The sequence below is a fragment of the Ziziphus jujuba genome, chromosome 11 (genome assembly GCF_031755915.1).
Source record: "Ziziphus jujuba cultivar Dongzao chromosome 11, ASM3175591v1".
Taxonomy (NCBI): Eukaryota; Viridiplantae; Streptophyta; class Magnoliopsida; order Rosales; family Rhamnaceae; genus Ziziphus; species Ziziphus jujuba.
In genome coordinates this window covers 12,994,889-13,097,759 of record NC_083389.1, presented here as the reverse complement: position 1 = coordinate 13,097,759, position 102,871 = coordinate 12,994,889, and the positions used below count along the sequence as shown (strand labels likewise).

The 102,871-nt window shown below is 32.2% G+C and overlaps 10 protein-coding genes and 1 long non-coding RNA gene across 21 annotated transcripts; 7 read left to right on the top strand and 4 right to left on the bottom strand.

The window, feature by feature from the left end:
* Positions 1-1,633: 1,633 nt before the first annotated feature.
* On the top strand, positions 1,634-4,249 carry LOC107432564 (multiple organellar RNA editing factor 8, chloroplastic/mitochondrial). Its single transcript, XM_016043733.4, has 4 exons — positions 1,634-2,109; positions 2,784-2,881; positions 2,969-3,034; positions 3,258-4,249. Exons 1-4 carry the CDS (start codon positions 1,709-1,711, stop codon positions 4,055-4,057), a joined length of 1,365 nt encoding a protein of 454 aa, XP_015899219.3. The 5' UTR covers positions 1,634-1,708; the 3' UTR covers positions 4,058-4,249.
* A 735-nt stretch (positions 4,250-4,984) lies between these two features.
* LOC107432522 (uncharacterized) lies at positions 4,985-9,179 on the bottom strand. 2 transcript variants are annotated; one of them, XM_016043673.4, is made up of 6 exons: positions 9,005-9,179; positions 7,610-8,037; positions 7,472-7,524; positions 7,200-7,237; positions 6,264-6,657; positions 4,985-5,854 (listed from the first exon to the last, which is right to left on the bottom strand). In XM_016043673.4, the coding sequence occupies exons 1-6, from the start codon at positions 9,019-9,021 to the stop codon at positions 5,618-5,620; spliced, it is 1,167 nt and encodes a 388-aa protein (XP_015899159.3). In that variant the 5' UTR covers positions 9,022-9,179; the 3' UTR covers positions 4,985-5,617. The 2 variants fall into 2 exon arrangements, with proteins under 2 accessions (XP_015899159.3, XP_048321156.2); XM_048465199.2 differs by having other exon boundaries at positions 7,610-8,018; positions 9,005-9,174.
* Positions 9,180-25,831: 16,652 nt separating this feature from the next.
* On the top strand, positions 25,832-30,328 carry LOC107432547 (UBP1-associated protein 2C). The gene is made up of 2 exons (XM_016043704.4): positions 25,832-27,345; positions 29,960-30,328. Exon 1 carries the CDS (start codon positions 25,998-26,000, stop codon positions 27,342-27,344), a length of 1,347 nt encoding a protein of 448 aa, XP_015899190.1. The 5' UTR covers positions 25,832-25,997; the 3' UTR covers position 27,345; positions 29,960-30,328.
* A 4,908-nt stretch (positions 30,329-35,236) lies between these two features.
* Positions 35,237-39,904, top strand: LOC107432553 (uncharacterized). 3 transcript variants are annotated; one of them, XM_025066706.3, is made up of 6 exons: positions 35,237-35,397; positions 36,284-36,386; positions 37,024-38,014; positions 38,098-38,214; positions 38,761-38,900; positions 39,457-39,904. In XM_025066706.3, exons 2-6 carry the CDS (start codon positions 36,303-36,305, stop codon positions 39,622-39,624), a joined length of 1,500 nt encoding a protein of 499 aa, XP_024922474.3. In that variant the 5' UTR covers positions 35,237-35,397; positions 36,284-36,302; the 3' UTR covers positions 39,625-39,904. The 3 variants fall into 3 exon arrangements, with proteins under 3 accessions (XP_024922474.3, XP_060668619.1, XP_024922473.3); XM_025066705.3 differs by having other exon boundaries at positions 35,263-35,457; XM_060812636.1 differs by lacking the exon at positions 36,284-36,386 and having other exon boundaries at positions 35,244-35,397.
* LOC107432554 (protein trichome birefringence-like 31) lies at positions 39,779-42,500 on the bottom strand. Its single transcript, XM_016043720.4, has 5 exons — positions 41,984-42,500; positions 41,406-41,577; positions 40,938-41,137; positions 40,620-40,766; positions 39,779-40,396 (listed from the first exon to the last, which is right to left on the bottom strand). Exons 1-5 carry the CDS (start codon positions 42,352-42,354, stop codon positions 40,042-40,044), a joined length of 1,245 nt encoding a protein of 414 aa, XP_015899206.3. The 5' UTR covers positions 42,355-42,500; the 3' UTR covers positions 39,779-40,041.
* Positions 40,064-40,638, top strand: LOC125419401 (uncharacterized). The gene is made up of 2 exons (XR_007238352.2): positions 40,064-40,204; positions 40,309-40,638. It is a non-coding gene; the product is annotated as an uncharacterized LOC125419401 (long non-coding RNA).
* Positions 42,501-43,428: 928 nt separating the features above from the next.
* On the top strand, positions 43,429-50,057 carry LOC107432460 (tRNA dimethylallyltransferase 9). 4 transcript variants are annotated; one of them, XR_001582710.4, is made up of 12 exons: positions 43,436-43,896; positions 44,777-44,830; positions 45,398-45,440; positions 45,657-45,765; positions 46,040-46,238; positions 46,639-46,864; positions 47,107-47,201; positions 47,402-47,496; positions 48,572-48,647; positions 49,278-49,417; positions 49,506-49,660; positions 49,728-50,057. XR_001582710.4 is itself a non-coding variant. In XM_048465189.2 (11 exons), the coding sequence occupies exons 1-11, from the start codon at positions 43,865-43,867 to the stop codon at positions 49,585-49,587; spliced, it is 1,203 nt and encodes a 400-aa protein (XP_048321146.2). In that variant the 5' UTR covers positions 43,431-43,864; the 3' UTR covers positions 49,588-50,057. The 4 variants fall into 4 exon arrangements, 3 of the variants coding, with proteins under 3 accessions (XP_048321145.2, XP_048321146.2, XP_015899096.3); XM_048465189.2 differs by having other exon boundaries at positions 43,431-43,896; positions 45,605-45,765; positions 49,506-50,057; XM_016043610.4 differs by having other exon boundaries at positions 49,506-49,982.
* Positions 50,058-51,532: 1,475 nt separating this feature from the next.
* On the top strand, positions 51,533-54,856 carry LOC107432538 (malate dehydrogenase, mitochondrial). Its single transcript, XM_016043689.4, has 7 exons — positions 51,533-51,957; positions 52,076-52,249; positions 52,368-52,536; positions 52,846-52,907; positions 53,000-53,121; positions 53,835-53,952; positions 54,483-54,856. The coding sequence occupies exons 1-7, from the start codon at positions 51,688-51,690 to the stop codon at positions 54,621-54,623; spliced, it is 1,056 nt and encodes a 351-aa protein (XP_015899175.3). The 5' UTR covers positions 51,533-51,687; the 3' UTR covers positions 54,624-54,856.
* A 917-nt stretch (positions 54,857-55,773) lies between these two features.
* Positions 55,774-58,538, bottom strand: LOC107432537 (transcription factor GTE3, chloroplastic). 5 transcript variants are annotated; one of them, XM_060812635.1, is made up of 5 exons: positions 58,398-58,538; positions 56,516-58,122; positions 56,373-56,418; positions 56,148-56,261; positions 55,774-56,052 (listed from the first exon to the last, which is right to left on the bottom strand). In XM_060812635.1, exons 2-5 carry the CDS (start codon positions 58,082-58,084, stop codon positions 56,033-56,035), a joined length of 1,749 nt encoding a protein of 582 aa, XP_060668618.1. In that variant the 5' UTR covers positions 58,085-58,122; positions 58,398-58,538; the 3' UTR covers positions 55,774-56,032. The 5 variants fall into 5 exon arrangements, 4 of the variants coding, with proteins under 4 accessions (XP_060668618.1, XP_060668617.1, XP_060668615.1 ...); XM_060812634.1 differs by having other exon boundaries at positions 56,516-58,136; positions 58,262-58,443; XM_060812632.1 differs by having other exon boundaries at positions 58,262-58,416.
* A 170-nt stretch (positions 58,539-58,708) lies between these two features.
* LOC107432529 (uncharacterized) lies at positions 58,709-62,079 on the top strand. The gene has a single exon (XM_016043679.4). The coding sequence runs from the start codon at positions 59,500-59,502 to the stop codon at positions 60,949-60,951; it is 1,452 nt and encodes a 483-aa protein (XP_015899165.3). The 5' UTR covers positions 58,709-59,499; the 3' UTR covers positions 60,952-62,079.
* Positions 62,080-86,607: 24,528 nt separating this feature from the next.
* On the bottom strand, positions 86,608-92,645 carry LOC107432459 (protein SEEDLING PLASTID DEVELOPMENT 1). The gene is made up of 9 exons (XM_016043609.4): positions 91,966-92,645; positions 91,428-91,642; positions 90,734-90,884; positions 89,920-90,111; positions 89,147-89,309; positions 88,756-88,991; positions 88,043-88,222; positions 87,843-87,962; positions 86,608-87,160 (listed from the first exon to the last, which is right to left on the bottom strand). The coding sequence occupies exons 1-9, from the start codon at positions 92,386-92,388 to the stop codon at positions 86,849-86,851; spliced, it is 1,992 nt and encodes a 663-aa protein (XP_015899095.3). The 5' UTR covers positions 92,389-92,645; the 3' UTR covers positions 86,608-86,848.
* Positions 92,646-102,871: the final 10,226 nt, after the last annotated feature.

Below are 102,871 nucleotides of genomic sequence, written 5' to 3'. Positions count from 1 at the left end.
AATCATAAATTATAGTTTAACAAATTAATTAAGCTAGGTTTGATAAATGGCTACCATGGTTAAGGACTAATAGATCAACTTATCAAGCATTTTGTTGTTTTTGATAAATTGGAAGGGGCCGAGGAGGGGGTTTAACACAAGAACATAATCAAATCAAAAATCCGGAGGTTATTGTCATTGGGGGTGATTCAAGCTGTGATAAATGATGTAAACATGTTGAAATTCATGAGAAAGAAATTTACCTATTTTATGGACGGGACGGCAATATATATATATATATTATTAGACGATATAATTGGATTTTTTTAGTGAGAAATTTATTTTTATAATAAAATTGAAAAATTCTTTGAATGAAGTTTTTAATAATTTGAAATTGAAAATGAATGCATAATGAAAATGGATGCTTAAATTGTTGAACGATAGAAGTTTAAAAGAGCGGCTTTAGCTTGTGGCACAAAGTCTTAAAAGATGTCATATTAAAAAGGAATCAATATTAGAGATTAACAAACCCTTATTAATATTAAGAAAAAAAAAAACTTAAAAAAACCTATACAAATATTGTTTGAAAAATTTAAATTTTTTTTAATCATTTACAATAAATTTTCTTTTTCATTTTTATATTTCAAATTCATAAATTTTAACTGATAAATATAAATCGGAGAATTTAAAATTAGACATAAATTATATATTTTTTGTTTGAACATATTATTATAAATTATAAAAAATATTATTTTATCATAATTGGTGATGTAACATCAATACTAATAGAATTTACATATTATTTTATAATTTAATTGGCTATTATAATAATTCATTTTTTTTCATATTAGTTTTTAATGTTAAAACGTAAAATAATACATATAATCAATTAATATTATCAAACTAATATGGATAATACTTGCGAGGGAAATAGCAAAATTATATACTTTAGAGGTCGGAAGAATTTGAAATCGGCATTATTGTCCAAGCAAAATCCTCACAAATATACCTTAGAAAATTGAAAGCAAAAACTATGATGTGTACCTAATAATTTATTGTTAATGTGATTGTAACTTTAGTTTTTTAAAACAATTTCAGACCCTTTTCATACGTTTTTGTGTTAACTAAATTTATAAATGTTCTGAAAAAGATTATAACAGAATATTAAAACAGTTTTAAAAACTCATCATTTAAAAAATGATGATTTTTAAAATGAAAAAAAATAAAACGTTATAATATACAATTAAATAAGCTTTAATTTTCGTCTCATATTTCTGTTATTTAGGCACGAATAATTATATATATATATATATATAAATATATTGTCAAATAATAATAATAATAAGTAGACCCAAAAAAAAAAAAACCTTGAGTAGTTTTATAAATATTATAAATAAATAATTCATAAAAAAAATCAAAATAGAAAAATTGAACGGAAGAACCGATTGTTTTTTTTTTTTTTTTATATAATTTATCTCATTTATAAATTATCTAAAATTTTTTTTTATAATTTAAATTCATATTTTCATAAACTATTTCAGCTTTAGAAAATTGGCTGCACGAAACGAGATTTTTATAACGCCATTATTCACAACTACAGGGGCAAATTGAGAAACTCAATTTATATATATATATATATATATAAACCCTCATCTTTATCCTTCTTTCCCTGCTCTAGGGTTTTGGACACAGTAACACTCATTCGATCTTCCATTTCTCTCTCAGGGCCATGGCGACCCAACTCGTCCATCGTTCTCTGCCCAGAACGCTAAACCTAGCCTCCTTCCTTTCTCGCTACCTCTCGACCTCTGCTTCTCTCTCATCCACCGCTCCTTCTCGCTCTTCCCTCTCTCTCATCCACCGCCTCCGTCCACTCGTCGGAGCTATCTCCGTTGCCGGAGGACGTGTTTCTCCGGCCTTGACATTTCGCTGCTTCGCGACCAACGCGACCTCGTCTTCTCTCAGAGATCCTAACCCTAACTGGTCTAATCGGCCGCCCAAGGAGACGATACTGCTCGATGGGTGTGACTTCGAGCACTGGCTTGTCGTTATGGAACCGCCGGAGGGAGAGCCTACTAGGGATGAGATCATCGACAGCTATATCAAAACCCTAGCAATGGTGATCGGAAGGTTCGGTTTTATTAACTCAGCATTAATTATTATTTGAAAGAGAAAACGATGGAAGTGAATGAAAATAGTGTATCGACTCACGTATATTGTATGCTTATTTTAATTTTGTGGAATTTTATTTGTTTTGAAGTTTGTTTGCTAGCTATTTTTGAACCCAGACGTATCTGATTTTACTATTTAATTGCTAGTTTCTTAGCTATTATCTATAATAATAGATATTACATATTATTAATTCAGTTATTAGACATTATTCATAAGAGAACAGCAATGAAAATGAAAATAGTGTATTGAGTCTCATATTGAAAGCTTATTTTGATTTCGTGGATTTCTCTTTTTACTTTTTGTTTTGAAATTTGTTTGCTGGCTGAGTTTATGAACCCATTGTATCTGATTTTACTATGTAATTGCTAGTTCCTCAGCTTTTATGCTGAAGCTTTTCAACTCTTACTGGTTCAAATGCCCATTGTGAGGATCCAGTAATTGAGGTCTTTGTTTGGTTCTCCATTCTGTAATTTTCTGTTCTGATATAGCTTTGTAATAGCAAGTGGGTGTTCTAATATGCACGTAGATCGGTGATATTTGTTTGTACTTCCTGGAGATTTTGGTATTCTGTTCCTCTCAGAAAAAAATTAATGGGGTGAAAATTAGTTTTTGTGTGTTCATTTTAATTGCAGTGAAGAAGAAGCGAGGATGAAGATTTACTCAGTTTCAACCAGATGTTATTATGCATTTGGTGCCCTTGTGTCTGAGGAGCTTTCTTACAAAATTAAAGGTATTGCTGTTTTATATAAGTGCGTTGCTTTTGTTATTTGCGTTTTGTGTTTGGATTTTGGTTGATGTTTGATTAAATCTTTTTCAGAATTGCCCAAAGTAAGGTGGGTTCTTCCTGATTCTTACTTGGATGTCAAGAACAAAGATTATGGAGGTAAGATGTTCTGTTTTACCATTTAGTTCTGACAAATTAAATTAGTTGCATTTGAACCAGTGGTAAGCTTAGGAATGTAAGATATTTTGTTTTGAATTACTTTTATTTTTTGGGTACTTTAGAGAGGATCACCATCAGGAATAAGTTAATTACTGTTTCTTTGTTGGTTCAAATAATAAAAGTTTTATGATCGATTGCATTTTTGTCTTCTTATTTGGTGCAGGGGAGCCTTTTATTAATGGCCAAGCAGTGCCATACGATCCCAAGTACCACGAGGAGTGGATAAGGAACAATGCTAGAGCAAATGAGAGGAATAGGCGCAATGACAGGCCTCGCAATTTTGATAGATCTCGTAACTTTGAGAGGAGGAGGGAAAATATGCAGAATCGTGATTTTCAGAGGGGTCCTCCTCCTATGCCTAACCAGGCGATGCAGAATGCTCCAACCAATACTACTGGAATGCCTCCCGGCGGTGGTCCAAGTCCACCCAACATGGCTCCTCAGTCCAACATGGGTGGAGTTCCTCCTCCTCACATGAGTCCTCCTAACATGAGTCAAAGCAACAACTATGGAGGGGTACCTCCAAGCAACAGCTATGGCGGGGTGCCTCCGAGCAACTACAGTGCGGGGCCACCAAATAGCAACTACAGCGGGGGCCCACCGAACAGTAACTACGGTGGGGGTCTGCAGGGCAACAATTATGGTGGAGCGCCACCACAGGGCAACAATTATGGTGGGGCGCCACAGGGCAACAATTATGGTGGAGCGCCACCACAGGGCAACAATTATGGTGGAGCGCCACGTGGCAACAACTATGGTGGAGCGCCACAGGGCAACAGCTATGGTGGAGCGCCACAGGGCAACAGCTATGGTGGAGCGCCACAGGGCAACAACTATGGAGCGCCGCAGGGCAACTACTATGGTGGAGCACAGCAGGGCAATGGTGGAGAGCCGCAGGGCAACATGGGAGGAGGACCACCAAACAGCATGGGAGGTGTGCCTGGAGGAACTTACAGAAATTGATAGTTTTTTGTTTTTTTGGGTTCTTAAGAGATGTCTCTAGTTATGTTATCGGTGCCTATACTCGGCCTATACTCTTTTGCACACTTGTTTTATCTAATCATGGGCCTTTTGAAGTGATTCTTGTAAATTCTACTAGAATTCTGCTACTTTGTTGAGAACATAGAAATGGGAATAGGGCTGGATTATTGATTATTCATTCGTGTGGTCTTTTCCATTCCTTAAAAAGTATTTATTCGTTTGGTCTTTTCCATCCCGTAGAAAGTATTTATTTAATAATCTTGTTCCATAAATGGAAGCTCAAATTAGTATGTGAAGTATTCTTGTGATATTTCAAAATTTTCATTCTGAACAAAATTGGATAATTTTAGGCATAATTTGTTTTCTGAACATATACCACGAAAAGAAACAGTACAAATGCATGAAGGTCTATTGTAAGACTCATTGAATATCAAATTAAATTATTTAATACTTTGGTCGGCGAATGATTAATTTGACAAGATGAAAGAAGATAGGTGAGCCAGATTAGAAGGGACGTTGAAGATGCTGTTAAAGAAAACATGAACAGATGATTTTTTTTTTTTTTTTTTTAACCCATTTTATAGGTTATGCAATATGTATGGCTTACTGGACGGTTATTGAATACTCAGTACTGACCACCGGGTTTAAGAAACCATGAAGAAGTATCATATATATGAATGAAATGTCCTAAGAGACAGAACTTGGTATTTACTAAAATGTTTACTCATCCAATTATTAAACCATATAGTCGCTTCTCTGCCAATGAGATAAGAGGGCCATGATTAAGTTCCTAAAACGCAAAATAATTTATGTAGTCCAAAACTTCTCTGCCTATAAGAGGGACATGATTTTAAGTTCCTAAAACGCCAGAGAATTTGATCTCGGTAACAACTCAAGTAATACCCATACTGGCCGCAAAGGAGAAATGCCTGTGTAATATTTAGATTAAAGATTGAAATGCTGTACAAAACCCAGTGATCAGACTGGAAAAACAAGAATGTAAAACCCTGAAGCGCTTTCACTTCTGCTCTAGTTTTTTACAGGAAGAATATATACAATAAAACAAAATCAGAATATCCATTAACCATTGTATACCTAATAATTTCTCTAACTACATGACTTCTGAAACAATGTAAAAGAAAAGAAAAGAAAGGAGAGTCTGTCATCTGTTCTACCATTCCTTAAACCTCACTGCTACCACTCCTCAATCAGAACTAAGTTGTAACAAGATAGAGAAACAATTGACTGTCTAAATTCAATTGGCCATCACGAAGCTTTTATTGTCAAATCTCTCACAGGTGGTAAAGATGATGATATAAAATCTTTTTCCCTCTACCACAGCCATAGGGGGTGCAGCATAGTGAACCTGCCCTTCATCATTAACAAGGAAGGACGCTGAAAGAAAATGAGAAGATTCTTGGTAGTCGTTACCAACTGGAATAAGCATGTAGAAGTGCAAGAACCAATTCTCCTATTAGAAACATCAGCAAAGCTGCCTCTATATATCTTGTGTCTACTTTCTTGAGAATATAGAATATCAAGTTACTCCCTTGGTGTGTCACTGAATTGGTGAGCATAGGATGACGGTGTTGGTGCTTCCATAGCCGCAAATTCTGCTTTTCTGTTTTTTGCAGCTCTTATCTGATCTGCAAGTGAAACTTCTCTTCGCAATCTTTCTCTCTTTATGAGCTCTAGATCCAATTTATCCCCGGATGGAATATAGGAAATGACAGTGCCCGGACTGCTGAATTGAACATTTGTTGAAATCTTTCGGCAAATCTATAGATAAGATTTAAAATAGTTTCATTCAAGTGAACAATATTGGATAACATTTAAGCACACGACTCCAAGTAGAAATTTCCCAAATTGGTTTAGTAACTTTTCCACAAACAGTTTTTGCATTATAGTTCTGTTTTCACCTCTTTTAAAGGTGATAAAATTTTATCTCTGTTCTCTATCTTCCCAAGTTCTTATTGTTTCTTAGTGGGGAGGCTGAAGCATGAAATCGGTCAACTCCTATAGAAAAACATCATTGACCAACTTATTCACGTAACATTGTCTGCTAATAATATGTCATTAGAATATATATACTAAATGATGAACTATGCAATACTTAGAGCTATCATTCAAGTATTTTATCTCTATTGTGGTCTGTATTTTATCTCTATCATGATCCCTCAATGGTTACCTTTGTTAATCTCTGCTTAAGTTTCAACTCTTCTTTGTTTCCATTTGATTTGCGGTTTTCTTTTGCCTTCTCAGCATCCTTTTTCCGCTTGTGAGCAAGCTTCTCTGCCTTTTCTGCTCTTGCTTGTGCCTGTTTCTCTGCTTTTATTAGTTTTGCCATCTCCTTTGCCTTGGCCTTTTCTGTGGCCAACCATAGCTGTTGTTGAACTAAATCTTGTTTTAATGTTTCATAGCTATCCCAATCTAGCATTTCTTGTTCACTTCCTCCTGTTTTAGCTGCTTCTGCAATGCTTTCTGCCCATGACAGAAAGATTTTCTCCTTTAACTGTTTGCATTTCAAGCGCTTTCGCCAAATACGTCTAAGGGCAGTGCCTATTTTTGCCTTGACCTGGCCACTGTAAAAGAAACAGATTAATCCTTTACCTTTTAAGTTGATAAAAATTGTGGACTGCGTGTTAACCTTGGTGAGCCATCTGATCATACTAATGGCTTAGAGCAGGACATTGGTCAAGTTGTGAATGAAAGAGCCAAAACATGACCATAACATAAAATGTATCTTTGAGCTTAAGGTGCATCCTAAATTAATGATGATTGGTTTCTACTGGTTACATAATGTTCCTTCTTGATCATAAGAAGAATCAAGTATGCAGTGATCATGTGTAACAGCTATCCTGAGGCAGAACTAGGTTGCACATGTATTACTTCCACTTACAATTACAAGATCTATCCTTTTGCATTCATGAAAAATCTGAAACGGGAAAGAGTGAGAGAAGAGACTATGAAAACAACTACTAAGAGGTTGCACATGTGCTTCCTTTCCATTAAAAGACAAGATTTGCTAGAACATTAATTTTAATTCTTGTATGCTAAAAAAGTGAAATAAATTAGAACAATTTTAGAAAGTATAAACCAGAGTACGTCTGAGAGACCATTTTACCTATGACTGCGGGGACGTTCCGACATCTTCTTCCTAACCTAGAAAATGTTGAGTCACAGAGAAGTTAAAAAGGTCATTATTTCTTTTAATGTAAGCTGAGCAATATTGACAATCTAATGATGAATCAATAAGCAAGGAAATGAGATGCGACATCTTTTGCATTGTATTTGCAAAGAAACAAAATAAGTCTAATTTGAATAGACTTCAGAAACCTTGGCAAGAAAAGGAAAAGAAAACTATTTCAAAACTAAATGAATCTTACATGACTTCACCTTGGGGTTTTGTAAAGCTTCTATTGTTCTTTGCTTGATTCGCTCACGAGTTTCTGTATGACAAAGAAGAACAAAACTTCAGTTTAACCAACTATATGACATTTCAAATTTTGATAATAACTTTCTAAATCTCATTACCTGCACTATGTTTTCTGCCTTTGTTCCATGGAAGTCTCCCTTTGTTAGCTAGTCCTATCTTTTCTCGTCTTTGCCTCTCCTTATCATCTTTACTCAAAGTTTTTGAAAAGTCACTAAAATTAATTTCTTGAACTTGCTTCCTGAAAATTTTCTTTTCACATGAATCTGTGCTGATTATTGACTGACAGCACATGCCAATATCAGAAACCCCCATATCAATGCTGAAGTGCAAGGCTCCTAAAGAATTAAGTCCAGGGACAGAACCAGCAAAGGCAGGTGGAGGAGACCAGTTCCTCAGCACAGATAGATTATAATTCCACTTAATTTTGTTCAACGGAAAGTGTGTGCATTGCACCACGTAACCAAAAAGCGGCCACACAAGGATGTTTGGAATACGACTGAGAGGATGCTGTTGAGATGACAATCTCCTGATAAAAGTCAAATACATAACTAGGACAACCTTGCACATACAAATTTTAAGAACAACCCGATGCTAATGTCATTCACGTTATGATTATTCAAGAATACCTATTCATATACAAGTCTAGTTATGTTGCAAAAGAATATACTTAAAAAAAATTCATGTAACGGATACATGTTATGAGCCATGATGTTTAAACAAATATTTACTATTGGAAGAGAATTAACTTTCATCAAGAACTACGTGCAAAACTTTAGCTTCACTAGGATGTGGGCCAGGTTGGATTATGTAAATTCCAATTATACACTTGGTGCAAGAGCCAGGAATAAAAACAACCTAACAATTTATTTATGTTCCAACTCAACCAAAATCAGAGACCTTGGGTCATCCAAAAAACCTACCCCAATATGAGCATTCTACTTTCAAAAGATTCTAATGGGTTCTTCCAGCTTCCATGTAGCTTGATGAATTTCATCGTCATGGAATAATTACTCAATAATAAACAATTAGGAACTGCGATTTTGATTTCTTACTTATGATTAGGATTTTGATGTATACAACATTTTTTTTGTAAGAAATTGACTTATTGCTAGCATTCACTTAAACAAACAACAAATTCATAAAGAAAAGACGGATAGCTAACCAACTTCTAGAAAACCCCAAATCCAAAAGGAAGATAGAACTAGTAAAATTGAATTTCACGAAACTGCACCATGAAAATGCTGTAATCTCGACAACTTATGAAATACTTATTTATTCATTTTAGGTGAAAGCTATAATATTTCAGAACCAAAAACATGAGATTGAAGCTTCAATGCCCGGTTATTTTTCTTACACATTTTTTTTTTGGGCAACTAAAATATCGGATATGATTCTTGGATAGGACATTGAAGTGAGAAAAGAAACTAATTTGGAGCAAAACCCACTTTAAGAATAGACAAGCTCTACAATGTGTGAGACAGAGAGGAACTTACAGGTGAAAGTTTGGCATTTCAATGGTGGAAGATAAGGCACCGGCTATCAGCTGACCCGTTTGCAAACCTGAAATGAGTTTGAGCGAATATAAACGGTTTCTACTTCGTACCCACCCATTTTATATCTGGATTTTTTACCCTTCATCATTCAACGGCTATTATCCACATTTCCCGGGCTGGGCCTAGGCCCATTTATGCCAACATGGAGCAAAACATTAGGTTTTTTATTTTTATTTTTTTATTTTATATAATTTATTTTTTTTAATGCAATTACATACATATATTCAAAGCTTAACCAAAAAATAAAAAAATAAAAAAAGTATATGAAAACGAGCATAACTAAAAAATATCAGCAAGTTGATGAGATATTTAATAGTTTCTTTTTAATTAATTTTAGACTTTTCTTCAAACTTGGAAATATTTACCAAACAAACAAAAGATTATTCAACTTCCAAGGCTTTAAGTAGAAATTTATTAAATCACAAGAAGATTGAATCATGCTCTCATGAAAACCTTACTTGTTAAGCTATTGTATAAACAACGACGTTTTACCCCAAAAAATAAAAAAACAAAAAAACCAAAAAACAACGACGGGTTCAAAGCGTGTTTACCAATTGAAAAATAACATTATTTATGGACTTAGTTTCCGACTTATTTTTCCCCTACCATCCTCTGCAACTCAAGAGCAAATATCAATGGGTTACAATGAGAGCAGGAAGACCAATAACGGATACGAGATCCTTCCATCAATCGAACCCTCATACCAAGTTGAGGGCGTTCCCATGATCAGTCCTCCTACACCAGACTCTGACAAAAAGAAGAAAAAGAAGATGAAGATGTGTTTCCTGCTTTGTTGCTCAAATTTGGAGTTTAATGATGAGGTGTTGGAGAAAGATGAGGTGGTAGAGATTTTGAATAACAACAAATTTAACAAGTTCTGTCTGGTGATGTGTTGTGCTAACATAGAGGCTAGGCAAAGGTCTGACTTGGGGCATAAAACATCAAAATAAGGATTACCATATTACTTTATGATTTGGAATCTCATGGAGGACTATGTTGGTATTTATAGTTTTTTTTTTTTTAAATTATTATTATTATTATTTTGGTGTTATGTTTTAAAGAGTATGGTTAAAGTGGTAGCAATATGATTCTGGGTTTGCTGTGATGGGGCTGGTTCCAAGATGTGATGTTTGTATTGAGTTTCGAAGCTTTAATATGTATTAGCATGGCATTCAATGTACATGAACTTTTCAGGCCAAAAAAAAAAAAAAAAAAAAGAGTAAAAAGTAACTTAGCAAAAAAAAAAGAAAAAAAAATGTAACTTAGCAAAACAAAAAGCATTTAATGCATGGTATGCTATTGGTGCCGCTCACAAGGTTAAACGAATTTACGGTATCCTTTTATTATTCAATTAATAAGTTGCTAACATCTATTATTGTTATCAAAGTTAATACTTAGAATCCTAAATTTATTGTTGTATTTTAGTAACTTTATTATTGGGTTGAGTTTATAAATATTGTCTTTTTAATTATCACGCTAACATTTTCTATTATAAGAACATCTCCAATGGCTTTATATATTGATTCTGTTTATTTAAAAATCATTTGTTATATCAGATAAATAGATAGGATTTTTAAAAAATTCTCTCTAATGGTTCTGTATATTAGTTTTGTCAAACGGCAACAAAGTAATAAAAATTGTGAAGAATACTGTCTATTTTTAGAAGCTTTATTAGACAGGTTAAGTTAGCATTTTATTTATTTTTATTAATTTTTTTTAAAAGAATAATAACTCCCAACTTTTGATTTTTATAATTATATGTAATTTTAAAATAAAAAAATTACACATTAGCATTTCATGATATTTTAAACAGAAACCATTTGAGAGAAATTATCCAAAACATTATCTTTTGAATAGAAAAAACACCACATAAGTATAAACATTTTTCAAAATTAATGTCACATAAATTCCAATAGAAAAAACCATTTGAGATACTTTAATTTGTTTTGATAAATATAATCTAATGGCTAAAGCACTAGTTTTTCAAACAAACATACAAGTACTGAATCCCCATATTCAATATACATAAAGAAAGATCTTTTGAAATATCCATTTTGCACTTACTAATAACTTATATTATTTTTTTTTTTCTGGAAACAAGTAATTTATATTAACTACCAATTTTATGTATCATAATCATGTGAAGATGGAGAAGCCCTAAATTATGACAAGGTATGTTTGAAGACAAAAATGGAGTAGATTTTTTGATTAAATTTTTTGTTTTTAATCTTTTATTTTAAAGTAACTTTCATATTTAAATGAAATAATAAACATGAAAAATAGAAACGCGATAGATCTCTAAACTACAACACGGAATGAATTTAGTAGAGGCAAATAATAATAACAATAATAATAATTCAAAAAGGCAAAAAAAGAACAACAAAAAAGAATTATGTGGAGCACACGACAAGCCCAGGCTCATTATGAATGTCAAGACTAAGAAAGCCCAGTAATAGCTGGACTAGAGGCCCAATTAAAACTCGATAAACCCGGTATAAAATCGCTTCAGGTGCTCATTGGCTCACTCTCTCCCTCCCTCGCTTCCCACTCGATTTTTGGATTTTGGCACAGAGTTTTTTGACCTTTTTCTGCCTAACCCACACCAATGTGAGCATTCTACTGCGAAAAGATTCAAATGGGTTTTGCCAGCTTACATCTAACTTGACGAATTTCATCATAATTGTATGATAGAATCATTTCTCAATAGTAAACAATTAATTAATAGACAGTGATTTTGATATCTTACTTATAATTTGGATTTTGATGTATACAAAAAAGTTGTTTCCAAGAAATTGACTCATTTCTAGCATTCACTTAAAACAAACAGTAAATTCCTAAATAAAAGATTGATATCTAACCAATTTCCAGTAAATCTCCAAATCCAAACGGAAGATAGAACTAGTAAAATGGCATTTCAAGAAACTTCACCAAGAAAATGCTTCAATCTCGCCGACTTATGAAATAATTATTTATTCATTTTTGTCGAAAAGCTATAATATTTCAGAGCCAAAGAAACATGAGTTTAAGAAATAGAGAGGAACTTACACGTGAAAATTTGGCATTTAAAAAATGATGGAAGATAAGGTAACTGCAGTCAGCAGACCCGTTTGCAAGCCTAAAATGAATTTGAGCGTATACAAGCGGGTTTCTATTTGGTACCCACCCATTTTATATCTGGATATTTTTTCCCCTGCATTTTACACAACGGCTATTATCCATATTTTACCCGGCTCGGCCTAGGCCAATATATGCTAGCATAGAGCAAAATATATAGATTTTTTATTTTCCTGAATTTTTTTTTGATAATTTTTTTCCCTTGAAATTAAGAGAGAAGAAAACAAATAATGTTCATGAAATTACATTTATATGTTTAAGCTATAGAAAGAAACTAAAAACAAATATATGAAAAAGACCATAACTTAAAAATGTATTCAGCAAGTTGATGAGATAATCTAGTTCAATTAATTTAATTATTTTTAGACTTTTCTTCAAACTTGGAAACGTACACCGAATGAAACAAAACAGTATGCAACTTTCCAAGGCTTTGAATAGGGACTTATTGACGTGTTCAATGATGTCTGTGACGTGTTCAATGCTTATTTACCAAGAAAATATCACATATTATTTATAAACTTAGTTTCTGACCTTTTTTGTTTTTTATCCCTGTCACACTCTGCAGCTGTAGAGCGATATCAATGGGTTACCATGAGAGCGAGAATGCCAACGGCTACAACATCGTTCCGTCAATCGAACCCATGTACCAAGTCGATGGCGTTCCCATAATCAATCCTCAAACTACACCAGACTCAGACAGAGAGAAGAAGAAGAAGGAGAAGAAGATGATGAAGAAGAAGATGAAGAAGAAGAAATGTACTTTCTTGCTTTGTTGCTCAAACTTGGATTTTAATAATGAGGAGATGGAGAAAGATGAGGTGGTAGAGATTTTGAAGAACAAATTTGACAAGTCCTGTTTGGTGATGTGTTGTTCTAACATAGAGGCCGGTCAAATATCTGATATGGAGCATAAAACTTCAAAATAAGGATTGCCATATCGGTTTATGATTTGGAACTTCATGAAGGATTAGTATATTATATATATGTATATATTTGGTGTTACTGTTTTAAAGGGTATGGTTAAAGTGGAATATAATTTTGGTTTTCTGTGACATTGCTGGTTCCAAATTGATGTTTGTATTGTGTTTTGAAGCTGCTTTTTTTTTTTTTTTTTTTGGGTATTGGGTTAAAGAATTTACAGTATTCTTTTTTATGGTTGAATCAATAAATTGTTAAGTTAACGTCTATTAATTACCATTGTTTTAATCTGGATCTGTTGGTATATTTAAGCCCGCAAATATTGTTTTTTTAGTTATCAAATTAACATTTTATATTATAATACGTTTCGATAAAAGATAATCTAGTAACTAAAGCACTAATTTTTCTAACAAATGTGCAAATACCGAATCCCCATATTCAATATATATATAAAAAAAATCTTTTGAAATATCTATTTACAAGTAATTTATTTTAGCTGCCAATAATTAAAATTTTATGTATAATATGAAGATAGAAAAAGTCCTCAAGTTTGATAATGCATGTTTCAAGATAATTTTTTTTTTAAATTCTTTATTTTAAAATAATTTTCATATTAAAATGAAGTAATAAAGGTGAAAGAATAGAAACGACTCTAAACTGCAAAAAGGGATTTAATAAAGAATAATTTTCATATTAAATAGAAAGGAGATAGATCTGTAAACTACAACACGAATGAATTTAGTAAAAGCAAAAGAAAAAAAAAATGAATAATTCAAAAATGAGTTTTCGTTAAATATATATATATATAAAGACAGAACAACACAAAGGGGAATGACCTTTCATCGGACAAGGGCTATTATCCATATTTCCCGGGCTGGGCTTAGGCCCATTCATGTCAACATGGAGCGAAACATTTGTTTTTTAACTTTTTAATGCAATTATTGACTTTACATCATATATTTACTATTCAAAGCTATAAAAACTAAATAAATAAGTATATGAAAGCGGCCATAACTAAAAAATATCAGCAAGTTGATGAGATAATTAATTTAATTGTTTATTTATAGACTTTTCTTCAAACTTGGATATGTATACCAAATAAACAAAAGATTATTCAACTTCCAAGGCTTTGAACAGAAATTTATTAAATCACATGAAGATTGAATCATGCTTTCATGAAAACCTTACTTGTTAAGATATTATCTAAACAACAACATGTTCAACGCATATTTACCAATTTAAAAAATAACTTAATATATGGACTTAGTTTCCGACTTATTTTTTCCCTACCATCCTCAGCAACTCAAGAGCAAATATCAATGGATCACAACGAGAGCAGGGAGACCAATAACGGATACAAGATCCTTCCATCAATCGAACCCTCATACCAATTTGAGGGCGTTCCCATGATCAATCCTCCTACACCAGACTCTAACAAAAAGAAGAAGAAGAAGAAGATGTGTTTCTTGCTTTGTTGCTCAAATTTGGAGTTTAATAATGATGTTTTGGAGAAAGATGAGGTGGTAGAGATTTTGAAGACCAACAAATTTAACAAGTCCTGTCTGGTGATGTGTTGTTCTGACATAGAGGCTGGGCAAAGGTCTGATTTGGGACATAAAACATCAAAATAAGGATTGCCATATTACTTTTATGATTTGGAATCTTATGAAGGACTATGTTGGTGTTTATAGTTTTAGTTTTTATTTTTATGTTTAATTATTATTAGTTTGGTGTTATGTTTTAAAGGGTGTGGTTAAAGTGGTAGCAATATGATTTTGGGTTTTCTGTGATTGGGCTGGTTCCAAGATGTGATGTTTGTATTGAATTTTGAAGCTTTAATATGTATTAGCATGGCATTCAATGTATATGAATAAAAAGTAATTTAGCAAAACAAAAAGCATTTAATGCATATTATGCTATTGGTGCGACTAACATGGTTAAAAGAATTTACGGTATCCTTTTATTATTCAATTTATAAGTTGCTAACATCTATTATTATTATTATTATTATTATTAATAAGGTTAATATTTGAATCCTAGATTTATTGATGTATTTTAGTAATTTTATTTGTTGGGCTAAGTTTATGAATATTGTCTTTTTAATTATCACATTAATATTTTATGTTATAATACCTGTTGATAATCTCATGGCTAAAGCATTAGTTTTTCAAACAATGTTCAAATACCGAATTTTCATATTCAATACATATGAAGAAAGATTTATTTTCTTATTTGGTAGGCCGATAATTCCTAAGGAAAATACTTTATAAAGGAATATGACTTTGTAAAACCGTAATGTCTTTTTTTTTTTTTTTTTGGGAAGCTATTTGGAACATGTTGAGAGAAGTATTTTTTAATTCAAACTTGTCCCCAAAAAAAAAAAAATTCAAGTTTCATTATCCTAGATTTTTAAAATTTTTGTTCCTTCTTATATTTTCCATGCACCAAATACTAAAGAACTTTCAAAATCAATTTCTGGAAAATGATTCCTCATTGAAATAATGTAATAAACATTTTAGTGTGTTATTCATACAAGGAAAACATTATATTTTGCTTATGCTATCTTAGTAGTCCGTTGGAAAAGATATTAACATAGATGCATTGAAGAAATGTATTAGTACAATACAATGGTCTTGTATATATTATGAAATAATTGCAATAACAATTATGGATAGGATGGCCTAAAGGTCATATATAAACCTAATCTTTCATCTTGTATTTTAATTGGTAAAAAAGTAAATTTATGCCCCTGTTTTTTATTTCTTTCATGCACAGACTATATATATATATATATATTACATGCATTGGTAACAATGGGTTATAATGTTTTTTCAAAGGATAACTGTAACATCCCGTCCCAGAGTACAACGGAAATTTTTCAACTTTGATCGAGGGTGATCTTTGACCGTTGACCGAAGGGGTTAGAAGTTGACTTTTTGACTCGGATGGAATTCTAGGTCGACTGAGGTACCGTTACGAAGTACACATTGGCATGAGTTCGTAGACTAGTAGCACGTCAAAAACGGAGCTACGGTTTGAAGGATTTGAGCAAAACAAGATTGGGGTCCAAACTGTCCAAGGTTGCCGGAGTTGACTTTCTTATTTATGCAAAGTTGAGCTTTGACTCATGCATGGTTGTGAACTACTAGACGATACGAGTTCATAGACTAGCGGCACGCTTAATTTGGACATGTGGTTTGAAAGTTATGGACCTGTAGAGTTTTTTAAATACTGTATTATTTTAATATTATTTTTAAACGTGTAACAATGTGCCACGTGTGACTTAATAAATGTGACCATGTGTCACCATGGTGAGATACCACATGTCAACCATGTTTAATACCATATTATTTTATTATTGTTATTTTACATAATAATATTATTTTTAATATTATTTAATTATTTTATTTTATTTTTTATTTCTTTTCTTTTTTTTCTTTTCCCCCACGTGGGAAAAAAGGGCCACGGCCCCTTCCCCTTCTTTCTTCTTCTTCTTCTTCTTCCTTCTTCCTTTCCCTTCCTTTCTCCCTCTCGGGTTCTTGCCTTATTTTTTTAATTCCGACCACCACCTTGTTACACGCGCCAGCCAGAGAGGAGCGGAGGGAGGAGGCGAGCTCGGTCGCAAAATTTCACGGCCACCAGTCGCCGGACGCGCCCAAATCGGGCCGGAGAAACCCAACTCGACCCATACCTCTATCCCACCATTTTCGACCCCTTCTGAGTTCATTTCCGGGGTTAGATTGCCCAAAATCCCCACCGTTTGAGAGATCCCTCAAGTTTAAACTCGGCTGAATCTTTCCGGCCAAATTCCGACCACCGCCGGTTGAATTGAGCTCAATGGAGGTCGGTAATGTGATCCTCATCTCACAAGCTTTCCATAGACATATAATTTGTCAATTTTGGTTAACGTTTGTGTTAGACCCCCTGGGTACCGGGTATTATTTACCGGAATAAAATATTAATTTATTTGAGATGTGTGATGTTGTTGTTCTAGGAGCACGGGTGACTCGTGGAATTGATCCCATGGAGGATTTTGGATTAATTGCGTGCTCCAGGTGAGTGATCCACCCTGAAAACTATTTTGGACAATTAATTATATTTATGTTGTGTTAATTTGATATCTAGAATTTGCTCATGTGGTGGAATTTAAATATAATTGGGAAAAAGGTATTATTTTATATATATATACCCATTGATGCTAAACCAAATTTTGGGTTATTAAGAAATTCCCGATTATTATTTTATTATGATTTAATTGTATTTATTACACATAAGCAAAGTATTTTCATTAATTAATTGTGTTTGGATTTTTATATTATTTTTTGGGCATAATTGGTTTAAATATTTTAAGAAAAATATTGGTTTAATTGGTGGTTTAAATTTTATAATTATGCCCGTGGAATATTATTTGATGGATTTTGTGATTCGAGAAAAATTATTTGTATATCGTTATCGATGGTTTCGTACCGGAAATGTTAAAGGAAAATGTGGGATGGTAGATTTGAAAACTAGTATAATTCCCACGGTGATTTTTGAAAAAATCGGTACGATAATAAGAAATTTAATAATTATTTTAGACGCACTCATACAGTATTGGTGTTCTGGTTGTATATGTGGATTAGCGCACAAGTTATTATATCTCCCGTAAGTTGCCATTGGACCGAAGGCAGGCAAGTCTTATATATTGCGCATCAGCCGCCCCCCTCCGTGGCCAGGATGACGGTTTCATCTGCGGTACTGTCGGGACGCTGAAGTGCCATATGCAAGTTTCTCTCTTTAATCTTCCCGCCAGTCGGTGCTCGGGACCCTGGGTATCGGAGGGCATCACTGGTATATGGTGTGGTGCGTCAAGTATAAATTTTCGGATAGAAACTTTCAAACCCTAAAGTGTTCAAAAATTATTTATTATATTTTATTACATTTTATTTATATTTGGGGTATTTATCTATTGTTTATTAAATTAATTGATCCCTTGGTTTTCGGGAAATACGAATATCAGGTTTTGTGAAAATGTTTTAAAAGGGGAACATTTCCAACGGAATGAATAGTGAGGATTTTGAGAGAAAATATTACTTCAATTGTTATTATTATTTATTTATTTAATTGTTGATATTAATTAAATTCCTTTATTTGTTATATTATTAATATTAAAAGTGTTCAGCAGATAGAGTCACTCACTGAGATGATTAGCATCTCATATTTTTAAATTCCGTTCCCCTAGGTCCAGGTTGGGAGACGTTGATCGTCCGGGACGAGCCCGACGTCTCAGTTTATTGCCGAAAGTCCAAGAAGTATTTCTTCCCTTTTTCCTCTCTATTTTGTATTACTTCTTTATCTGTCATCGTATTAATTTCATATTTATTTGTATAATGCTCTGTATACTATCTTGGACATTTATGTATTAATTATGCACTGGATTACTGTTATTATTTTGGAGTGCTGTAAAGTTGTGGAATTATTGTAGTAACATGGGGGGAATAAGGGGATGTATATAGAAGTGTGTTTGCAGTGCAGGAAATTGTGGTAAGTCCAACCCTTAGGGGAGGTTCTGCCGAATTTTCCATTGGAGGGTCCGGTAGGGTTTCCCTGGGATCAGGACTTGTCTAGGGTTCCGGTGAGGAATTTTGGACGGGTCCTAACAATAACTCATGGGCTTAGTTTATATTAGGATTGCATTTTTCATCTTGCCATGGTAAAATAAGTTACTGTGGAGATTGGTGGCTCAAAAAATGAGGTATAATATTAAACCAAAAGTATATTTTAATGAACTTTACACAACTTTATTATCAATTAAAAACATAAATATTTGAAATATATTTCTATTTCATTCACATTTACATACTTTTTAGTCATGATTCTTTCAAGAAAAAAGGTATATATTAAATCATAATTTTAGTTCTTGGGTTGCTGCAAATACATATCGATGGCAGAATATGATGATCACATATTAGAAAATTTTAAGATCTATTTCATTTTTTTACATTAAGCCCACTCAAACTATCCCACTTGCAAATTTTGATGATCCAATTGGAAATTTCTCCAATAATCATCAAGAAGATTATATATTTTGGAGTTAATATTCTTTGCCTTGTGGTATTGGATAAGAGTCAGGCATTATATTCGATTGTTGCTCAAATTAATACTCATATGTTCTGTACATTGAAAAACATTTAATATTTTTGTGGTTAGGTTGAGATACTAGTTTTGTACATTTGAAATTTGACTCCTAACAAATTCTGAAAAATGCCTGCACCTCAGTTGAAGAATTTTGAAGGTCTTTTATCAACTACAGTAAACTCTTGTGAGTGGATTATTTAAATTCTGCATAGAGCAGGTAATTCATCAGAAGAATTCTGATAGCAGTTATATTTCTTGGAGAGAATATATCTAAAACAAATTTGGAAAAGGAATGTGTATTTGCTATATGATAATAATAATTCCGATACATAGCTGCATTAGCCATTCCTTACGATAGTTGCTCTCTTTTTTTGTTTGACAAGTTCAACTTAAAGAAGCTCACATATGAAGAAAGGAAGAACCAGTTAATTGAAGTATTGCCTAAATTTGGGCAATGGCATAAATTTTCAAAGGTACATAGCCTAAATTTTTCTCCCTAATTTTATCTTTATTTTTGATGAAGTATGGAAGAATGTGAATTTTTTATGCTGAGGAATGTGGATTTTGTATGCTAGAAGAATTATATGTTGTGTTTTTTTGTATGCTAGAAATAATTTAAAGCATTTTGTCCTCCTAATGCAGCTCTCTTATGTTAATTGTGATTTGGAGGAAATGGATTTTATTATGTCCATGAGAGAAAATAACTTGATGACCTTTTGCTCTATTTTTTTATATGACATTCTCTAAATTATTACCATGTAGTTTTGTATGTTATTGGTGTTTGATTTGTTTACCTAAAGAGCTTTTCTTTTATGTTGTCTAACCATATACTATAAACCTTTTTTTGGGAACATGGATACAACCTTTTTTCTATGGGGACATGTTTACAACCTTTCTTTATCATAGTGTTGGGAATGAGGAGTGTACTTGATTACGCTGGTAAAATTTATGTCTAAAGGTCTTTGCACACTTTTCAATTTATTAGAGTTGATTTTCTCTAGATTGCATCATTCATTTCATAAACACCCTTATTTGGTAGTCACTGAAGCATATTATTCATTTAAATTTAACAAATAATGCACATGCCATATAGAGAAACCTGGCTTTCCTTGTGTCCATGCAATTGCAGAATGTAAGCATCAACATATTTCTCCATATATCCTTTGCTCGGTGCATTACTCTGTTGACTTACTCCGTGAAACATATTTGGAAACCATATATCCACTTGGAGATAAATGTCAGTGGCATGCTCTAGATGATGTCATAAACCAGCTTGTACTTCCACCTAAGATTGGCAAACAGTCAGGAAGACCAAGAAAGGAGAGGATTCAATCTCAAGGAGAGGAGGGTCATCAATATAGATGCGAAAGGTGCAAACAGATTGGTCACAGCAACCGATCATGCTCAGCCGCCATACCACTTGATAGCACTGCCCACCAACAACACCATTCAACTGAAGGACCATAAATCGCTCTACGCTATATTAAGACAATACGGGCATGCTATGTGGTATGCGTGTGTTATGCAATGTAGTAAGGAATGCAATTAGTAGCTCAACCACGTAACGTGTGTTTTGGCATAATAGACATTGGTTTTATATGTTGTTTTGTTGGAAAAGTCATCTGTCGTATTGTGTTGATAAAATATCAATGACCCTAAACATAAAAAACTCCAAAAGTTCGGAAAAAGTTCTCAAATTGGCAAAAAATATTTGGTTACCGTAGGTTTCATCGATAATTATCGAAACCCCTGTGGTAATCATATTTTTCCAATTTTTTGGCCCCCACAATTTCCCTAATGTGTGTTAAATGCAAAAACATGTAAAATATACATTCTTCAATGATCCTAAAAAAAAAAAAAAACCCCAAAAGTTCTGAAAAAATTCTCAAATTGGCACAAAAATTTGATTACCGTAGGGTCTTCGATAATTACCGATGAAACCTACAGTAATCAATTTATACTTGCTGGAAAAATTACCGTAGAAATCATCAATAATTACTGAAACCCCTATGGTAATCACATTCGACAACTTTTTTGGCCCCCACAAGTCCCCTAATGTGTGCTAAATGCAACAACATGCAAAATATACATTTTTCAATGATCCGAAGGAGAAAAAACCCCAAAAGTTCTGAAAAAGTTCTCAAATTGGCATAAAATTTTGATTACTATAGGACTTTCGGTAATTACCGATGAAATCTACGGTAATCAATTTATACTTGCTGAAAAAATTACCGTAGAAATCATCGGTAATTACCGAAACCCCTATGGTAATCACATTCGACAACTTTTTTGGTCCCTACAAGTCACCTAATGTGTGTTAAATGTAACAACATGCAAAATATAGATTCTTCAATGATTCTAAGGAGAAAAAATCCTAAAAGTTCTGAAAATGTTTTCAAATTAGCATAAAAATTTGATTACCGTAGGGCCTTGGGTAATTACCGATGAAATCTACGGTAATCAATTTATACTTGCTGGAAAAATTACCGAAGGTTTCATCGATAATTATCGAAACCCCTGTGGTAATCATATTTTACCAATTTTTTGACCCCCACAAGTCTCTTAATGTGTGTTAAATGCAAAAAAATACAAAATATACATTCTTCAATGATCCTAAGGAGAAAAAACCATAAAAGTTCTGAAAAAAATTTCAAATTGGCAAAAAAATTTGATTGCCGTAAGACCTTCGGTAATTACCGATGAAACCTTCGGTAATTTTTCCACCAAGTATAAATTGATTACCGTAGGTTTCATTGGTAATTATCGAAAACCCTATGGTAATCAAATTTTTGTGTCAATTTGAAAACTTTTTCAGAACTTTTAGGACTTTTTCTCCTTATGATCATTGAAGAATATATATTTTGCATGTTTTTGCATTTAACACACATTAGGGGACTTGTGAGAGCCATGGTAAAATGTGATTACCACTGGGATTTCGGTAATTACCAATGAAACCTTCGGTAATGTTTCCAGCAAGTATAAATTGATTACCATAGGTTTCATCTGTAATTACCGAAGGCCCTATGGTAATCAAATTTTTGTGCCAATTTGAGAACTTTTTCAAAACTTTTGAGGTTTTTTCTCTTTAGGATTATTGAAGAATGTATATTTTGAATGTTTTTGCATTTAACACAGATTAGGAGACTTGTGGGGGCCAAAAAATTGGTAAAATGTGATAACCATACTGGTTTCGGTAATTACCGATCAAACCTACGATAATTTTTCTAGCAACTATAAACTGATTACCATAGATTTTATCTGTAATTACCGAAGGCCCTACGATAATCCAGAACCAAAGGACATTGCTCGCCATTAAAACAACAATTGAAGATCTACCAAAACCATCAAGTGGACCAAAATTGAAATCCAGAACCAAAGGACTAATTAGGAAGCAAACCATATTCCCAGCTATGGCTCCCAAATCCCCAAAGAGAACATTCAGTTGCTTCTCCGACCTCCTTGATGCAGATTTTTCAAAAGAAACCTTGGTGAGCAACGTCAAAAACTTAAAAATACCCACAAATCCTAGTAGAATCAGAACAAAATTGCCATTTGCTAAAGACCTAGATTCTTCCGATCCACCATTCAAGTATTTCTGGAGCAATAAAGAAGAAATAACCACAAGCGAGAAGGTAAAAGCACTTCAATACTCGTAGAAATAAAGGCGAGATTGAAGATGGGCATCGTCGAGCATTAGCCTGAAGATCTGAGCATTACTTTCATTGAACTCAAACTTGTTGTCCTTGGATTTGGTCCTCTTTCTAATCTCAGCATTGGTTTTGGATGAAAACCCAGAAGTTGAATCGAAGGAGCCACAGAAGGTTTTCTTGTATTAGATCTAAAATAAAGGACATCCAAGTATTTTAAATTTTTTTTAAGGGTGTAATGGTTATTAAAAGGCAAAACAAAAAAGTTCACTAATATAAAAGTATATATCGTCGTAGCCCTTCTACGAAGGGCATTGGGCCAAATTCCCCCTCGACAAACCCAGTATAAAATCGCTTCAGGCACTCATTGGTTCACACTTTCCCTGCCTGGCTTCACACTCTGTTTTGGGGTTTCAGCGTGCAGTTTTTTTGACCCTTTTCAGCCTAACCCACACCAATGTGAGCATTCTTCTTCGAAAAGATCAAATGGGCTTTGCCAGCTTACATGTAACTTGATGAATTTCATCATAATTGTATGATAGAATCATTTCTAAGTAGTAAACAATTAATTAGTAGGACTGTGATTTTGATATCTTAAATATAGAATCATTTCTAAGTAGTAAACAATTAATTAGTAGGATTGTGATTTTGATATCTTACTTATAATTTCGATTTTGATGTATACAAAAAAGTGTTTACAAGAAATTGACTCCTTTCTAGCATTCACTTAAAACAAACAATAAATTCCTAAATAAAAGATTGACATCTAACCAATTTCTAGTAAACCCCCCACAATCCAAACGGGAGATAGAACTAGTAAAATGGCATTTAAAGAAACCGCACCAAGAAAATGCTTCAATCTTGCCAACTTATGAAATAATTATTTATTCATTTTTGGTGGAAAGCTATAATATTTCAGAACCAAAAAACATGATATTGAAACTTCAATGCCATGTTATTTTATTTTATTTTTCCTATACTCTATGTGGGCAACTAAAATAATACCCAGTTCAGATGTAATTCTTAGATGACTTTGAAGTGACAAAAGAAACTAAATTTGAAGCAAATCACTTTAAGAAATAGACAAGCTCTGCCATGTGTGAGATAAAGAGGAACTTACAGGTGAAAGTTTGGCATTTCAATGGTCGAAGATAAGGTTAGCTACAGTCAGTAGACCCGTTTGCAAGCCTAAGATGAATATGAGTGTATATAAACGGTTTCTATTTGGTACATTTTGTATCTGGATATTTTTGCCCTTCATTTTACAATGGCTATTATCCATATTTCCCAGCCTGGGCCTAGGCCCATACATGGAGCAAAAGATATAGATTTTTTATTTTCCTGATTTTTTTTTTAATAATTTTTTTTCCCTTGAAATTAATGGAGAAGGAAAAAATAATGCCCATGAAATTACTTTTATATATTTAAGCTATAGAAAGAAACTAAAAACAAATAGATGAAAAAGACCACAACTAAAAAGTATTCAGCAAGTTGATGAGATAATCTAGTAGGATTAATTTAATTATTTTTAGACTTTTCTTCAAACTTTGGAAACGTACACTGAATGAAAAGAAACAGTATAAAACTTTCCTAGGCTTTGAATGGGGACTTATTTAATTACAAGAAGATTGAAAAAATGGTCTAATGAAAACCTTACTTGTTAAGCTATTGTCTATGACGTGTTCAATCCTTATTTACCAAGAAAATATCACATTATTTATTAACTTAGTTGCTGACTTTTTTTTTTGGGTATTTTATCCCTATCATACTCTGCAGCTCTACAGCAATATCAATGGGTTACCATGAGAGCGAGAATACCAACGGATACAGCATCGTTCCGTCAATCGAACCCGTGTACCAAGTCGATGGGGTTCCCATAATCAATCCTCCTACACCAGACTCAGACAGAAAGAAGAAGAAGAAGGAGAAGCAGGAGATGAAGATGATGAAGAAGAAGGAGAAGAAGGAGAAGAAGATGATGAAGAAGAAGATGAAGAAGAAGAAATGTTTCTTACTTTGTTGCTCAAACTTGGATTTTAATAACGAGGAGATGGAGAAAGATGAGATGGTAGAAATTTTGAAGAACAAATTTGACAAGTCCTGTTTGGTGATGTGTTGTTCTGGCATAGAGGCCGGCCAAAAGTCTGATATGGGGCAAAAAACACCAAAATAAGGATTGCCATATTGGTTTATGATTCGGAACTTCATGAAGGATCAGTATATATATGCGTATATTTGGTGCTATGTTTTAAAGGGTATGGTTAAAGTGGTAGGAATATAATTTTGGTTTTCTGTGATATTGCTGGTTCCAAATTGATGTTTGTATTTGGGTTTTGAATTTTTTTTTTTTTTTTTTTTTTTTTTGCTATTTGGTTTTGAATCTTTAATATATATTAAGGGTTAAAGAATTTACACTATCCTTTTTTATGGTTGAATCAATAAATTGTTAAGTTTAAGATTTATTACGTATCATTATTTTAATCTGGATCCGTTGGTATATTTAAGCCTACAAATATTATTTTTTGGTTATCAAATTAACATTTTATATTATAATATGTTTGGATAAAAGATAATCTAACGACTAAAATATTAATTTTTCTACCAAATATGCAAATATCGAATCGTCATGTATAATATGATATAGAAAAAGTCCTCAAGTATGACAAGATATGTTTCAAGATAATTTTTTTAAAAAAATTCTTTATTTTAAAGTAATTTTCATATTAAAATGAAGTAATAAAGATGAAAAATAGAAACTACTCTAAACTACAAAACGGAATTTAGTAAAGAATAATTCAGAAAGGAAATTATTGTTTTAAAAAATAAAATTTGAACAACACAAAAGGGTATTATGTGGATTAGGAGAGAAGCCCAGGCCCATTATGAATATAAGACTAAGAAAGCCGAATCCATTATAGCTGATACAGAGGCCCAATTATCACTCAAGCCGCCTATAAAAGTGCTCGTCGGCTTGGTCTCTCCCTCCCTCGCTTCCCACTCTATTTGGGATTTTGGCACACATTTTTTTCTTTTTTCGGTTGGTCCTTTTTACAGCCTTACCTAGGGTTAGGGTTTATTGCCAGAGTTCCAGATTTTTTTCTTATCCTTTCCTCTCTCTCTCTCTCTAATCTCCTGCCATGGATTTGACTAAGAAGCGCAAGATGGAAGAGAACGGCGCCGGCGATGCCGACCCGTCGGTCCTGAAACTAACCCCCGAAGACGCCCGGAAAATCATCGAGCGGTTCACGCCGGACCAGCTCATCGAGATTCTTCAAGAAGCCGTGGCTCACCACGCCGACGTTCTCGAAGCCGTACGTTCAGTCGCCGATCCCGATACCTCTCAGCGCAAGCTCTTCATTAGGGGTCTTGGTTGGGACACAACCACGGAAGGGCTTCGTGCACTCTTCTCGGCATACGGAGAGCTCGAAGAGGCCGTCGTGATTCTTGACAAGACCACCGGGAAGAGCAAAGGCTACGGGTTCGTCACTTTTAGGCACGTCGATGGTGCTCTTCTCGCGCTCAAGGAGCCGAGCAAGAAGATCGACGGTCGGATGACGGTGACTCAGTTAGCCGCCGCGGGGAATTCCGGCGCGAATACCAACTCTAATGCCGCCGTCGACGTGTCGCTCCGGAAAATTTACGTGGCCAATGTGCCGTACGACATGCCGGCCGATAAGTTGCTTGCCCATTTTTCCTTGTACGGTGAGATTGAGGAGGGACCATTGGGCTTTGATAAACAGACGGGGAAGTGTAGGGGTTATGCGTTGTTTGTTTACAAGACACCGGAGGGTGCTCAGGCTGCGCTTGTGGATCCTGTGAAGACGATCGAGGGTCGTCAGCTCACCTGTAAATTGGCCATTGACGGGAAGAAAGGAAAGCAGGGTAGCGGTGCTGATGGAATTCAGGCACCTGTGGGAGGTCCCGGTAACGCTCATGGAGATGGGATGGGTTTGGCTCCGCCGTCTTCTATGCCGGGTTCAATTGGGGGTCAATATGGTGGGCCTGCTGGAATTGGGTCTTATGGTGGGTTTTCAGGTGGTCTTCAAGGTCCGCCAATGGGCCATCACCCTTTAAACTCTTCTATTGGTGGACCGGGGTTGTCTTCAGTTGGTAATCAGGCACCGTCGTCTTTGGGTGGCGCTGGTGGTTATGGTTCCGGTTTGGGTGGTCCTTATGGTGGTTATGGAGGACCTGGGTCTGCGGGATTTGGTGGTTTAGGTAGTGGTGGAGCTGGTGGTGGACTGGCTGGATCAGCTGCTGGAGGGTTGGGTGGCGCAGGAGGTGGTGCCGGAGGTGGTGGTGGATCGTCCTTGTATAGATTGCCTCCTAGTTCAGGTGGAATTCCGTCTTCAGGGTATCCAGATACTGGTCACTATAACATGTCTTCATCATCTGCATATCAAGGTCAGCACCACCAGCCAGCAGGAACATCACCAGTCCCAAGGGTCCCACCTGGGGGTATGTACCCGCCGCCATATTACTGAGGTAATTTTTGTTGATAATATTTTATTTTATGCGCTTCAGTTTTCTTATCTGTTACTTTTGTTTTGATATCCTTGTTTTGCTATAATTCATATTAAGATAGAAAAGTTTATGGTTGCTTATCCCTTCTTCTGGCTCTCTTAAGGATGTAAGATTTACATGCTTTTTTTTTCTATGTTTCAAGGTTTGCTTGTTTAAGATTTTTGTTTGATTGTTACTTGTATTTGGATGCAGTACTTCTATATTATTAAAAAAATTTGTTAGTGTTTGGATGTGTTTATATGATAGCTTCTGAGCATTCGGTTGGTTTCTTTTTTTTTCTTGTTTTTTTTTTTTTGACTTACTAATATGCAAGTGACCGGCTTAGCATTTCTGTATACGTGTTATGGTAATGTCTTGAATAGTTTCTATGTCTTTTTTCTTGCATTAATCCTTATTAATTCAATTCATTTTGTCATTGCATATCTGAAGATAAGTATGATTTTTATTGTATTTGATACTATTGGATTGCATCTTTATTTAGCTGGTTTGATTTTGTTTGATTGTCAAGTTGATATGGCCAAATGAATCTTTGTCTAATCCTTAGGTGTCTTGTTTGTGAGTATGTTAAAATTTGTTCAACTCTAGGTCACAACAACCAAGTTTGCACTAGCTACATTTTGAAATTTTGTGCTTGGGTTGAAATTTTTGTTTTTTCAGATCCCAATATTTTAACATCTGACAGGCGCATATATACAAATAGAAGTTGTTTATATTTGCAAAATCTTACCTATTTTTGAAATTTATATGACATTTATTGTATTTGTTGATTGCAATTGTTAGCCCTTGTCTGTCTTTGTGCTAAACCAATTTTTTCTCTTTCTAAAACCACAATAAATTATTCAACGAAGGGTATACTTTTTGTTCTTAACATCAAAAAAATAGTTTTCTTACTACATGGCCAAAAAATTTCTTGACTTTCTCTGGAGTGTACTACCAACTTTTCAATTGCCATACTTCATTTCCTTTTATTTGCAGAGTTTGGACAGTTTCTACTTAAACTAAATGTGCAAACATAAATTTTAAACAAAACTGGGGTGATGTGTTAAATTGGTGTCCTTTTTGTTGGTAAGTTTCATCTGGAGGATTATGTTTGTTTTATTCGTTTTTCCAGCTTGTATTTTGAATATTTGGCTCTAGATGTAATTCTAGTATGTTGGCTTTTTGTGAGTAAATCTCTTTTTGGTATCCAAGGTGAAATAGAGTCTTATGTTTCTTTCATCGATGCCCATAGTTAGGAATGGGTATTCTTTGACAAGTTATAGACTTAAAGTTATGAATGTGTGAATGCATTTTGACAGCTTTGTATGATATTTCTTACAAGTAAATAAAATATGTATTGTATCTCATTATAATAATAACAATATGTATTTTACTTTTGCATTGGATAGAACATTTATTTTGAGTGTTTTGCTTGGTTAATAGGTTGATTTAGTGAAAGAATGATTAAATTGGATAATGTCATGTATGCAGCACTAGTCTCGATGTTCACTTTAATTCATGGCTCTTGAAGGTTTTTGCAATTTTAAAGTTTCAATATTTTTGTTATATGCCTTTTGTGCCAACAACTTACTAGCAGTAAGTGTTCATAGCGCAGGGATGTTTACAATGCAATTTTTGGATTGATTGAATTGCTTTAGAGTCAATAAGCAGGCTAAGGTTTCGGGGTTGAAATTAATCTATTTATAGTATTTGCTTGGTCAAAGAATTAAGCTAGATGGATAGTGCATCGTGAGTTCTTGTTGGCTTGCCTACCTTTCTCGGTCAAATGGTTTGGTCTGATGCATTTGGAAGGAATTAATCTAGGGGATAGTGCATCGTGTATTCATGTTGACTCCTGCATTTTTCTCTGCTATTTGGTCCAATACATTTGAAAAAAATTGAGCTAGAGGTATGGTGCATTTTGTATTTGATTCCTTTTTTTTGTTGCAAGCTAGTTGGTTAGATACATCTGGGATTTGATGTCTGTGTGTATCCTAATTGCATTCATGGAGAAGCAAATGAATATTTTTCTGCATAGATTGGAAATTGCTGAATGGAAACTTGAGCACTTTTGCCTGTTTTGATGTTTGGCAAGAAGTTGACTCATAGCAGCTGTCCTTGCTGTTATGGATGGTAACTTGAGCATTGTTATGGGTGATTTCTTTTATAAGATTTTGAAGTTTATCTGATATGGTTTTGATAATTGTTACTTTGGCATCGTATTTATCATAATTATTCTCTGTTGTCGTTTTTATGTTAGTTTTCTTTGGAGGATTCCTCTGGTGGTTCTTAATTTCTAGATAGAATATCAAATTAATATGTGTTTGTGGCAATACCACTCAATTTAAATTGTGTGGAAAAGGAGGTTCTGATGTTCTATATAGGCTTTTGCATTTGCTCCTTGTTAATTGTTTTATGTATGCATTTTTTTTCTTTTTTCTGATGTTCTATATAGGCTTTTGCATTTGCTCCTTGTTAATTGTTTTATGTATGCATTTTTTTTCTTTTTCTTTTCTTGATTGATGAATTGAGTTGTTAGTCTGCTTTAAGATTCCATGTAACGATGAATTGAGTAGCTGATGAATGTTTGATTCAGGTGTATGACCGCTTGTTGGGCGAAGATGCTTTTTATGGTTCTGGTGATTGCGTGATTGCAGACTATATGCACTGGTTTGATGATTGTATTAGCTGTGCCATTACAGCCACTTCCTTACTTCATCTGCACCTTGATGTTATGGTTCATTTCTGAGTGCTGGTAGTCAATGATTAAATTAGACTAGCTTTGTAATGATCTGTGGACCTTTCAGTTGGGTTTATTAGTGACTATAGTTTTAGCAATACAAGCACTGACATGTTTTCTTTTTTCTTCTTAATTTAGTATACTGTGTATGGTTTTTGTCGCTTTTATTATGTTGACAAGCAAGTTTGCCTTCATGATAATCCTACAACTTTTCTTTTTTGTTTATTTGCTAAGTAAAATTAATTACAACATTTTTTTTCTTCTCTTTTTTTTTTTTTTTTTTTTTAATGGTATTGTGATATTCATGTAAAATAGGTTAATGTAATGCATGTATGGTATTCTTGAACTCTGGTGGTGGGTTTTTGTGCCTGATTTCTTTATTTTATTGGCTATCGACCATTCCTATTACTTAGGGGTGCTTTGTAATTTACTGGGTGTAATTTTTTTTGGCTTATATTTTAATAGAAAATCTTAATCCATTGGGTTGAATTTGTGTTGGTTGTCACATAATGATAGGTTCGTTGTCTGAAATTTTATTTTGTTAGACGAATGGTTTATTGGGTGGGTTTGCTTGCTATGCTTGTAGAAGTGACTTAATGGTTGAAAACGAAGTGTGCATTCGTGAAATGGACTCGTGAATTGAATTCTAAGTTAGAGATGGGGTTTAAAGGTTTCAGTTTGGAATGGGTTTAAAAGGGTTTGCATATGTGTCGTTTGTGTAGGCTTACTTTTTAATTTTACCTATTTATGTTTGTCGTGTTGTGGAGTGTGGCATTCTTACCTTTTCTTTCTTCTGGCACAATTCATAATTGCTTGGTTTATCTAGTGGGTGTGCTAAACTAACATTGGGGTGGTGTTTGATTGGAGGAATGCTCATTTTGAGATTCTTGCTGCCTCTGATACTGAAATTGGTGTTTTAACTGTTTCCCCATGTTACCTTCTGGCATTTCCTGTGATGGCTGTATTCTGTGGTTAGTGATAGTTTTCGGTAATCATTTTTTTGGTAAGAATGGTTAAGAATGGTTTCCAGTAATCGTTGGGTTTCATGTGAACCGTAAAATATCATATGCAAAGATGCTTTGAGTTCTCGGATAATGCCTTAAACAATGTGGACTCTTCATCTCATCTCATCATTTCTTCTTTTTCATTTTTTTGCCCTCTTTTGTCGTTTCTTTCAGTATGTCTCATTTTTTGATCTGGAATTTAGTCTTGGGTGGTGAGTCATGCAATGAATTTATTGGATTTCAGTTCCCACATTTTTTATTTTAAAATTTTGTTCCTCAGTACCACACCGGGGAAATCGAGTATGGAACTTCCTAGTCACTAGCATTTGTGGGACCCACATGTGGCGTCCATGTTCTTGTGCCTTGGAAGTTTTGTCACTTCGGGAGTACTGAAAAATTTTAATTTTTTCGAAGAACGTTAGGAGGTTTATTTTGTACTGAAGTATGTACAATTTTTTTACCAAAGTTTGTGTTTTTTAATGGTTGTGGACCTATATGTGTTTGTAAATATGCATAATTACGGAAAGAGATCAAAACTGTTGGATTTCATAGAATCAAATTGCTTACATTGGGGAATAGGGTAATCTGGCAATAGCGCCAAGCTTTGTCAAGTCTTTGTTGTTATGGTTTTTAGAATAAGCTGTTTGGCTTTTTCTAACTCCTTTGTATCCCATAGTTGGGCTCATCAGAGTAGAATACTAGAGTTTGGCTCCTGGTATTTAAGAGTAGGTATTGTTAATGAAATAAAAGAATTAGGGTATCTAAGTGGTGGAAATGTACACCAAATCGGTTCATCTGCTGGCGGGGTGGTTTTGGAATTTAGACACTTAAAAGTGCCATTTACTTTCTTTTGCGTTGTCTGTCTGTTTTGTGTGTCTCTGCGCTATCGAGTGAAGTGTAAGGTCACAAAAGGAAATAGGTGAAGAGAAAGCTGATTGGAGGAGGACAATGCCCTTTCTGCTTCGTTCGTTGGAATTTAACTTTTAAGATTACTCGTTCAAGCTTCAGCCCTATCTTGCTTTGGGGTGCGGAACTTTGAGATAGAAATTTGTAGCACTAATTGTTCCCTTTTTTTTTTTTCAATATTTTGTAGTAATATTGGATATGACTTTGCAGTTTAAGAATTCGTGCTATAAGAATGTGATCTTATTTGTTAGTAAAGTGCTTATTGGAAAATAATAAGTTCTACCAACCAAACTTGCAATTTATTTATATTAATATTCTGGAGAAAATGAAAAGGGCATGAGTATCAACGAGAATAAAATAAAGAAAAAAAAATAATATAAACGTAAAACTGAGTGTGATAGGTTTATGTTTCGGTGGAGATTCAAGAATAATGTTGGGTTCTCTCTTTTTCATACTTTCAAACAAAATATGGAAAATCATATTTTTCAAGAATTAAATGACATCTTCCTCTTATTATTGTTATTAATGTTTTCTTTAATCATGTGCTAATTCTAAAATTATTCACCAAAAAAGAAAATGTATTAGATGTGTTTTTTTTTTTTCATTGTTTTTGTGAAGAATATGTAATAGTTTTAAAAGTATGATGATTGCAATATGAAAACTCTGGTATGGTAAAGAGGTAAAGAAAATCTATTTATGCAAAACATGTAATTTAAATAATTTTTTTTAGATAAATCCTAATTAGAGAAGTAATAATTTTTTAGACTTATATGGCAATCAATAATTGTTATAAAATATTAATTAGAATATTTTAAGGTTTGATTATTAACATGGAAAGTATGGTTTGATATATAGGATGTCTTTATGATGTATGAAGGTTTTATTAGGTCAAAATTATAGTTTCATCATAAGGTCTTGAAAATTTTATTTATGGTTCAAGAAGCTCTTGTATGATTTATTTTCTTTAAATCATTTTTTACTATATCATTAAATTTATATGAAATTATTTTTTACTTTTAATTTCAGTTGTTGAAAAGATCCAAATTATTTAAGTGATTTAACAATTTATAATGGAAAACCATAAAGTTGATCCCATAAAAGTCTCTCTCTCTCTCTCTCTACGCATATATAATAGTTTTTTCTATATATAGATATATATGGAGAGAGAAAAAGGAAGAGTAATAATATGTTGGAATATATTTTCAGCATAAGATAGTATCTTTTTTTTTCTTTCTTTTGTTTTTTTATCATTTATATAATGTCTCTTTTATTTTAAATTTTTCGAAAATACAACCATGATCTTTAATAGTAAATGTGGATAGTTTACCAATTAAATCAATTTGTGACTTCAATTAATAATTTAATTTTGAAATTCTAATTAGCAAACAATATATATATATATATATGTATATATTCAAATTTACAAATTATAACAATAAATTATTATTTCTTTAATTTTAATAATAGTAATATTAGCAATACCAATTAAATATATCAAAATATGTATTTAAAACTATATGTTAATATTTTATTGATTAATATGTTTATTATAATCTAGTGATGGATAAATGAACTATTTAAGGGATAAATATAAAATTAATTAAATATAAACACATGGTCGATATTTTATTGATTACTATATTATTATAACCTTTAGAGATAAATGAACATTTTAAAGATAAATATAAAACTAATTAAATATTGATCTTCATATATTTATTTAATATCTTCACCATTGTTTTTTTAATAAATAATATAAAACCTGTTTTCCAAACAACATCCTATGTACTTATGTTACCTGGGCCGATTGAGTCTGGATAGTAGAGGCAGTTGCCCCCCACTCTAGATAAGAAGTGCCTTAATTACGATTTAGTATTTAATTAAAAAAAGTAAATACTTTTACTTATTTACTCCATACCAATAATTTATCTTGTTTAAAGGTTTTAAAATTTTAAATTAACTTGTCTAATTTTAGGAGCTTATTTATATATCCTTCTAGGGAAAAAAATTTATATCGCCATAGATGATATGCCATTAATACCTCCATAAAGATACACAATCAATGCTAAAAAAAACAAGAAGTTAGCTCAACCAGCTATTGAAAATCTTTTTTTTTTTTTTTTAAAGCAAAAAATTTTAAAAAATAAATAAAAATCGCGTTTTTTGGTTATCCCATGTCTTCATGTTTAATGTATATGTTATTAAGAAAATCCTTTTATTATTTATTTATACAAACTACTTTACTCAAAACTAAATATTATAAGAATTATTCACATTTATTTTGAATTTAAACCATATTTTTATTATTATATGCTTAAATCTTTTTAAAAATTTTAAAATTATTAATAAATTTTAATTAAAAGATTTTTTTGGGAAAATAAAATAAAAGGAATTAAAAATTTTAATTAAAAGTTAATCATATTTAAGCAGACTAAATTATATATATACATATATATATATATATATATTTTTCTGGTAACATAAGGAAAATAGTTATTTATTGAAATAGGTATAATAATCATGCGATTTTTTTTTTTTTTTTGAATTATTACTTTGTGACTGTTAGTGCATATTTAGGTTTCATCTTCTTTGTAAAGTTTACATTAATTTTTTGGCTCTTTTGCAGTTTGAGCAAACGTGTCAAAATATCCGTCTCGATAATTGTTCTGATGTCAGCCTTTTTCCATTATTCCATTGATATATTTTCACTTTTTCATGGTTAATATTTTCTTTGATTAGAAAATTGGTTCAATGCATTATTAAAATTCTAATAATCATCAAAAGCTAGCTGATATATATATATATATATATATATATATATTAATTTGTATTTATTAATATTCTTTAAGTGATAAATAAAAAAAAAAATTATAGGTTGATCTTCTTGTACATTTTTCGCCACGAATGAAGTAATAGAATTTTAATTAACAACTGATTTTGATGTCATATGGAATTCTCACACAACCAAATCAACTTTAGAGAGTACATCCTACACATATTTATTCATTTCTTTATAAAATAAAACATAAAATATATTTAATCACTCAATATATATATATATATATATTTTTAATATAAACTCGTCTTAAAAAACTGTAATTATATCGAAATACAAATAAATTATAGTAAAATTAACATTGTATTATTATTATTATTATTATTATTATTATGCTTTGGGAAATTGAAATTATTAGTAATATTATTAATGGAGCAAATCCTTATTAAACCCTTTGTGTTTTCTCCTAAACCCTTTTGCCAAGTGCCAGGTGCCAACCCAAACCACTGTCGTCTCTCTCTCTCTCCCACTGCCTCTCTCTCTCTCTCTCTGCATGCTAGCTGAGAACTTACCGGCGAAAAGCAATTCCAGTCACCGGCAGCCTTAAGGTTTCCGGCAATTCACCTCTTCATCTTGCTCTCTACCTCTTTCCTTCCTTTGATTCTAGGGTTCTTTCTCTGTACCTCAATAAGCAAGCTTCAATTTGGCTCTTCTTCTATTATATGATCTTTTTATTATTATGTCCGAATTTATTTTAATTTTTGTACAAATTTCTATGTTGAACAACATGTGCGTATATGTTTATGCATGCAAAGTGTGTATATGTAAATTTGGTGTATGTATATACGTGCAGAGTCTATGATCATGTTCCAAATTCCCAACGATTGCCCTAACGCTTGATGATGATCATGATGGTGTTCTGTTTCTAGATGATTACGACCTTAAATTTATCGAATACGATGTTGCTAATCAGTGCTAGAGAATAATTGAATGTTTTATTTAAAAAAAAAAAAATTTAAATACTTGTTGATCTTATACTGAAGGGTAGGAATCGTAGACTATTAACTAGGTTATTTAATTCCATAAAGGATTTGTAAGTAGTTGAAATTTATGGCGTAGAGAATAATTTTAAACTCGAAATTATGTTTATGGATTGTAATTATTATAGTTTGGATAACCTTTATAGAATTCATTACAAACTGGTTGCGTTCAAAATTTGTATGATCTGGATGAGTGGGTGGAACTTATATAATGTGGACGACTGAGTTTAGGGTTGTTTTTGGTAACTGGAGTGAAAATTGTTGTTTATTCAGCTAAATGCCTGTTTCCAGGATTTGGAGAACTTCTGTTTCTTTCTTTGTATTTTAAGACAATTCAAACTAATCCATTTACAGTCTTTTGCTATGTAGTTTGCTTGAGCTTGGATATTGAATTTGTGATGTTATTCCATGAACCTGAGTCATCATGGTTTGACAAATTTTCATTTGACTGCAGCTGAAATTTATCATACATTATGAATTTTAAATTTAGAAATGGAGACTGGGTTGGGAACATTTATCAAAAGTTTGAAGCAATGTGCCAGGAGATAGACGATATTGTAAGTAACGTATCCATATTTGTTTCTTATTTTTAAAACACAATAACTTACCCTTTTCCAAAAAAAAAACTTCTCTGATGATCCATTTGGAGGGAGATATTTGAGTAGGTGGTTTGAATCTGAATTCTTAGTTTAAATAGTTAATCATTTAAAATTTGTTATTATTGTTTTGTTTTTGTTTTTTCCGTTAATTAAATCGGCATGTGAAATTTGGTTACCTGTATTAGGGTGTGATTTAAGTACCCAAGAAAAATGCGTGAATTCAAACCATACACCAAGTCTAAGTAACTCAAATAGAGAGTTTTATTCTCATTTTCTACTAAAAATTTCTCAATCTCTCTCCTTTGGTATCTTAATTGACTTTTTTTTAACAATATTAATCAGGTAATTAATACCCCCATGGTTTTATCCTAATGGTCCCTCAGTTAATTTGTGTCTCAAGACAAAATTTCTTTTTCCACGTTTTGTATAATAAAATTTTTTCCTCCATGGCCAAAAGGAATGAGAAGAAAAAGTATTCATGTCACTGTGAAAAGAGTGACTTAACTGTATGCTCTGACTTGAATTGTGGGCTTGTCCCAGCTTTTGAATGTTTTTCATTATTACTTTTTGTTTATTGAATTTCTTTCATCTGCAGAATCCAGTTCAATATGTGGAAAACCAGGTGCATAATGTGGGTGAAAACGTCATGAAATTCTGTTCAGATGTTATTCAAGATTTACTTCCTCCTCCATCTGATTCTGTTAAAACTGAAGCTAAAGCAGTTCCTCCGGAAGGAAATGCTGCCATTAATGCCCATGTTGACTCGGTACTAGCAACTAAGAAAGTTTCTTCAGATATTGTCACAAAGCTATCACATATGGAGGCCCATGTGATTGATCCTATAGTGAATCAGGTGGATGATGTATCTGGTGAACATCGTATTGTAGATCAACTCAATACTCCTAACTCTGTGGATGCCGGTAAGGAATCAGACTCTGTCCTATCAAATGGGAAGATTGCTGATGTTTTGACAGATGAAAAGTCTGAGTTAGGTAATGAAGTAAAAGCCATAGAGGAGTGTGCATATGGGCTTCTGGAGAAAACTTCTCCCATTGAGATAGAACCTGTTGAAGTATCACCTGTTAATGAATTCAGTGACAATAATATAACAAAGAAACATGTTATTTTGAGTGAGGTAGCGCCCCAAACTTCAGCTTATGTTTCGGAGTCTGAATCCCCCCGGTTCTATGATATTGCTGATCACACTGAGTGTGATATTGGTTCATCATCTGCTAAGTCTGAAATGGCTTTTACAGTTGTCACTGCAGCAGAAGGGGATAATATTGATTCCTCATCTTCCCAACCTGAAATGGCTTTTTCAGTCGTCAAAATAGCAGAAAGGGAACAAGAATCAAACAACAGTTCGGTATTGAAGGATTCTATTAACAGTCTCTCTGGGAATTCATCTGAAATCTTACCCTCCAAAGAAGTTTTTTGTCATAATCATGTTGATAGGGCTAGCTGTGTTTCTGATAGTCCTCGCAAGGTCCTGTCTCCCATACCAGCCTCAATTTTTTCCACTGAACACAAGGCAGTAGAGGCACAACCTGTTTCATCCAGTTGTGCAGTATCACTAAAATCAGTTGGTTGGTCCTTTTTATCTGTATGTTTCACTAGTATTATTGCTTTCTCTTTACAAGTGGTTTTGATCAACTTTATTTTTTGACAGGGGAAGCAAATTGCAGAAATAGTGAAAATTTTTCTTTGATTGAATCGTCAGGACAGAAGGATACCAAGTCCTGTGAGATTCCTCCATTTGAGGCTTGCATTCCCTCTATAGAAATTGGTATGAAATATGAATTTGTATTATGGTACTTCTGTTTTCTGCAATCTCCTCCCCTCTGTTTCCTTTGCCAAAACCCCCAGGGCCCCCAGTTATTGTCTTTAATTATTGTGTTTCCATCTATGTGTTGATAATAAATTGTGTGTTAGATTGATATACTTAGTTTGGTCAGCTTCCTGCACACTTGAGCTTTTAGGAAAGTGGTGCTTTAACGCTATTTAGGCAGGAGATTTTACATCAATGCAGAACCTTTTTCATAACTTACATCTCGAAGTTTTCACTTTAATTTGGCCTGCTTGGACCCCACCACTTTTTTCTCTTTATTTCAATCCTATCTTGGACATTCTATTGAAGCCAATTAGGTCCTAAGATTTAATGTATCCCAATTGAGTTCAATATGAAAGCTTTACATGTGCTTTGGTGAAGATAGTTTTTAACCTATCCGTTCGTTCAAGTCATTACTGACTCTTGCTTCTGTGATTTATCTATGGTATAGTCTGTATGTATTACCTTATCGCTAATCTCGTTAAACTTTTACATGATGTTCAGATGATTATGACAGTATGTATTCTAGCATGGAGACTATTGATTTGTGTGATAAGGTGAAGCTTGAGGAGAGCTGTGTCTTTGTAGATGATAGTGCTCTGTATACCATCTCTTGCAGAGTTCAAAAGCTCAGATCATATAAGGTACTTTTTCTTTGTCTCTGTGTCTATGTGTATATTAAATTTACATGTGTATATGTTTTTGTATATATTGTTTAAAATGGAAAAAGAATAGTTTGACAGAGCTTGTAGGTATGACTTAAAGGGGCATGTTACTGTTAGCCTCTTATAGTCATCCTCAATGTGACTTGTTTCTCTCTTTGTCATCGGTCCTCGTGGAATGTGTCAGAACAGATGCAACTCTTAGTGCACATTTTGTTGAATCCCAGTCCCATACTTGTTTAGGTTGTGCTTTAATTATATAATGATGATATGGTGGCTTCCTGTTGATTGGGATTTTTCACCATTTTCTAAAATTATTTTGGTTGGTTTCTATTTTCTAGTACTCACAACCATGAATTCTAAAATTGATCAAAAAGTAGAAAACCATGTGCATTATTTCAGCAGCTGGACTAAATTGTAATCATTGTGATGATCTCTGACGTCTACATTAGAGATTTATTATGTTGACATGTTATTTGCTTCATCAGTAGGAAAACTGGTACATTATTTATTTTCTTTCGCTCTTTTCAATCATTAGAAAAGGATCCAGGACATTTTTGCTTCAAAGAAGAGGTTGGCTAAGGAGTACGAGCAGCTACCAATATGGTATGGAGATTGTGATATAGATTCAAGCTCTCGCACACCCTTTGACAAACAGAATTTGCAAACTCATCATGAATGCGACTCTGAATGGGAGCTCCTGTAAGTAAAACATCTGGTCTCTGTAAATACCTGCAATTGGACATCTTACGTCCTTTTGCTTATTTGGATGAAGACGTTGGACTACTGCTTGCTTCTAATATTTATGGTTGAGGTTCACTCTTTCTATTTAGAAATATATTAAAATAATCAGATAGCTATGTGGAAGGTATGACGAAATTGGCGTTCTTCCTTACGCAAACTTGCAATAACTCTGAAATCATTGTACAACATTACATTTGTGTCTTTGATTAAGAAAAGAATAAAAGGTTATAATCTTGTGCTAATGCTTGTGCCACTGGTTCCTTATTCTTCTTCCCTGCTTAAAAAAATGAAAAAAAATGTCGTAGTTATTAATATCCAATATCGGCATACTAATGTACCTCATAGATTTCACAGAGCCTCGCCTATTTTATCATTCAGGTTATGATACATTTTGGTGATTCTTTAACAAATATGCATACAGAATTTCATTCCATGTATCAGGGACGCCTGGTAAGCACCAATGAATGCAATCAGCGAAGTTCTTTGGATCAGATCTCTGTTCCTTGGTCAAGAGCTTGCCCTTGCGTTCACCATATATTGTTGTATGAGCATCTTTCCGAAATTCTGACAACTGAGTAATATTCAATAATGTCACATTGACTTTCAATTCTTCTAATATGTCATGTACTATGTCCATGATTTCCAGACTTGAACCGGTACCCCAATATGGACCTTGGATTGGGTATGATTCATTAAAGCAGTTTTCATTGCTCCCAGGTTTCCACTCCCAGCTCCTGGCCAAAAAAAAAAAAAAAAAAAAATGTTGGAGTGAACTATTTTTGCAAGCAAGGGTTGTTTTCAACTCCGGAACTTGGGATTAGGCAGGCTGGAGGAGTTCCGTTTGGTATTGCTTTAGTTTGAACCATTTGAATTGAAATGTCAGCTTTTGACAAGAATTGGGAACTGAAAAAGAGGCTTTGTAAAATTATGATTTAGCAAATATGAATTAAAACTCACCATAAATGTGTGGGGGACATACTCATGAAGAAGACCTTCTGAGTGTAGGGGTTGATGCTGGATTCTAACCAATTTGCCCATGTTTCTAAAGCCAATCTATATGCAGTGGTCACATTGTATTCTTCCACGTCATCCGGACTCCCATATCTGAAACCAAAATATATATTTAATCATCCAAATTAAATGAAAAAGGAAAATGTGTCCATATTGGGTTCCAATTCCTAGCTGCTACTGAGTTAGTAAGTGAAATCAGAAGCTGAGGTACGAAGGAACAAACAGAAGAGAACTGCCCTTTAATGAATTGAGGCACATACTCACGTTGCGTTGATTGTAGGCTTATACTTCCACCATACATAGCTCTCAAACACCAACACATCAACTCCTTTCCAATGTTTGCCATGGGTTGATATGGAGTCAAGCTTCACCAGCCGTTTCAACACAGTATGTTTTGTTGCATGATCTGAAATCGACTCGACGATGAATGGAGCCCAGTAATACTCGATCGATGCATCAAATTCCTAAAGATGAAAACAACAGTAATTAACAAAGGCACGGTTAAAATTAACTACGTTTATGCTATGATACAAAAGCTGTACATTTGGCAAGCTACAAGAATAGATATTTGCTATATATGCCCATCTACCTTGAATATTTTCATTTCGGTCAAGAAAATAAAATATTGATTTTCTATTGCATACCGAATCTTCAAGTCTTCACATATTTTACCTGGTCCAAATTCAAGTTTTGTTGGAATTGTGATAAGAGGATGGGCAAATTTTGAGGTACCTGGATTTTAAAGATCTTCCTGGGAGGAATTCTTTCAAGCGATTTCTTTCCTTCAGGTATGACAGATTGGAGCATACACACCAAGGATTCGAACTGGCCTCTTTGTACAGAGTCTCCAACAAACATTAGTCGTTTTCCTCGCAAAATTTGCAGCAACTTCAATGGATCAAACCTGAAAAATAAGCGAACATTTCTAAGCCATTACTTATAATGACTATTTTTGTCTTCCAAGTTCCAATACCATTCTCATGTCAGAAAATATTCCAACGTTTAGAGTTGAGCCCTAAAGAAACTCAGCATTTCAACTTCAAATGCACCTCTAAAAACGGTCAGAGCCTAATAGGTCCAGTTCTACATGCAAGTTATGCATGCAAAAGGTTAAGTTTAGATACTTTTAGCGAAACTATGACAAGTTCTTTCATTTCATTCTTAATCTATGCTGCAGATATAGAGGCTAATAATCGTTCTCGAGCTTGAATAGCACTTAATTCAATCCTAATCAAATAAAACTTTGTTGCTTCATAGTTTGTGACAAACTCATAACAACCCTTTGATTGATTGCTTTTAAACTAAGTTACCTTGGGAGTTTGCATCCATTAGGCTGCCACCTCCAGTTCTTATAGAAAGAATCAGGTCTTCCATTCCTTTGGCAAGTAACCTGTTTTACCAGGTAGGGGCAACTCTCTTCTGTATAAAGAGGATGAGAGACATTGTCCCATACCCATTCTCCTTCGAAAACGTTGCAACTTTCATCGATGCGGTCCTCAGGAGAAACAATAACTGCTAGTCCATGCTTTCCATCTCTTGCCCTGCCATTTATCTGAAAAGCATAGCTATGGTTGCTCTTCAACTTTTCAAGGACCAGCTTTGCAGTCCCTAAGACGAGAAGAGAAGCCAACACAATAGGGAAGAGGGATTGGATCCGGCGGTCTATAGAAAGCTGCTTCATTTAGGGAAAAAAAAAAAAAAAATGTTGAAGAGAAAATGATATCGTTGTGTTTGAATGTTGTTTTACATTACTTTTTGTTGGTCAGTATTTGAACTGCTTGCTTGAGTTTTAAGTCTTTTTCAGAGGGATACCATGCAACCACCAGTTGGTAGGATCAAGTTTTAGGTAACATCTATATGTTGAAGTAATTGAAGGAAGGCCGTATATATATATATATATATAGATATGTATTTGTAATGTTTATGTGGGCCATTCAAAGAGTAATCACCCATTTGAAAATATGTTTTCGGTTTGAAGCAATTTCAATCACAGAATTAATGTCCATGGTTGAAGAGAGAGGTGGCATATCAATTTCTTCACATTCTATCGGCATAAAATCCTCTTGGTTCTAATGTTTTTAAATAATAAGTACTATATATTTGTATGCAAAGAGGGGCTGAAAGAAAATGGAAGTAAATCTCTCAATATGATTCAATTTTTAGTAATTTTTCAAGGTAAGAAATATTAGAAGGAAAGTTTCGTCATGTTTTCCTCCCATGTTCTCTGCCTGCGAAACATTTGCTCATGGCATCGAGGGAAGAAATTTTCCATATTTTATTTTCCTACATATTACTTCCACCCAAACACACCCATCCTTGATATGAATCACGGGTTCTTTTGTGCATCAAAGATATAAGAAAAACTCATATATGTAATTTTTTTTTTGTTGGAATCATTGGCTAAATTTTCATCCCTGTATTACTAAATTCCTCTTATTCACTTTCCAAAAAAAAAAAAAAAAAAAAAAAAGGAGAAGAAGAAGAAGAAAAAAATAAAAAAAAAAGCTCCTTTTCTTTTTTGTTTAGCTTAGAAATTATTTGGACCCTAATAAATTTAATTCAATTTCTCATTTTCATAAATTCCCAATTGAAAATAAAGAAGAAGAGAAAAATAATGGTATACTATATCATGAAAATGAAATCTTGATGTATAAAAATATAAAAAACAAAAAAAGCGTTTTTACAAACCCAAAAAAGAAATTAACTATTTCTCCTTTCTATAAAATTATCTAAGCATCCAAACACATATGCATACAGGGTGTCCAAAGTTTCTTTAAAAAAAAAAAAAAAAACAAAAAACAAAAAAAGTTTTCAAAATTTCCAAAATACGAAATATCATTTTTCTTTTTTGAAAAGCAAAATATGAAATATCTGTTATCAGAATTTTACGGTACAGCACTTTATAAGGAGTTTTTAAAACCCACATTCCCTCTGTCAATCTGTTACGAGAAAAATGATAATCAGCAGCGGAGTGTCTGGTGGCGTCCGTACATGCTGCCTAAGCCTCCCTTGCTCGCCTGAAATGTCTCTCCGTCGCTCTGCTGCGATCATTTTCGGTGGCCGACGGCGGCTGTTGGCAACCAAATGTTCCGCTACTTCTGGCTTGAAGAATAAGGAGAAGGTGATAGTTATATCTGGGCCGACTGGTGCCGGAAAGAGCAGACTTGCTTTGGAACTCGCTAAGCGTCTCAATGGGGAAATCATCAGCGCCGACTCTGTCCAGGTTAGAACCCAAAAAAAAAAAAAAAAAAGAATCCCTCTTGGTGGTTTTCGTAGTTATTTGTTTGGTTGCTCAGAATGGGTAGAAAAATGCGTAAGAAACTTTCTAATGGCTTTGCTGAGTAGTTTTCTGAGGTTCAATGGATAGGAAATTCGAGTGTTTTGTTAGCGTCCCAACTTCCTAGAGGTGAAAATTTTACGTGATAGAGCATTTGGTGATAAATCCTTTTTTTTTTTTTTTTTTTTTTTTTTTTTGGGTTGCTGAGAAAATGCAGGGAAAGGAAAAGAAAAAATATGTTTTGGAGTGTTGGAATTCCATCACTATTTGATAACAGGAAACTATTTGACTTATTATTTCAGTTGTTTTGGTTTCTGGATTTAAATTCCTATCGATGGCAGCTAAATGTTCTTTTTGGACGCTGAAGGGCTTTGAGGAAATTGAAAAAGCTTTGGTAATATATTGGTTCTTGGAGGGGAATGAAAGCAAAATCTTTTTCTAGTTTGACCAAATAAACATCACTGCTAAAAATTCATTTTACAAGTTTATCTCCTATTTGTTCAGCAACTTTTGAATTCAAGTTACTTAAGTTCTAAGCACAGTAACTTTTTTCCTTTCGAGTTATGATTTCCGTTTCCTCCATCGTCATCCAATTAGAGCCTCAAAATTTTATATCATTTTTCTTCTTTTGATCGATTAGTTTCATATCTTTGTAAAGCAGAATTATGTAATTTTAAGAAAGTCTCATGGTTTTAAAAGAAATGCGTTAACCTGGGTTATGCTTGTGTACAAGGGATATGCATGCCGTATCCATGATAGATTTGTTTTCTATTGACGCTTATGAGCAGATAAGAAATGAATTAATTTGATATTTACTGTGCTACAGGTGTATCGGGGTCTTGATGTTGGATCTGCCAAGCCTTCCCCGAGTGAAAGAAAGGTCCTCTTCTAATTAAGATGCATCATACTTTGGTTATATAATATTGGAACTGATATTTTACCTAATATCTGGCTTGAAGCGGGTTTTAATTAGGTGACATATATACCATTCCTGTTATATTTTAGAGTTATTAAATTAGTGATGAAGTGCCACATCGAGATTCACTGATCAAAATGTCTCGATCCTTTTGAATGTTTCTCTTAAATTTATGATTGTATCCAAGATATTTTATTCTCTATTATCATTAAATTCTTATTAATTTCTGTAATTCTATAAATCAATTCTTGTATATACCTGCCCAATCCAACCAATCCCTCATCCCTCCTTTTTGTTCCTGCAGTCTTCTTTCTGTCACTGCAAATGCATAAAGCAAATACATAATACTGGTAAACAATATAATAGCTACATATCCACAAGTAAACACAAAGAATATCTTATTTATGAAAGAATATCTTATTTATGATCTTATCTGACCTGCTTCTCGGTAACTGGCACTTGACTAACATCTTTTGCTTGTATGGAATATATAGGCATTGTTGTCATTTGAATATTTTCCTTTTGGTGCAGGAGGTGCCACATCATCTGCTTGACATACTGCACCCCTCTGAAGGTTGTTTCCTGTAGGATCTACTTATTCTATGGCATATTGAAATTTATCCATCCTTGCCATCTCTAGTTGATGTCCCATTACATTCTTGACTAAACATTATCTAATTTGGAGGCTTTAATGAAAGTGTGTGTCCTGCTGGATAATATTGACTTTTCAACTGCTAGGTGTTTGGATGTTACTGTTCTCCCTATTCAAAACATGTATTTTATTCTCCAGACTATTCTGTTGGTCAATTTTATGAGGATGCAAGGCAAGCTACAAGATGCATTCTTGATGGTGGCCGTGTTCCCATAGTTACCGGTGGGACTGGATTGTACTTGAGATGGTATGTGCTTATAATGTTCTATATAACGTTTATGAGGAAATGAATTTATCTCATAAAAGAAATGGCAGAGCAATGCATAAAATTGAAAGACCTTATCTAATTGTTTAATAGACTGGAAGAACTCCTTCTTCTTCTGGTTAGTCTCCCTCCCCCCCTGTTTATGACCACCCTAGTTATTGCAGTAATGGATTTATGTAATTCTTATCCTCATGATGACATCACTTCCCTTTTCCTAGTGAATTGACATAATTAATACTTTGTTGAAAAATATAAGGTTCATGTATGGAAAGCCTGATGTGCCTAAAGCATCTCTGGAGGTTGCTTCTGAAGTATATGCAGAACTAGCAGACTTACAGAAAAGCGAAGACTGGGATGCAGCTGTGGAGTTGGTTGTCAAAGCAGGTGACCCAAAAGCCCAATTTTTGGCTATGAATGATTGGTATCGGCTACGACGAAGCCTTGAGATCATTAAGGTTAATTAGTGTGGGATTTGTATTTATATTTGTGAACACTGGAATAATTCTCTCTTTCTCTTGATGTGGATTTATTATTTATGAAGTAGAGCTGGTACCCAATAAAGTTACCGTTTGGTGATCATATAATTGGATTTGTGCTCCTTTTTCCTCCCCCCCACAAAAAAAAAAAAAAAAAAAAAAAAAAAAAAAAAAAAAAATCTTTTTCAAGAAGTATACTTGTATTCCATTGATGTACTTTATTTGGTTTTAGGAAATAGCATTACTAGTTTCATTTTTGGAAGAATAATTTTAGTGTGATGAATGGACTACTGTTACTTTGGTTTGTCTGGACTTTTTTAGATTTTTTAATGTATTTGCAAGCCTGTATTAATCTCTTTGTACTCTTTGGATTTGACAGTCTAGTGGATCACCTCCATCTGCATTTTCAGTACCATATGATTCTTTCCGGAAACAATGTGATTTGGGTGCTACAGACAACTCTAATGACATGAACTCATCTCCTGATGAAGTCGGGGAAAATAAATCAAAGGGATTGGACTATGACTTCATTTGCTTTTTCCTCTCTAGCCAAAGGCTTCATCTCTATAGATCAATTGATTACCGTTGTGAGGATATGCTCTCAGGTAAATCATACTCGCAGTACTTCTTTATGGTTCACTTGTCCACTTTTAATTGTTTTCATAAGCTGATCATTATCTATAAACTGTCATTGTGAGGGTAAAATGCAACAACTGATTATAGTTTACTACACTGTGATTGATGTGTGCTACACATTTGACCATCGTGTTCCAAGCTTTAGCTGTATTTCACTCTCTAGTTGTAATGTATTCCTTCTATTTTTAAATTCTTCTTCTTTTAACTGTAGGAAGTGAAGGTATTTTGTCTGAGGCCAGATGGCTTCTTGATATAGGCCTTCTTCCGAATTCAAATTCAGCAACTCGAGCGATTGGTTACAGACAAGTATGTCTTTGACATTTTCGACTTATTCTTCCCTATTCCATCATATTGTAATCTCACAAGTAGTAGTAGCTTTCTCTCTCTCTCTCTCTCTCTCTCTTTCTCTCTCTCTCTTATTTCCCCCTCCATATGGTAGTTGTTTTTTCTGTATAAATAGGCTGTAATGATAAGTGTAATTTGGTGTATATGATTACAACTTTCAGGCAATGGAGTATCTGCTAATGTGCAGGCAGCAAGGTGGCAGAAGTTCTGCAGGACAATTTTATGCTTTTTTATCAGAATTTCAGAAAGCATCTAGGTAGTGCTCCTTTTCGAGACATATAGAATTCATGTAAGATACCTGTAAGATACCTGCATTTGCTGAGTGAGGATATTTTTTGCTAGGTTTTGTGACCGCTGCCAACATGGATTTGTTCTAATATATATCTCTTAGAAATTGCTTTAGTTCAATGGAAATAAATGAAATATATCAGCATTAAACATTTCTAATTGGGGGGAAGGATGAAACAGGGACATTTAAAAGCATCTGTTTGTGAGAATGTATTCTCTTAGAGAAAAAAAGTCATTTGAATGGATATTAAATGAAATATGTAAGCTGTAAACGTTTCTCACTGGGGAAAGGATGGAGTCGAGACATACTGAAGCATCGTTAATACAATGAGGCTAACCAACATGTCTACCATCCTCATCAAAAAAACCTAGGAGTCACCAAAATTATTATTTGTTTTTTTTTTTTTTTTTGTTTTAACCTCACACAATTTGAGGAGACCTGAATTTGCTAGGACTCAAGGCGGAAGAGAGGGGGTCGGGAGAAGGCTTAAAGTGCTTCTCACAATGATTATATTCACCTGCAAAATGCAAATATGAAATCATGACCTTACACATCATATGTAAAATGCATGGTGGCATTTATGTTAGTATATCCCTTTTTTTTTTTTTTTTTTTTTTTTTTTTTTTTTTTTTTGGTTCTAATTTATGTCAGTATATTCTTTTAGTGTACAAAGGTCAGCATTGAAGTTATAAAATCTTCAATGGAAAATTGGTATATACTCAATATACTGTGGCAGGTTTGAAGACTTAAAGGATAAACTTCATTCTTAACCAAAAAATCCCAACATATCGAATCAATGTTGCATTTTTATTTTATTGTTTTGAGTATTCAATTTTGTTCATTATTAGTTTTTTAATATAATGAAGTTCCCTTTTTGGTCTTTTAGTCATAACTATGTATTGATAGCTTAGACTTTATCACTAAAAAGTCTGTACATCACATATCTATTTAGGTCAAGTACATATATGAGTAAAAAACACACTTGATGCTTCATATAGCAGTTTATGTTTCTGCCTTCATTCAGAGTTCACAATTTTTGCAGAAATTTTGCAAAACGACAATTGACATGGTTTCGAAATGAGAGAACATATCACTGGCTTGATGCTTCTAAGCCCATGGTATGTAATTGGAATTTTGCTTTTAATATCGAGTAAGATGGGCTGGATTACTTTTCTTTTTCTTTAGATGTATTCCTTCCATTTTGGTGTCAAATAAAACATGGTTTGTAGCGGTTTATGAATTCAAATTCCGGACTGCATGTAGACAGATCGCCACTCATGTTCATGATCGAAGTGACAATTCTTTAAAAGATTAGATATGATATGTTAGGGACATACAATAAGATTATGTTCTTATAATTGTCAATTTCTATTATATTATGAAGTATTTTCTAGTTGTCATTTATAAGTTCAATCAAGCAATCAAATATTAGATACTGATCAATATTTTCTTTCCATAAAACTTGACAAACACAGTCATCATGCTGCAAGGTGATAATCCAAATTTTGTTTGTTGTCTCATTCGTTTTCCATTGCAATTAATCTTTCTTGCTGCAATCACATAATGTGAGATATTCTCTAAACAGAAGCCTGAGCTTTGTCTGAGTTTTTTCTTTTCTTTTTTATTTTTTTTTATGGCCATTGAACCTGTTGAATATTTAGTTATACTTGCTCAATAAATTCCCCGCTTTAATAGTATCAATCTTTTTCTGTCGTTTAGATCATTGTTGTGGTGGACTGTTTTTGCAGGAAGAGGTGCTTAATTTTATTTATGATGCATACCATGATAAAAATGGAACTGTGATTGTACCTGAATCGCTCAAATTGAGAAAAGAGTTATCAAGCCGCCGAGAAGTTTCTGAATTAAAGGCCTATCGAACTAAAAATAGGTAATAATTATGGAATTCTGGAGCATTTTGTGGTTATACTCTTGTGGTGCAGGTACCTGAAACTTAATAGTTTTGTTTACATGTGAAGGCATTTTGTTAGACGTGAAGATTGCTCTCAGATTTTAGACTGGATAATGAGAACAGAAGGTGAAGCAATGACCAAAGTATGATCATTCACTTCATTCTGCCTTTGGGCTACAAATCATAAATCTTGACAAAGCAAATCCCAAGTTTTTCTGAAAGGTTAGTGCTCGAAGCTGTGGTTTTGTGTCAGCTTTTCAAATATAGCCTCATTAACGTATATCTGCAGCAATGTCGTTGACTACTTCCGAAATCATCGTTTGAGCCTCCTCTTCTATGTACAAATTCACATTGATTTTCTCTAACAATAGCTCGATTTGGTTATTTAGTGGGTAAAATTTCTTAGCCATTAATATAGGATTGTGTTTTACAATAGGAGACAGATTCTTTCTTTCTTTCTTTTCTATTTTTCTTCCTTCATGTACTTTCTGTACGGGAGCATGTTACAGAAAAATTGTGAAACATAGAGTCGATTTTGATCCCCTTCCTATTCGCCTTTCTTCTATGTGCTGTAAACAACATTGAGTTTGCATTTTGTATGACCTAATATTCTGCAGAATATCATTTTTTTTTAACTTCAAAACTTTTTTTTTTTGCTTTTTTGGGCCAATAACTTCAAAACTAACTTGGGTTGAGAAATAACCAAAAAACGTTCCATGACTACAAAAAGACAAGTGGGGAAGAAAGAGTTGTGAAATTAGATGTTGGGGGAAAAAAAAAAAAGGTATATTTATCAGGTCCACAAGTCCCCTTATCTTTAAGCCTTTAATTGATTCAAGTTGGTACTTAAAAAAGTTACAACAACTTTAGATTGTGGGAGGTATGAGCCCTATGTGGGGAATATAATAAAAAGGAACTTTTGTGATTGGTAAAGGTTGTTTAATTAGTGCTCTTGCTATAAATTTTATAAGGAACATCATTCATGGGTTCTTGTAGCACATCTCAAAAGTATACACGGTTTAGGCAATAGTGTGTTTGAGAAGAGACTTTTACCCTGATTTTTTGATTGTAGAATAGAAGAGAACCCGAAGTTAGAATTTAGAAAAAGGCACCCCATAATAAAAATGAAAAGGACAACCAAAAAAAAAAAAAAAGAGTAGAAAACACAAAACATCTTTGAATTATTGCATTGGGTTTTCCAAATAAATACTATGAAAGATTTATAATTTAAGGATTGGCACTATGAATGGCACTGTGTTATTTTACAACTGCTCCAATAGCATAAGAATTGGAGATACTATTCAATGTGCCAATACAATTATTTTCAATGCAAGGTGTTTGATGTTTTTCTTAAAACAAAGCCGCTTTTGAGGTGATGAAATCAACTTTTTTCTCTTCGTTTTCTTTTGTTCATAAATTAACAATATTAATCTTCTCGTAAAATAATAAATTTCCCTCGTAGTGTTAAAGATTCACATAGTATAAAACTGAAGAAATTCAAATTCGCATTTCACTTCAAATTCTAATAAGTTTCTAATAAGAAACGTAAAATTATGCCAATATAATAATTATTATATTATTTTTAGAATTTAATGTTGAAACTTTATATTTTTTATTTTAATAGAGAAAAAGTATAGAAAGTTATAAATTTTATTAATTAGTTAAAAGAAAACATACCATAAATAAAATTTAAAAAATTCTTGAAAATCATATTAAAAGATAAATAATTGTATCTTCATAATTTATACGTTTCAAATCTAAAATTATAAAAAAAAGTGGTCTAATTTAATTAATTAAGCATATAAAACCATTAATTATCCATTGTTTTAAATTTTTTTAGGTTCCCAAAGTAGTTATTGAAGGTTATTACGTAACTTGTATGAACAAAATCTCAACAAAAAAAGAAACTTTTAAGAACAAATACGAACAAATATTTATCGATAATATTAAAATACTATAATGATTGAGAAGTATACAATTCGATTTAGTTACCAACCTAACAAAAATGACAACAACAACAATTAATTAATTAACAAATAATAATTTTTGCAAAAAATAATAACAAAAGCAGAGGCACACCTCGAGAGTCACAACAGGTCGCAAGTGGCTGGCTACTTCCTATATATAAAGTCTCAGTCACTTCCTCTTCCACCGTCGTCACGCATTAACTTTCTCTTCTCGTGCTTCACTTCCAAACCCTCATTTCTGAACCCTCATATCTCTCTCACTCTGCTCGGAGAATCGCCAAAATGAGGCCGTACATGGTGAGATCCCTTCAGTTGGCTCTGAACAGAGCCTCTTCTTCATCATCTTCCAAAAGCCAAGTCTTTCGCCGTGCCTATTCCGACTCTTCGGTGCCTGGCCGGAAAGTCGCCGTTCTCGGCGCCGCCGGTGGAATTGGCCAGCCACTCTCCCTCCTTATGAAGCTCAACCCCCTTGTTTCCTCTCTGTCTCTCTACGATATCGCTGGAACTCCTGGCGTCGCCGCCGATGTTGGCCACATAAACACTAGATCTGAGGTATGGTGATCGATTCTTTTTTTTTTTTTTTTTGATCTGATCTGATTCTGGGTTTTGATTTTCTTCATCGGTTGGTTTGCAATGTCTGTAAATTTTGTGCCTTTATTGATTCTTTTAGGTTAAAGGATACGCTGGTGAGGACCAGCTTGGTGAAGCTTTGGAGGGATCCGATGTCGTCATCATTCCCGCCGGTGTGCCGAGGAAGCCTGGAATGACACGTGACGATCTCTTTAACATCAACGCTGGCATTGTTAAGTCACTTTGCCTTGCCATCTCCAAGTACTGCCCAAATGTGGGTTTATTTTTAATTTTTTAATTTTTAATTTTTTTGCTTAAGTTTGTGTGGCTTGGATTATATATATAGATTGATAAGACTTACTTGGTTTGGGATTTGGATATTTTGCTCCCAGGCACTGGTCAACATGATAAGCAACCCAGTGAACTCGACTGTCCCAATTGCGGCTGAGGTTTTCAAGAAAGCTGGAACTTATGATGAAAAGAGGTTGTTCGGTGTCACTACGCTTGATGTGGTCAGAGCTAAGACTTTCTATGCTGGCAAGGCAAATGTCCCGGTTGCTGGTATATACCCACCTTTTGTTAATCTGTCATAGTGTTTAATCAACCTATAATTCTGGTCGATATGTCTTCTTCTTCTTTTTTTTTTTTTTTTTGGTTGTTTTTTTTTTGGGGGGGAGGGGTGGGACAATTTGGAAGACTAAGCCTAATGTTGCCCACTTGAGTGCAGATTTGTTAATTCTATGCATCGAAATCCGTAGTATTTAATATATATATATATATATATACATATATATGTATTGTGTTTTGATAGCTTGCATTTTATCAATAACAAAATCTATGAACTTAAGGCAAATTTGTATTTCTTCGCAGAGGTTAATGTGCCAGTTGTTGGAGGCCATGCTGGAATTACAATTCTTCCATTGTTTTCTCACGTATGTTCTTATTTACTGACTTTTCCTTTCGCCCTTTGACTTTCGGTTTGTGCTCTTTACTAAGGCTGTATATTTTGTACGAATGTCTTTAGGCCACACCTAAAGCCAATTTGTCAGATGGAGACATCAAGGCTCTTACGAAGCGGACACAAGATGGAGGGACGGAAGTTGTGGAAGCAAAGGCTGGAAAGGGATCTGCAACGTTGTCTATGGCGTAAGTATTTAGTTAAAGCAAAAGTGTAATTTCCCGATTATTTGTTCTGTTTTGTAAGTGTTATGGATCCTGCCAGTTGAGTTTGTGCTGATTGCTTGAATTTAGGAATGTGAATGGATTATGTTGATCACTCACCAGAAGGAAAAAAATAATGTGCAAATCTGATCATGAGGTTGTAGGACTGCGTTTTATATCTAGCTTTAGCCACTGCTGGAATTGATCCTGTTTAATTTCCTACGCTTTCATGTTTACAACTTAGTTCAAGCAAATCTTAACTCCACATATGTGGTTTCAAGCTTATCATCTTCACATTTTTTGAAACTGTAATTTATATACTCGTTCAAGCTGGTTTGCTTTTGGCAAATGCTTTATCCTGTGGGAGCTTATTTCATCACTTTTGCATTTAAAACAGTGTTTGTGTATGTTTATTGTTTGTGTTGCTTGCTTTCCTGGGTTATGCCATCAACCTTGACTTATCAACTGTACATGCAATGATTTAAAAATCTATGTGGGAGAGGTTTCAGTATAGATGTGTCTATGATAAATACCCTACCTGCTTTGTTCTTCCTCTGACTTCATTCTGGAAGGGTTTCTTCCATCTACCTTGTCTCCGGTTTTTGCTTCTTATCACTATTTGTCCTGATTATAAGTATTTTTTCTTACATTTGTAGTTTGGGATTTGTTTTTGTACTAAGTGTCCTTGTCTCTCGCAGCTATGCAGGAGCCCTTTTTGCAGATGCTTGTCTGAAGGGACTTAATGGAGTCCCGGATGTTGTGGAATGTTCGTATGTGCAATCAAGTGTCACCGAGCTTCCTTTCTTTGCTTCTAAGGTAACTTCCATTGAAATACCTGTTAACGCTTCAGAATAAATTAAATTCCTCAATTTGTTTACTGTTTTTGCTATTAGCTCTTGCATTAAATTCTTCCCCAAGGTTAATATTGTGTGCTACTAACATCTATATTTGGTGAAGTCTTGCCAACTCTTTTATTGGTTATTTGTATTTTATATATCACGTTTTTGGGAATAGAAAATATGTTATAAAGCCAGCGTTTTGTTCGTTACTTACAGTGACATCACGATGGTGATTTATCTACACGTTAGTAATATCGATGTGCACTCGCATGTGTCACAGTTTACCATTATGGAACTGTAGTTGCATGTTAATGACAAAACTCACCACTTGTAACACTGTTTTATATAGCAAAGCAGTTCCTATTCCTTGATTGGTTAGTTTTCCCCTGTTTGTTAATGCATATATGCAACTGTGCCATAACAGTTGGAAGTGTCTATGTATGTATATTCCGTTGATTAAATGCTGCAACCAACATTTTATTAAACATTAACTACCGATCTTCACAGGTGAGGCTAGGAAAGAATGGTGTGGAAGAAGTTTTGGGATTAGGCCCTCTCTCAGACTTCGAGAAGGAAGGATTGGAAAGCCTAAAGCCTGAGCTCAAAGCCTCCATTGAGAAGGGTATCAAATTTGCCAACCAGAGTTAGATGGCTGGTAGGGTTCTTAAGCATCCTCTTGGAAAAAACTTCCAGTTTTGCATTTATTTAAGTACTGTTGTATAATTCTTGCCAGTGGCACCGGCTTTGCCTGTTTTGATTAGAGTAGGGATATATAAACTGAAAGTTCCATCAATAATTCCCAACTGTTTGTTATGATTAGGTGGGATGTTTTATACATCCAAAGACCATAAGAAATCACACTCAATTATATTTTATGACTACTCTCTTTAGTGGCTCTTTTTTGCATATTTTTAGTTACTGCTTTTTTACTTGATATATTTGTTTTTTGGCAAATGCCTTTGACAATATGATTTAACATGGGGGTGTCAAACCGTTCTTGTCAATCGAAAGCCTCTGACAGATACTTAGATTGGACCTAGAATGGTAAAATTTAATGTACATCTGATATAAAAATTGGCAAATGGGTTGGTGATTGGTGGAGAGAATCTAAATTATTCTTGCAAAGATATTATGTGTTCATGAATGTTATGTTTTCTTTATCAGTTGACATTTTAATTGCTATTTATGGTGGCAGTGATAAATTGCACATAAAAAATCTCGAAAGAACTGTGAATGAAGTGGTGCAGCAATTATCACAAAGTATTGAATCAAGGTCAACATGAATTAAAATAACCAGATGAAAGATCAATCAAATCATGTCCTTTTAGAGACAGCAAAGCGACGATAGAGAGTTGGAACCTTCCACTTCACATTGACCCCCAAAAAAAAAAAGAAAAAAAAAGAAAAAGAAAGTCAACTATATAAATGTATACAAGGATAAACTGCTTGGATAACGTAATACAATCGACGTGTTTTTTTCGTTTGATGTTTTTAAGATAGATGAGAATAGACATTGTCCTATGAAGGTGAGAATAGACACTCGATTAGCGAGATTTAACGATGAACGAGTATTCATCATGAGTAATCACGTGGCACGTCTATACTACATCACTGGATCCCATAAATCCCTTCAACAGAAGCCAAATTATTGTAACTTTGTGATCTTCACTACGTATTTGCATAGTTTTGACAAGGTGATCTATCTATTTGGCTGAAAAGAGACTCAATATTTTCTGACTCCCTTTGTAGTTTCGTTCATAAGCTTATCTTGTCAATTAAATCCTTCTATACAAGAATATCTTCTGAAAAATATCATATAATCATTGCCTAAATAAGCCTTTTGGACATGGTTTTAAAAGCAGTCAATAGCCACTATCAGCATCTACAGTGATTCAATCAGGAAACTTTCTACAGCTTTAAGAGTAAAATCAACAAAGGTCGGTTGACTAACAAAACATCATCGATTAATTACATTCATCGAGTTAGATACATCCTATCCTCTTACTGAATCTGCCAAGTTTTCAGTGCAAGTACTCCAATCCGATCCACATTAAGTCTTAACTGTCACTGTCAGAGTCTGCAATCAGATTAGCAAAAATGTGTCACTTAATTAGGTCTTTAATGGCAACGTGACCATACTTGGAAAGGTAACGGCTAAAGAATGACAATTACCACTTGAAGAGGATCCGGCATCAGTACCAGAGCCACCTGAACTACTCGCTCTGCTCACATCATCACCTTTCTCCACTCTTCCAACTGGGGAATATTCAGTAACGTTGTTCTCAACTGTTATGAAAATCCAAAAGCAATAAATCATGAATAAGTTTCACAGCAATCAAGATTTGACAATGAGCATAAACCACATTTCTATTCATCTTTTTGAGTTCAATTTTTCACCTGTTTCAGCTTCTTTCTGTACCTCTGCAGCAGATGGCGCCAGATTCTGTGAAGGTGATTAGATAAAGCAAAGTGTTAGCCAGAATCACCCAGTGAAAATTAACGAAATAGGGGCATAGAACTACTATAGTTTATGGTCTTACGGTCTCTTGAATAGCATTGACAGGGTTAGTTCTTGATTGAAGAGCAAGTTCATTTTTTCTCTTAATCTTACTCAAACTCTTTTTGTAATTGGTCACAAACCTATCCAGTTCCCAAAGTGTTTCCGGATCAACATTGGCAATATCCACCTCAATTTCATCCTCTTGTTGAAAAAGCCGTGGATTTCTTTTCTTAATAATCTGAACAACATTGTCCAGCTTCTCAGAAGGCAAATTCTGAAGGTTAGCACTAAGCTTCTGCTTCTCCTCATATGTCATATCCCTTTTATCAGGATCCTTAGCTTTTGGTTTCTTCGGAACTGGTGTTCTGCCTACATGACCAAAACCCTCTGGTTTCAATTTGGGATCCACAGGCTTTGTATGTGATTCTGACCTATCCAGAGTCGACATTGGCGGCGGTGAAGCAGGACGAGGAGGAAGACGGGGAGGTGCAGTAGCAGGATTCTGAACTTTTCTTGAGGCAGGTGTTGGCAAATCAGCCTTACCCACTTCTAACGTCTTATTGAGATTATATTCCGCTTCTAAAGCTAACCATTTTGGTTCAAATATCTTCAACAACTGCTCTGCCATAAAATAAGCATCCTGCCCTTTGGGGTTATAAAACATAGCATTATGAAAAGTAAGCCTCACATCCTCCGCAAACTCCATTGGCGATTTATACCATCCCTTGTTTAGCCTAGTCTTCACAGTGCCTAAATCCATTGGATGTTTAACAATTGTATGGTAATCATGAAGTCCAAGGCCTTTCACATCTACAGGGACATTAAAAATCCAACCAAATTTATGTTTCATCAATTTGCCTAGTAAATCACTACAACTATTAAACAATTGGCTCGAATACTTATCTTTCCCTGGCAAAAATCTCCCTCGAAGCTCATCTTTTTTCCCTCCACCGGTTTTCATTTTCTTGTCACTCTCAGGAGTTGGCAACTTCTTCTTCTTCTTCTTCCCACCAACTTCACCAACAACCCCATGATTGTTCTCTGCTACTGAATCACTTAAACCCCGAAACAGTCTCGAATCACGCGGTCCTTTCAAACCCACCCCGGAATTCAGCCTCTCTGTGCTTCCCATATTGTCTACCGCATAGTTAGCCGAGAATTGAGAATGGCTATACCCACTGAGCTGAAACTCCTTAGACTCAAGTTTCTTCACCAAGCATCTCACTTGATCAAGCTCACTCAAAAGCTTCCTCCTCAGCTCTCTGATATCCATTTTCGACCTCGAATCCAAGCTTATTCTAACCCGGTTTTCGAACTCCATGTACCCAGGAAATCCGTTCTCATTGGCCTGTTCGGAGCCGCGAGGTAGAGGGTGGTCGTGGTACGACAAGTCGTTTGACCCCGCCGCATCGTCGACACGCAAAAAGTGGTGGGGCGGCGATGAATCATTATTGTCGGTGATGGGAGCGACTAGAGTTTGCGAGGATCGTCGGGAGAGGAGGTTAGGGTTCTTGGGCTTCTGGTTCTTTCGGCTATGGAACTTCTTGTTGCTTTGTGCCGACCTGTGCTTCTCTTTAGCATCATCACCAAGCATTGACCCCGAAGCCATGCATGAAAAATCGCCACAAAAATCCGAAATTTTTTACTCTGAAAGAAAAATACTGAAACGAGAATCAATCTTGCAGCTGGGATTACGGAAATTTTAGCACATGATTTTGCAAAAAGGAAAAATAAAAAAAAAAAAAATTACTGCGTATTAGGGTTTTGAAGCGAATTGGGAACGTACGGAGCTAGGGTTTAACAAATTCTGGTATAAATTGAGTTCTCATAAATTGGAAAAATAAGGTTTTGGAGGTGTTTCTGAGAAATCCTATGGAGATACATTGATATCGAATCGAACTCATCGTCTTCGTCTCACTTACTTTCTCTTCCACTCCATGAGAGAGTTGAGACGGGGAGAGTTTAGGATGGCCGGTGAAAAACACGCGCTGATGGCGAGCGTGAAATGAAAGGCAGCTGATTGCCGCGTTTGAATGGGACCCGCACCTTTCGTTGTGGAGATCAATTTGGCTTCGACTTTCTAGTTGTTAATTGTTGTGACTTATAACCTTAGCCAAAAAAAATAATAATAATAATTGGTTGTAACTATTTTATTTGTACTTACTCAAAAAAAAAAAAATATATATATATATATATATTTTATTTGTAAAATAGTGTCATTCATATATATTTAAGGGTACAATAAAACTAATAATATTATACAATTTTCTTATCATCTCTTGCATATCTACAGTTTTTAACCTACTTGGAGGCACGAATAATGGACTAAGTCACACTTATTTTTCAATATAATCTATATTTTCCTCACTTTTTGTCCTATTAGTATTCTTAAAAAAACTGTTTCCTCCTATATTTAAATATTAAGATCTACGTATGAAAATGTTATTGTGACTTTCTACTTACAAGATGCTCATAGAGTTGACAACTTCAAGTGGCTAAAATATTTCAAACATTTCCAAATCCCATGAAGCCCTCTAATTAACAAACTCTATTTTAAACACACAAATGTCTCTTTCTAAGTCTTGACTCAAACCTTCTATGCCAAATGAAGTGATCAACACAAACCCACCAATCCTATGCACAAACAGAATGGTTCGGTACCTGCCTCTTTTGTATATATCCATGGCTTTATAAATTATTCCCTAGGCACTTGACCATATTCCAATGGTCCATATATTACTATTTCACTATTCAAAATTAAGAGAAAAAACTTTGACCCCAAAGAAAAAAAAGGAAAACCAAGAAATGGTAGGCATGGTGCTCAAAACGTTTGATAGAGGTTGTGGAGTTTGACAAAATTATAAGCAAGGGCCATGTGCAGCTGCAGTACCTTAAATATTCTAAAAGCTCGTAGAGATCCGGCATTAATGGCCGAAGCCCTTTTAATATCACCATAAAGTCTTACCTACCAAAAAATTCAAAGGACGAGCCTCCGTCTCTGTGACTTTTGCAGAGCTAGCAAAAATGGGCACCAAACACCGTACTTTTTCCAGAACTTTTTCCTCTAAGTTCCTTTCTTTTCGATATTCAACCATTCTCACTTTGTTCATACTCTTTACCGTCTTGTTCCTCTTACTTTCGCCGCTCAGACACATACGGGAACAATTCATTTTGGCAGAGCAATTGAGATTTAATGGTGATCTTCGAGATACTAAATTCCCATGGAACAAACTCTGTTTCGGACCGACATTTGAGAAGCTCAAGCTTGCCGTGTTCTCAAAGACATGGCCGATTGGGGCAGCACCGGGTGGTATGGAGCGCCATGCTTATACTCTATACAATGCACTTGCTGCCAAAGGTCATGAAGTCCATGTTTTCACAGTTCCTTCAGATAGGAAGCCTCACCAAGACATACATGATGACAACCTTCATGTATATTTTGCAGCAAATGATCATGGCTCAGTCAATATCTCTTTGGCATTTGATAATTTCCATCAAGTGGATGCAAATGGTGGGTTTGATTACGTGCACACAGAGAGCGTTTCCTTGCCTCATTGGCGTGCGAAATTGGTGCCTAATGTGGCTGTAACTTGGCATGGAATCTGGTATGAAATTATGCACTCTAAGTTATTCCAAGAGCTTCTTTCTAACCCAGATGGGAAACTCCCAGGACCAATGACAGATCTTCAAGAAGCAATCCCTAGGCTCGTTGACGAAATCAGATTCTTTAGAAGTTACAATCAACATATATGCATAAGCAAGAGTGCTGGAGAGGATCTGATAAACATCTATCAACTACCACCTAGAAATGTTCATGTTATACTGAATGGAGTTGATGAAGCTGAATTTGTACCAGACCCAGAAGCCGGTTTAAGGTTCCGGAAAAAACATGGGATTCCTGGAAATGTGAGTGTAGTGATGGGAGTTGCAGGGAGGCTGGTTAGGGACAAAGGACACCCACTTCTCTTTGAAGCTTTTTCATCAATAGCCAGACGACATCCTAGTGTATTTCTGCTTGTAGCTGGATCAGGTCCTTGGGGAAGAAGGTATTCTCAATTAGGCCCAAATGTGAAGGTTCTAGGGGCATTGGAGCCTTCAGAGCTCTCGCATTTTTACGATGCTTTAGATTTGTTTGTGAATCCTACAATGAGACCGCAGGGTCTTGACCTCACACTGATTGAAGCAATGCATTGTGGGAAGCCAGTTCTCACCCCCAACTATCCAAGCATAGTTGGTACAGTGCTTGTGGATGAAGGGTTTGGATACACTTTTTCACCCAATGTAAATTCATTTGTAGAGGCTTTGGAGTCAGCAATAAGAGATGGTCCTTATATTCTGCAGAGGAAAGGCATGGCCTGCAAGGAATACGCACTTTCAATGTTCACCGCAACGAAAATGGCATCCGCTTATGAGCGGTTTTTCCTCTGCATGAAGAACACCAGATACTGTCAGTATCCTCTTCCCACAGATTGTTAAAAGTTTGTTTCGAATTGGAGTATTACAAATATGTGACAATTTACGGCTTGATGATATGCTCTTGTGACACATTCTTACAGAGGATTGAAACAAAATTGTAGATGGTTTAGCTAGTATTTTATTTGTTCTTGGTTTTATTTATCTTGCAGCTAGTTTCGTGCAGTTTTGGTTTTGTTTGTAGGCTTGTTTTTCACATTCACATATATATTGAGATCCTTATACCTGATAAGTAGCCTTTTTGGACTGCATTAAGATTCTGATTCCGAATAATGCAGTGAGCTGATCCAAAAAAATATTTATATAAATTGTTTTAGAAATTTAGTCCCTTCTATGTATTTAATTTCCATAGGAGATGCTTCTGAGAGAAACAGGGGAACTTGATTGGCCACCGAAGATAAAGATAACTAATTAATGAGTCTCTTGTAACGCATTATATAGTCTAGATCCATTAAAACAAATAGTTCAGTCTAGTTTGGATAATAAATTTGTCCTTGAAAAGCTATTGGGAGAAGCATTTCTTTTTTCTTAGGTAAGAATTATTCTAAGGCACAAATTGAATCAAATTTAGACCGAACATAACTTTTGCCACCTGAATTGTCCTCTAAGAAACCTATTTGCCATGGTATTTTTGCTATACATGTCTAATGGTTTCGTCAGTGCTTGTAGTGAGTTCATACCTAATATCCACCAAGCTAAATGAGTTTGAAGCCACTTGATCATATTTGACTTGTGTTTAACCGAAGGAGGTTGATGATTGGTGTTGAAGCACAGGGAAAAGGCATTTATTGGGGATATATGCTCTTCCATTTCAGCTGGATTAGTTTGAATATAACACTATATGTTCATGATACATTTTGTTTGCTTTTCATGACATCCCTGTTAATATTAAAGTATTCTTATTGATTTTCTGGTAAAACTATAAAACAAATACACATAGTTTTCATTTTACTAGAAGTCAATGGGATTGACAACATGATTTATTACACGCTCTGCAAAATAAAAATGTAAAGTGAGAGGGGGAGAGAGAGAGAGAAAGAGACAATCAACAGTTCCCTACAGGCATAGTTATTAAAATCTTTTATTTTTTCTTTCCGCTCCTTCCTGTTCTGAAAACAAAAAGGGGGAAGAGTTATTTCCTCCTTTTCCTCTATATTCTCATCCTCCAAGGGACAAAATTTTTTGCCTTTTTCCATAACTTAGAAAAGATGGAAACAGTGAAAGAGAATTCTGACCCCTAGAAAATAAACCCACCTATATATATAAATCTTGCAAGCTAGTGATGTTGAGGGTCTGGTCCTCCAGGTGGAAGTCTAGTTACTCCTCCATCACGCTGAGTCAACTTTCTTCTATAAAACTCACCATTTGATACCCTATACCTCAGTAGTTCTCGCAAGACGATCACATTGGTATTGATCTCAATTGGCCTGGTTGCTTCTGAACTCACTACAAAGTTGGACAATATGATTAAGGATAATAGCATCAACCCAATTGCCTTTTGAAGCCTAGACATTGTGGCATGTACGAAAGGCTTAAAGAATATGATAAAGAAAGTACTCAAAACTCAAAAGCCTATAAAATTGAATAAAACCAGAAAGTTATCTATGAGCATATAAGCAACAACTCCCCCTATATATAGAGTGCGACAAGACAAGCTGATATGCACACGAACTACCAATACAATTGGCATTCAGACAATTATTGAAAACACCTTATAAGCAGATAAACCTCAGCTTAGGAAATGCTTGTCTTATCATAAATGGAGCTTTTCTACTTCAAAAAGGGTCAAAGACAAAAACACATGATCAAACACAACATGTCTGTATCCTCAAACGTTTTTTTTTTTTTGGGTCCACAAATTGCCAAATTGTTCATTCATGGATCTAGTCATCTTTCATTGTCCTTTTTCTAATATATGCATGGAAGTATATCATCATCTAGTTAAACTCTGGTAGGCTCTTAGAACATTTTCACAAATCTGATAGCCACGCGCATGGAGTGGATCTTGATGACACAATATGTAGATGTTTATATACATGAATACGTGTATTTGTCGTTTAGCATGACCATGAAAAACACGTCTGCCTTAATCCATTCGTTAAGTTCTATTTGTTTCTTGTTTTTGGAGTTTAGTTTAAGCAAAGCTAACTTTATGACCATCTAAACTTTGTCTCCATCTCTCTTTTGGAAAAAAAAAAGACTTATATAAATATTTAAGCAAATCCGGGTATTTGGAAGTGAGACTAAGAGGGGCCAATTACTTATTTAAGAAGGTCGTTAATTGAGATTACTGGATAAAGATGTGGATGATAAATATACATGTGAAAAAAGGGTCAAAAAGAGAAATCATCATGAGCATCTTGAAATGTACAATATTGAAAAAAATTCAAGTTTCCTTAGCTAATACCTGCCGACTTCCATATTTGGTTAGCTTGATTTTCAAGGAAGTTATTCAACTTATTCGAGCCTATCTAATCTACGAGTGAACAAGATAAGTATTGAAGCAATATATACATATACATATGTAAACCACTAGGCAATACGATGCACATTGCACCAATTTTGGTAAGACGTATAAATTTGGTAAAATTTTGCTTTAAGGTTCTTTTAGATAAGAGTCAAAACGAGTGGAAATTTGAAAATTTTTAATATGAGAAAATAATATGAAATTAATCATCTAAAATAGGTGTCATTTTGAAACTTTATGGGATATTATTGCATGTTTGGATTGAAGGAATAGAAAGGAAAACATTCAAATCTCTTGTTTTAATAATTAAAACAAGGTGAAAAGGAAAGGAATGGCAAGAAATTGGTCACTTTATTTTAACAAGTATGTTTTTTATTCTAAATTGAGAGGAAAATGAAGGAAATGAAAAGATTTTGATAAACTTTTTTCAATATCTGTAAATTATCCATATTATTATTATTATCTAATTGACTCGTTAGAAATATGTATCAATGGTAATTTTCTAAACAAGTCATTTTTATTTCCTTTCCTTCTCATTCCATTTATTTATCATCCAAACAACAATTACTAATAAACACTATTATTACTTCTTTTTTTTTTCTTTTTTTTTCCTTTTCTTTCCTCATTAACCTTATAATTTATTTTCATTTCTTCCCTCCAATCCAAATATAGTGTCAGTTTTATATATTTTATTAAAAGACAATTTTATCCTTAAATTTTAAAACACAAATTAATTAATTACTTGTAAGTCTTAAATATTTTAATATAAATCAAACACTCTAAAAATAATTCATAAAAAAATTGATTCCTAATAAAGTAATTTCAATAAATCAACTTTTAGAAATTAGTTTCTTTTTTAAATTTTGACACTTTTCAAACAAAATCTTAGTGTATATAAACATATAAATTTTTTATAACAAAATTATATATATGTAATATATATGTATATATATATATATATATAGACTAGAAGCTACATTTTTTTTTCCTTTTTTTTTTTTTTCCTCTCCATGGCATTTTTCAAACCAATAATAATATTTCTTTTTGAATGATCAAACCATTTGAAATTATTTCATGGTAATGCCCCGAGTTTTTTTTGTTCTTTTATTTTTTCGTCATCTAATACCCCAAGTTGATAACAGTACTTTTTTTTTATCATATATTTCAATTGTATTTATGCCAACTAAATTATGTATGCATTTATAATATGTTGCTTACCATATTTGATTTTATAATATGTTGTTTACCATATTTGATCAATCAAAAGTGAGATTTCGAAATCACATCCTTTCTAGTCCAATGCGAAAAAAATTAAAAATCATATAGACTTGTTTAGCATACTTTCCTTTTACAAACACATATAAGGACTATATATATCTGATTGTAAATAAGATTGATTTTTTTTTTTTTTGGGAATATTGAAGGTTGGATAATTCGAAATCATATTATTGTCCAAAGAAATATTAACTTTTACTACTTATATCAGGATGTACAGTATCAGAATAAAACATATTGAATAATTCCTCTAAAGTGTACAACCTCTTTTGAAAGCCTAATATTCTTGAACAATGTATCACTGCACTGGATTATTTTTAAATCTTTTTCAATTAAATTAGACAATTTTAATTCATACTAGCGAGCTTGTAGCTTTAAAAATTTCATCTTAGTTAATCTTTGAGGATGATCATTATCTTTAATCTCTCTAGAAATGTCTTTCAATTTCTTCCATCATTTAGTTAATGTAAAACAGTCAACATTAAGAGTGGTGAACGGAGTCATACCGCTCTAATGTCTAAACGAACGTGGTCCATATTCCAAATTCAATGAATTCATATACATATGGCACTTCCAAAATTAAAGAAAAATCAAAATTATATATGTATATATATATATTTGTTAATCTCCTCCACACATATTTCCTACTCAAACTCCATATCATTACCTTTTTTTTTTTTTTTTTTTTGAAAAAAAAAATTATTTCACAGTTCATTCATTGTTAGATTCTATAAGTCCAAAAAATTCATGCATATAGCCAAGTCATAAACTAATGATTTTCACTTTAAACATTCTATTTTTTTCGTGTTATGTAAAAAGTTTAATTCCCATTCGATTTTATAAATTAATTGAGTCAATGGGTTACTAGCCTATCTCTGACGAGCTTCAACCATGATATTCCGCCATATAAAAAAATCCTTTGTTTATAAGATCGTGCTTTGCGAAATTACTTTTTAGTCCCTGTTCCATGTCTATAATTAGATTAGCAGTAATGATTTATCAAGATTCAGCAAGATTTGTGTGAATTGTGGATTAATTAAATTATATTTACGTAATAATTACAGAAAAAAAAAAAAAGAAAGAAAGAAAACGTTCATTTTCCTCCTGGAAAATTAGATTACTTATCTGATGATGGTGGAAAGGTAGTCCTACAGCGCTCTTCATTGATCCTTTTCTTCATCAACCTTCCAATTCTCTTTTTTTTCTTTTTTTCTTTTTTATCATACATTTAATTACTGACCACATGATAATACTTTTAAAAGCATAGAATCCTTATTCGCAAAATATGGAATGCCATAATTGTTTTTTTTTTTTTTTTTTTTTTTTGGGGGGGGGGGGAAGAAAATTGGATGTAAAAGTATTTTTATAGGTTAATTTGATGACAGGTTAATTCTAATAAGCTGTTTTCAGTTTTTATTTTCAAACTTTTTTTCAATGAAATATTATTACAACCCCATTATACTCTATTATTAAAATACCATTTAGTATATTACATTTGGTAAATATTTTTGTAAATTAGATAATACTTCTAGCATTGTTTTATATAATGTTATGGAACACTCTTTTTCTTATTTCCTCTTATATTTGTAGCATCCTCTGTTCATCACCATTGATTCTTATAGAATTGCAAGGTGCAATTAACATACATATGTAAATGTAAATTTATCAAGCCAAGTATAATAAATTTATTCAGAAACAACCTAAGTAATTTAAAAAAAAAAAAAGTTAGATTGAAGTTATCATTAATTTGCAATTTCCTTGTTATTGTAATTATATATATATATATATATATGCATATTAAGGATGGTTAACAAAAAATCATAATTCGCAATGTAAAAAAAATAAATAAATAAATAAAAAATATCATAATTCAATCAAATCCTAGAGCAAAGACTAAAGACTTTTTCTGCTTTGAATTCCATGTATGAGAGCTGAACTTCGCTATATTCATGTATATCCATTTAATTTTAGCTTCAAATTGGAAGAAATAAATTTAGAAAGAGCTATATTTTTCCACCAACCCACCAACCTCAGGTTCCATGGTCCTTGATTTGATTAGTTTCAACTTAATTGGGGGGGTTAGCATAGAATAAGATCAAGAAGCTAGATAATGTCCATTATTAAGAATTGACCAAAAGCAAAAATGGTTGGATGTATTAATTGACTAATTAATTTATTTCTGGCACATAGCATTAAGTATGAGCACAGGAGTCAAAATAACTCTTCATATATCAAAAAGGCCAAAATTAAAGTGCAAATGGGTTCATCTTTCTATACCTTGGGTCCAGATGCCCCACCATATCACTTCCTCTTTCAAGGATTTTTCAGATTGATTATTTGGAAGGTTTAGCAGGTTATATAATTATTAATTACTCAAGTTGCAATGATTAATTTATAATTCACAGCAATTAACCCTGAATTTAGTTGTTCTCATTTTGAAGATTATTAGCTAGTCCAATGAAAATATAGAAACATCTCCAATAGATGGTCAGTAGAAGATTAATAAAAAGCAGAAAAGAAACTGTGTCCTGTTCCTTGTACTCTATATTTTAGCATCTGAGCACCACTAAATGGGCTATAGCTTGTATAATTTTTTGAAGAAAAAGATAACTTTTTTCCTTAACTTCTTATACCACAAGCAATAATCAAATATATAAAGGAAGAACTTTTTCAATTTTTTTAATTGATTGAAATTGTCACAACATTAATATTACAAGACAACACTTTATTACCAAAGTTAAAAAGTTACATCACAAAAACAAGAGCTAGATTTATCAGCTTTACATCCCACACCAGCTAGTTCTGCCTCCAAATTGTTGGCTTTAATTAGATGGTGAGGGTTGCAACGAGATTTCAAGTTCAATTCTAGTAAATATAGTGTGTGTGTATATATATATATATATATATACACACACACACACACACCACACACACACACATACATATTTATTTATTTACAAACTCCCAAGCCACTGACTCCGCCAAATTTTCCTAATAACAAATTGGCGATAGTTAATTTATAGTAATTAGTGATGGTGTGGATCAGGTCCTCCAGGACTAGATCTCTTCGATACGGCACCAATATCGACTTGTCGTTTGATGCTAGCTTCTAACACTTGTTTAGCAGTCTGCATCATTAAGCCCTGGTTACTCTTATTCGAAAATGGGGGAGAAGATCGAGCTTCTGTAGCTGAGAAAGAAAAAAACACAAGGAAAAGTAAAAACCAGAACTTGAGGCTAACCGTTTTCATGGTTGTTGGATGCATAGAGTTCAGTAGTTACCAGTGTAGAGAGAATGGGTTAGAACGGCTAAATATATATAGAGCTGAGACTCCTTTGCCTTAATGCCATATACCTATACACTTTTTCAATATAAAATCAGAATTGGGTCACCCATTAACCTAAATATATTGGAAATTGGACTTCTTCGACGATAATAACTGGTTCCTGCACTTAATTTAATTTCATTATTCATTCCAATTCACGATTGGCACTTGTGTTTAAACAAAACATGTGCACACAAAATCTTTTCTATTATTTTTCATTCTGTTTTATTGTATTTGGTAAACATTTATAACCTCAAACACCGACCTTGCCGCCAATTTGTTTCTAAAACAGTGATAAGTACTAAACAGTCAATCATATTTTTCAACCAGTTCTATTAAAAATGAATTTGACAAAAACTAATTAAAACCTAGCGTGCACATATATATATATATATATATTTATACCAATGGTCATGAAGTAGGATAGATATAACTTAAGATTGATTAATATATATGGTCATGAAGTAGGATAGATATAACTTAAGATTGATTAATATATATAGTCCTATATGTATGTATCTATATATATATATATATATATATCAATATAGTTGTATGCCTAGTCAGTTTGGGAATATATAAGTTTGTGCAATATGTGTGAAACCACTAAAACCTTGGCCTTATGTGGAGAATGCATATGAGTTTTGCTGGAAAGCTGGCAAACCCAGCTCTGGCTGATTATAAAAGTTATGGTCTAGCAATAGAATTTCTGGATTTCTACAAGGCTGCAACTTATTAATCCTATCACTGATCAAACTTTGATTTTGACTTTTACTTCTTATTGAAGTGGGCTGTCTTTCCAATTAACTCTTCGATTAATTATAGTTGTGTTGTCTGATACTCCAAAAGGCCATTTCCTTTTTTCTTCTTGTCTGTTTCTTCCTGCTTGTCTAGGATAGCTCCAATTTTCCTAGAAAATATTGGAAAGTTGAAATATTAGCCAATCTGCCAAAATCTTCATAATCTGCTAAATCATCTAAATGTCTATGATCATTTCTCCCCATGATTGTTTCTTATTTACTTTCTAATTCACAATACTTTTTATCACATTTTTTCACATTTGTGACTAAATGTAAGTTTGGATTATCACCTAGACAAAAATGCAAGTTCTGACTAAATACTTCAGTTAGTCACAACGAAATTCTGTTTAGTTGCAACCTGTTACCAAATATGCCTGAAAATGCATTTTGTCCCCAACAAAGATGTTATTCTTCTGTGGTTTTAGTGACAAATTGGTTAAAACCGCTGTATGTTTAATCACAGTACCAATCATGATAGTTATATAGTTTAATTGGTCAAAAAATTAGCATTTATGGTATTATATAAAGGGAATAGTCTTTGATTTTAAGTTGTTTATGAGTAAAAGCTCTTGGAAATTAAGGCCAAATAAATCAGTAATCTGCTTCCAATACATAAGGACCCAGTATATATATATATATATATATATATGTATATATAAATCAAATAACATAATTTAGCAGGTCCAGCAGGGAAAATTCAGTTGTAAATCCACTGTTTTCTCATACAAATATACAATGATTCCAAGTTGAATTCTCTATCCTTAATATCAAAAAATAAAATAAGGTAAAATCAGAAAAGTTCACTTGAACTATATATATATATATTTTTTTTATAGTAAATAGAGGTATAGAGTTCTATGAATCTGTGCTTTCTACATAATTCAATCCTCTTTGACATCTTTACGATCCTTTTGTGTTAATTCATTTTTCCTTCTTATACAACATTTTAAATATATTGAGTTAATTATAAACTTACTATATTCAAATTCATACATATTATAAAGTTATTTTAACCTTAAATAGTACGTCTAGACTTGAGAGTGCAATGTTGCCCAATCAAATTTGAACATTGTCATATTGCCTCTATTCTTGTTTTGCCAATGAAAAAGCCAAGCTAGCATTACTGTTTTAGCCACAAATCTGATAAACCGACATTAATTTTGAAAAATAATGCAAAGCACTGGAGCAGAGCTCCAATCTGAAAGTCTAGCTGCTAATGTAAACGCAAACAAAAGTAAAATGTGAACAAGTGTGAATTAATATTAAAGCTAGAAAAGGAAAAAAAATTGATGATTTATCTAATTACCTTTACTTAATTTGCTTTACTTGAAGAAACTTTTTTAAGTTGATTTTTGAAAATTCTTAATTAACCACGTAACTAAGACACATAAAGTGCATTTAAAAAATTGACATTCATTATCCAAACGCCTCCTTTGACATAAAGTATTTATGATTATTATCTTTTTTATGTTCACATAAACTATTCCTTAGATTCGCTATGTTAATGATGGCCATTTTTGGATAAATCTTTATCCACAAAATTCGAAGAGAATGATGGAGGTTGATCGACTCTGTTCGCAGGTAGCATGCAATGTATAAGCTCCACTGAAATATTTTTAATTATACATTCCCAATTTCAGTTGACTATAATAGATAAATGTACTTACGTATAAATATTTGTATAGGAGTTGAAAATCAAAACATAAAGTACATAAGTCCACCTTCAATAAAGTACATACGTCCAACTTCAATTCCTTTTGGGCCACCAGGATAGGACCCACTCAACCACATTATTGTTTATAGTCAAAGGATCAATTAAATTAATTCTAATGCTAATAAAGAACAGGCCGAAAGGTGCATGGATTTCTGAACCATTATTTCTCAAAGTAGTGCTCTCTCCTGATATATCAATTCAAATTAAAATTTTATAGAATATGCAACCCTTTTTATTTACCTTATCCCAAATATTAACAGTACATAAAACCCCCTCGTCCCTTTTTGTTTTTTTTTTTCTCTTCTTTCTTGGGTCTTTAACATGCTTATAGACTATGTATCCAAATAAATCATCACCCTTAATTTCCTTCTTCACCCAATTTATCCTCAGCAACATTCTTTTCTTTCTTTTGATAAGGTGCTAATTACATCATAGACTAATATAACTAATATATACTAGGGTACTATATATTTGTGTGTGTATACATATAAATTATCTATTAAGCTTTATTGAATAATTTATGTTAAAAGGTTTAATATTGAAATACATATAAGCTGTGTTTCATAGAATCCAATAGATTTTTAGATTTTTCATAATATATATAATTGTTGCTTTATACCCTGTGGCCGCTTCCCAAGACCCCATTTTGGCCACAGAAGGACAATTAATAAGTGAGGTTTTGAAACTTGATTTATATTTTGATTGGCTTAAAAAAGCATGGAGGATTTCATACATATATATTATGGCCGTTGTGTTTGGCACCATTCTGCTCGTAAGTGAGCGTATGAGGACACAAACAACACACACAACCATCCAATACAATGGTTTTGAAAGCCAAAAATAAAACACCAAGAAACTCTATCCGCATTATCCGCATAATTCTCAAAAGTTTCTCAGTTTCGACAACTTAGTGCCATTAATTGCTTATGAATATATATATTCAAGGGATATAGTATTTAATTGATCTTAAAAAAAAAAAGGAAAAACTGGGATATAGTATTTAAATTCCTCAACCACATATATTATGATATAGTTTTATATCATTACAAGGTTACCCAGTTTGGTTTATTTAAAATTTGTAAGCTTTATTAAGTTCTATTCCATTATGGGAATAACTATATATATATATAAGTATCAATAATTAGTCACCAACAAAATTACATGGTATTGGTGAATTATTTTATTGTTGTACAATAAGTTTATAGATACATAATCAGAAAAATCCGTCGCTATCTGGCGGTATAATGGCTCACAAAAACCTGAATGACAGGTTCTGCCGGAATCTCCATAATTATAATAAAAAAAGAGAGAGAGAGGGAGACTAGTTTGGAGATTGGAGGTGGCCAAAGTGGTGAGCCATTTTCTTCCCCGCAGTATCACTAGTGATGGTACGAATCAGGTCCTCCTGGACTCTTTCTCTTGGACTCAAAAGGCATTCCACCATGTCTTTCAATGCTTGCCTTAAACACTTGTTTCGCAATCTCCATCGGCAGTGGTGGTGGGTTTGGATTCGGGTTCTTGTTGCTCTTTCCCGACAATACAGCCGGAGAACGAATACTTTCGGAACTTGGAAATGAAAGGAGTACTAGGAAAAGACACAAGCAGAATCTGAGGCCAGCCATTGTTAAAAAAAGAAAGAAAACAGTCGGGTCTCAGCTGCAATATTTGGGGTTTGCTAGCGAGATGGGTAATGCATAGAAGAAGTAGGAGAGTTCGGTATATATACACATCAGCCTCCCATGTGGAAAAGACAAAAAGTAGGAGAGTTTAATTTTATTTGAAGGATTCTCTAATGAAGTTACATCATTCCTTCCTCCAAATCTAAATCTCAAAAAAAAAAAAAAAAAATGGTATTGTTTTTTGATATAAAAAATGGCATATTGGTCAACTAGTGAGATTTGGACAAAATTTTCAGCTTTAATATTGACCATGGAAAAAGAACAAAAATGCATATTTCTCAGCTTAACTTTCTCTCATGCCTATTTTTCGCTTTTTCGGAGACTACCCTTTTTGAGCTTTCAAAACAAAAATGATGACCCACCAAAAAGGATAAGTTACTTCTACCTAAAGGAAAAAAAAAGATACCAAGAATCCCTTAAATATAGGGTTGAGAGTATCTAAGTCCTATATTACAATTTCAACTAGCTAAAAAACTGAGTCTTTTTTTTTTCTTTTTTTTTTTTTGGGTAAACACTTGTTAAAAATTGAGTTAATTTGGGGCCAAACACAAACAGTGGCTTTGGCCTTTTGAAGCATGCCATAAGTTATTTTGGTCATAGAGGTAAAGACAAAACCCATGGGAAAGCTTGCTTTTCTCTGGAACTTTTCCTAAGAAGCATGCACTACTACAATCTATAGGGTCACTATTACTACCTTTTCTATTTCTATCAATGTATATGTCATAGTAGCCGCCACAACAACAAAAGTAAAAAATCCTGTTCGTTTTGTTTGTCGGCTTCTAGTTTGCACCTGAATCTTATGCTAATAACCACCATTTTTCTGTCTTTTTCTGTCTCGTCCAATATTAGCTTAAGAAATTGGACGAAACACAATCTCATTGCAGATTGCAGCCTCTTAGAAAGTGATGGAAATCTCATCCACGAATGGTTATGAAAACAGAAAATTCTTGTTCTGCTCTGAATGTACTTTCTGTCTCTGTCTTCGTCTCTGTCTTCGTCTCTGTTTCTCTCTCCATTCTTCTCTGTTTCCCTCTGTTTCTTTCTGTTTCTTCACCCTTTGTTAGAACTTAGAAGAACCCAATTTCTTGCTGAAACACCTTCTCTTTGTATATACCTTTTTGTGATTATATCAGGCCACTGGCTAAGTACAATATTGAACTTTCGACATTCTTAATGGAGCCCAGTTCCTGCTAATCTTCTTTTGGATTGCTTAATTTCATGTCTCTGTTTTGCTCTCATTATAGTCATTATAAATCCATCAGAGCTAATCCTTCCAAACGTGGTGAATGATACAAAAATTACTTAACAAATTTATTAAAAATAATAACAATGACAATAAAAATTGATCTTTTTGAGGCTGTATGTATGGACTTTTCATTTTTGAACTGCCAATATCATAGTGTAATATAGCTACATTTGATTGGTTTTTAGTTTTATTTTTTCATATTTTTATTTTTTTACCTAATTATTTGTTATTTATTTATGTTAACTGTTAGTTAATTATAATTAGAATTTACTAAGCATCTAATTTTATTTTATAAATATTAGACATCTAAATTAACTGCAAACTTAAATATATTTATATATATATATATATATATATATTTATAAACATTAAAATTGAATACAATTTCAAATTGTATTAGATTTTTTTAAAATAATAATTATTTAAAATATCTAATTATTAGCTAACACTTAATGTAAAAAAATTATTTACAATTAAATTAAAAAATAGAAAATAGAAAATAAAAACCAATTATATTATCAAAGGAACTTAAATCCACCCAAATTTTCATCTAGAATATTTATCCACAAGATAACAATTTCTCTTTACGGAAGCGTTTGACAATGCTATTACCAAAAAAAAAAAGAAAAGGAGGCAGCGTTTAAGGATGCAGTATGAATATTTAAGGGTTGAAAGAAAAAGAAGTTTTTTTTCTTATTAAATGATTGAAAAGTGTATATATATAATATTTACATGTAGATATAGTGATTATTACATGTATAATCACTTAGATATACATATTGTATTGCATATGACCTGATTGATGACGTCAGAAGCAGAGTGAAAAAACCCAATTTTTTATTTTAAGGTTTGCACTTTTTTCGTTTTTTTAAGGTTTGAATTTGGAAGTGCTACAAGATGAGAACCAATTTTGTCGTTATTGATGAGAAAAATGAATTAGCTGAGGTTTTAGTGTCGACCAGAACCTAAAAAGTTATTAAAAGTGACTGGGCCCGGTGCACGTGTAGCATGACTCAAAACGTAAAGTATGAAATATTTAATTCTAAAGCCTGCAGGCTTAGACATAGCATCGACCTCTACCACTACTGGATTTTGACCTTTGACTATATATTTTACTGTTTTTGTTTTACATGTCCGTGTTAATGTTTTATTTAAATTAAGAGTTGATTGTATTTTAATACTCTTTTATCTTTATTTGAGAGTTTTATAATTTACAAACTAATTTTTTTAATTTAGTAATTTAATTAATTTTTTTAACTTATTATATTTTTAATTTTTAATTGATAGAACTTGATCAATAGTTGTGATATTTATATTAAATTAAATCAAATTTCAAACTATAAAATAATAAAATATAAAATTTTAAAATTAATTTAAAAATCTATAATTTTAATATTATTTAATTTAAAATTTGATATAGTTTAATATCAATTAGATAATATATTTTAATTTTTTAAAAAAATAAAAGATATCAAACTAAAAAATTTTATAAATATATTTAATATATATTTTACACTTTAATAAATTTTAATTTTAAAATTGATACAATTTAATATCATTTATATAAAATGGTAATTAAATTCTATATTTAACAGTTAAATAAAATTTAATTTGCAATAAATTAAAAAATTTTAATTTTAATTATAAAATTTAAAAAGTTAAAAATATTAACTTGCAATTAATTTTTTAATTAATTAATAAATTTTTAGCCTAGACGACCTACCAACTTTAATTTTGGAAGACTCCGATTTAGTTTAACCATCTACAGAAAAAACTGTTTTATAATCATTATATTTATATATATATATATATATTTTGTTCAAAAATTAACTTTATTTTTTTGTTTTAAAAAGTATAAAATAAACTTTTACATGATATGTGGCCAATTAATTAACAATTTAACTTTCAGATTTTGATATTTGATTTGCTTACTGAAAAGTTCATAATGAATCACGCAATGTAGGTTTTTTATTTTTTTTATTTTTATTTTTATTTTTATTTTTTGGGTTTTTGCTTAAATAGTTGAAAACTCTTTTTGATTGCTTGAAATACAGCTCAAAATATACCTTTTGGGGAAGAGAAAAGTACTTTATGTAGGATTTTGAGCAGTTACAAATGCAACGTGAAAATAAATTTTGTACTATGTAATATATGTATAATATATATTAATACATATATTATTAATTATATCAGGCACTGTAATAAATGCTTAATACTTTTACATTTTTCTGTATTTTAGTGGTATATATGTAGATATATATATATACACATATTGTTTTCTTAGCAAAAAATAAATATATATTTATATATCTATATCTATATAATATATAAAAGAAGAAATATATTCATCACGTTTTAGCATATCTTTTATCTTATTTTTTATGAATATAACCAAATATATAAAATTAGTTTTTGATATAAATATCTATAACTATCAAACAATTAATAAAATTAAATATGATAATAATTTTGAAACAAATTAAAAATAAATAAAATATTTAATTTTATCTTATTTACCAAAAATATATATTTATAGCTTAATTATAGTCTAATCAATATACATATATATATTATAAGACAATTATACATATATATGTCCTAATATATATACATATATTTTAATGAAATTATAAATATATATTATCTAATATTAGATGACCTAATATATATATATATATATGGCTTAATATATATTATAATGGAATTATGGCATAAATATATGCATATATATAATATATAAAAATAAAAAAATCAGCAAAAATTGTTGTCACGTGTTATCCTAATGTTTATTCTATTCCCTTCAAAAATATTTAAAAAATTAAAATTTAAAAATAAATTTACCTTAAAAATTCTATAATCTTAAAATCATCATCATATATTTTTTTATACTCATTTTATTTCCTTCCTAAAGAATCATAAATAATTAAAATTCAAAAATAAAATTGTTTAAAAAATTCGACAATCTTAATAAAACTAAAAAGGAAAAATTTAATCTTGATTTTTTGAAATTTCTATAATGTATGGGCATTATCAAGATTTGATTTGAAAATTGTACAAGACTAATAACCATTAATTTGATTTTTGATTATGATTGAGTTAATTTTTTGTGATCTTATTCAATCTTGAATCTTAATTGCTATCCCATTTTTATCTTATTAACAAGAATAATAATATTATTAAATAATTATTCTACTATTGAATTATTTTTTTTATAATTATATTAATATATTCGTAAATATAAAAAAAGATAAATTTGATCTGAAATGATAATTATTAAATTTAAATTTAAATTGAAAAATTAATAATTATCTATAATTTTATTTAATATATAATATTTAATATTAAAAATTAAAGATTTTTTAAAAATATATTAAGGCATGATTTTATTAATCATAAATATATATATTTGTACAGGGTTTGACTAATATTTGTAAGATAAAATATTTTATATATGGTATAAATAACTATAAATAAAAATAATGAGTTATAAAATTTAATGAAAATAATTATTTTATCAAAAATATTTTAAAATATATATAAAAGAAAGATCCCTTAAATTAAAAATATTATATAAGTATATATGTATATATATATATATATTAAATAATGGAAGAGATATAGAGGATGCTATTATTTCATTTAAATTGAATTTGTTATCTAATCAAATTAAATATAAGGATTTAACATAAAAAAATTAATTATTTAGAAAAGATCAAAAAATATATTTGAATTTTAATTTTAATCCCATAGATGGAAATATATTTGAATTTGAATTAAATCATATAAATACATTTGGATTTGAATTTGAATTTTATAAATGGAAAAATTAAATAGGTAAACATTTTTCTAATAATCTATCTTATAAGATAAAAATATATTTATAGGATAAATAATAATAATAATAATAATAATAATGATAATAATAAATAATTAAATTACATTATGGGTATTTAATATATATATATATATAAATTAATTATTTGTAAAGGACTAAAAAATATATTTGAATTAGAATTTGAATTCTATAGATGAAAAATATTATTTAAGTACATTTAAATTTAAATTAAATTTTATAAATGCATTTGAATTTAAATTTAAATTCCATAGATGGAAAAATCAAATAGAAAAATTCCATAGATAGAAAAAATTATATAAGTCATTTATATAGGTAATTTTTGAATTTAAATTTTATAATTAAATATATCATATATAGAAGTCAAATTTATAATTTTTAAAAAACTTTTATAGTATAGATTGAAAAAAAAATCCAAATATACTTATTAGCAATAAAAATTTTAAATAAATTTTTAAATATAATTATTTATTATTATATTATATTTAACATTATCCATTATGGTTACATTATAGATAAAAAGATTTTATAGAAGAAAAAAATTATATAAGTAATTTATATTGATAATTTTTGAATTTGAATTTCATAATTGAATGATATTATATATAGAAGTAAATTTATAATTTTTAACAAACTTTTATAGCATAGATTAAAAAAAATAATCCAAATATATTTTTTAATAATAAATTTTTAAATATAATTAATTATTATAAATTATATTTAACATCATTTATTATAATTACATAATGTATTATGATTATATATATTATATATTATACGAGAATGATTACAAAATAAATAAATATATATATATATATATGGCGTGCTACTTGTGATTCGCTTACGTAATTATCAAGTCACAGGTACTAAATAATTTTTCAAATATGTGTTTTTAGTATAATGTTATTCTTTTAAAGCGTCGGTACTGCTGTACTAGTAATATTAAAAATTAATTAACTAATAAAATGGAATAGAAAAGTAGGCCACCAAAACTAAAAGGAGGCAAATAATTAATAAAAGATTAATTAATAAAATAATAATAAAAAGATGGTTAGGATCATCCAGTTGCTAGGCCAATTAATCATCCACATCCACACAAGCAGTAGTTAATCGTAAACATTACCTTAATGCATGTCTATAGTGTTTGACTTGGCTAATCCATTAGCTTTACTTATAAGTGCTTTTCGAGGCAAGCATTTCGATAGTCCCAATACCTATACAAGATGGTTTACAGTGACTAATTCAATAACAATAATAAAAAAAAAAAGGGTTTCACGTGGTTTTTCCACTAATCATTCCGAGTGTTAAAGGCGGCCAGCGCCTTTTGCCACTAAATAATCTCATGAATTTTTTTTTTTATTTATTTTTTTTGTTTAATCATTGCATTTCTAATCTAAGGAGGTAAAAAAAGGTGCATTTTGAAGTTGGTCAATCATTTTGGCTACTTAGAATTGACATTTTGACAACATTAGCCCTAGAGATTAGATCAAGTCTAGAACCAAACTCTACCTTCCCAATTTTTTTTTTTTAAAAAAAAAAGAGGACAAAATTCAATTTCTATGTTTTTTAAATCTTTTATTACTACTTCTGAATTCATTTAATTTCATTGTAATTTAATTATTTAATTTGGAGGGAAAATACAGTATATAGCCAGAAAAAAAAAATTATTGATCTTTACAAGCCTTTTTTTTATATATTTCTTTAATGTAATGTCAGTATTTAAAAAAAAGCTTAATTTTTATTTTTGTTTCCTCAGGAAAAAGTAAAGCAATTTTTTTTTTGTTTTTTTTTGTTTTAATACACTTGTCTTTTAAGAAAATATATATATTTTTGTTACATTTTAAGAAGATTTTTTTGATGGCCCATTAAATATATTAGAAGGCAGTAATGTATTATCATGAAATATTCTTCAAGCTGTACTCTTCTATAATGTGTTTTTTTAGCTCAATAAACCTATTTTGATAAAACTAATATATATAATTAATAATAACTCCAGTTTAAATTCCCCAACTCCGATACCAGAAAAAGTATATATTATATTATATATATTATTAAAATTGATTTTTTTAAAAAAATTACTAAGGAATACTCTATACAATTTTTTTTTGTTAAAAAAAAGCAACCAGTGAAAAAATTAATTGAATTATTTTCAATAGATCACTAATCGTGAAATCAAAATCAATTATTATATATAAATTTTATGATTACGAAGAAGATTTTTTTAAAAAAATTAAAAAAAAAAAAGAGAGAGAGAAGAAGAAGAAGAAAATGCTCAATGGTTTACTTACCAACCGTATATTTTATCAGGTTTTAAAGCGTTTATTCTTTTTTTTCTTTTTTTCTTTTTGAAGCGGCCTTTATTGTGTTGATATTTAGATAATTTGTGAATGTTAATAATTTGAAACCATTAATTGTAATCCCCTGCTTCCAACGTTAAAAAATTTTATTATTTATTATTATTAATGATGATTACTAGTTTATGGAGTAAATTTTAATTAAAGCATTTAATTTTATTATTTTTTATACTAAAATATTAAAAGTAAACTATGTAATTGATAATTTTTAAAATTGCCTTATAATATATAGATTTTATTAGTAATAAATTATGTTTTTCTGTATATTTTTTCTCTATATTATTTATATGTACTGCTTCAAAAAAAAAATGTACATATCACATTTGCAAACCATATATATTACAAAACGACAAGATTTATCAATCAATTTTAATAAAAATGAAATGAGAAAAAAGAGAAACGACAATTTAACTACCGTGGACATATATTTAGAATCATAGGATCACCGAAAAGTTTGTCGAATGGAAGTCAAACAATTAACTTAAAGCTTTGTTCATGATCAGTATATTATTAATTTGGAGCCTGCAAACTAAATCCATATAAGGTGGTGGTGATAAGTGTGACAAATTAAACAATTATACTTTCTTTCTTTTTCTCTATGTCAAAATCAACTCTCATAATTTACGTACGAAGCTCTTTAATTAATTAACTTTAAAAATTAATGGTATCGAATAATTAAGTTGCTAGTACTACAACTCTTTTAATTTATTGAAAAAAGAAAAAAAAAGGAAAAAAAAAAAAAAAAGCAGTCATTTGAAACCCTTTAACAAATTAAGGTCTTGGATAAACTACTTTTTGGGACAGCGATGGCAATTAGCTTATAACCAAAAGTTTTTGAGTCATTTTCCAATTAATCTAGGTAGGTGCGAAATTAATGCATGGGGTGGAAATCCCATTTTCCTCTAAGCCACGGGCAAAAATTAAAAGATATATATTATTTATTTATATTTATTGACAACCATGAAATTGTGAGGCCACTGATTTCCCACACACTCAAAAGACTTGTTTGATTGGGTAATTAAATACATGCTCTCAATGTCACTGTACAACTTTCAAATCGATCTTCTTAAAAGGTTATAGTTTGTCAGCATCACCTCGGTCGTTAGTTTCAGGATGGAAATTAAAAAAGCTTATCTTTTAAAGAGTTGAGACTCCATGCCAAGAAAAAGTATTTTGTCCTTCATTTTTAAGGTCTAAAAATATTATTTTATTCTAAAAGAATTGAAACACTATGCCAACCAAAAATAAAAAAATGTATAAACTTGTGTGATTAGATTAGACAATGCATGTCCCGCACAAAATATTTATATCTATATATCTATATACAGTGGTGTTTCGGTGTACATACAGTCCGCAGATTGTCAATTTACGGACTTCTTTTTTTTTTTGAAAACTAAGTTGTGTGCTAATATGAAGGGTTGGAGCTCACTTTTTCATTGTTGTGTTGATAACTTGAATACACTTTTTTCATTTTTGTGAAGTCTCTAATGTGCTGAAACATGTTTGATATATCTCTAGTAACAATGCAGTGGAGAATGTGAAAGAAGTAATTAACTTGAGTTTTAAGCAAAAATATTATTTAAAAAGCTAAAAACACTAACATCTTGCAAACCATCCTTGCATGATCATTATACACACACACACATCATAGGGCTTCAATGGTAATATTCTCATCTTTATATATATATATATATATATATAGTCCATCTATGATACATACGGTCAGCATACAGACCATAAATATTGACTACAGTTTTTTAAAAAATCATCATCGATACTATTACATAGAAAGAGTATTGAGACGATTTTTTTAGAAATCGTCGTCAATATTCATGGTTCATATGCGGACCATATTCACCGTAAAAATTTTCTATATATATGTTCATCTAAAGATTGATAGGTGTATCGTTACACACACACACACAAAAATAAAAAATAAAAAAAAAAGAAGAAGAAGATGATTAAAGAATGTACAAATTGATTATGTCTTTTGTTTCGTTCAACAAATTGATTATGTTATAGAATAAAGAATCCAATGTATAATTGAGAAATACTCCAATCTAAAAATTAAGCTCAAGTATGTACGATCCTTTATAAGTAGAATTTTCAAAACCAAAAAATTAAAAGATATTAATTTCATTATTTATTACCACCAACGGTAACAAAAGATATTTGTGATCTCATTGTAATTATTTGGGAAGGATAATGTAAGAAATGAAAATTTTCTACCACTGAGTGGACAAGTTGTGTTGCATCTAGATGTTATGATTTGCCCATATTTGAATATGATGCTCTAAAAATTTTGAAGCACCTGGTGATATATGATCTTTGAGCCCATAACAGCATGCCAACATGGGCTGGCCAAAGTTTCTAAGAGAATTTTTTAATTTAAAATTTTTGAAAGAGAAGCAAATATTTGGTCCGTTATAATATTGTGAAATGTTGTAGTATGGTTTCTAAGGAATTGAATTCAATGCGTGATTATTTTCATTCACTTATTTGCATGAAGCAATAAGCTTAACAGTATTACCAATATATATATATGAACATAAATGATTGCTTATTCTTGAAGTAATACAACAACATGAACAGAGATTGTTATTACAACAACAAATCTGTAGTTATTCTTATTATGATTGTTATTACAACAACAAATCTGTAGTCATTCTTATATTTTGGTTAATATTTCAGGGAAAAAAAACACTTTTATTCATAGCTCTTGGTAATAGATTGAACGTAACCACATGAACCAAAAAGACTACTGATGGAAAGGATTAGGTCCTCCAGGACTCAATCGCTTGGAGTCAAATGGCTTTCCAACTCGTTGTCCGTCACTGCTTGCCTTCAACGCTTCTCTAGCAGTCTCCACCATCAATGCCCTTTTGATCTTGTTTGATAACATTCCTGGAGAAACAGTTTCAGAAATTGAAAATGAAAGCAGCACCAGGAGGAGACAGAACCAGAATTTGAGGGAGGCCATTGTGAAAGTCAGCAAAGATCTGATCAATGCTGGTACCTTATGAGACTTACTATTAATAGAACATGTATATATTTATAGTATATATACACACACACACACACAAAAACAACACATTAGTTGCATGCCAATATTGCTTTTTGGTCCAGATAGGAATAAATATTTGATTTCGTTGGAGGCAATTGGATTATTTCTAGCTGGTGGATTAATGTACACCATTAATTCGTTGATTAAGCATAAGTTTTTTTCTGCCCCTCAAATGAAGATATTCTTGTTTCAAAATTCTTGTTCTACAACTAGTGTAACAAATTATCAATATATATCTATATATATATATGATATTATATGAATCAGCATGATTTTAGTGGACTGCTGACTTTATACTTTTACAATACCTTTACTTATGAAGCATGTTGTGGTCGTATGGACCAGTGCTTTATCAGAACTCTCAAGAATTAGGGTGACGCTCAGATGCTGTAATACCTAAACCTAGGTAGAATCTAGCTAGCTTAACAAATTTCTGACCTAACTTGTTCGCAAATCTAGATATACCAGCAGCCTCAGCACCTTTAGACATAAAGATAAAAATCCACATCAACTGCACTATCACAATCCGTTTCATATATTGTTCTGCAACATTTGGACAAAACTACTGAATCACCCAACCAAAAACACTTGAGTTATTCATTATATATGTTCATATATATATATATATATAAAATATGCATGCATGGAATGGTCTTAATTATATATATATATATATATATATAATTAATCTCCAGTTAATCAAAGAAAAACAGAAGTATATACATTCCATCATCTAGCAATCAGGATCTTCTGACAGCTCACTACTCTTTGTCCTTTTTCGATGAGCAATTAATTTTCTTTTGACTTTTCTTCTTATAGGCTTGTAGCATAAGGAAAGCAACAACTAATTAGGATGCTAGCTAGCTGAATCATTGTCCATCAATTTTTTTTTTTTTGGCTGAAACATTGTTCATCTAATTCTACCACAAAATGTACAGTATATATATCTATATATATTTGATTTTATTCTATTGGGCATACTCCCCTAGGTTGTGCTGGCAGTTTTCTGTGCCCAGCATAACTTGAATCACTACGCCCAATAAAATATATATATATATATATACGTATGTATGTAAATGCATTGAGACTTGATGTTAATACGAAGGCAATCTAAAAGTCGTTGGAATTGTAATCCAGTCTCAAAGCAAAATTTCTAATATGGTTCATCTAATAAAATCAAAGTGAATGATGATATAAATCACAACCCTGCATGTTGTTAATCATGGAGGAGCTGCTCCTTTTGCTAGCTAGCTAGTGCCTTCCGATTCTTCTCCAATAATGTATTGGAGCAGCTGTATTGAGAGAAGGAGAAAATATCATTGGATAACATGCAATGAGAATGTATATCCTATATGTAAACCATATTATATCACATATGTATAACTCAATTAATCTTATACATTGAAGGAAAAAATGTATATCCTATAGGTAAACTATGTTATATCATATACGTATAACTCAATTAATCTTATGCATTCAAGGAAAAAATACACACACACACACACACGCACGGTGACTAGATTCAAATAAAATCCACTTTATCTTAGTAAAATAAAATCTACCTTAACTAGCAATAAGATATATAGATCAGCAGTCCGATACCCACACAAAGTGTGATAACGTTGGAACATATACCTAATTAAAAGCATAATTAATTTGTTACCTACATGACAAGTCCTACAATTTGATTGCCACATAGAAAAATAAATTATCAATCAAATTTAAAAAAATATTTAATTAACCTTTTATAACAATTACCATAGATCCTATATAAATCTAATGAATTGTTATTTCTCCACTTAGGTTTTATATTAAAAAAAAAAAGATCAAAATACATGTTATTAATGTATTATTATTTAGATACCGTAGTTTACCATGTAGATTGTTTTTACTGTAAAATCTTTATGACGTTTTGTATCAATTTTGTATATATATTGAATAATTTTATTACAATAGCCGATGTCTGTCCAATTGTTGTAGGTGACAAACATTCATAGGTCGATTTTGGCTCAATTGACAAACTATTTTACTGGGGACAAGACAATATGGTTAAAGAAAACCACCTCTAAGATGCCAGACTGCTGTTAGAATAGAAGTGCAGCTCAAGCCAATATGCTGAATGCTGAGCGTCAAGAGTTTGATAAGTTAAATGACAATACGAAACTCGAGGCATCAAAAGTGTCTGTTGCCCATGAAAGACAAGGCGACATCGCCCCTGTAAGTACTGCGGGACTGATATATTGAAAGCTACACATACGCACATATATATATATATATATATATTGAGTACGGTACATAAAACCCAAATTACAATATATTATTCAAACTTCTTCCTTCCATTTTATAAATTTCACTAGTTACCTAGAACGTGAGTTCCTCGTCTCCAAAACAAAAGGAATTTTGGAAATGAAGAGTAGAACTTTGATTCTATAAACGATTCATGAAGTTTATCTCTCTCATGTGAAGGATAAGCCTCGTATGCTTCTTAGGCATTTTTATTTTTATTTTTTAATTTTTTTCCACTTAAATTTATGATTTTTCTATTAAAGTTCAATGATGATCTAAACTCAAGTAAGAAAATATCACAGGATCTAATAAAAATAAAATTACATATAAAGGAAACGCAATAAGAATAAATAATCTCCACATTCTTGTTCCAGTTTCCTCTACTAAAATAAGCTAATCTGGCTTCAGTAATGCGCTCATCACGTTCTAATCTATGATCTTTATGTGCCTTGACGTTTTCTTTTTAAATTCACTTGTGTACGTCAGCATTCGAATCTGTTATCGGGATTCGAATCTGCTAGACAATGAAAATATAAAAATGCATGAAATTATGGCCACCAAGAGAAACAGAAAGATACAACTAATATGTCTGTCATAGTGATCGTTTGATTAAGCAGAAACTAATTTTTAAAGGATTTGACTTTCTTAATCCAGTTATTCGGATAGTTAGTGGCTCTTAAAAATTAGCTCACTGCTTTCTCTATAATAAATTAATCTTGGTATTAGTTTTATCAGAAACTAACGCAACCTAATATCATAAATTTATGGATCAGTCAATATAAAAGAACAACATCTAAAGGTGCTTTTGTAGCTATAGTTTGGCATTCCACGCATGATCCATCAGTCAATATGCTCAAAGTTGCTTGGCTCATCAATCTTGTATTACTATATTGAGTAATTATATTTATACATTACAATAATAACAATAGGGTACTTTATTCCACTAGTTCCTGTGACCTTTCATAAATTCCAAAAGATTAACTAAACCAAATAAAAGATCAAATTCGAACTTCCACGTACATCAATTGCATCTATTGCCTATTATGAAAGGATAGACCTATAGAATTCTACAGGAAACTATTTATTTGTTGTGCTAGTTATGTCAAAACTGTTTATACTTGGCAAAATGTCATATGATACATAACACGATACAAATATGTATGGTAATTTACAAGTATAGATTGGCAATATCATACCAGATACTTGTCAATATCATTTAAAAAAACTCAATAAATTATTAGAATATAATAGATAAAACATGATAAATATGATAAACTCATTAAACAAGTTTTTGTAATATTTAAAAAAAAAAATTATTTTAAACATGTATAAATATGTTCTTTTTTAATTTAATTTTTTAAAAATCTAAAAACAAACAAATATATTTGCAATATTTTAAATAGTATATGTTTTATTCTTTGAAACCTATATATTTTATTGTATATATGAAACTTAATTCAAATGTAAATTTTTAATAGGTTAACGGATCGAATGATGATTCATATAATAATTCAACAAATAAATTCAAATATATTTATTTCCACACGAAAATCTAAGCAATTGTGTTAGATTAGAAATTTCACATAAACACGGTATGATACTGACATGAACACAATTTAATACAACATGTTACAACGTCTAATTGCATTACATGAATAGATACATTCTAAGCTAGCAAGGTTTCTGTATTCAATTTCAAGAAATAAAAACTCTGTGATTGTTTTTATCTACGATATCCTAATAAAGAATTATTCAGACAGTAATTGGAAATAGATTTGCCATATGGATTTCAAAAATGAAAAGTTAGTAATGCCCTGTATACATAAAATATGCTGATTACTCAGGCAGCAATGGTAATCTGTCCACACAGTAAGGTGACCCATTTGTGTCCCCATTAGCATCCAAAAGATCACCAACACCACCATCAACTCCAACTGTTTGGCTAGTTTTGCTGTCTTTTGTCATTCCTGCAGAATGAAAAGGAAGGACACGTAGACGTTCGCCTGCTTCTGAACAAAATTTTTCTGCTTCCAGTTGGTATTTCTGAATAAGGTCAAGCTGAATGGATATAATATGGGTTGGCCTTGGCAGTAGCTCCACAGATTCTCCTTTTGGGATTACTATCTGTTCAATTGCTATTCTTGCTTCCTGTTAAGATTGAGAGAACTACCTTATGGTGATGAAAAGTCATACAAGTTGATTGAGTGAAATGCAATTATTAACAAAATATAATTCATCCCGCCTGTTCAAGATTGACAGAAAAATTCTGCTCATCAAACATTTCCTTCCGCTTCACATTTTTGTAATCAAGAATATATTTGGTAGGTGGGGAAAAAAAATGCAAAAGGCCTTACAGACAAGACACGGTGCAATCTCAAACTTCAGAAGCGCTACGAAAATTCCCTAGACATTAAGCCCAAATGTCTTGCATATTCATAACCTGTCTTTTTATTTATTTATTTATTTATTTTATTTTTGCATAATAAATTCTTCTGTCATAGTTGAAAATTTAATTATGTCCTGATAAAAATGTATTTTCTAGAAGATTAAAAAATATTGTTGAAACCAGTATTAGACATGTAGCTAATGTTGAGGCACATGTTATCATAGAGAAAATAGAAATTGAACCATGATGAGCCACGCAAAGGACCAGCATGGTCTAGGCCAGAATTTGAGCAGATTTGGATATTGTTTCAATTTGAAGATCATCCATACAGCTGGTCTTGACATGCAGATTGCAAAAGACTTAAAAAGTGTAAAGACAGTGGCGATTAATTTGCTTACTAAAAGCACCAGACTAACAAAAATAATATAAAAGATTCATCATTACCTCTAAAGCATCAATCTTCTCCAATGATCTCATCTTGTCTGCTGGTCCAAAATCCTTACCCTCTTCATGATCACTCATTAACGCCCGAATTGCCTTTCTTATTTGTACCAATGAGCTAGTCTGAAGGGGGACAAAGATCCATGGTGAAAATTTTGAAGATGATGAGTTGTCAAGGCTAGGAAAGCATCTGCATCAAGTACCTTAGTCACATAAATAGGTGTTTCATGAGATTTTGCAGCTGCTTGGATCCCGGGATTCTTCTTGAGCTTGGACTGCAATGCAAGTAATGCATCTGCCTCGCTGATATTATCAGTGAGCTGAACAGCAGTATCATCCATCTTCAACTGTCTGATCCCTTGTATCACACTTGCCTCAAGAATCTAGAATAACTGCCTACCGTATGAGTTAAATTGAAAATTTTCTTGTAAAAACTATGTTAACGTTACTGCATTTATTTATTTTCCTGAATAATGCTAGCTCAGACAATTAAGAGTAACTGACCTTTAAGCAGGATGTAAATAGCATTCATCTAACCAGAGAAAGAGGCACCTTCATCTTTAGCATAAGCATTCAAACCATTGCTAATATCACGATTGGATTATAACAAGAACATAATTTCACATGCCTCCCTTGATAAGAACATAATAGCCTTTGACACAAACACCCCCCCCCCCCCCCCCCCCCCCAAAAAAAAAAAAACACATTTTACTCTATTAAATGACACATAACTTCTCCCATTCAAAGAAGAAATATTATTAGGGGGAAGTGGCCAACTGACAGTTAAAAACTCTAAGAGACCTTTCCCAGCAACCTCATAAACCAAATATTTCTGAAAGGAATTGATAATTACACTAGTCGTGATGACAATATTATCTGCAGACATTCAAAAATGTGCAAGGTGGTGATAACTTACTCCATAGACAAACAAGCGAAGAGGCATCCTTTCTTCGCTAGAATCTTCTCTCTTCTTTGGTGAGACCTCTGAAATATATTCATTATGTAAAGTTCCATTCTCAATCAACTCTGGAGAATCTTCAAACATTATTTCATTTTTCAAGTCGGAGGATATACAAATAAAAGGTTCCCCTTGTACAATTTCTTCTGACTCTTGAGAGTTTATCTTACGAACTTCAACACTTGGGAAACGACCTTCACCAACAAAAAGAGTAACAGAAGCAAACAATAAGAACATATATGCCAAAGTCTCACCATGCTGCTGAGTGACGACAAACAAATTGCAGAAAAATGAAATGGGAAACGTAATGGCGAGGATTTTTTCTTTTTAGAGTACGATGAAAATATACCTGAGAGAATAGCATCAACTGTTTTTTCTAAGCTAAGATGAACTCGCAACTCAGATTTTGAAACTATTTCTACCCCACAACTAAATGTTGCAGGTCCTTTCCTTTCCAGCACTGTCTTCTGGACACCCCTTCTGCTTGCCTCTTCATCACCTAGTGTCACACTCTAATAAATGACGGTATTAAACCAACCACAATGATGGTACATTTTATTATCCTAGGCTTAATTGAAGAATCAAGAAATAAAGGTATATTTAGTATTTTAATAGATAATAAAAATGAAAGAGAAAATTAGGGTGATGATTAAGCTTCTGTTTTCTTGCCACCACTTTAGCAAAATCTAGATATCTATAATTGAGAATCGAGCTCCACAAAGATGAGTGAATAAAAATGGATGGCTGTGGAGTGGGCAAGGTGATGATTTGTATAACCTCCTTAACACTCATCATGTTTTATATTCTACACTACCTATAGCGGCTGGTACATTCCATATCATTCATTTGCCACAAAGTCAAAGCTTCATCTTTCAAGTCAGTATTGAGTTTCTTAAATGTACAATATGATTTCTAGAAAAATAATTAGTCTATCAATTATGCTATTGTTACCTCCATATCCTTCATTAATTCCACTGTCCACAGTTGCAAATTCATGTCAATGCCATTAGGGCTTCAATAGCACAGTGTTTTATTAATTTAAAGTTTCTCATAATGCAAGATGTACCAAACCCATTTTAAAACCAAGTCCCTGAAGTATAAACTTAATAGCTAGCATCTCACCTGTACTCCTCCAACAAGCATCTCTAATGAAGGATTCATTATCAAATTCTCAATTGTCACTCCGTGAGCAGTGGCAACAAGCTGAATACCGCGTTGGGCAATCGTGCTTGCAGCCATAGCTTCAAGTTTTGTACCAATTTCATCAATTACGATCACTTGTGGCATATGATTTTCGACTGCTTCTATCAGTACCTGAATAAATATAAGTATAAGCAAATTGAAAGACCTTAAATAAATGAGAGAACAAACAGAAAGTGAGGGGGGGAGGAAAAAAAGGGATTTATTGTGTCTTTTTAATCATCATTATTATCATAGTTGGTATTAGCTATTCCGATCAAGGAAACAATGAAGTCCAGACAAAGAATGTAGGTTAGAGAATACAATAAATTATAAAACTAATATTAGAAAGTACTATCACACTGCTGAAAACTTTGAGGCAAAAACATGCCGCATAAACTCTTCCAAGTGTAAGCCCTTACAAGTACCATAACTAGTACCTCTTTCTCAACCTGATATACACTTCCATCCCCATGACATTTAAATTTTAAGATAAGAAGAGCATCATCCTTATAAACTAGCTAAAGGAAACAATTTAGTTGCCTAGCCTATGTTAAGTATTCATGATCTCCTTAGTGTAAGCTCAATGTACAACTCACCACATGCTCACCCTAGCCTTTGAAAGACCCTCTGTTAGTTCCTAGTGTCATTAAAAAAGGGAAGTAACCACAATCACATAACCAGTAATTGGTATACATTAGAAAGCCATAAAGTACGCAAGGAGCATAAGTTGATATCCCAGACTTCCACATCAGACCTTATGTTGCATATCAGAATTGGGAACTTGCATCCGGCGAGCATTACCAATTCCAGCATGAGGTATATCACCATCACCACCAATCTCATTAGAAGTGTCAACAATCATAACACGTTTTTTGTAATCATTTGCAAGCATCCTAGCTATTTCCCTGCAAATCAAAAGATAGATAAATAATCCACAAGCAGTCAAAAAACTACAGCTCCCAGAGCAGTAAACAATACAAAATCTAAACTAAGATTAAGAAGAACAACCCGTATGCTTATCGATGAGCATTTTAAAAAGGATAACAACAAATCCACCTTCTTGTAAACAATATAACAAGTGTGCGAACTTAACTCCATTTGAAATCTTTTAGCAAATTAAAAAGGACAACATTTTTGGCCTTTAAAATCTTATGCCCTAAAGATAGGAAATGACAAAAAATTTGGCCATGCTTCCATTTTAAAATTGATAAAATGTAAAGATATTTGAAAATTTTCACAATGAAGATGCATAAATTTATGAACTTCATACAAACAGTAAACATACATGTGGAAAAGTTTTAAAAGGTAATATTGATCGGTCAGATGAACCCCATAGGCTATCAATGCATTAAACAACTCTGTTAGAAAAAACTCAATGCGGAAAAATGAAATAAACAAAGTACAGACTATCCAAGCACATCGAATCTATCACTAAAGGAATGACCAACCTGATAATCGTGGTTTTTCCAACACCTGGAGGTCCAATTAGCAACAAAGAAGCCCCATCCTGAACCAAATCTCTTAGCAAATTAGCACTACCAGATATTACCCGACCAACACGACAAGTTAAACCAATAATGGAACCTTTCCGATTCCTAATGGCACTAATACGGTGTAATGTCCTGCTGATGCCTGCTCGGTTATCAATGGCAAAATCACCAACCTGCATTATAAAAGCACAAAAAATGTCCAAACAATTGGAAAGTAAACTACCATGAAATATCATACTCTCACAAAGAATTACAGAATCCAATTGGGCCCTAATTAGATAGTAAAAATAAGTTCTGGCCAAAAAAAAAAAGATAGTAAAATAATCCCAACCAATTTATTAACAATGCATAAATTGAAAGATAATGCCACTCTAGACTATAAGCGACTAAGCCAATCTTTTTATGTTTTGGGCAAGTTATACCAATTAATATCAGCCACAGCTTTACAACTCGGAATCCAATAATCAAACAGGGCGTGGTAAAGCACCAGTTTTACCTGAGAAGTAGCATGTTCAATGTCCTGAACCGTGATGGGGAAATCCGACAAAACAAAGTCACCGGAGGGAAACCGAGCCAACGGCTTCCGACCCAAGTCCATAACCACTTCAATCAATTGGTGAAGCTCTGGATGCTCGCTCACTCTTTTCCTCATTTCTTCAGGCAACAGTGCCAGAAGTCGGCCCAGTTCCACATCAATGTCGTCGTCGGGCGAAGAGAAACATGATGAACTCGTACTACACAAAGAACCAAGAAAACATCTTCGACACCCAGAAAGGTTTTCCTCGAGAAAACGAGGAAAACATGAGAAAATTGGCGATTGAAGTGGAAAAGTGGTGGTTTTGGATAGGAAAGTTCGGGGTTGATGAAGTTGGGAGGTCAGAAGTGGCGGTGAGGTGTGAAGGGGATGAAAACAGAGCATCTGTTTTGGCGGAAAGAAGGAGGAGAGCTTGCATGAGCTTTTTTGAGCTTCAAAATGTTTTCTTTCTTCGGTTCAGAATTTTGACAAAGCAGCGCTCGCAAAAGGATCAACTTCTTTCATTCGCAAAAGTGCAGCTTCAGAATTCCTTCTATCTAGGCTCAGATTTTTTTTTTTTTTCCTTTTTTTTTTAATTCATTTTTCTGTTATATTTAGCGGATACAGAGATTTATCATTTCCAGCCGCGGCCGGTCAAAAATGACTTGAAAAATTTAGTAATAGCACAATAAACGATTTAAATTTTTTTTTTATTTTAACAAAATTTTTTAAAGATTTTGTTTGTTAATTATAATCTGAAAAATGATTTTCGCACGTAAGCTCCTGAGCCTGCTTGATCATGGGCCACCTAAGATGCACTCTAAAATGTACCAGCGAATCTCTGGGCCCCAATTGGACTGGTCTCTGATTAATGGGCCCACTAGCAATGGCAACCAAAGTTTTGGGTAGGGCCTGATATAACTAGGCAGGCCAAGAAACCAACACAAGCAAGACCTACAGAGGCTTGTAGACCCATGGACCAAGCCTGTGGATCCGATGTCACTGTAGGGAAACGGCAGCATGAAGCTGACAGCGCTCTCACTTCGAATTTAGTGCTGCTGGTGCCCCCTATAAGCCAAGAATTACGAACAGCTCATACTCGACCGACGCTGGCTCCATATCCTGAACATGAGAGATATGGATCAGTGTGAGGCCCGTGGACAAAAGCTCAGGCCTAATAGAAGCCTATGGGCCAGTGAGACAAGGCCCTAACTATACTTGTAGATCCTCTAAAGCCTTTGCACCAACCCAGGGCCAATCATGTGGTCTTAAGCCCTAGATCCAATCTCCTGGTCTCTGTGGAAAGGAAAAAAAACTTCACGTTCTTCTTTTCGGAGAGGATTTGAAAAATCTGGATAGGAATATGTACACTCTATATATATTTTTTTAATAGAAAAACTTTTATTAAATTAAAGATAAACGCTCCTTCGACTCTGGGGAAAAAGAATTTTTTTTTTTTTTTTTTAAGCTCAAATACACGTAGCCCATAGCCCCAGGCAGGGCCTCACAATAACTAGGCCGGCGAAGAAACCGACACCAGCAAGACCTGCAGCTGCTTGTAGACCCATGGACCAGGCCTGTGGATCAGTGTGAGACCCGTGGACAAAAGTTCAGGCCTAATAGGAGCCTATGGGCCAGTGACTCAAGGCCCTAAATATAGTTGCCAAGCCACTAAAGCCTTTGCATCAACCTAGGGCCGTGTGGTCCTAAACCAAGGTCCAATACACGTAGTCCATATCCCCAGGTCTGGGCGTAAGGCCTGTGACCCAAATAACGTGGCTGAGGATAATCAATTTTCTTTTTTGTTTTTTTGAGAGAGAGTACTCCGAATATTCAATTTAAAATTTTGTTTTCTTTTCTTCTTTTTCTTTATTATTATTTTTTTTCAATTTTGCAACAGAATACTTTATTCTATATATTTACATATTATTAAGGCGTTATTTCATAAATCCCATATTATAACTTTTTGATCTCTTTTGGTAATGGTCTAATTAAACACATTATGGGAACTTGTCTAGGCGAGAAGTAAAAAAACATTTCAAGCGATGAAGTGAAGCATCACAGTCTTCCATTGCTTCACATTTGAGTCTAACATTTTATAGTGTTCCTAATAATGGATATCCTCTTTAGAGACAATCTCATACGTGTTCCTAATAATGGATATCCTCTTTAGAGACAATCTCATACGACAATCTATTTCATGATACTATTCTCTATTAAAATTTTTAGTATAGGGTCTCAATTATTATTATTATTATTATTATTATTTATAAAAAAAAACCTACAAATATTTCTGTAGTTAATTTGACAACCAAAAAAAAATTAAAGATTAAAATCTGGTCCAACATGAAAAAGATAATTGATTAGAAAAACTCAATACAGGTGGTTACCTAATCAGAAAGGTAGATAAAATATGGAAAGTCAATTTATTTCATGAATATAAATATTTTTTATATTAATTTCATGAATATCAATCATAAAAGGGTTTTTGGTCCACAGACCATGGAACATATACTTTTAAAACCTAGCTAATGTAGATAGTTTTTTCTTGGCCTGCTCTAAGAATATGTATATAATAATATATCAGCAACTTTTCTTAGTCAAGCAGAAATTGTTAATCTATGTTCTCAAATTGTCAAGATTCTTAAAAACCCCACCATATGGTGGATGTTGACTGGCGCAACATGTACAATGATAAATATTTTCCTATTCAAATTCTTTTATTTTTTTGAATAAAAAAATCCATTTAATTAATTCTACGAAAAAATCATTTTAATTAATTGGTCAAGCAAATAAGTCAATATACATTAGGAAGGATATTCCGAGGCAAAATATATATATCTATACAGTTTTTATTCACAAAAAAAAAATATATATATATATATAATTTGGATATGATGAGATATTTATATAAATAAATTATACAGGATAATATTTATAATTATCATATTGATAGAATTTAGTTGACTTGAGAGCTATGAGTGACTTGCTCGCGTAATTTTTTTCTATAAATCACTTATTATAATTTATTTTTATATATATATATATATATATACACTGGGAAGGATATTTGCTCAGCACTGATCTCATCCTTTCTAATTCAAAAATCCAAATTAATTCAATTTCACATCCAAAGTAACGTTGATGCATACGACTCTTTGTCTTTTAGTTAATAGGCGAGAAAAACGCATGCTTTTTTAAATTTTTGTATAAGAGAAGAGGGTATGCTATTTCCTCTGGAATTTTAATTAGTTAATTTTTGTTAATTTTCAAATTATAATGATTCCTTCTATAAAATTTTAATTGGCTGTTGGAATAGGTAATTAAAAATACGTGCATGCTTCACACCCACATACATATATTATATATTAATATATACAAAAATTCTAAAACTACAACCACATGTATAAAATGGGACCCCCCTTTTTTTGGCTGAATCGAAAATCTAATTAACTTGTTAATTTATTTGTTTTTTATTAAAAAACAAAATTTGTTTATTTGTTATACTTTTCTGTGTACAAAGACATGATTGCTGAAGGGCAAATTTATGGACATATAAACCCCAACGATTTTCACAAGTCTCATATCTCCACGTTCAAAAAGTTGCTTAGAGAGTGTAAGACCCCTTATTAATTAATAAATCCAAACCGGCAGCAACTAAAGCCATCATAATTTATGAAGATGTTGATGTTGGTCTATCCTCGACAAATATATGCGGCAATTCACTAATATATACAATACCATTTGACCTTCTAATTAAATCTTACATTCCCACGTGATGATTATTTTTCTATGCATCTTAAAACATGTACGGTTTATTTATTTATATACAATTTTGATCTATATAGAACATTCATTCACTCCATAATTTTAAATTTTTTAGTTTTCATCATTTTAAAATGTTCACTTAAGTATGATTTACAGCATTAGAGCATCTACAATATAAAATGTAATTAATGTTTATATAACATAGAAATTAATTAGTAATGTAGATATTTAAAAAATATAAATGTTCAATGTATTGATATCAAATTTAAAAATCATTTTCAAATGATAATGTATAAAAAAGACTATTAAATAACTAAATGTTCAATTATTACTTTTTCTTTTTAAAATAATTGTTTTTTTTTTTAAGGAATATTAATAAAGTCTAAGAAATCCTCTATAAAATTAAACATTAACTTTAACAATATATTAGTTTGGCAAACATTAACTTTAAAAACATATTAGTTTGGCATTTATTCCACAAATTATTATTTTTGATATAAGCACAAATTATCAATTATAAAATAATTTTTTAAAATAGTATCCATATTATGTATATGGTATGTTAGTTTTCCATAAGCCACATTTTTCGTTAAAAATGATCTTGTAAAGTAAAATCTATACACTCTATATACAAAGTGTAGGATAAAATATCAAAATACATAAATGGTGAATCCAAGTTGACGAGAAAAGACAGAAATGAGAGGAGGAATAGATGGAAAAAGCCTGATGGAGTATAAAATGTCAGCGTTCCACAGCACATATGAAAGCAACCTAGCCTCCATGGATTATTATCTATATTGAGCATCAATCGCATGCCTTTTTTGAATTAACTACTCGATGACCACCTCCAAAAAGTTGCACCACCCACACATAATCTCATCTCCATGTCAAAATTGAATAACTGGGTCCCTATTTGATTTCCTCTTCATTATTACTTGATACTCCTTTATCACCCATACAAATCTTGCATATGTTGATGTTGATATATGATATATGATATACATCCATGGCGTTTTTCATCTTCTTTGATTATTCCATTTTATATATATATACATGAAAAATTTATTCAGAAAACAAAAATACAAACGAAAAATTTTATTCTACCAATATACAATTATATGTACTCATTTTTTATTCTGATAATCGAGTCCAACACCATCTAATAAAATGAAATTTTATATATGCATATATACGATTTTATTATCATGGGTCCGTACGCTTAGATCAAGAAATGTTGATTTTAATATATTATATATATTATAGCAGCAGCATCAACATCGTATTGACGCGTGAACAAACTTTTAGCTTTCCATTTGCACAAACCAATACCAAATCAACAGCTGCAGCATAAAAGAAATAATAATAATAATAATAATAATAATAAGCTCTTTTGTCCTTGATGGAACGGGAACTATAGGGGAAAACCGCGTTTTTTGACATTCTCTTTGCTGATGTTGCTGTTTTTTAATTTAATTTAATTTTTTATTTTTTATTTATGAAAATGACACGCCAGAGAACAAATTAATTTTGATCCATTTTAATTAATTTCCACACATTGTTGTGGAGAATTTAGTGTATCCATTTTAATTAATGTCTCTTTTTTTTTTCTTTTTTTTTACCTACAAAATATATACTGCTTTTAATAATAAATACTGTTTTGTCAAAAAAATTAAAAAAGTAACATATACATCATAAATAAATAAAAAATAAAAAAATCACAAACATTGTATTAAAAATATGCTTAATATACAAACCAGTTTTTACTAACTATAATTTTTAAAATAAAAGGAATTTAACATATATTTGAGCCTTTTAACCATAAAATTTTATTTATCTCAATTAATTAGCAAATAAATAAAATTAATCGAGTAAAAAAAAATAACTCTTTTCTAAAATGAAATATGATTTTATCAATCATTAACAAAAAAGAATAATGTCAAAAAAAATTCTAAACTATATAACCTGTGATATTTTAGTTTCTAAAGTATTATTTTTTAACAATCCTATCCTTTAACTTATTATATAAGTGCACTACTGGAACAAACTCCAAACTCCATCCAAATAGTTAACAAGATATGCATGTGACCCCATTGAAGGTCTGTTTATTATTTTATTTCTCATCTTCTAGGAAATCGGATAAATCTTTCTGGTTGGTTTTGGTATAATCTTTGATTGCAGTATGGACATGGAGTGTGTTTTATTCTCAAATGGATGACGGGCCAAAAGCCATTTTACTCGATCGCGAGTGTCTACAAGTTGCTTAAATGCCTGGGCTGCACCAATTCCATGTGACTGCCATAACAAACAAACAACAGATATCATTGTGAAAAATCTGTCCCCTTCGATTACAAAGCTTGAATGGAAAGTTGGACTAATAGCAACTCAGCGTTTTTGAGTTTCTCCATTGCCCAATTCATCTTGAACCATCTTCACTAATTGGCACAAAATCGAAAGGTACTCGGACGTTGCTCAAATTCTTCCACATCCTTGATGCAACTTGGTTTCTGGGATTCTGTCAAAGAACATGATTGAGAAAAATTAAGTTGAAAAAATAAAAATTTGGTTGGCTTCGTTCACACCTCGGATAAATACGGTGGGTTTTGCATTGTGTTTGATTGAAGGGCTTGGGTGAGTCAAGCAACCCTGATTGGTGATTTAGCAAGCAAAAGTTAATGATGCACTTGTTGAATGGAAAAAATTTGAACGCCCTTATAAGATGGGCATGTACGGCCACGTGTGTGTTTTGTTAATGGAATTTGAAATCTGTCCCAATGGTGTACTTATCCAACAAGTTTAGGAATATAATTGCCAAAAATAAATTAGTTCGGAGATTAAAGTATTGCAAACCATATAGATTTGTGACACAATATTCTAACAAAAAATAAAGACCAAAATAATAATAATAATAATAATAAATTACTCATCCAGCAATTCACGGTTGGGCTTGCAATAACCATGCACTGCCATATGGCGGTGAGTGTGGGACCAAGGTGTTGCAGATCTTAATCTGCCATTAATGCGTATTCATTATATAATCTGTCCTCATTTCTCCTGGCAGAAGAAAAAGACCACGGTGGCTGCAGGTTGTAATTAACTGAATGATTTTCTTTTATAATTTTGTACAACAAGTCAGAAACTAAGAGATCCTATCTGTCTTTATTTTACCAATAAAAAGAAAAGGAAAAAAGAAAATTGTCTAAACAAAACAAAACAAAACACAAACAGCCCACTTGTAAATGGAGTTATGAGCGGTGTTTTTTGTGAACGTTGTCTCAGGTGTTGGAATTTACCACATGTATATATATACACGTAACTTCTTCAAAGAGTGTATATATATATATATATATATATAGAAAAACAGTGGAGTTGTAAAGAAAATAAAAAGATGAGGGCATATGTGTCTCTTTGGTCTTTGCTGCTGCTATATAATTGTTTGTGTATGAAGTACGTGATTTTCTTGCAGCTGCAACAGATGACCTTCTTCTTGGATCACGAGCCTGCAAATATGGCTGCCCAGTCCCTGCAGCAGAGAGCAAGGACAATTTTTCTCTGCCTCCACTTTCACTATTTTTCTCTATTTTACTGTGGATTTACATACACACATCATTTGCACATAGTACAGACTAGCAGTGTAATAATACAGGAGATGTTATTTAATCTCCTAAAAATCTTGCAAATTAAATTTTCCCAAGAATTATATAAGGAAAACACATATCACTGGAACAAATATCATTGAGCATTTTGTTCCAAAGTAATTATACAATCAGAATTGGGTCGCAGTGGCAGCTCAAGTGGCTGGGCATGCCACAACCCACGCTGTTTGCGGGGTTCCATCCTGGGGGGGGACGGGTGCCTGGAGGCCATGCCACACTAGCCAAAAAAAATAAAATAAAATAAAATTATACAATCAGAATATAATTAATTCTTTAATGAACATTCATATATAAGGCCAGTTTCTTTTTTGTTTTTAGATTAAAAATAAATAAAAAATAAAAAGTTGAAAGAATAGAGATTCACGTGTCCATACAATATTAATGATGAATCTGTCCATGTCAACTAAGTAATTGTATAATTAAATTTCATTTGAACATATGTTTTTTAATTAGAATTCAAATATCTTACCCATCGATTTATCTATGAACATTTAAATATTGAATGGGCCAGTTCCAGTTGTGCAAGAACATGCAACAAATCAATGAGCTATATATGTAAGGTATAGGAAGAAAGATATCCTTATGGTCCTTTTCTCCAATTCATCATGCCATGAGAAATGATTCTACCAAAAAAAAAAATGCTATGAGAAATAAATAATTTTTGTCTGTGGTCAATATATCTGACAGAATTAATTAGAGGACTAGTTGTGTGTGTAATAACATAGACTAGTTTGCTTTTGGAGCTTCTGCTGTGCCCTAGAAAAAAAGTATGCTGGTCCTCAAAATGAAATTTAATGAGGTGTCAAAAATAAACGAGCAATGGAAAACTGATGCAAAAGTCATTGTATATTTATCATATATAACCAGATCATCAATGTATAGCAGTGTCTTTTTTTTTTTTTTTTTTTTTTCCCCTTGGTGAAATCAGTGTATAGCAGTTTGCCAAGTCTTTGTATAGTTAAGTTGTACAGCCTTGCTATATAGCTAGGTGGTTTGGGTTTTGTTCTAATGGCCATATTGCTTCAAAATATGTTAATTAAAAACTTCATCTTTGTAAATTCAAAGGAAGAAGGAGAAGTACCCCATATATAAAGTAAAAAGTCTCCGGTTGGAAAGTTTAATTAAATCAAAATATTTATTATGATAAAGACTTTAATCATTGATAAAATGATAATTATTATTTAAATTCAAAATTAATAAATTTAAATGGGATGTGTGCAATGTTCTTTAACAATTGCCATATAAGCATGAGACATTCTCTTAATTGGGAATCCTTTTACATATATAATCAAACCAAAATGGAGATTTCAATCATTATGGAGATTTCAAGTGGATAGACCTAACCCTTTTTCTTTTTTTTTTCCCCGAAGGATGCAATAAGTGGACCTTACCTCACATGCCCTCAAGAGCCCTTTTGGCCTGGATTGGGTTGATTTGAAGAGCAAGCCTCCTAAAAAGCTCAATTGAGAAATGGTGGGGCCCTATTTTCCATGGCCTCCACACAATCAACACCCACGAGGTGAGCAGCTGCCACGAGTCACATCGAAATCACTGAATGATTAAATTTCATATGGGAAAAAAAAAGTGATATTAATAATCATTATTATTGTACAAAGAAAGGAAAAACCTTCTCACAAGTTTAAAGTAGAGTTAGAAACCAATAGAGGGATAACAATACCCAAGAAGTTTGCAGAGCTTCTTTTTTTACTTTTTTTGCTTTTTCGCTTTCCTTGTCTCTGTGTCTATGAAAAAGATGGATGGGCGGCGAATAATGGAAAGGGACTGAACAATGCACAGTTAGATAAAACTCATGCCTTTTTCTTTCCCACAAGCCCACCCTCCCACTCATAGGAATTAACCAACTTATATATGATTCTCATTTTTTATTTTTATCTTCTTTTTTTCTCCAACAAAATTACTAATTTCATAAGTGTCTTTTAAATTTCTAATGTAAGAATTGAAATTTTCGGAAGGACGAGTTTTGTTTTTGATGATTTAATATTTAATATTATCTTTCTCTCTTTTTTTTCTTTTTTTTTTATTTTTTGGTTTTTTTTGATGAGCAGTATTACTTTTTGTCTTGTTTTGTGTTGTAAGTTCTCTATTTATTTGACCCATACTTATTACAGATTAATGGATAACATTCAACCAATATTCTAAACTTTTATAGTACTCATTATCGTTATTTTTGAAAGAGACATGAACTCTTTATCGAAGTTAATAAATTGATAATATTGTTTTAACATGGTGTTAAAGTTTTAGGACTTTTTTTTTTTTAACTAAAATAAATAAGTAAATAAAGAACTCGATTTGTCTTTATCGATTTGTAGGTAGCTAGAATCTTAAAATTTCAAGCTAAAACATTTACACATGAAGGGAATGTATCATTTTTAGTCCACATACCTACGTATTAATTAGTAGACTTTAAGAAAAACCAAAAACAGCAATAGTACTAACACATTCCCTTTTAGGACAAAATAATAAAAATAAAAATAAAAAATGGGAGAGGACAATTAATTAATTTTACATGTTCACAAAATTATCCATCACCTCCAATGTCTCACACCTTAGTTTTGCCATCTGGTATAGATAGAAACGACAAGCCACTAATAGAGTTGGGAATTAATGAATCAGAACTGATTAGAACATGTCTCAAGACAGGATGGGAAATCTGGTCTACATCCCGTCCGGGTCCCTAATCCTGGTATTCTATTTTGTATATTAATTTAAATTATGCATATATTTGTCTAAAGTAAATTTTTAATTCTCTGTTTTATTGAAATACTGTTTTTTAGACAATTTGGGAACTGCATTAATAACCAACTTTCAGGAGGAAAATTGAAATTCAACTATCTTTTCACAAATGTAGTTTTATTCACATTACAATAATGCTATAGAAATAAAAAATTTCACTAAATTTTAAACCAAATAATATACCATTTAACATTATATTAGATATAAATTAATAGTATCCTATAATTATTGTAGGTAAAACTAATGAAACAATGCTAATTTATCCTTGATTAAAATTTTAGTCAACAAATTTGATGATATAGAATTATCTTTACAAAATTTGATAGGTATATTGTATTTTTTTATGATTTTTTTTTTAAATTCCAAAAATATTTATTGACAATAGGTCAAAAATATCTTTAAACACTTAAATAAATATCATCCAAATTATATATACCAATCGAATTAATATCATTTAGGTTATGTATATCCTGCACTTTTACCAATTAAACAAAACAGAAGCCCAAGTTTTATAACCGGAATAATGTATGAACTCTTATACATATATATATATATATATATATATACTGAACAAACTAATATCGTGTAAGTTATATATATCGTATTTTAAAAAACAGATAGATACTCAAGTATACATGTATTGGATGAATCTATATCATCCAATTTAAGTATATAGTATTTAAAAAGTTAAATTGGTATATTTTATCAATGTA

Excerpts from the sequence above, each read along its gene's own strand:
- LOC107432564 (XM_016043733.4), top strand. The coding sequence starts at position 1,709 with ATGGCGACCCAACTCGTCCATCGTTCTCTGCCCAGAACGCTAAACCTA. Across the intron at positions 2,110-2,783 it reads CTAGCAATGGTGATCGGAAG|TGAAGAAGAAGCGAGGATGA; the intron begins GTTCGGTTTTAT and ends TTTTAATTGCAG. Across the intron at positions 2,882-2,968 it reads GCTTTCTTACAAAATTAAAG|AATTGCCCAAAGTAAGGTGG; the intron begins GTATTGCTGTTT and ends AATCTTTTTCAG.
- LOC107432537 (XM_060812635.1), bottom strand. The coding sequence starts at position 58,084 with ATGGCTTCGGGGTCAATGCTTGGTGATGATGCTAAAGAGAAGCACAGG. Across the intron at positions 56,419-56,515 it reads TCAATGCTATTCAAGAGACC|AATCTGGCGCCATCTGCTGC; the intron begins GTAAGACCATAA and ends TCACCTTCACAG. Across the intron at positions 56,262-56,372 it reads ACAGAAAGAAGCTGAAACAG|TTGAGAACAACGTTACTGAA; the intron begins GTGAAAAATTGA and ends TTTTCATAACAG.
- LOC107432554 (XM_016043720.4), bottom strand. The coding sequence starts at position 42,354 with ATGAAGCAGCTTTCTATAGACCGCCGGATCCAATCCCTCTTCCCTATT. Across the intron at positions 41,578-41,983 it reads AATGGATGCAAACTCCCAAG|GTTTGATCCATTGAAGTTGC; the intron begins GTAACTTAGTTT and ends CTTATTTTTCAG. Across the intron at positions 40,397-40,619 it reads ATGTCCCCCACACATTTATG|GAGCTGGGAGTGGAAACCTG; the intron begins GTGAGTTTTAAT and ends TTTTTTGGCCAG.
- LOC107432459 (XM_016043609.4), bottom strand. The coding sequence starts at position 92,388 with ATGCTCTGTTTTCATCCCCTTCACACCTCACCGCCACTTCTGACCTCC. Across the intron at positions 91,643-91,965 it reads TTGAACATGCTACTTCTCAG|GTTGGTGATTTTGCCATTGA; the intron begins GTAAAACTGGTG and ends TTTATAATGCAG. Across the intron at positions 87,963-88,042 it reads CACCTATTTATGTGACTAAG|ACTAGCTCATTGGTACAAAT; the intron begins GTACTTGATGCA and ends GTCCCCCTTCAG.
- LOC107432522 (XM_016043673.4), bottom strand. Across the intron at positions 7,525-7,609 it reads AGGCAGAAAACATAGTGCAG|AAACTCGTGAGCGAATCAAG; the intron begins GTAATGAGATTT and ends TTTGTCATACAG. Across the intron at positions 5,855-6,263 it reads TTAAGCAGAGATTAACAAAG|ATTTGCCGAAAGATTTCAAC; the intron begins GTAACCATTGAG and ends TCTTATCTATAG.
- LOC107432529 (XM_016043679.4), top strand. The coding sequence starts at position 59,500 with ATGGGCACCAAACACCGTACTTTTTCCAGAACTTTTTCCTCTAAGTTC.
- LOC107432538 (XM_016043689.4), top strand. The coding sequence starts at position 51,688 with ATGAGGCCGTACATGGTGAGATCCCTTCAGTTGGCTCTGAACAGAGCC. Across the intron at positions 52,250-52,367 it reads TCTCCAAGTACTGCCCAAAT|GCACTGGTCAACATGATAAG; the intron begins GTGGGTTTATTT and ends TTTTGCTCCCAG. Across the intron at positions 52,537-52,845 it reads GGCAAATGTCCCGGTTGCTG|AGGTTAATGTGCCAGTTGTT; the intron begins GTATATACCCAC and ends ATTTCTTCGCAG.
- LOC107432460 (XM_016043610.4), top strand. The coding sequence starts at position 43,627 with ATGATAATCAGCAGCGGAGTGTCTGGTGGCGTCCGTACATGCTGCCTA. Across the intron at positions 43,897-44,776 it reads TCAGCGCCGACTCTGTCCAG|GTGTATCGGGGTCTTGATGT; the intron begins GTTAGAACCCAA and ends ACTGTGCTACAG. Across the intron at positions 47,202-47,401 it reads GAGCGATTGGTTACAGACAA|GCAATGGAGTATCTGCTAAT; the intron begins GTATGTCTTTGA and ends TACAACTTTCAG.
- LOC107432547 (XM_016043704.4), top strand. The coding sequence starts at position 25,998 with ATGGATTTGACTAAGAAGCGCAAGATGGAAGAGAACGGCGCCGGCGAT.
- LOC107432553 (XM_025066706.3), top strand. The coding sequence starts at position 36,303 with ATGAATTTTAAATTTAGAAATGGAGACTGGGTTGGGAACATTTATCAA. Across the intron at positions 38,015-38,097 it reads AGTATCACTAAAATCAGTTG|GGGAAGCAAATTGCAGAAAT; the intron begins GTTGGTCCTTTT and ends ATTTTTTGACAG. Across the intron at positions 38,901-39,456 it reads AAAAGCTCAGATCATATAAG|AAAAGGATCCAGGACATTTT; the intron begins GTACTTTTTCTT and ends TTCAATCATTAG.